The following is a 144,179-nucleotide window of genomic DNA, read 5'->3' as shown; positions in this document are numbered from 1 at the left end:
TATTGGGAAATAAATATAATTGAGGTAGAATTCCTGTTTTTTTAATATTGTGATTATAATGGGCATGGTGGGATCAACGCGTAGGCCTCTACTTCGCAAACCCAAACAATGCATTGTGATTTTTGTGAGACTTTTTGCTTCTATTCCCTCCCCCAAAGTTCTCATTAATTGGCAATCAGTTATCTTTGTTCCACCCTTTCTACTTTTTTTTAAAGATTTTCTTATCCTCATTTTGGCCTATTGGTTCATTTGATTTGTAAGGCAAAGAAGGCTCTTCCAGAGTACAGGGTTGTTTTTCAAGGAGCAGAGAAAACACATTTCATAGTCTATATGAACTGTTATAAGCTTTGATAGTTAAATCAATACATTTTAAACTTTCCTTGCAGTACACAATACTCGATGAAGATTCAGTTGGAGAAGACGATGATGGTATGTAGCAATTTATCCTCATATTCATTCATTAGCACCTTTAACTCAATGCCAAGCAATCTTTCTGCCTATAGTGCTGTTATTCTATAATAAGGACTTGCTACATTACAGAAGTACATGGAATATGGAACGGGGCTGCTAATTAGTGGCTCCATGATAATTATTACATTAGGGTTCAATGGGACTAAACTTTATCAACCAAATCGATTGGCGGCAGCGACACTTCTCTCCGTCTTCTTTATTTTCAAATTCAATTCCATTTATATGTGTTTTTTTTTCATGCAGACGTTCCACCGGATGTCGATGGGTTTTATCAAGCCGAAAAGATCAGGAGTGCCACCATTACAGAAATAGGACTTAACCGAGAAGAGGTATTTAAAGAGATATTTTAAGGATTTAATAATAATAATAACAATAATAACAATAGTTACATTAATTTTATATAGCGCTTGGTTTCTAAGCGCTTTATTACTACCCGGTTGACAGTATCCATCACTGTTCCACACAAAAATGCACCATCTCAACTCCCTGGGAAGTATCCAGGGGCCCGTTGCAGAAAGAGTTGCAATCAAACGCAACTCTAAAAATCATGCGCAACTTGATTTTCAACCAATCAACAGCGCGCATTTGGGACTTGCGATTGATTTTTGACTTGCGTTTTAACGCAACTCTTTCTGCAACGGGCCCCAGGCCAGATAACCTTTTATCAGTGCACACGTGCCAATCTAATCATATTGACGTTCACAACCTACCCGTTATCCATTTAACATCTGGGTGGAGAGTGGCAAACGTGGATAATTGTCTCTCCAAAGGACATTAGCGCCGGGCGGGACTCGAATCCTCGACCCTTGATTTGTTTCTGGGGAAGGGGTCCCAAGATTATACGACGTATAAATGTAGATATTTTCTCATTCTTTGACGATTATTCCATTTTATCCCAAGTCTAAAACATGAAATAAATAAACTGCACATTCTTGTCGATAAAACGAAAACAAGTTGATTTGGGGGGCATTTTGGCTAATGCTTTACTTCGTTCATGTTCAATCGTAGAGCTATTAAACACAGATGGCATAATGTTTCTTTCAGTGCTACCCTATGGACCAGCGGGATAAAGGTATCGTATTCATCCTCAACAACTACACCTTTCACACCGATAGAACCATTGAGAGAAAGGGATCTGATGTTGATATGGTCAATGTCAAGCATGTCTTCACCGAGATTGGCTACACGTCTAATGAAGCTCAAAATCTCACTGCTGAGGTAACGTCTTTCAAATTTGACACTAGATGTACTCCAAAAAGATGTATAAAACCCTAAGTCACCGTAGGTATAATCTATAAGAAGTTTCCACAACAATAATTATTACGCAGACGGTTTCCGAAACGTAGATAATCTATTGTCTATAGTACCTTTTATGACAACTAAGGCTTTGACGAGAGTAGGTGAATCGAAACGGAAGTTTCGTCTGTGACTCAGGACAAGCGACAAATTTGCTCTAGAACGTCAGATGAAACTGCCGTTCCGATTCATCAACTCTCGATAAATACTTCAATGTGATTGGACTTGCATTTTCAATGCATTTGCTGCGTTGTAGGATCCATTCCGCTTAGTTGATCTGACATAAAAATGTATATCGATTCTTACCGTGTTTACACTTGATCGGCCTTTGGTTCAAAACCAAAAGCCGATGCAGAATCGGCTTTTGGTTTATCTTGCTCTGCGTTTACACGCTGTTACAGCTCGCGGTTCTGCACCGCGAGTCGATGCAAAACCCGATTAAGAGTAAACACGGGATACATTAAAATTGTGGCGCTCGCGTTACTGTAGAATCTGCCTCTTGAAGAATCAGACACAAAGAATGAAAGATGGAGAGAGAGATGAAGAGAAGGAGAGGTGGGTATATGGTAGAGAAAGAAAGGGGAACAAGAGGGGATGAACGATTGGCAGCGAAGAACTTAACAAATTTAAGAACACAACCCTACTAATCTTGCCATATCATTTTAAATGACAGTGAGGTCCGTCTAATAATTCATATCATTTGCCTTATCCGTTTCTCATGCGCAAAGGGGATACGACGAAAACTGAAGAGCCTAAAACAGAAGATCTCTCCCTCCCATACCTCTGTTGTATTGGTCTTCATGAGCCACGGGGTTTCAGAAGGGATTCTTGGTATCGATCAGAAAGTCGTCACCGTCGAGGAAATCAAGAACATGTTCTCTGGGAACAACTGTCCAGCTTTGATCGGAAAACCAAAGATCATGTTCTTCCAGGCCTGTCGTGGAGGTAATCCACTTACAACCACCCCCCTTTTACACCAGCTATAGAGTAACAAAATTAAGAGTTTTCGAGAGAACAAGGAAATCGAAACGACGGCAACGAATATATTACTTTTATTATCCTGATTTTCTGATCAAGATTGCAATATTGTTTAGATCAATATTCGAAATGTCTTTCCTATTGTCTTATCAATAGGCATCAATAATTATCTACAATACAAAAGCCTATTCGTTCTATTAAAAGACCGATACGTTGTTATTTACATAATTGAATGTAGTTCCCTCCCAACCAAATAATTGTTTATTTCTAAATGTTCCTATCCGAATCTTCTTTGTTTGTCAGATAAACAGTTATTTTCGAAAAAATAATTTAACAAATCGTTGAAATGAAGACAATCCGATGAGAAAAAGACAGATTTCATAAACATATGAAAAAAGTTGCTCATAAGCTATTTAAACAATTTGAATAAGCCGACAATCGTTCTTGACAAAATCTCCTTTTCAGACAAAGCAACGCCGAGTGCTCCATCTCCTCCAAATTATGAAGAAGATCCTGGAATGTATACTGACACTGTGAAGACTGACGGAGTAGATGGAGGGGTTACTATGGTAACGAGAGAAGGAGAATGTGTGACACCACCTCCTACACTGGATGCAGGAGAATTAGACATTGACGGTAGTGTACCAGACAATGCGGATGTCTACATTGCCCATGCAACATCAGAAGGTAAATTGACGATAGGGAGCCAGAGGGACAGAGAGGGAAGGTGATAGGTCACCGGATCCCCCCCATTCTTATTCAAATTAACATTTATTTTCCTCCATTTTAACGAAATACAGTTTTTAATGTGAATTATACAGAATCATTTGTCATAAAAGAGTATAAATATAAAAGATATTTGTTAACGGAAGATAGCGTAGTTCCCTGAAAGCAAAAACTTGTGATGGGATACGCCTGTACGATACAATGGATATCAGTGCCCCGTCTTATAAAGAGCTTCGATTGATCCGATTGATCGCAACTATGGAAAGCCAGCAAAGTCACCATATATAAAATGAATATTTGCTCAAAAAATTTATCTAGATATTAATGCATATCCATAAATTAATTGATTTCTTGACAATTTGGTGTGTTCTCCTTTGTTTATAAAGGACATTGTGCACATTTCCTGTAGAAAAAAATTATGACACTGATGGATTTCCACAGAGTTACGATTGATTGGATCAGAGTAAGACGAAGCCCTGGTGTGGACGCGCGAAAAGTATGGGTGCGGTGCAGGGGCGGAAATCTCTCCCAAAAGGTAGGGGGGACAAGGGGCTGAAAAATTGTACAAGCCAAAAAAAGTAATCACCCAAAATTTAAGGTCATTTCGACGAAAATAAATTTGACAAGCAAAAAAAAGTTATCATCACAAAAATAAGGTTATCTCGTCCTAAAATACATGTTTTATTTCGATTTTGAATGATGGATTTCTTACCATCATAAAGGACCACAAAATTTAATAGTAGGGGGTCATTTGATATTGTGTCCCCCCCTACTATTTTGAGTAGGGAGGACACGTCCCCCTCCCCCTGTGATTTCCGCATATGGTGCGGTGTGTGTGCTTTTGGAGAAAAAAAGTGTGTGTGTGTGTGTGTGGGGGGGGGGTAATAAGGTGCGTAAGCTGAGGTACGTATGCGTTGTAAGTAAATGTTTCAGTGTATAAAGAATTGTTACTTTGTAAGAGGGGAAGGTTGACATGGATGAGGGATTTTGACACAACTATGGAAGGAAAGATAAAGCTTTACAGCAAATGAGAGATAGCGGAAATAGAGAACCAATTAATACTGTTTTGTCATATAAACGTCGTCATTGATTATCCCTATTGACAGGTTATTTTTCACTGCGTCACAAACAAAACGGATCTTGGTTCATTCAAGCCCTCTGTGAGGAGCTCATAGCTAGTGCGCATGCTCATCATCTGGATGACATCATGACGAAGGTACGATGTCTCTTTTATTAAGGGTTTTCCCTTAATTCCTTTCTGAATATGATTATTTCCTTGCAGCATACCAAATACAATCAATATGTTCAGTTAAACGTACATGGCAGGCCATGTATAACAAGTTGTAGTCAACTGTTTATGTTACAATCGCAATCATTTTTCAATCATGTAAATGTGTTAAAAACAAAGTGTAATTCTGGTCATCTAACCAAATTTCTCTCAGTTACGAGTAATCAAAATAAATTTTGTTAAAATGGGGCTAAGAAAGTCACCTTTTTACTATTAATTACCAAAATAAAACATTTAAGAGCACTAGTGCACTGTCATATGATGCTAAGCATACTAATTTTATGAAAGGTGTTAAGTATATATATTTTGTTTATCCTCAAGTATATCACCGTACGATATTAACCTCTTCATCAGTTAATTAAACTTTTAAGAATGTCAAACTGAATGTTCAAGAGATTATTAATTGGGAGATGTAGAAATAAGCCTGCATTCGTGACAATTGATCAATAGAAAACGTATACATTTTTTCGATTTGAAAGAACAATAAAATATAACTTGATTTTTTACGTCACAATGGGCCATGCATATAGGTGACAGACAGAGTGAAGCGACAGGAAGCAAGGATACTTGTCCAAGGTCGGCGGCGACTCACACTACAGACTCCACAGATTATCAAGCAAGGAATAGGAAAGAAGATATTCTTTTTACCAAAGTATCAACCACCATCAGACAGTCAATAAGACGATATAACGGCTATGATGTTATAAATGAGGTTTTGAAGATAAACCTCCAGAGATAAGAGTTGATAACGACTTAGTTCATCTATTTGTCATTTTAGGTAGATGACCCAAATCGTCATAGATATCATGGAAAACTTCATTTATACATTTTCAGAGTTTTTTTTCTCTGCTGCAGCCTCAAGCACCCGGGGGGAGGGGCACTCAGTATATAATGCATAGTGGGTATGTGCTGCGCCAAGGTGACGCTGGCATCTTGAATGGCAAGAGCACTCATCCGCGTATTAGAGAAAAATGGACAATGGCAAGCAGAGGGTTCGCCGTAGAATCAAACGGAAAAGAAGCCAGCTTATGAGATTATGAAACTTAATGGACCTTTTATCACCATTATTTTCCCATGGGAAAGTCTGCTAATTGTTCGCTCCGAGACTTTTCAGAAAACCAAATTCTCGTTACTGCTCAATTAAGTCTTCGCGCGGTCTTAACGCGTTCTTATGCAAGTGCACGCAACGCACCCCTGCAAAATAAGGAAAGTATCACTTTTAGAATACCAAAATGCTAATGAGCTTTCAGAATACCGCCAAAGGGTTTTAAGCGCTTACGCTTAAAAGGTCTTGTAAAGTATAAGATTTTTAAGCTTAAAGATTTAGTGAAGTGTAGAATTTTAAGCATACGGTGTTTAAGCACTAGGTTTTGGTTAAGTTAAGTATAAGATTTTAAGTATAAGGTTTCAGTCAGGCATAAGATTTTTAAGCATAAAGTTTTGGTTAAATATAAGGTTTTTGAGCCTAAGGATTTGGTCAAGCATAAGGTTATTAGACAAGCATAAGGTTTTGGTTAGATACATGTTTTTTAACAAATAAGGTTCTAGTGAAGCATAAGGTTTTTAAGCATTAGGTTTGGGCAAAGTATAAGTTTATTAAGCATAAGGTTTTGGCTAAGCATAAGGTTTTTAAGCACAAGGTTTTGGCTAAGTATAAGGTTTTTAAGCATAAGGTTTTGGCTAAGTATAAGGTTTTTAAGCATAAGGTTTTGGCTAAGTATAAGGTTTTTAAGCATAAGGTTTTTAAGCATAAGGTTTTGGCTAAGTATAAGGTTTTTAAGCATAAGGTTTTGGCTAAGTATAAGGTTTTTAAGCATAAGGTTTTGGCTAAGTATAAGGTTTTTAAGCATAAGGTTTTGGTTAGCCATAAGGCTTTTTAGCATAAAGTTTGGGTGAAGCATAAGGTTTTTGAGCGGAAGGTTTTGGCCAAGCATAATGTTATTGCATAATGTCTAGGTCAAGGATAGGGGTTTTTGCATAGGGTTTGGGTCAAGCATAATGCTTTTTTAACATAACGTTTTGGTTAAGCATAAGGTTTTTAAGCATTAACTAAGAACTAATTGAGCTTTCAGAATACCGCCAAAGGGTTTAAGGTCTTGTAAAGTGTAAGATTTTTAAGCTTATGGTTTTAGTGAAGTGTAAGATTTTAAGCATACATAGTTTAAGCATTAGGTTTTGGTTAAGTTAAGTTTAAGGTTTTAGGCATAAAGTTTGAGTAAAGCATGTTATTACACAATGTCTTGGTCAAGGATAGGGTTTTTTGCCTAGGGTTTGGGTCAAGCATAATGTTTTGAATATAAAGTTTTGGTCAAGCATAAGGTTTTTAAGCATTAAGTTTTAGCATAAGGTTATGGTCAAGTATAAGGTTTTTAGACAATGTTTTTAGCATAGGATTTGGTCAAGTTTCAGGTTTTTAGCATAAGGCTCGGTCAAGTATAAGGTTTTTAATCCAAGGTTTTCCGTTAACGCATAAAGCTTTGCTTATTACAGGATTCTTTATGATAAGGTTTTTGTTTACGCATATTTGTTTATACATTAAGTTTACTGAAGCAGTATGTTTTATGTAGTCATGAGGCTAATTCAGGTAATTGCAAGGTTTTCAGCAAAGGGCTTTGGTTAAGCATAGCTTTGCATTTATAATAATGGTAGTACATTTCTTAATAGACGCATAAAACTTTAAGTTAATAAAACATAAAGTTAAATATCTAAATGAGAATGACATACTTATTCCAAACCAATTTGGTTTACGTCCAAACTTTCAACAAGCCTTGCTCTTCTAAATCTGACTGAAAATATTACTAAATCACTTGATATAGGTGAGTAAGTTGCCCTTGTTGCATTAGACTGGGAAAAAGGCATTTGATATTAGCCACGAGATATTGCTTAAAAATTAAAATGTTATGGATTTGATAGAAATTGTTTACGATGGATTCAAAATTATTTTCAGTTTAGAACCCAGAAAATTGTCGTAAATGGAAATTAATCCACTGAACAAATTGTACAATGTGGAATTGCTTAAGGGAGTATTCTTGTGCCTTTGTTTTTCATACTATACATGAACGATCTCCCCAAAGTAATAAAATATTGTAACATATCACTTTATGCAGACGATACCTGTCTGTATGTATCATCTAGAGATCCTACTCGAATGCAAGATATGGTAAACGAAGACCTGGCCTCTATTCAAGATTGGTTAATACACAATGAGCTTTTGTTGATTGTTAAAAAGTGTAAGCTGGTCATTATAGGCTCGAAGCGTGAGACCAATTTATTTGCCAATGTCAATGTCCGGATTAATGACCAAGTTCTGGAAAGAGTATAGAAAACTGCAATTGTTTGGGTATCGTTATTGATAAGGAATTAACTTGGCGACCATACATTGACAGTGTCCGATCCAAAGTCCTACGAAGTTTCTTTATGTTGAGGAGAATCCGACAATATATAGACATACCCACTGCTACTCTTTTGTATAAGACATTGATTAACCCCCCCATTTCGACTATTGTAACACCGTGTGGATGAAACCTGATTCAACTTCTCTGAAACGGCTTCAAATCCTCCAAATCAGAGCATTGAGGATAATTCTACAGGTGGATTGTCGCTACAGTAGAACACTTCTTTATCAGACTGTTTCTGTTGACTGCTTAAATGTAAAGTTAAAGAAAGACCTCGTCACTTTCCTATTCAAGCTATTAAATAATCTGCTTCCAAATGTGCTAGACTCAAAACTTACAATTAAGGACACGCAACATTCACTTAGAAATATCGAACAGTATATTCATCTTCCAAAACCCCACACCAATTATTTGAAAAATAGCTCTTTATATCTTGCCAGCCATTTATTCAAAACCCCGCCCCCCCCCCTCAATCTGTAAGAACACAAACAAATCTTCCGGCTTTAACAGATGCATCCAAAATGTATTTCCGCAATTGTTACTGACTGAGATTTCTGACCATTGTATTGTTTTCATTTTTTTATCATGTATATTGATTGTACTTTTGTTTGTTTTTAATGTGTATATATTTATATATTTTTTGTTTTCTTTTTTTTTAGTTCTTATTCTCTTATCTCAAATCTTTATTTTTGTCATGTACAATGTAACTTATGTCTGTTCAAATGTTTGTATTTATTATTTTGTTCATGATTTATAATTATGTTTTTCAACTTTTATGTACAGACTTGCTGAAAACAGCCATAAGGCTGAAAGCAGTTTTCTTTATCCCGTATTCAAATAAAGAAAACATACAAATAAAAAACAAAACAAAGGTCTCTGTCAGTGTGGAAAAGCGGAAAATATGCTTGCATCGTATAGACAAAGAACTAAGTAAGGATTAAACATTACATATTCATTAACAATGCAAGTGTCAATGCAATAAAAAATACTTTTCATAGTTTTTATACTCATGTATACTTTATGAAGCTGGCAAAAATATACGATTCCTATAGCCGGGAAGAGTAAAACGGAGAACAAAAAAAGTGTGGGGAAACAAAGGGGAAAGGCAATTTTGATATTAATTCTCCCGCGCGGAGCACAGAAGCAAAATTTTGAAGAGAGAGAAGAACTTCTGGTTTAGTTTCTTATTATTTTGACAAAAAAGAAAGAAAAGAAAAGAAAAAAAACAATAAAGCTCTAACCTTCTTCCCTTTTCTCCGTTCGCTTTTTCCTTTCTTCCTCCCTTTTTTCTTTTTGAGGCCGTTTTTTATTTTATTTTTTTTGAGGGGGGGGGCGAACGCCCGGAAAGACCCGCCTCCCCCGGCTATTCGCCTTCGGCCGTTCTAAGTGTTCTATAGTTGGTGTATAAATTCAGAGTCAAATAGCCGGCTCTGGAGTCTGTTTATTCAGTTTTATGTAGACAATCAAAAGAAATTTTAACATAATTCCCCGTTACAAAGGAAGCCAGTGAAGTGAATTAATGAGTGTTGGCACGAATGAAAATCCTGTATCATACAGCTGGACGTACCACGTTTGCGTGCCCTTATTCCAATGAGCTATTGATCATAATCCAACCCAGAATGGCATACCAATGCATGTACATGGCCATAATGGGTCCCATCCAATAAGCTTAATCATATCCCACCTAGATTGGCATGCCCATATATTCCATGTAGGTCCACTCTAATCATATTGAACATATCTTACCCAGAATAGCATACCATATTGATCTCACATAAGCATATATGTATATCCCATCTTGTGGAATATAGAACAGAAATTATATCCTACAGAAAAATATGGCACAGGCCTACCCATCCTGTATAGGAGTAAACATGAATTTGGGGCCCCCATGTAAAATATGACTTTTCCCTCCCTCTCTTAATTTTGTCGCCTCTCGTCAAATATCAAATTGGCAGTACCCTAGTTCGAATATCAGTTTGGCGCCCCCTTATTTGAACATCAATTCAGCGCCCCCTAGTTTGAGCATCAATTTTGCCCCCTAATTAAAACAATAATTTGGCACCCCTATAGTTGGACATTGATTCGGTGCCCCCTAGTTCGAACATTTGGCGCCTAGTTCAAACATAAAAATCGGCGCCCCGGTCAAAAAGGTGCTTCGATCCACCTTATGATTTCCCCCCTGCGCTCTTTCTCTTTTCTCCTCTCCTTTTTCCTTTTTTCTTTCTCTTTTCCTCTTTCTCCTCATATCCTTTCTCCTCTTCCCTCTTTTTCCTTCTTTCTTTCTCTTCCCTCTTCCTCTGTCTTTTTTCTTCTTTTCTCCTTTCTTTTTTCTTCTGTTCTTTCCCCCTTTTCCTCTCTATTTTTTTTCTTTCTAATTTCCTCGTCTTTCATTCTTTTTTCTTCTTTTCTTTCCCCTTTCTTTTTTTCTTCATTTATTTCTTTCCCCTCTTCTGTCTTTTCTTATTCTCTTGTTTGCCCATCTCCTCCTCTCTCTTTTTTCTCTTCTATACCCAAGTCCTCTTTCTTTTTTCTCTTGACTTCTCTTCCTTTTCCCCTCTCCCTTCCTCTCTTTTTTTTTCTTCTCCCCTCTTTCTCTCTCTTTTTTCTTTCCTCTCTTATTTCTCCTCTCTTTTTTTCTCAGATTTCCTATTTTTTTCTTCTCTTTGATCCTTTGCTCGTCTTCCACTCTTTTTTTTATAAAAAAATTCCCCTCTCTTTTTTTTCATTTATTCCATTCCCCCCTTCCTCTCTCTTTTCTTATTCTCTTCTTTGCCCTCATCCTCTCTCTATTTTCTCTTTTTTCCCCAGTTCCTCTATCCTTTTCCCTTTCTCTTTCCTCCTCTTAATTCCTCTCTCTTCTCTCTTTTTTCCCCAATTTCCCTTCTCTTTTTTTCTACTCTTCCTTTCTGCTCTCTTCCTCTCTTTTTTCTCTTAATTTTCCCATTCTCTTCCTTTCCCCTCTTCCTTTTTTTTCTTTAGCGGGGGGGGGGGAGGCCCCCATGGATCCGTGCCTGCGTATATTGATCTCAAAACTAGATATTTTAAGCCTCATATGTAAATCACCTAATTAATATGAGCGCAAAGCACGAGCGAAAATTTTATTTTATTTTCAAAGTCTTCCCCTCGTGTTATTTTATCAACTTGTCTTCCTCCTCTTCTTTTTATCTCCTTTTCCCTCCATTTGTGGAGTGTTGTGGCCCAGTGGATTCAGTGGCGTAGCTATACGGGGGGGGGGGACAGACCCCCTCCCCCTGAGATTTGGTGTGCCCCCCAGGTGCCCCCCCCCCCCAGAAAAAATGGCAGAGAAAAAAAAAGCTATAAAGAAGAAAAGAAAAGAATAAGAAAGACAGAAGAAAAAAAGAAGAGGAAAATAAGAGGAGGAAGACGAGTGAATGAAATAATGTGAAGGGAAGACTTGAAAAAAAATCTTTCATGTTACTATATAAAACTTTTGCTTGCACTTCGCGCCAGAATTGCCTGTTCGATGAGATTCATGTCTTGCTCAATAGGCTGATATGGATCAAGTTTTGAAGTTAATATACAAACATATTTTAGCTCGGACATCGAGCTTTCATTTTTTTTTTCATTTACAAATTTAAGTGCTCTGTAATATGTCCGTTTTATGATCTACATGATCTGGCATGCAATTCTTCTGGCCAGATTTGGAGTGTATATGGGGATGGGGGCCAAAAATGTCATCCGGCCCCTTTCTCTGTTCCCCAGGGTTTCGGCAAATAACAGGCCAGCGCCAGTGGTGTAGCTCCAGGGGGGGGGGGCTGGGGGCACGTGCCCCCCGAGATTTGGTGTGCCCCCCAGGTGCCCCCCAGATAAAAATTGGCAGAGGAAAAAAAGGAGAAAGAAGAAGATAAAAGGAAAAGAAGAAGAAGAAAGACAGACGAAAAGAAGAGAAAAATAAGAGGAGGAAGACAAGTGAATGAAATAAAAAATATGAGGGAAAGACTTGCAAAAAAAATCTTTCATGTTACTATAAAAAAAATAATTCTTGCGCTTCGCGCGAGAATTGTCTGTTCGATGAGATTCATATCTTGCTCAATAGGCTGATATGGAGCAAGTTTTGAAGTCAATATACCAAACATATTTTAGCTCGGATATCGAGCTTTCATTATTTTTTTCATTTACAATTTTAAGTGCTCTGTAATATGTCCGTTTTATGATCTACATTTCATCATTTTAAGCTCATGCTGCGTGGTCACATTGTTTGATTTGCCAAGTTCATATTGTCTACGTGCATTGCATAATGTTCCATTAAAATGACCCCCATTTTTACACTAAAATTTCCGTTCCAAGGCATAGCATTTTTGTCTTATTGAGAAAAAGAACAACAGCTCCAAAGCATAGCATTTTCTTCTTATCGAGAGAAAAAAAAATAAATCCGCTCCAAAGCTTCGCATATTTTTCGTTACGCCGTTCAATGGGCTGCAATTTTGGTGAAAAGCGGCCGCAGAGTACTGTCCGACAATCGCCTCTGCGCGAGCGCACCCGGCGGCCGTGCCGCCGGGCTAGCTGCATTATACACACATACCCGTTCCATAGGGATGCATATACGCACTCATACGCTGGCGATCCGTTCGAAGGACCCTCGTTTTCACAAACATTTGTAGTTCCGAAGCCCGTTCCGAGGACCCTCCTTTTTACAACAAGCCCGCTCCAAGGCCCCCGTTTCTTGTCTCGCCCGCGGCACACCCCCACCACTTTTTTGGTCGAGGGCCCCCCCCCCCGGGCTCAAGCAATCTCAAATTTGACTCCGACAGCGGTGATTAATTCATTGGGAAATGAATTATGTGTCCATAGTATTAAAAAAAAGGAAATAAATTACTACTCTCTCTTTTGACCAATGATGTACATAATGTAGACTTGGGAGGTTCTTCCCAAGGAAAAAAAGAGATATAGAAAGAGAAAAAGAACAATGAAGGAATGTTGTGTAGAAATCTGTCACAAGATTAGAGTATCACGTAAAAATGCAAACTATTCCAACATACGCCGTTTGTTGTTGTTGTTTTGCTCATTTCGCCACCGCATGGGAAGGTTGAGGAGCAGTAATAGTTCATACTTTCGGCTGCAGCCCAAAGCAATAAACCTAATCTAGAATCATTTAAACATTCGTTCATATGCCGATACGAACGTCTGGTACAAACTTCCCAATAATATGCAAAATTCTGAGTCCGTATAAAGCTTCATATCGAATCACAAAAAAATTCATTTTAGATATCGTTCCTATTCCTATTCTGATATCTAAGTGCTTATGCAACCTCCCCCCCCCCCCCCCCCTCACAAAGAAATTTACCATAACCCCTCTATCATTGACTTATGTAATTGAATATTTTGCAGACATAAACGTTTAGTTGTATATACTTGCTTTTTATCGTGTTTACATATATCTTCCTTTTTTATTGATTGTAGTTATGATTGGTTCATTGCTTCTATATTCTTAAAATTTATTAACGCTTCACTATTTACCCACGATAAGGTATCGTCTTGGTCTACACTTATGCTACTATGTATTTATTTTTTTACAAGAATTTTTCTTTGTACTTTTTACAGGACCAAGATGAAAATCAGTGTCCTTACAGGACCAAGATGAAAATCAGTGTCCTTACAGGACCAAGATGAAAATCAGTGTCCTTACAGGACCAAGATGAAAATCAGTGTCCTTACAGGACCAAGATGAAAATCAGTGTCCTTACAGGACCAAGATGAAAATCAGTGTCCTTACAGGACCAAGATGAAAATCAGTGTCCTTACAGGACCAAGATGAAAATCAGTGTCCTTAACAGGACCAAGATGAAAATCAGTGTCCTTACAGGACCAAGATGAAAATCAGTGTCCTTAACAGGACCAAGATGAAAATCAGTGTCCTTACAGGACCAAGATGAAAATCAGTGTCCTGATTTTATTATCCTGTATATTTGAATAAAATAAATAAATATTAATTGTTCATGTGAAATAGTTTTGCAGGTGCGCATCATTGATTTCGAGTGATTTTCTTTCTTTTATGTTATTCTAAATATAAACCTATCCTCCAATTAGAGTAATGCGGATAATTCAATAAAAATTGCGTTCACAAACTCCGAAAATAATCCGCACTATTTTTACGAGCGCCCGTCCTGAAAAAGGCGGAAAATCGTCATGACAACTGGACACGCCCCCTCCGATGCGGTGGTGTTGGAAAAGGGTGACCCTTGTGACCGCACCATGGCAATTATCCGCATTATTTGGAAATGCGTTCATAAAATCAAAATAATGGGGATAACTCTGGTCCTCCTCCGATCTTACGACCAAATTATGCTGCTATTAGCCGCATAATGGGGTTTATGAAAGGAGTTGAGTGGGATCCTGGTATGACATAGGACCGACCTCATTAGAAGCGTGCGAGTCCCACTTTCACACTCTTTGATAAGGTCGTGGGGCGGTAGTCATCGAACTTAACGTTTTGTATTGTTTCATAAAAATGAAATGTCGATTGCATGTTTTTTCCATCTCTCTTGCAATTACTGTAAACGTTAATGTGATTCCTCCATTGGCGGCGGAAGCCAAAAATTTTAGGAGGGGACAACCAAAAAATTTTTGACAAGCAAAAAAAGTTCTCAACCCAAAAATTTTAGGGGGGACGTAGGAAAATAAATTGACAAGCAAAAAAAAAAAAAAAAAAAAATTAGGGGGGGGGACCGTCCCCCCTCCTCAAATTTAGGGGGTGACACATCCCCCCGCTTCCGCTGCCTATGGATTCCTCACCCGAAGACAGAAATCACTCCGTCAAATCATCGAGAGTGTGCGATTCCCAAATGGCATCGGTTTTTAGTCAGAAAAATAAATCCACTGGACTCTTGGAGACTGTGAAAACCACATCTGTCAACGATTTCTGCTAGCTCAGTGAGTATAGGCGATGGAGCAGAGATGCCTCGTTCTGCATCCAGGGGTGGGTTGCAGAAAGAGTTGCGTTTAAACGAAAGTCAAAAAATCAATCGAAAGTCCAAAATGCTCGCTGCTGATTGGCTGAAAATCAACTTGCGCATGATTTTTAGAGCTGGGTTTGATTGCAACTCTTTCTGCAACGGGCCCAAAAGGTTCGAATCTTGGCCTGGACAACCGTAAATGGTAAATTGAAACAACAAATTCTATATGTGCTGGTGTTTGCGTGGAGACCCACTTGTTGATCAAAGTTTCAATCAGGGTTTGTGCCTGCAGACTAATTTTCGACCTCCATACCAAGACGTCCAAGGTTTTCAATGCGATGGAACTTGTATTTCCAATGCATTTGCTGCGTTCAAGGATTGACTCTGCAGTGTGAAAAATCAACTATTTTTCTCTGGGACGCGGACCCGCGGATAGTGCACAAGAATATCGTTTTTTCCCCAGAAATTTTGGACAAGACCTGGTGGGTGTTTCATAAAGCTGTTCGTAAAGTTACCAACGACTTTACGCACGACTGAAACACGTTCTTAGGTCATAACTCAATTACACAGTGATATCACATAGCACAAGAAAGGATCACCAGTCGTGCGTAAAGTCGTTCGTATCTTACGAACAGCTTTATGAAACACCCACCTGGGCCCTATCCGGAAAGCAGTACGGACTCTGTTTTCACTGCCTCGAATGACGAGGCTGATTGATGCAAACTGTTTTTCACGCTTAAAAGCGCTGCATAATCCAGCTTTCCATTCTGGTATTTTACACAGTTCAAAGTCTACCATCACCTCACCTTATTCTTTGTGTATCATTTTTTTTAATTATCTGATTTTCTGAATAGAACAATACTGATTCCATTCCGTCTCTTAACACCAGTTACGGATCATAAATTCTTGATACCCTGTCAAATGTGTATGTATTGTAGGTATTTCTAGTAATCCTTATTGACCCAAGGTATAGATACTTCAAATATCTTTTCTCTACGTATTTCTATTTCCTATCTATCTATCTATCTATCTGTTTCTGTTTGTGGTAACTCCCGCAGGAACTCGGCAGGACAGCATTATGATGGTAAACGCCAAGCTGGTATATAACCAATTACCTATGAAACATTTTACGTCTAGATTAATCAGTCATAATGGCTGACGTTATAGACGACAGAAATCACTCTCGGGCCTTTTTATCAAAGTGGAGACAATGGCAGAGTTGGAATTCGAACTCACAACCTTGCGATTATGAGTCCAATGATCTAACCACTGGACCACACGACCCGTGTGGGTCTATCTATCTATCTACCTACCTTCCTACCTGTTTATCTATCTATCTAGCTACCTACCTAGCTACCTACCTACCTATTTATCTATCTATCTACCTACTTATCTATCTGTCTATCTATCTACCTACCTACCTGTTTATCTATCTATCTACCTACTTACCTACCTGTCTATCTATCTATCTACCTACCCACCTACCTGTTTATCTATCTATCTACCTACCTACCTGTTTATCTATCTATATCTCGAGGTGCATTTATACGTACTCGATCACTGTTAAATTACGGAGAGTTTTTCAAACCTCAAAGTACCCACAATCTTCTTTTTGTTCACGATTCGCATCTATAAGTAGCATACCTTCTCGAGAAGTTACGAGCATGCGCAATTTGTTCTGGTACTAGTTGGAAAACCACAAGCAGCCAACGGCGCCCGCACCTGGGTTCAGAAAGTTTTCCTTATTTGCTTTCACATTGTCCCCCCCCTCCCCATTTTTCCTGACCAGAGAATACCTGGCATTCTCGAACTTCAAAGCGATCTGAATATACCCTCGGATGTTTCTCTGGCTATCTCTCTCTCTTCGCCTCTTTTCTATCTATTTATCTCACTCTTCTCTACCTCTCCTGCCATTAAACATTATTTGTGAGAGCATTTTCTAACAAGATAAAATTAACAAACTGCCTTTTAATAAAACAATGAAAAAGAAGTAGTATTCTGCATAATTTTCATTATATTACTTTTCATTATTCCATATAGAATATCGTTTAATGATTCATATATTAATATAAATTACAATCAATTTAGAGGGCATTTCAGAGTCGCAAATCTGCTAGGAATAACCCAATTGAAACTTCCGAAAAGCACTTTGCTATTAAATCGGCAATAGATAATCGTTGTTGCTGAACCTTTGTGCCGCTCACTGATCAGTGCTGAGTTTAGTGAGGAGTATGTGTGTGAGGGTATGTGTGTAGGTGCGTGAGTGTGACCTGTCGATTTCGTCAAAATAAACATGACGTTTTACGGCGTACAAATTACCTTTGGGCTTTGGGGGCATGGACAAAAATGTTTAGGACCAAGAAAAGTGAGGAAGCAACAAAAAAAAGTAAAACAGATGGAATGTATAATATTTTCTGAATGCTATGTCAAATCTATCATGTCTATCACACAAAAAAAGTATTTTTAGTTATAAATATCAAAAATTTTGCTTTCTTCTCTCGCTCGCAACTTTTTTTTTTATTTGGTCCCATTCCCCATGTCTGGCCCCTCAAACTTTTGGGCTCATTGGGCTACTACTACTGCTAATCCTTGTTAAAGGACAAGTCCACCTCCACAAAGGTTAATTTAGATAAAAAGAGAAAAATCCAACCATCATAAAACTGAGAATGCCATCAAAATCTGTTATAAAATAAAAAAGTTACGATATTTTCTACTCGACTTCAAAGGTCAAGTCCACCTCAGAAAAATGTTGATTTAAATCAATAGAGAAAAATCAGACAAGCACAATGCTGAAAATTTCATCAAAATCGGATGTAAAATAAGAAAGTTATGACATTTCAAAGTTTCGCTTATTTTCAACAAAATGGTTATATGAACGAGCCAGTTACATCCAAATGAGAGAGTCGATGACGTCACTCACTCACTATTTCTTTTGTTTTTTATTGTTTGAATTATACAATATTTCAATTTTTACAAATTTGATGATTAGGACCTCATTGCCTGAAGCACAAAATGTTAAAATAATGGAATTCCACGTGTTCAGGGAGGAATGCAACTTCATTTCACATGACAATGACGAGAAAATAAAAATATTTCATATTTCATATAATAAAATACAAAAGAAATAGTGAGTGAGTGATGTCATCAACTCTCTCATTTGGATGTAACTGGCTCGTTCATATAACTATTTTGTTGAAAATAAGCGAAACTTTAAAATGCTATAACTTTCTTATTTTACATCCGATTTTGATGAAATTTTCAGTGTTATGCTTGTTGAATTTTTCTCTTTTTATTCAAATCAAGTTTTTGTTGGGGTGGACTTGTCCTTTAAGTTTCGCTTATTTTTTTCACAAATCATTGATTTTTCCAGTTCAGTGACATACAAATGAGACAGTATATGATATCCTTCAATCATTATTTAGTATGTATTGTTTTAATTACACAATATTTCATTTTTATTGTATTTTGACATATTTGACAATAAGATCCCACTTGATTGAACCATATAGTATTAAACAACACTAATTCCACAGGTTTAGGGAGGAATTTATCGTTTCACTTGACGATGAGGAGAACATTACTTAATTTTTCATGTAAATACAATAGAAATAGTGAGTGGATAGCGTCATCAGTCAACAGTATACATATTTAAAACATACAATGTGTTGCCCAAATTGTCTAAGGATTTTTTTTCATCACAACATATGTATTATTAATTTTTTTAGCAACGGTTACAAATGTTTATGTTTATCTATGATATACAATTTGTTTTTGTTTGATGGAACTGAAATAAATAAATTTGAATGAATAAAAAAATAATTAAATCAGTCACCCCATTTGCATACCAACCAGGATGCGCATATTATTGTTATGTGAAATTAAGGAGAACTTTCTAATTTTACAATCGAATTTGATGAAATTATCCATGTTACGCCTGTTCGATATTTCTCTTTTTATTAGAATCAAATTTTTGTTTGAGTAATATTTTTATTTTGTAACTATAGGTTTTGTGAACACTGGTGCAAGACAAAAAAAGGTTAGTCCTATAACCTATATACTTTTTATTGTCCTTCAGATACGCATGATAAATACCCACTGAGACACATCGTGAATCCATGCATATATACTTTATGTACGCTTCAAGGACAGGGCCCTGGGACAGGCCACAAAGTGGGCGTTCTGCCACGCCGAATATAGATTAATGGAAAATTTAGACTATATAATGACGCCAGTGAATAGAAGTCTAAATGTTCGAATCGTCCTTATGTCTACAATTTTCATCAATCCATGCAATCTGCATGTATGTCACAACAAGTAGGGCCTCACTAGCGTCAACCAGGCACCTGACTTTTGTGCATAAAAATATATCGATGACTGTACCTCAGCGATATCAGTCGACTATTGAAGTGTTTACCGTTGAAGTCAAGATGTCACCACCATCTTATATCCCAGATCATCATACTGATACATGGCGCTACGTTGTCATCTTGGCAAAGATGTTGGTTCACGCTCTGCATCCGGGTCTTGTCAAGGCCATGTCAGTCTTTCTCCCGTTCCTGGTCATCCAGCTCGATATGACGCAATCAACCGCTGGATTCATCATCGCCATGGAATACGGGGTGCATATGTTCGCCTGTAAGTTCATCTGATTTTCTTCATTGATTAGCCTAATACAGTCACACCAACCATGGACCTACCACTCTAGGTCCATGCACCAACGAAACCGACCGTTGTTACTTTGATCGGTCTGGAGTTAGTTTTGTTGGTACGTGTGACTGTGACATTACTATTATTATCATTATTAGATATATTTCTATTTACCATTTTTTTTTATTCGTGCACACGTTGCTTTACTTATCAACAACTTATTAAAAATTACGACATAGATAAAAAGTTTTTTTAATCTGCTCTAAAATTGGTATGCACATCATGGACGTTAGCGAACGAACATACATGTACAAATTTCATCTCACACACGCACACAACATCACAACATACATACGTGTATATATATATATGTGTGTGTGTGTGTGTATATATATATACACTGTTGGTCATAAAGGTGGAATAAAATATTTTTGAATAAAAGTCGAAAGTTTTGTTGGTATTTGAAAGGCTACGCGTAGACAAAAATGGTAATTGAGTGATTACATAATGTTTCCCCATTACACAGGTGACATTATAACATGAGAACTTAACATATTGCAACTCAGTTTGGGGTCATACTTTTAAAAGTCATCTAACTAAATTATCAATACTCCAGAAAAAATCAATAAGACTTATTTCATCATCTCCATATAATTGTCCAAGTATGCCATTGTTCATCAAAATGAATATTTTACCTTTATCTGATCTCATTTCTATGGATTCCCTTATTTTCATGTATAAATACAAATTTGGATTTTTGCCAAAGATATTTGATAATATGTTTACTCTTAACTCAACAGTATATGATTATAACACTCGTCAATGTGAATTATTTTATCAACTCAAGGTTTCCTCTTCCATGGTCTTAAATTCATTCCGTGTGCAATATATCAAATTGTGGAATAGCCTTGACCACACTACTCAACAAAGTTCAACACTTTCCAAATTCAAACTCTCTTTAAAACAAATGTACTTTACTAAAATGAATTCACGCTGAGTTACAATGTGTTATCTATATGGTGTTAAATTCTCTTTCTCTGTTCTTTAATTGTGAATGGTACTTATCTTGACTCTTTCCTTTCTACCTCTTCCACCTTCACTGTCTCCCCTCTCTTTCTGTTTCTCTCTCTCTCTAATTTATGTGTATGCATATGTATGTGTGTTTTATTGTTACATATGTATTTTTCAATGTATAATTTGTATGATGTTATGATGTATAATCTGTATTATGTTTAAGTAATTTTTTGATGTTGGGACCCTGCTTACAAGCAATGTGCTTATTAAGGGTATCCCTCCATTTTTAAACAATATGCATCTGTATTTTATGTCATATTTTTATGTACACTTATTTTTAAAGATGGTAAATAAATTGAAATTGAAAAATTGAAAATTGAAATTGAGAAATTTGGATTACGTAATAATTTCTTTTGTTGTAGACTATAAAAGCCTATGCATGTGATATTCTATCCCTTTCCCTGATTTGGCACTGTGTATAAGAAGGTTGCATTTTTTCGAGTTCCTTGTACCGTTTGAAATAAAAATCGGTAGAGACGTTCCCTGGACTATGCCTGGTCCAACGGCAACAGCAACACGCGAGAGAGTGGTAGCACTGCGACAGGAGGGCTACAAGCAGACTGATATCGCAGAAGTTCTAGGGATATCACAGAGTGCAGTCTCTAAGATCCTGAAACGTCAACGTGAGGAGGGGAATGTGCGGCCACGGAAATCTCCAGGACGTCCCAGATTGACCACAAGAAGAGATGATCGCCAACTGTTGAATTTCAGCCGCAGAAACCGGAAATTGGCCACGAGCCGTCTTCGTCGATTGTGGAGGAGGTATCATGGGATCAACGTTTCCCGGTCAACCGTTAATCGCAGATTGCTCCAACATGGTTAACGAGCACGACGGTTGACCAAATGTCCACGCCTGTCTGTTCGCCACAGAGTAGCTCGTCTTCTTTGGGCTAGGGAGCACAGAAGGCTTCATCCAGGACATTGGCAACATGTGGTCTTCACGGACGAGAGCCGGTTCATCCTTGACCGAAAGGATGGGAGACAACGAGTTCGTCGATTAGCCGGGGAAAACCTTCGCGATGAATGTATCCACGAGACGACTCAAGGCGGAGGCGGCTCAGTGATGAGATGGGCCGGCATTATCCATTATGGAGGGAAAACGCCACTGGTGGTTCCGGACGGAAACGTCAACGCCGCCGCCTACAGGGATATCTTGGAGTTCCACTGTCTTCCATATGCAAGACGAGCGTATGGGCACAATTTCCGACTGCAGGATGACAACGCTAGACCGCACAGGGCCGCTGCAGTAAGGGAATTCCGTGAGGCAGAGGGCGTCGTACAGTTGCCATGGCCAGCTTGTTCGCCGGATATGAACCCCATAGAGCATGCATGGGATGCCCTAGGCCGAGCCATCAATGACAGTGAGGTCATACCTCAAAATCTGCAGGAGTTGGCAGATGCTCTGAGGGAAGAATGAGACGCTATGCCTGTTGACGTCATCAACAAGCTTGTGGACAGCATGCCACGACGTCTGCATGCGCTGGTTCGTGCCAGGGGTGGACATACCCGATACTAGCGACTGAGTAAGAACAATGACTCAAGTTTGATGCAAATTTGTCCATGAAATCACAAAAAAGAAGTCATCTGGAAAACTGAGAGAGATTGAAAATAAATATTCATGATCCTTTAATTTACTGCATATTGTCGTCATTATTGTTCTATGCTCAAGACATCCATCGCTTAGGACATAAACTTGTAAAATATCACTGTCAAACGTGTGTAAAAGGCAGAATAATAAAGTAATTTAAAAGTGGTTATCATGCACTATAAATGCCATATTCAAATCATGTTGTAATAATTACGCTGTGAAAATTTGGTGAAAAAAAATATTCCACCTTTATGACCAACAATGTATAAATATATATATATATACATATATATAATTGTGGTGAGCAAGGACCTAAACATTGTGCGGGTGCTTCAGTGAGTAATATATTGGCGAAGAAGCTCAAATCATTTTTTCTTCCTCATGCGTGAATGAGGAATATTCTATGTTATACCAGATGAAAGAGAAAACTACACTTTACTATGATAGGTCATTTGTCTATTGTGAAATAAATAGGGAAAGAGAATAATGACAGGCAAATCCTTAAAGCAAAGATCCCAGAGCCGTCCTCTGTTGTGGTAATTTTGATGAGGCCGAAAATTGAAAACGGGTCACCAGCTCAGAACGTTGGTACCTTAACCACTAGACCACGGAGACGGGTAAGAGGATCTGGCGAACCCTATCCGATATACCATAAGATGAACAGATTTTCAACCTCACCGATTATATCTCATTTGTTGGGTGTCGATGACTTTTGAACAGGGATAGGCTGCGATGCCTTAGCTGGATCAAAACCGATGCATATACTGCATAGAACAAGTTATACCAATTAGTTCCCAATTACCTACTGACCAATCACCCCCCCCCCCCTGCTCATTGGTTTATTTTTAATTACCTCTTTGTTCCTGCTTTCCTATTGGCTCAATCTTAATTACTTCTTTATAACCAAGTTTTCAAGTGGATCATCATTCCGTTGACGACCAGAACACGCTGGTCGAAACGTCAACAGTTCTTTTCAGAGCTAACATAAAATCAAGAAAGAATAACAGTCTTTTTTCAGGACTACATACATGGTGTTGCCCTAAAAGAACCCCATTAAATGTGAGAAAGCACATGTGCAGCAGCTTTGACTGCTTTTTAATGTTGTGAAATAAAAGAATATAAAGAACAAACATAAGCGTATCTTGAATCAAAGTTCTCAAAAGCTATCCTCCCTTTGAAAACTTGAAGAAAGAATACCAAACAGTCACTGGAGGGCGGTATCGGATAAGTCAACTCAAGGTTTATCAAAATTCCGTTCTTTGAAATCTTGCTTGTCTTTCTCAGATTTCATACCGTAGCTATCGCACTGTTAACGAAAGACTATACATGGCTGATCTTCAACAAACGGAGTGTCCATGAGTCTTGTCCTGATTTACTATGTAGGTCATAAAATCAGTGGCGTACCTAGGATTTTCCACAGGGGGGGGGGGCAAAACCCTCTGCCCAAAATTTGACAAGCAAAAAAATATAAATAAATAAAAAAAGGGGGTCTTCGTTCTTCAATCACAAAAAAGGTCTTCAAGCTCGTCAGGAGAGCAATAAATATATCAAGCTCGTCAGGGGGGGGGGGGCAAAAAAGGTCTTTCAAGCTCGTCAGGGGGGCAGAGATACATCCTTTGCATGGGTTGTGACTCGTCAGGGTCAGACTGCCCCCCCCCCCCCTGTAGGTACGCTAGTGCATACAACTATTGTAATTCAAGCCCTATTTCAAAAAGACACAATTTTATTATTTTTCACCATTTTTAGTGATTGAGGTATCAAATTAAAATATATTAAATTTTTAGGCATGTGATTTTTTTTCTCTGGGAACTTTGATATACCTACGCCTGTCATTATTCCCTTCCCCATTTTTTACACAACGTACATAAATGATGCGGGTTGCCAATGGGTTGTCTTAAGCATTCGCTTTTATCCAGCCTAGGAACGGTAGCTATGCCATGGTCATATTTGTTCTACGGCGGCCGTACGGCGAGTCGAAAACAGCCGTTTTAACATTTTTTGTCCAACTACATAAAGGTGGTTTGAATCAAAATTGTTAAAATGGGTGTTTTAGACTCGCCGTATACGGCCGCCGTAGAACAAATGTGACCTTGGTATTACCATTATTCAAAACTAATCTACAATCAACGAAGCAAATTAGTGAGGTCGAAAATCTCATTCATCTGACGGTCCATTGGGTCGAGTTGGCAGCTAGAGCCGCTTATAGAGGTGTCACGCGCGTAAAACATTCCCCATAGACTTGTGTGTTAAAATGGCACTTTTGAAAAATTCATAAAAAATAAATGTGAAATTAGAGGGTGGAATGTTTACTACCATTGGATAGGATATATATCTGGCATTCCATATCTGACCAGGAAAGGGTAGCGTAGCCAGCTCATTTTAAAGATAAATTGCCATTTATGAAGATAACTATGAATGGATCAAATTCATCGACTCAAACAGTAAAATAGCCCTAATTAGTCCGCCAGTCAAAAAAAATAGTTCCAAGTCACTTTTTTATCTTCCCACTTTGGGCGAAGGGAGTTCAGTAGTTACCATTTCTAGAATCAATGTTAGATTTTGAATCATATTCATACAGTTTTGTCAATCAGCAACATCAAATTGAAAAAAATTCGAATGGGTTGGGTCGAACGAATATCTTGAGCCCTCCTGATGTAATTAGGCTCATGGCACCTATACCCGTCTCTGTGGTCTCGTGGTTATAGGGCACCGGCGTGCCGCGGCGTCCTAAGCTGCAGGAACGGGTTCGATTACCGGCAGTAACATTTTTCGGTCTCACCAAAATTTTCAAAATGGGATGGAAGCTCTGATCTGGGAAACTTTTTCTCTTACCTCTATTTGCTTCAAAACATTTAAAGGAGAGTGAAACCTTTGGAACAAAATAGCTTGTGTGAAAACAGAAAAATCAAAGAAACGGATCAACAAAAGTTTGAGAAAAAAATCGAGCAAATGATAAGAAAGTTATGAGCATTTGAATATTGCAATCACTAATGCCATGGAGATCCTCACATTGGCAATGCGACAAAGATGTGTAATGTCACCTGTGAACAACTCTCCCCATTACTTATACATTTCACTTAAACTGCCTCTTTTATCACATTTATCATTAGATCATGTTTTCTTTCTATAGGAGGGCGTGTAATACGGATTTTCAAAGAATACGTCATAGAAAATGAGTTTGTATCACTATAAGACAAAGCAAAAAGAGACATTTGGGGGTATTTTATAGTCCATCAAAGGGAAAGTTGTTCACATGACTTGTGACACCACACATCCTTGTCGCATTGCCAATATGATGATCTCATGCATAGCATTAGCATGATTAGGGATTGCAATATTCAAATGTTCATAACTTTCTCATCATTTGTCCGATGTTTTTCAAACTATTTCTTTTTTCAAACTGTTCTTATTCATTGATTTTTCTGTTTCAACACAAGCCTATATACTTGTTCAAAAGGTTTCACTCCCCTTTAAATAAAAAACAATATGTGTACCTGCATAATTTTGTCTCATTGTTATGATTAATCGTGAATAAGTGGAGATCCTCTTCGTCTGACCATTGCAATAGAATGCAATGCGTGTCATTATTGGGGGCCAGTTTCATCAAGACTTACAACTATTGAAAGTTTTCCATTAATGTAACTGCCATGGAAACCCTGATTGTGATAGGGTAATGAGCCTCGTTACCATGGTAATTGCCCAAAAGAGAAAGTTACCACAGTTGTAACTCTCTGTGAAAAGGGGCCCGGGTCCTCACTTTGCATTTATCATTTTTATACATGCTATAAGAGGCAGGTCATGCACACTGGGAAAAGGAATATAGACGTTATGTTAAATTGGGCATGTTTTATGTTGAAATGTACAATATCTGCCAAAGAAAGGGTTCCATTATAAGCAAGTATATTGATATAAATGAAAATTTGACATGTTGATGGGGGTAAGTAACGAAAAACATGAAAGAGTGGGATGAGATCACAAATGGAACACAAAGGAATTCAGTTGAATATTGAAATGTATTTAAATAGGTGAAGAAAAATCAAATAGTGAAATAAGGGATTATGCGTGCTTTGCAAAACAGTCTAGTCTACCTCTTTCTGAATTATTGTAATTTTCATTTTGAAGGTCCAATCAGTCATTTCTTAGCCCAGAGATTTGGCTGTCGAACTGTAACAACGATCGGCGGCTTTCTGTCTGCAGTATCCCTCTTGGCCGGAGCCTTCAGCCAATCAGCAATCTCCCTGGGGTGTTCTTTCTTTCTCACAGGTATGATGCGTTGAACACAAACTTTCATAATCTACTGTGCGTCCCAGAAAAAACGAAACCGAGATTAAGTGATGATTTATCATAACTTAATCACAAATACAATAGACAAATGACCTATCAATGTAAAGCTTAGAATCTCTTTTTTTCATCTGATACTACTTAGATGATTCCTCATTCACGCATAAGTGAGCAAAAACAATTTGAAGAAAGGATACCAAAAACTAATTTGGCGGGGTGTATCTGAATTTCCAAAAGAAAATCACATGCCTAAAAAGTTCAATATCTGCTCTTTTATTTGATACCTTAATCACAAAAAATGGTCAAGAAGTAAAAAAGTTATGTTCCCTCGAAACAATGCTTGTATTTCCAAAATTTCATTAAATAAACGTGTTTTCACCGGTTTCCCACAGAAGCTATCGCATGTTTAACAAAAGACGTAATGCATGGCTGATCGTCAACAAAACGGAGTGTCGAGTAAGTTTGAACGCTAGCCAGTAAAACCCCTTCCTTTTATGAAATTATTGAAATTCAAGCCTTATTTCAAATAACCAGAACTTTGTTATTTCTTGACCATTTTCTGTAATTGAGGTATCAAATGAAAGAGCAGATATCTAACTTTTTTAAAAAGTTGATTTCTTTTTGAAACCCAGATACAGCCCGCCAAATGACCTTTTTGGTATCCCCTCTTCAAATTGTTTTTGCCCACTCATGCGTGAATGAGGAACAATCTAAGTAATATTAGATGAAAGAGACGATTCTAAGCTTTACAATGGTAGGTCATTAGTCTATTGTATTTGTGAATAAGTTATGATAAATCATCGATAAATCTCGGTTTCGTTTTTTGTGGGACGCACTGTATACCACACAATCTACTCAAATAGGGCTACAACCTGTAAACCATAAATGCATTTAACAAAATGTTTTAAGTTAAATCAACCAATTTGAAAAAAAAGTCGCACCCTCTGTAAATTTATTTTGTTTCCATAATTAATTGCCTTGTGATTACGTTGTTTGTAATAAACTGACTGCGTGCAAAATACTGCCGTCTACACCATTATTAAGGAATAGGAGGACACATCAGCGTTTAATTGTCCACAAACATAATTTTCCGAGATTCTTTTCATCCAAATTTTGTGCGGGGGAAAATCACTAGCATTCTCAGTGTGCTAACAGTGATGAACAATATGAACATCATGAAAATTTAATTAACAAACTTCAATGCTTAAAGTGAACAATGAAGCAAAATTCACATTGTGGACAACTCTGCAGTGTATACAGTGGCGTAACTACGGGGGGCACGTGCCCCCCCCCCCCCCATCGGCTGGGGAAAGAAATGGGGGAATAGGAGAACAAGAAGGAAAAAGGAGAAACATAGTGGGGAAAGAAGAATACACTATTGTATATTTTAACATGTTACATATTTAGGAGACAACTTGAATATAGTCTCCATTAACCTGAGGTTTTACCCAATAACGTTTTCTGCCTAATACCTCCATGGGCCTCCATGCTTGATCTAAGTCACATTTTTGTTTTCATTCTGTCGTGCTTGGCGTAAAATTTACAAAAGACTGACCTTGAAAAGCTGACAACAGCCACACTGCATTGGCACCACTGATATGTATGCTAACACATGGCTTTGGTAGCTGCGTTGGTCCTAGATCGCGGGAGATCAGTTTTCCATGATCAGTCCACTACGCTTGACCGCCCATCCAGTTATTATACAGATCAGTGACTGGCACTCACTAATTCTCCCAAAGGACGGCGCCAAGGTATTTTGATAACTGACAAGGGCCCCTTTCCCCCTCAGATGAACATTAAGGAAATTAACTTTGTCTTCCAACGAAATAAAAAAAAACAAGTGGAATGCCTCTGGCGGTATCACCTGTATCACGCGATTCAATATAGCAGCATTGCTGACTTTGAAAACTACTATATCAGGATGTTCAGTGATACCTGATTACTCTTATGTCCAATAGTCCAGCATAGGCCCCATAGAAACTTGACCAAACCTTGTTTTTTTATATATACAACATTTTTTATGGTTTCTTGTCAATTCGAGGGTGCTGATTACGAATCTGGATGATGCCACTCGTGTAACCTTGAGCATTTTCCGCAAATTGGCAAAATCCAATATGGCCGCCAAAATATGCAAATTACCCATAAAAATCCTAAAATTGTCCGCACATTAGCTACGAAATGCATGAAATTGTGTGGCAGGAGTGAGATACTCCCTGAAAAAACAATTTTTGACAAAATATTTATTTTCCTCATATTTAAAATGGCCGCCATAGTCCATTGTATACTCTATTATGTACAATATGAATAGGGAAAACTAATTTTTACAAAAATGAGCACCAAACCGCAAAAATCGCGATATATGAACGAAGTAATATTATGCAAATCATCATTACTAACGAGATATATCATTTATTATGTCATAAATGGGAACATTTCTGTATTTTGATGTCTAAAATGGCCGCCACTGGCCCAAACAGTATTGCGTACAATGGCAATGGGGGCCAAAAAATTCACAAGAGTGATCACTAAAATGCATATTATTAAGATTAAACGAGTGGAATACTGACTAAAAATATAATTGTTAACGAAATATATTATCAATATGCCATGTATGTGATGAATGTTGTATTTAGATATTCAAAATGGCTGCCAAAGGCCCTAAAAGCATTATCCACAATGAGAAATTGGGGCAAAGAAATCACAAGTGTGATCACTAAAATGCATATTATATGTGATAAATTAATGGGATACTGTTTAAAAACGTATTTTCTAACGAAATACACCATTCAGGTTTAAAGTTTGTGTTAAATACTGTATTTTTACTTTAAAAATGGCCGCCAGAGACATTAACAGTGTTATGCAGTGGGAAACCAATATTCACAGGAGTGAGCACCATAAATGCAGGTATTAGTGATCTATGAGTAAAATATTGTCTGAAAGCATAATTTCTATTAAGAGATATCATTTGTTATGCCAGATAGGTGATAGATACTGTTATTGGAAAGTCAAAATGGCCGCTACAGGCCCTACGATATTATGCACAATGTGAATGGGAACAAATTATTTCAGCATAATTTGGCTTTGCTTGGCCAATCGGGGATGCATGAGTGAAATATCGTCTGAAAACATGATTTATAACAAAATATATGATATCTTATGTAATTTATGAGATAAATGCTGTATTTTGACATTCAAAATGGCCGCCATAATCCCTATATTTATCATGTACAATGCGAATGGAGAAACTAATTTTCACAAGAGTGAGAATCATGAAATGCATATGACTGTGATATACGAGTAAAAATATTGTCTTAAACATGATTTCTAACTAAATACATCACATATTGGTTGTGGAGGTTATGAATGCTGTACTTTGAAATCCAAAATGGCTGCCATAGGTCCTAAAAGTATTATGTACATTGTAACATTAGACATATAATTTTGACAGAGTTTGGCTTTGTTTGACTCTAAATATTGCCTATAATTGTGAATTCTGATGCAAGGGTGAAATATTGTCTAACACCATGGTTTCTAACGAGATATATCATAATGTTGTGTATTTAAGGTGATAAACACTGCATTTTTTAATTGAAAATGGCCAACATAAGCCCTTATCGTATAATATACAATTTGAGTGTAAACAAATAATGTTCACAAAAAGGGCATATAGCAGATATTTTGTATGTTGAAATACAGTATTCATCACATAAATTACATAAGAGATGATATATTTTGTCATAAATCATGTTTACAGACGATATTTCACTCATACATCACCATTTGGCCAAGCAAAGCCAAATTCTGATGAAATAATTTGTTCCCATTCACATTGTGCATAATATCTTAAGGGCCTGTAGCGGCCATTTTGATTTTCCAATAACAGTATTTATCACCTAACTGGCAGAATAAATGATATCTCTTAATAGAAATCATGCTTTCAGACAATATTTTACTCATAGATCACTAATACTTGCATTTATGGTGCTAATATTGGTTTCCCATTTTGCATTGTGCATAATACTGTTAATGTCTCTGGCGGCCATTTTGAAAGTGAAAATACAGTATTTAACACAAACTTTAAACCTAAATGATATATTTCGTTAGAAAATATGTGTTTTAAACAGTATCCCATTAATTTATCACATATATATGCATTTTAGTGATCATACATGGCATATTAATAATATATTTCGTTAACAATTATGTTTTTAGTCAGTATTCCACTCGTTTAATCTTAATAATATGCATTTTAGTGATCACTCTTGTGAATTTTGTGGCCCCCATTGCCATTGTACGTAATACTGTTTGGGCCAGTGGCGGCCATTTTAGATATCAAAATACAGAAATCTTCCCATTTATGATATAATAAATGATATATCTCTTTAGTAATAATGATTTGCATTTATCACTTCGTTCATATATCGCAATTTCTTTGCGGTTTAGTGCTCACTTTTGTGAAAGCTAGTTTTCCCTATTTATATTGTACATAATATAGAGAACAATGGACTATGGCGGCCATTTTAAATATGAGGAAAATAAATATTTTTTTAAAAAATTGTTTTTTCAGGGAGTATCTCACTCCTTCCACACAATTTCATGCATTTCGTAGCTAATGTGCGGACAATTTTAGGATTTTTATGGGTAATTTGCATATTTTGGCGGCCATATTGGATTTTGCCAATTTGCGGAAAATGCTCAAGGTTACACGAGTGGCATCATTCAGATTCGTAATCAGCACCCTCGAATTGACAAGAAACCATAAAAAAATATTGTATATATAAAAAAACAAGGTTACGCCTCTTCTATCCTGGACTAAAGTTTCACGAGTCAGATCCATAAACTTCCAAAGTTATGATTGTAATTCAACAGATACCCCCATTATGGCCAAATTTCATTGACCTTTGACCTTGGTCATGTGACCTAAAATGCGCACAGGATGTTCAGTGATACTTGATTAGTCTTACATCCAAGTTTTATGAACTAGAACAACATGCTTTCAAAAATATGATGGTAATTCAACAAATACCCCCAATTTGGCCAAATTTCATTGACCCTAAATGACCTTTGACCTTGATCATGTTACCAGAAACTTGCACAAGATGTTCAATAATATATTATATTACTATTATGTCCAAGTTTCATGAATCAGATCCATAAACTTTCAAAGTTATGATGGTAATTCAATAGATACCCCCAATTCGGCCAAAGCTCATTGACCCTAAATGACCTTCGACCTTAGTCATGTGACGTGAAACTCATGCAGAATGTTTAGTGATACTTGATTAACCTTATGTCCAAGTTTCTTGAACTAGGTCCATATATTTTCTAAGTTGATTAAACTTATGGCCAAGTTTCATGAACTAGGTCAGTATACTTTCTATGTTATGCTGTCATTTCAAAAACTTAACCTTCAGTTAAGATTTGGTGTTGACGCCACCGCCGTCAGAAAAGCGGCACCTATAGTCTCACTCTGCTACGCAGGTGAGACAAAAAAGATCCGACATTACACCTCAAAAATTGCCAGTTTATGCAAAAGACTCGTGAACTATTACGTCCTGAACATGCTGAAAAAGAGCACCTTCTCTCTTCCTCTTCCTGCGGCCGCTTTTCACCAAAATTGCAACTCATTGTAGCAGATCAATGCGACCGGAATGGCGTAACGAAAAATATGCGAAGCTTTGGAGCGGCTTTCTTTGTTCTTTTTCTCAATAAGACAAAATTGCTATGCCTTGGAACGGAAATTTGAGTGTAAAAATGGGGGTCCCCTCTGCGGCACATACCCACTATGAAATATATACTGAGTGCCCCCCCCGGGACTCTGACTCATAATGACGTCATGGACAAAATAATAAATTGAATCGTAGCCAAGTTGAATTTCTCGTTCATTTCTCCGGTAGGTATTTTCTCTTCTCCACTGAGGCAACTGTCAAGTGAGACCCTTCACCAGTACTATGGCGAATACTATGGCCAAGTTGCGGCAGTCACACAGTTGGGCACGCACATGGGGAATTTCCTGATGCCATGCTTGGCCATGTTTTGTCTGGAAGCCTATGGGCTGAGAGGGAGTCTGTTGTTCCTGAGTGCGGTGGCCTTCCATGGCGTACCAATAGGAGCGTCATTGCGTCCTCCGCAGTGTCCACGACGCCCACGCCCATCCGATGATGTTGAGCTTGATGAGCTTCATCCACTCCAACCCAGAGGCAGTTTGGCGGGTCAAACTAGAATCGCTGCAAATTCTAAAGACCTACAACCCGATGAATGCACAGAGCAGAATCAAACCACAAGCACAACTTTGAAAGCGATCCAAGATATCATACACGATACCCTTGATTTTATCAAAATGGAGCGTGTTTTTATATTTGTAATGCTTCCCTGCCAGGTGTTGTTTGATACATCGTATTGCGGGTGGACAGTGTTTTTATTCTCATATGGAACAGCAGAAGGATTGCCGGTGAATACATCAGTGTACCTGGTAATGATTGGTTCTATTGGCGGTGTGACCGGATGGCTTGTACTCATAGCAGTCCTATATAAACATCCCCTGGTGACGCCTCACATGTTGGCACTCGACCTCGGTGTATCATCCATAGCGCTCCTTGCATACCCTCTCAATTCCTCACCAACCTACCTAGCCATTTGTTCCTTTGTTGCCGGATTCGGCTTCTACAATTCTTACTCGACATTCTATGGTGCCGTCTCTGTGAAGGTGAAAACGGAAAACTTCCCAAAGGCCGTTGCTTGCTCTTTTATGACATGTGGAATCTCATATCTTATTTCAGGAATGCTCACAGGTAAATTTATTCAAAAATTCATTCTTAATTTCGAAAGCAGTATGACATTTGGCCTAAAGAAAAATAGATTCTTGCTCGTCATCATTGCCAATAGTTTATAAATAACTTGTTTGTAAAAAAGAGCGAGCTATTAGGTAGCATTCGCTTCCATGACGGATTCAAGAACTTACAAAACAATGAACGACTAAGAAGTCTTTGTCGAAAAAACGGTGATTCAAAACAGCAGTTCTGCGATGGAGTATGGACAAACGAGTTATTTGCAAGTTTTCGTCAGCTCTGAAACTGCTGTTCAGTTCACCAAGTTTCGACAAACACCTCCCATGCAGCAGTACATTGTCATTTGATGGTCATTTTCAGTATATTTACTATGTTTTGGATCGGTCGTGAAAGCGAAAACTCCCTATTACGAACAAGACATTTCTATGATTCGATGGGACGAAACTGATCAATCAAATCATGTTTATCTTCTGCATTGTCTTGGTATTCTTCAGACCAGCTATAGGCGTTCGTGTAACAGTATATAAGTCCTGGTAGTAGGCAGTTGGGGTAATAGTAGTGTGGGATGGTAGCGGTGGTGGTAACAACAGAAGTATTGTATGAATGAGTTTAGATCAAGAAAGTCGTAGTACAGTAAGCGGTAGTTCCTGGGTAACCTCATCTTGAAAGACAAACTTTTTTGACAAGTTAAAAAAAACAGAGGTCGAGCGCATTTGCATCATCAACTTTTCGTTTCGAAAATATATATATATATATATATATGGGTGTGTGTGTGTGTGTGAGTGTGGGTGTGTGTGTGAGGGTGTGAGTGGGCGTGTGAGTATGTGTGTGTGTGTAGTTATATATGTACAACAGCTTTGACAACTCTTTTATTTAAATAAACGAGTTGCCAAAGGTGTTTTGTATAACTCTACACATTTGTATACGTGTACTGTATCAAAGCAATACCTTTGATCCAGCTGAGGCATATGGCGGCTTGTCATTGTTCAAAACCCACCTTCTCTCGACAAAGAAAATTATAATTGGTATAGTTTCGAAAATCTGTCAATCTGACGGTCAATCGGATCGGGGTCGCCCTAGCCACTAGCCTGTCTCTGTGGTCTAGTGGTTAAGGCACCGGCGTTCAAAGCTGGGGCCCGGGTTCGATTCCCGGCAGAAACGGCATCACAAATTTTTTTAAAGGGTAGATAGCTCTGGGGAACCTTGATTTAAGCTACACCTTCCATTGTTCTCTTCATTCATTTCTTTCACACTATATGTATATATATATATATATATATTTTTTTTTTTTTTTTTGGCGCTCCCATTCCAAAGTCCTCCTTTTACTCTTATTAAAACTCTCTTTTCTCTCTCTTTTCTCCCAGGGTTCCTTTACGATCTCGTCGGCTCATACAGAGATGTCTTCCGTATCTTTGGAATCTCATTGGCTACCGCCAGTTTGGCAATATCCATTACTCTATGTCTCGATTCCTGCAGGCGCAATGGTTCTTAGGGGACAGTCGGACGATTTCGCCCAAAAGGCCAGTCCGCCCACCAAATGATTTCACTTTGCTTTGATTGGATAAAAATGTTGCTGACGATGTAAAGACACCCTACACGTACAGTGACGTATGTGACGACATACGTATGCGAGAGGCCATGTGCCCGGAAACTTACAGCGAATTATCTGTTTCTATGCCATGTTAGTAAAAAAAAAGTAATTAAGATTTTGAATATTCTTTTATAGACACTCATGAATGCAGTTTTGTAAGTTCTGCTGATAGAAAGATGTGATATATTCGCGGTAGAATTTGAAAAAAAACACTATGATTTCAATAGATTGGAAGAACGACAGAATGTGCTAAAGAACGACAGATTGAAGAAGGAGCACGGTGGTTAAGTGGTAGAACGCCCAACGCATGAGCTCGAGTTCATGAGTTTGATTCTCAGCCGAGTCATATACAAAGATTCTGAAAAAAATATGGTGCCTTCTGATATCTTGTCAGGTAATCATTATATATGACGAAGATGGTATACAATGGCCTGCAGGACCCGGTAGAAGATCAGCTCATAGGTGAAATGGCTACCATTGGTTAAAAAAAGGTCACACGGCACATCATCTTTAAAAAAACGTTCAGAAATTAACTATATCAAAAAGGGATTATTTTATCATCTATTTATTCATAAAAGTAGTAGTAGTATAGTAGTAGTAGTAACAATATTATAGAAGTATCAGTAGTAGTAGGAGTAATATTAATCCTCTCTCGTTTTCTTCCCGTTTTCTTTCCTACTTCTGTTCTCCTTTCCTAGCCCTTCTTATCTTTGTATTGTATTTTGTGTATTGTATATATTTGTCCACAGGCGTATCCCGCCACAAGCATGTGCTTCTAGGGACTTACGCCTTCCTCTGTACACATAAGTTGTTTATATATATATTCTTTATAGAAATTGATTTGAAGTGAATTCTTGTTAACAAAAATGAAGTAATTTTGTAAAATGGAGGAAAATAAATGTTTATTTGAACTGAAAAAAAAATTTGAATATTAGTAGCAGTAGTAGAAGAGGTGGAAGTAGTAGTAGTAGTAGTAATAGAAGTAGAAATAGCAGTAGTAGGAGGAGCCGTGGTGTGTGGAGGAGCCGTGGTGTAGTGGTTCTGACTCTCGCCTTGTAAACAGAGGGTCGTGTGTTCGAATCCCACCGCGGTCTGGCGTCCTTTGGCAAGGCGTTAATCCACACTTTGCCACTCTCGACCCAGGTGCTAAATGGGTACCCGGTAGGATGTGAAAGTCATTGTAGCTTGTCCAGTATTGTGTGCGCCTCACAGGCGATTGAATGGAATACTCCCCAGGGAGTGGAGGATGTGCACACATTGTGTGCGGGAATGACTGATTGAATCCGATGACCGGGGTAATAATATATCTGTAAAGCGCTTAGACACGTCGTTCCGATGGATTAAGCGCTATATAAACGCGGATTATTATTATTAGTAGTAGTAGTAGTAGTAACAGCAGCAGTAGTAGTAGTAGTAGTAGTAGTAGTAGTATCATTTGCAAAAGTTTAAGACCACCTGAAATTTTGTGTATATAGCACATGTATAATGTAATTTGCCAGTATACTGTAATTTGCCAGTATAATGTAATTTGCCAGTATACTGTATAGCTGCATTAAAAAGGGGCCTAAATATTATTTGTTGATATAATTGTAATATACTGTATTAAGCTTCATGAACTGGCCTATTTTCTATCTGTTTTTGTTTATTCGAACTGTGTTTGATTTGAATGGTTAAAGTAATAAGAAATAAAGAATTTTACTTTAAAATGTTTGTTTACATAACGCCATAAAAGAAGAAAAACGGGCGAACCTAGATGACAGGCACGGTTCCAGGGGGAGGGGGACAAATGCCATGAAAACAGAGGTGTGCCCCCTCTTTTGAACTTTAAGACCTTTTTTTTTTGCTTGTCAAAAATTTTCGGGTACGAAAAACCCATAATTTGTGTTTGATAACCTTTTTTTTTTGGTGGGGGCTGTCAATTATTGTCGGGGACGAAATATCTTCTTTTGGAAAATCCTAGATCTGCCCCTGCTAGATGACGTTTAAGGTCAAGTCTACCCATGAAAAACGTTGATTAAATCAATAGAGAAAAATCAAACAAGCATAACACTGACAATTCAATGGAAATCGGATATAAAATAAGAAAGTTATGACATTTGAAAATTTTACTTATTTTTCACAATACAGTCATATTTTATGCACAAATCAGTGAAACGCAAATGAGAGACTCGATGCTGTCTCACTCATTTCTTTTTTCTTTATTATTTGAATTATACAATATTTTAATTTTTACAGATTTGACAATCAATTACCAACTTGATTGAACTAAAAAATGTTAAAACAATGGTAGTTCATCATGTTCAGGGAGGAATAAAACTTTGAGGAGAAAATTTTAATATTTCATATTATGAAATACAAAAGAAACAGAGAGTGAGTTATGTCACAAACCCCTCATTTGCATACCGACCTGGATGTGCATCTGATAACTGTTTTGTGAAAGTAAGCGACTATTTTAAATGTCATAACTTTCTTATTTTAGATCCAAATTTGGTGAAATTTTCAGCATTATGCTAGTTGGATTATTCTCTTTTTACTCAAATAAACTTTTTGTTTGGGTGGGCTTGTCCTGGGCAACAGGGACCATTTTATTGAACACAATATAACAGACGAAGCTATATAGCCTCTACCGCAGAGGGCAACATTGCATAACAGTTAACATACAGGCGTGATAAGTTTTACTTTCTTCTTCCTCTTCAAATCAGATATAACCTTATTTGTCACCAAATGAAACAATCTATCCTTCATCGCTTATACTAAACATCTAAACTTCAAGCATCACATAATTAACTCGCGCACTACTTCGACTATCTCTCTTTCAAAACCACACGAAAGTCACGGGGAAATAATACATCTCTTTCTACATAGCACAATTGCTGTTCTAGCAAAGAGATAATGTCCAACGCACATACAACTGTACAAGCTCAACACAAAACACAAATACACGTATTATAAGGTGTATCACAAGTCGTAACAGAAAATAACGCAGAGGCAACTATTTGCATCGAATGTCTTTCAAGATAATAATATATGCAGAAATGAAATCAATTATGAAAATAAGAATATTACTTGGCTATTAGAAAAAAAAGGAAGACGATCAAATAGTGTTCACTCTCAAGATACGCTATCATGACAGATAACCAAAACCTATTACGCTGTACCTGCACTTTTCGAAAAAAAAAACAGTGTTACATTGTCCCTTCGATCATAATATTAAAGGTCAAGTCCACCCCAGAAAAATGTTGATTTGAATCAATAGAGAAAAATAAGACAAGCAAAATGCTGAAAATTTCATCAAAATCGGATGTAAAGTAAGAAAGTTATGACATTTTAAAGTTTCGCTTATTTTCAACAAAATAGTTATATGAACGAGCCAGTTACATCCAAATGAGAGAGTCGATGATGTCACTCACTCACTATTTCTTTTGATTTTTATTGTTTGAATTATACGATATTTCAATTTTTACGAATTTGACGATTAGGACCTCCTTACCTGAGGCACAAAATGTTAAAATAATGGAATTCCATGTGTTCAGGGAGGAATGAAACTTCATTCCACATGACAATGACGTTTGACAAAGACTGGTTAGAGTGACTAAATCATTAATGTTGTGTTCGTCAGTGAAACCAAGTTTCAGGAAAAATAAAGCAATGACATGGAAAAGCTCAATATCAAATCACAAAATATACAGTGTCACTGTCAAAGCTCCGGTGTTGATTTAACACCAGCCCGGAATCCATATATGTCCACACCAGAGAAATATTGAAACAACGCCAGTTTGGAATCAAGCTGATCTGGTGTTAGACCAAAACGAAACTGGTGTTGTTTAACACTTCTCTGGTGTGGACATAAATATATTCCACCTTTCAAACAGCAATATATCAGGAACATAATCAAGTCTTTTTTCGTGTTTTATTGTCTGGCGACGTTGAAACAAATCCCGGTCCAAACTATAAATTCCCTTGTGGTCATTGCGAGAAACCCGTTAAAAATAACCAAAATGGACTGTTGTGTACCACTTGTCAAAAGTGGTATCACACTAAATGTCTCGAGATCTCTTTAAATGAATATACTAGGCTGTATCAAAACCCAAATGAGAATTGGATATGTTTAACCTGTTCATTGCCGCCACTTTGTGACTCAATTTTTACACAATCCTTAATTGATGTTCAACCCACCTCAACAGTTAATGCACCTCCTATCCCTGAATTTAACACACCTACTGGAATTGATAAGGCTATTTTATACAAATCATTTAATGATATATTTAAAGCAAAAGGGTTGCATTTCGTTCATTTAAATATCAGATCCATTTTACATAAAATTCCTGAACTACGCGTCCTTCTCTATGAAAGTAGAATTTCAATAATTGCAATTACAGAAACATGGTTGAATTCGTCCATAAATAATGAAGAAATTTATATCGATGGTTATTCTATATTAAGACGAGATCGTGCAGGCAACCATGGTGGTGGGGTCTGCCTTTATATTAAAAATGATATTGCATTTAATCTAAGAGAAGATCTTACACCTGATGGTATTGAATCATTGTGGATCGACATTATATTACCACATACAAAGCCTATTACTTTAGGTGTAGTCTACAGACCCCCCAGAGACAATCACTTTATTGATTCTCTCCATGATATATTGGACATATTAACAAAAGATGATGAGGTTATTCTTTTAGGGGACATGAATATTTGTCTATTACAACAATCAGCACTGACCAAAAGATACAAGAATATTTTGAATTTATATGGTTTGAGCCAACTTATAACAAAACCCACCCGAACTACACCTACCACTTCTTCATTAATAGACCATGTAATTTGTAGTAAAGAAGAAAATATTTGTCAAAGTGGTGTCTTTGAAATTGGCTTAAGTGATCACTTTTTAACGTATTGTTCAAGGAAACTTATCAGGCCTGTATTTGGGCAGCATAGAACTATAAGCATTCGATGTATGAAAAACTATTGTGAAAATGATTTTAATTTCGCTTTATCTCAAATCAATTGGTCTGTTATATTTGAATGTAATGAAGTGAATATTGCTTGGTCACACTTCAAAAGTATTTTCATGTCAGTAGTTGATAAGTGTGCACCTTTAAAACAAGTAAGAATTAAGCAAAGAACAGAAAGATGGATGACCAGTGAAATTATTGGTTTGATAAGACAACGAAATATAGCTTTCAGGAAAATGAAAAAAGATATTGGTAATTTAGAACTCGAAAGGAAATTTAAACTATTGCGAAATGTGGTACAAAGGAAAGTGAGGAAAGCTAAAGACGAATTTTTCCAAAATCAAATTGAAGACAATAAACATGATTCTAGGAAATTATGGAAAAATCTCAAAGAGTTAGGTGTAAAAAACAAACAAAAAAATATTCAGAAAAGTGTTATTAATATTAAAGGGGAACTTTGTCATGATAATCTAAAGATAGCTAACGAATTTAACAATTATTTCACAACAGTGGCCGATAAATTAGCTTGTGAGCTCCCCATTACGGACAGAAGTGAGTTTGGGGCCGACAGTCCTAATTTAAAAAAACTTTACGACAATAAAGGTATACAAAAAGGCTGTTTTAATTTTTCTCCTGTCACAGAAAAGTTTGTATTAAATGAATTATCCAAGTTGAAAATATCAAAAAGTACCGGACTTGACTTGGTTCCTGCTAGATTTTTAAAGGATGGTGCAAAAAACGTCTTTATTCCTTTAACTTACATTATTAACCTATCTATTTCAACTTGTACCTTCCCTGATGAAATGAAAATCGCTAAAGTCACACCATTACACAAAAAGAAAGACAAAACTCATGTTGGGAATTATAGACCTATTAGTGTGTTAAGCATAGTGTCGAAAATTTTGGAGAAATGCGTGTATTCTCAAATTGAGAAATACTTTAAAGAATACAAAATCATTTATGAATTTCAGTCTGGTTTTAGGAATGGTTATTCTACTGAAACATGTTTAATTCACTTGTTGGATTTTGTTAGGTATGAAATTTCCGAAGGCCGTTATGTTGGAATGGTTCTTCTTGACTTACAAAAAGCATTCGATACGGTTAATCATGAAATACTCTTAAAGAAATTAGAAGTGATGGGTTTGAATTTAGCATGTTTAAATTGGTTTAGGTCTTACTTGACAAATCGCCACCAAGTGGTATCCATGCAAAATGTACTCTCATATTCTATGCCTATAAAGTGTGGAGTTCCTCAGGGGAGCATATTAGGTCCCATTCTTTTTATGTGCTATATCAATGATATGTGTATTTGTGTTAATGAAAGTAAATTACTTTTATATGCAGACGACAGTGTTTTACTCTATTCTGATACAAGTCCTAAGCTGATCGGTGAAAAACTTAGCTTAGAATTATCAAATTGTGTTAAATGGATGACAGATAATAAGCTTAGCTTACATGTTGGTAAGACCGAAAGTATTTTGTTTTGTCGCGGGCTAGGTCTAAGCATACAGATGATTTCAATATATACTATAACAATCAATTAATTAAGAGACAGAATTCCGTGAAGTATTTAGGCCTGATATTAAATAGTGATCTCTCATGTACATCTATGGTTGACTCTATTGTCAAAAAAGCTAATGCTCGCTTGAAATTTCTATACCGGTATCAAAATTGCATGAATACGAAATCCAGACGCATTTTAAGCTTTTCATTAATACAGTGTTTATTTGATTATGCTAATGCAGCATGGTACTGCAGTCTTGGAAAGGTTGATCAAAAAAAGTTTAGAATTATTCAAAATAAGATTGTTAGATTTATTACTTGCTTACACCCAAGAACACATGTTGGGAAGAATGAAATCGAAAAAGCTGGCCTTCTTCGCATAGACTTGAGGTCGCAACAACTTATACTTCACCATGTTCATAAAATTTTCTATTCAAACGAATATCATTACATCTCAAAAAACTTTACACGGTCATCTAATATTCACGAGCATGAAACAAGAAATAGTCTGTTTAACTTTGTTGTACCTATGAGAAAAGGTCAAATTGGCAACACATTTTATTATAATGGTATACATTTTTGGAATTCCCTCCCTAATCATGTTAAATCGGTTAAGACTTTTACACAATTTAAAAGAGTATTGATACAACACTTAAAAAATGTCCCCACTCTGTAATGTTAAATATTCTTTCTAATTTCATGTGTATCATGTAGTCTTATATATAACTATTTAGTTATGATTTATTTTGATAATCAACTTGTTTTACATTTTATCATCATCTTTTGTTGTTTGCGTGAAAGTTTGATGTCAAACTTATTTGTACTTTTTCATATCTTAGGTTTTACGATTCATGAATCTTGTATTAGTTACGATGCATTTAGCACTATTTAAAAACTGATTATAGTATAATTTTCATATGTAACCTAGAAGTAATGATCGTTTACTCAACCTGTTTTACAATTATTTTAATCATATTTTGCGTAAATGGTTTTTATGGCAAACTTATTTGTTTTGTCTTTTCATATATTAAGTTTTACTATTCTTCGTGTAATTTCAGTGGTCTAGACTTAATTGATGTAGTTTGTAGATTTCTATAGGTGTTTTTCATATATGTACATTGTTGTCAATTACTGATGTAAGGACCCCATTGGAAATAAGCCATCTCGGCTTTCATGGGCAATCCTGTCAAGGTATACACTACTGTTCATATTTTCATGTACTTGTTCACAGTTACCTGACAAATAAAATCAATCAATCAATCAATCGGCTAGTAGGTCCATGGTAGATTCAATTAAGCTGAGCAAAAGTCGACAGCAACCCACACGCCCAGCCCAGGTAGACACATATCCAGAGGCAAACCCTGCACAGAGGCAACATGCAAGTTCAAGAATCTAGGTTAGCTCTTTGTACTCAGAAGCACACCAATGCTTTGGCTTTAGTAGATCGGCTGGAAGTGCAAGGGCATCAGAACCACTTGACTGAGATGCTGTTGGAATGCCATCTGAGATCAGCACTGCCTCAAAGGAACGCAGCTAGACTTTCGATGTGAACCCACTGCAGTTTCATGTTTTTAAGAGAGCATTTGAGCATGTTATTGAGTCGAAGACCTTACACTATGATGTGTTACTTGGAACGAGACTCAAGAGTATGGTGGCCCTGAAGGGACATCGCATATAGACCAAATCGCGAATATCCACGACGAAATTGGCGACGAAATTCACGATGTCGTGAATTTCGTCGCCAATTTCGTCGTGAATATCAAATTGACGACGAAATTGGCGACGTCGTGAATTTCGTTGCCAATTTCGTCATGAATATTCGCGATTTGGTCTATATGCGATGTCCCTTCAGGGCCACCATACAAGAGGCCCTGCTAATTAAGTAGTGCGAATCTATGTATGGAGATCAACCGAGACAAAACTTCATCAAAGCGAAGTCGCAGTTGGAGCCAAGATTTGGAAACAAGTACCTAGCTTTGGATGATTTGATGCGAAATGCTATTTCTTGGCCGCAGTGAAGGCAGAAGATGGTGAGGGTCAAAGCAAGTATTCATTGCTCCTCACAGAGTTGGCTTACTTGGCAAGAGTCTGATGAGAAGGAGGTGAAGATGGAGGGAAGCGGATGACCTAACAAGAATATCACTACAGTGAACTCTACACTCTAAAAACAAATCAGTCAAAAATGACTGGTCATTAGAGTCAGACGGGTGCAACTGTTATTCTAGCCATATTTGACAATATTCCAGTCGTATTTTACTAGAACAGAGTTATATCTGACTAGAATATTATGTCAAAAATATGACTATCAGTGATTGCCATATCAGTTACACCCAGCTGACTACCATGACTGTACTGGTCTAGTCAATTTGACTAATCTATTCTTAAGAGTGCAGAAGGAATAGACGGGGTCGGCCCAAGAACACCTGGTGGAGGACCCTGTGTATATCAAAATATCAAATTAAGTTTGAATCTGAACCCTCATCGAACTTGTAAGATAATTATTGCTGGAAACTGAAACAATGGAAACTGAATGTTCTTAATGATAAATTTAAAATCAAATACCGCCAGTTTGTACAACGTAATCACAGTTTTAAACGCTAACTCTGAACATCAATTCTCATTATGCCGAGATCATAATAAATTGGCTCGTTTGAGTTTTACTCAGTTTGATGGACTTTAACTTTAACTCTGTGGCCGGTTGTTTCTGCACCGAGAGCTTTGATATAAAAAACGAGATAAAAATACACTGCGAAAACTGCCGTGTTGATTTAACACCAGCCCGGAATCTATATGTCCACACCAGAGAAGCATTGGAACAACACCATTTTGGAATCAAACCGATGCTGTTTGGTCTTCTACAAACACCTATAGACCAAAACGAAACTGGTGTTGTTTAACACTTCTCTGGTGTGAACATATATAGATTCCTGGATGGTGTTAAATCAACACCAGAGTTTTTGCAGTGTATAAAACACGCAGGTACAGTATAACTACGACTGCTTTAGAGTAAATAGCTTTTTCTGGAAGGAAAACCATATAGACTGCCACTTGACTAGTAAAGTGATGTTTGTTTATGGTGTGATAACCCTGTTTAATCAACCACAATTTGCAACATATTGTCATTTTCGCACGATTATACCTCACTATAGACTCACCTATAAAGTTGGATTGCTATTTTAATACCAATTTACCGTAGATTTGTAATCATTTTCGGCTTGTCCATCGACCTGGCAGCAGTTTACTGACATACATTGCCCAATATGAAATTTGCAAGGGAGGTTTTTGTACTGGTGTCTTTGGCTTGCTTGGTTTTAGCCAAATATGAAGGGTAAGTTGGGTGTTTATTTTTTAAAAGTAGGGTTGCCTTTCAGACAAGAAATTAAAATAAAGAATAAAGTAATTGTGCCTCATAGAAATAATGATCAGATTGCAAATATGCCTTCATTATTTTAACATCTAAAATGTCTAACTTACATGATCAGAGGAAGGTCGCGCAAAAGAACATCGCATCGGTTTGAATTTTCATAATTTTGAAAGCTTTCGTGTTTGTTTAATCTTATGCGCTTGGATTGTCTTTATTACATTCCTCTATAATTTTTTTGTCGGTTTATGCTCATTTACCCCTTTCCACTTTTCTCTTGCATGGTTGAAATATGCAGACCTATCGGACATGAATGAATATATTTCATGTCTTTTTGAATTGTTTGTGGTTCCAAACAGCTTTAAAATCCAGTCGCGGATCCAGGATTTTCCAAGGGGGGGCACATTTTCCCCCGAAAAAAATTGCAAGCAAAAAAAAAGGAGGCACACATATAACAAGTTTTAATTCTGCTTTTCAAGGGGGGGGCACGGGAAGGCCGTGCCCCCCCCCCCGATCAGCCAGTGAATCCACGTTTTAGAAACACTATATTTAGTTATTCATTTTACTCGTGTGTTTGGCTGGCTGGACATAAGTTGCTTGCTTGCTTATACAAGTATTCATGCTTTCTTAGCAATCAGGTAAAAAATCACCACCACCATTATTAGTAGTAGTATTTTATTAGTCGCCAAAGATTTAATGTTCATATGTATACATCTAAGTTGAATCTTACCCCGATATTTAAACATCCTTCTACTCTGTCCTCTTTCGCCAATTATTCATATTTAGTATTTTCCCCCTTCGTTCTGGCTAGTACGCCTCCATCATATTTTACATATAATCATGACGATTGAATTATCACACCTTTATGTTAATATATATATTCATATTGATACTATTTGGAAGATTTGATAAAAGGAAATATTTGAATTCGACCGCTCTCTTTTTGTTTCCGACTGACTCACTTCTATTCATTTATACATCTGAATTCGATTTGCTCGATTCGGAGATGATTAATATTTCATTTTTACTGTTTTTTGATAATAATAAAAATCTTAATAAACTTTGTTCATTTTTATATGCATTTGCAATTTTTTTATCAGTCCCCCACTATTCTGTTTCAATAAACACAATCAACAAAAGGTTGTTTAACAGATCTAACAAAGCAATGCCAATACAATTATATTGTATGGATATAGAAAGGAAAATATGCCTTAATTAAATGATCTTATTATCAGATCATGTTTTTTTAGAACTTAAAACTACATAATTAAAACTACTGTAATGATTAAAATTTTGAGTTGATTATTATCACTAACAGTCATGTATGTAATATAGAATGTTGAGTCAAGTTTAGTTCAATCCTAAAAAGTAAAAGTTCGTACTGACGATAAATTGGTTCTTATAAAAACAAAGAAGTAAGAAGAATATTGGAAAAGGGTTTGATCAAAGTCTGTAAAATTTAAAAAACGTTATGAAATTTTGATTTGTTTTTATCTTGTGACGTCACAGACGAGCAGCTCCTTCCTTTTGTCGTGTGACATAAATTCTCCATTTCTCAAAAATGAAAAAAAAAATGCGGGGATATGATACCAGATGCATAATTCCATACCCCTTCAATGAGAAAGAAATATCTTTATTCCTAAAGCTGTGTATTCCATTAAGAGATTGATTTTTAGATGGAATTTATATTGCATGAAATTTTAGGAGCGGATCACAAATGAAATTCAAAGCTTTAAAAATGTTCATATCTTATTCAATGGGGATCAAACCTTTACCAATATCCTATTTTTTCTGCTTTTTATATCCAATCTTTAATTTTAGCAGCCGATCACATATGAAATTCAAAACTTTGAAAATATTCAAATATCTTATTCCTTGGGGGATCAAACCTTTACCAACATCCTATTTTTTCTGCTTTTTATATCCAATCTCAGGGTGTAACTTTTACTTCAAAAGACAGAAAATCAGCAAATAATTTTATGTCTTTACAGATACCAAGTTTGGAGGATCACTCCCAAAACAGAGAAACAAATCGAATGGCTCCACTACATTGAAGAAAATATGGGTGAAGAGGTAAGAATATTTTTGTCATAATCATCAATTCAGAATTAAAATACGAAGTAACAGAAGAATCTGACTCATCTAGTTTTATTCATTTATTTTCAAATCAAATAAACATTTATTTTCTTCCATTTTCACAAAATATCATTTTCAGTATAAATTATACAAAGTCATTCATGATAAATATATAAATATATCACATATTTTGTCAACAGAAGAAGCCGCAGTTCCATAAAAGCAAAAGCTTGTGACGGGATACGCCTATCTTACTAATTAAAGAAAAGTTATCAGGCGTAAATCATATCCAAGAACTGAGTTACAATATCAAAATCAAATTGATTTGCTCCAAACTACCAAAATAATTATGACCCATGCGTCTTTGAATTCCGTATACTTTCTTACACGAGGAGAGAATGCTTATCTTTCTATCTTTCTTTTACTTCGTGTGAATTGTATCATCTGTTTGGATATCAACAACCAAAAATGATAGCACTTATTATGACAAGCTATTACAGTGTAATGAAAAGGCTGAGTTAATGCATTTTATCCGATTTTTTTTTAAAGGGGAATCTAGCCTTGGCCATAAAATGCTGTGTTGAGAAGGAGAAAAATAAATTAAACAGAATGGTGAAAGTTTGAAAGAAATTGGACAAGCAATAAGAAAGTTATAGCTGTTTTAAAATTGAGATCACTAATACTATGTAGATTTCAAATTGGCAACTGGGTAAGTAAATTATGACAAGGGGCAAGGACAACTTTCCCATAGGCCATGTACTTTATTATCAGGGATTTGTGGTTTTCTCCTAAGTACCCATTCCCCTGGGGCAGTAATCTAAATATAACCCATGTAGTATACTCTTTTATGTCCTCATGAAAGAAAAAAAATAATTTGAAATAAAAATTTTGGGAAAAATGACATTTTAGCCATAATATGTATTGGAGTAGTGGAAGAGTAGTCCTTGCCTTACATCACTATGACATCCCATATGCGGCCAATTTGAAGTCTCCATGGGTATAGTGATTACCAATATTTACAACTTTTAAAAATTCATATCTTTCTTGTTGTTTGTCCAATATTGTTCAAACTTTCACCTATCAACTTGTCTGATTTTTCTTTTCCTTATAAAAACAAGTTTTTATTTGGGTTGGATTCCCCTTTAATGAAATCAAATACGATTCATGTCATTTGGACAAAATATCGGATCATTTCCATTAAAACTAATCTTCTATAAATAGAGTAAAATTAGTGTAAAAATATGAAACATTTGCTACAGTGTGCAGATCAGTATTCTAAATTTGGTAATATATATTTTTTAAATCCGCAATTTGAAGGACATAATAACATTTAGGGTCTATCATGTCGAATTTTTATTTAGCTTTAAATAATCATTGTGTCATCATTTTGCAGTTTGATTTTTGGACCGGCGTTTCAAAAATTCCCGGTAACCCTGTCGACATAATGGTACAACCCAACCGCCAGACCAATTTACGCATGCTCCTGAAGCAAGAAAAGTTGGACCTTGATATTATGATTAATGACGTCAATACATTGGTAACCAATCAAATGGATGAGATCCTTGAAAGGCGCCGAGCAAATCGACAGTCTGTCGGGACACGTTTAGACAACTTCGATTATAATGCGTATCACACGTATGAAGAGGTAAATAACAATATTTGAAACAATCAGAAGCGCAATTGCTTACAAATTATTTCAGTGCTTACATAAAATATTGGAAAATTATCGATTAGCATTGCTGAAAATTTATATTTGATAAAAAGAATTAAGTGAATTCATCTGGATATGTTTTCTGCCCTTTTACATTTATTTCTAGTATGCAGATAAGAAATAAAACCATCAAATTAGATCATCGGTCAGTCCATTTTTTGTTGTGTTTCGTCCTTCATCTTTGAGGACCATTTGCGAATTTCGTTTACAGAGGATCTAACTTTCCCTCACAGAAGAAGCCATCATCAAAATATGCCCTTGTAAATTGCAATTAAACATTTATTATATTTATCCCTCCATTTACCTATCTCTATTTACCTGTAATTCGCTTTATTTTTTTCAATAATAATTGATTCACTGATAATTCGGTTTAAAAAAAATCATTCATTGACTAGTTCATTACTAAGTACAATATGTTCCTTTGCATTTCATGCGAATAACACAACAACGTAATCATTGGTAATATTGTTGTATAACAGATCCAACAATGGGTAGCCGACATGGCCAGTGAAAATAGTGACATCATCGAACCATTCCTGCTCGGATATTCGTGTGAAGGCAGGGAAATTAACGGGTTCAGGGTAATTATTGTTCATTTGTATGCACTCTGCGACATAATAATAACAACAATAATTTATTTACCCAGGGCAGCCCTTTCAGCTCGGAAACTGCCCTACCAGCGGGCCCTGCATAACACCAAACGTTATTATTAGGCCTATACTCTAAAGGCTGGGCGCCTACGAAGGCAGAAGGTCGGATTTTATAAGCCTTTGATATTATGACTCGACAAGGGATCGAACCCGCGACCACCTATTCATGAGGCGGGCGCCACCATGCCTGAGCATGAAAATATAATTTCATTCTTTGCTAAATATGGGCTTTAATAGGATAATAATATGGATGAATGTAGCAATAAGAAGGACAAACATAAATAAAAGAATTAGCCATATCTGTGTCCACTGACTTGGGCAAAACACGAAAATTCAGGATATGTCCGACTGTGTATATCGCTGAATGTTTGAAAAAAAAAAACAGCACTCGAATATCCACCATTTTTGTGTTACTATACAAACAACATGGACTTAAGTTGAATTATTAAGGTTTTAGACATAAGGCTATTATCGTATAGCTATGGGAAAGGCAGTTGCCATTTAACGAGCGCAATTTTTTTTTACATTTCCGTTGCCTTTTTAAAATCTTACATTTAGCGCATGGGTTTATTTAACAAATTTGCGACTTAATTACCCCGAAAGTGACAATTTTTCATTAAAAATTCATACAAAAGTGTTGGTAGATGCAACCAAATCAGATTTATAAACAAATGTTATTTAATTTGTTCTCTCCACCCCCCCCCAAAAAAAAAAACCCGCACACACACACACAACTCAGATCCGCGGTACTGGAAGCCAGAATCCCTACCCAAAAGCTGTCTGGTTTGAGGGCGGTATTCACGCAAGAGAATGGATCTCACCAGCAACAGTCATGGGGTTTACACACAAGGTATGGACCATAGGGAGAGGTCGGAAGAGAAGGGAGACGGAGAGTGTGGGGTGTGTGTGTATTTAAGAGAGAGAGCTGGGGACGGCTGCGGGCGTGTGTGTGTGGGGGGGGGGGGGAGTGTGTGTGTGAGAGAGATAAAGAAGGATGTACTTCTATTGGTTCTGGGTGAGGGTGGTTGTGTGCGTGCGTGGGTGTGTGAGTGAGTGAGTAAAAATAGGGTGTATGTGGTTGGGGTGTACGATGAGTGCAAGTGTTTGTTTGTTTGCTGCTTACTGATGTTGATGGGTGAACGTGGTATGATATGTGATGTTGTGGGTGGTGAGTCTTGTAAAGATAATATGGGTGGGTTTCTATTGGTGATGTTACACATATATACGACGAAAGTGGACTGAAACAGGCGTTGGAGGACTGGTGTATCACCTTATTTTTATTCTGGACTGACGCCTCCTCAGACTGAGTCCACCTTTACAAGCTAGTCTTTTGAAGGCGCCTTCGGACCTGCAATTATTGGTATGTGTATCACCTCCAAGGGCAGTGGTGGCGGAACGTATATTCGTGGGGGGGGGGGGGGGCAAAGCCAAAATGGGCATTTTGATGCAAACAGACATTTTCAACATGAGATTATCATCTGCGTGAAGTAGTTGTGTGTTGGTAGTAATTACTGTTAAAATGACATCCTTGTGAGATGTTGCGAGCGCGAATAGCGAACTCAAACGTTTGGACATTTTCATGTAATAAGACATTAAAATTAAACATTCCAATCAGTTTTTATGAAAAAGGTGTGTATGTAACTAAAGAAATGATGCAAGCGGGAAGCGCGAGCTGAAATCTTTAATGTACTGACCTTTAGATTTAGTGACTCCTGAATAGGATACATATCTCACGAATAGAATAACGCGAACGCGCAAAGTGCGAGCCGAAAATTTATGATATTCCAACCTGAAATCTGGACAATCTAAGCATTTTTTTAAAAATCAGGAACAGGATGAGTAGTTTAATTGATGCGAGTGCGAAACCAAAATTGTTTTATTTCAAAAAGGGAATTTCATTTTGGAAAAGGGCATATTTCATTTTGAAAAAAAGGCATTTTTCCATTTTAAAAAAATTGCTTTTTATCTACTGGGATTTTTTTGGGGGGATCCCCAATTCTGTCCAAGGGGAATCACGCCGGCTTGACCACTGAACTAGAAATAGCGAGAAATGGTTATTGCTAACGAACAATAGAAAATGTTGAAGTAAAAAGTAAGAGGACTCGTGTCGCATGAATACGCGTTGTGATTGTGCACATATATCAGGGGTTTAATGATCTCAAGGCGACTTGAGTCCACTTTCGGCGTATATTATGTATCACCACCCAAATTGTAGGCGTGTAGGTGTGTTCAAAGCCGCCTTCGAAGGAGACCTCAAACCCGACGCATGTGTATCAGGGGCGCCTTAGCTGCATCTTCGTGTGGAAATGTGAAGGGCTGTACGTGTCTCTCTCGGGGTCTCTCTGTGTATTTCATGCCTTCATCCGAGGACCTAGCTACCCCAAGGCCAAAGGCTAGACATCCGCGACCATGCAAGGACAGGGCCAAGAACTCATCATTGTCATTGAGGCCAAGGTCGACCTTGAAAAGCACACTCTGAACAATATTACCATTAAAAAAAGAGGCATAGGAGACGCCAATAAACACACATACACGCGAAGAAATACTAGATTGAATCAGTAATAACATGTTTTCACCACTAAGTATCCTAAGATTCTATATATTTATAGCCTAGATGTTACTCATTCGGGATCAGATCATTCATCCTCAAATTGACAGTCAGATTTGCTGACAATTCGTTCCAGAAAACTTCTTGTCCCCTCACGTCTTCAGTCCAGTGAATGTAAGGTCTACCGTCACTGAGATACAATCTCACTAAGAAGGGCATTTCATCATCTGGGATATCCTCTAGAAAAACCACCAACACGAATTCCGTGAGCGTATCACTCACGTGATCCATGGCCGTACGGAACTTGAGTATGAACCAATGTTCTCGCACAGCAGCTCTGCTTAGCACGATGATGGTCTTGTAACTATGGGTCACTACGTAATCAACGGAATCCAAGTAATGCATGCCTAGGACGAGGTCTTCGTCACCAAAGACGTTTCTCTGATACCGAGGAAGGTGTAATTCAAGTGCAGGTCGGAGATGTTCGCGAATCCATTCTTCGTCGCCATCGAAGAAGATGATGTTAATGTCAAACTCGTAGTCATTGTGGTCTCGAGCATCATGCATTTCTTTGTATCCAAGCACAGCCAATTTTAAAAGAAAGATTCTGTACTTCAACTGCCATCTGTTGCGACAAACCAAGAGGGTGATGATAATGGAAGCAAGGACTGCCAAGGAAATACACGAAATCAGGCCAATTTTAATTCCACAAAGCTTATCTGGGTCAAAGTCAAGCAGAGTTTTCTGACGAAGAGACACAAGAGATGCCATCGAACATATGGTTGCGTCCTTGTTTAACAAATGCACGTGTTCATTGAATTTGATCCAATCGATTAGCCACTTTAGATCACAGTTACAATTCATCAAGTTCTTTGATAGATCAAGTGATGTAACAGATGAGAATACCGGCTTAAAAGTGCTTCGGTTGAGACTTGTTAGTCTGTTTTCAGCCAATGAAAGACTTTTCAGTTTTCCGTTATTGTGGAATGTTACATCCTCCAAACTCGTGATACGATTATTATCGAAGTTAATACTTTCTATCAGTTCCAAGAACGAGAGTACATCAGCATGAAGACTCTGGATATGGTTTCCTTTTAAACTCAACTTCTGAAGCGACTCTAATCCTGAAAAGACTAGAGGATGTAGGATTGTGATGAAGCAGTAGTCCAGGCTTAGCTCTTTTAAAGTAGAGAGTGGTAGGAAGATCCCGGGTGGTAGTTCCCCGACTGACAATAATATGTTCCTACTCAAATCCAAATGTCCAAGATTCAATAATCTGTTGAAAAGTGACGTGTTCGTCGTTACATTCCAAAGGTCCGACTGGGCCATCCCAGAATCTCTCATGTTTAAGTTAACAAGGGATTGCAAATGTTCAAAGGATTTCCCTGGCCGCAGTAGTAACAGGGGAGCAACAGAGTTCATGGAAAGTGATTTAAGTGTTGGAGTGTGCAGTTCTAGAACGGTGATACGGCTTTCGGTTAATGTGATTCTTTGGATATTTTTAAGTCCAGAAATATCCGTCAGTTCGAAGACTGAAAGATATTCGTTTGAGCTCATGTCTAGAATGGTTAAATTCCCCAAACCACGAAATGAAAATGCCGATATTTCTGTAATGAGATTATTGGCTAGGTAAAGCTCTGATAGGTATATTGACCAACTCTGATTGTAGGGATTTATTTGACGTATTTGGTTTGCTGGTATATCCATTACCTTCAAATCATCCATGCCCTTGAAGAAATCTGGTTGAATTTCAGGTATAGGAAGATTATTTTCAGAAATCCTCAATTCCACTAGTTTTGTCAAGTTGGAGAAGACTAAAGGATGAAGGTTATTAAGGTTATTTCTACTTAAGTCAAGAACAGCAAGCGAGGAATCGCGCAGTGGAAGGAATAAGCACGTCGGAAACACGCCAACAGATCCCTTTAGAATTGACAGTTTTGTAATGTTTGATTTGGAGATTCCAAGGGTAATGTTTGCTAATACTTCGTTACTTAGAGGGTAACTACCTAGTTCCAAAGAGCTAACATGTAAAGATGCGATAACATCAGGGTCAACACTTTTGATTGGATTTGCCTTTAGATTTAAAGTTACAGAAACACACACGAAAGTGAAATATCTCTCTGTTAGGTGTTGTATTTGATTATTACTCAGGGTGACCAAATCTGCTACTCCACAAGAACTTATGTTTACAAAGGACAGCTGGTTGAATGACATATCTACAAAAGACAGATGGGAACTCCATTTTAGGGTGTCATTTGGAAGTGATTTCAAGTTTGATTCCGCTAATTCTAGAATGGAAAGCTGTGAAGACATCATGAAAACTCCCGTTCCTGGAAGCACAAGCCAAGGGTTGAAAGCTAGATCCAGGTAGACTAACCCCTTGAGAGGGTAAAATACGGCGGGTTCTATGAATCTTAGATTGTTAGAAGAAATGTCCAAGTCACTGATAAGAGGATATATTTCAAACGAGACATTAAAGAGCCTGGTGATATTATTCATTCCTAAATCAAGAATCTCGATGTCTCGAGAAAGATTTTGAGGAACTGTGTCCAGGTCTTTGCTCCTACAAGAAGCTTTTTTCAGTTTTATGTCCTGGTCGCAAACGTGACTTTTTTCGTCCTCCTGAACTGTTGATGATCTCATCGGTAAATGTTTCTCCTGTCCACTGGCATATTGGACGGTCAAATTGACCAGAAGATAAAGAAAGATGGAATACATGATGGAACTGCTTGCCATTCAAAATTTTACGTCTAAAATGGGGGCGGTCACATTCCCACTGGACGCATCGTATTCACAAGTGTTGATGAGAGATAGATAATAAGCACACATAATGAATGTTTAAGATAGAAACGCACCGTCCAGTCCATAACCAGCCTTCGAAAGATGTGTGTGAAAAGGTATTTTTTTTCCTTTTCGATATCACAAACTAAATTGGTGATAGACACAAAGTACTTAATGTTCGCCATAAAAACCAAACTTGGTTGTTCTTTTATCCACGCCATGATGAAGCTCATCGAAACCTTCCATGCGAAAGTGCAATAAACTTATTACCAACTATTTGTCGGTCCTACCTGAAAGCCATGAAAACCAGCTAACCATTTTGTAAGCACGGTTGGTAACCTTTTTAAATGCTCAACGAGTAGCAATAAATCATAATCACATAATCAAACCTGATAGTCTTTTACGACAACTGGTTATGTGTTTTTTATGTTGAGAAATGATATTGTGAAAATGCAAGAAATGAATGTTTATTTGAATGGCTGAAACAATGTTCATGTATGATCTTTGTCCAAATTTCTAATTATTACTTGTAGAATGTAGAAATTATAGATTAAAGACTACCTACCAGCATGAAAGGTTGGTAAATCCAAGTCCATGTTGGCAGGCTTAGGGCCCTGCAGTCAGCAAAATACAAAGGACCAAAAAAAGATGGAGCTACTTGTATATATACAAAGTAAGCAAAAAAGCTTATGAGTTTGAAAATTATACCACAATTTTATTGACAATTTGATCTACACACTAGTTTTTCAAAATAATGAGAAGCAAGACTAGGTAAGGAATATGGGGTGGGGTGAATTTCTAAAGTTGAGGTTAAAGCCACAGTATAGTTGGCAAAAAGTGGTAAAACACTATAAGCTCTACTAGTCGGTAAAGTGCTGTAAAATTACTGCCCAGTCGGCAAAATTCAGATCTGAAAAGAGCAGAATACAAGACCTGAAGACTGGTAACCCGTGTTCAGCCATGTAATCTGCAGTTGGCAAATTCATGATGACAATTTACAAGTTTGCAGTTGGAAAAAACACAAAAACGTCTTAATTAATAGGCCTTTACTTTTTTTCTTTTTACTACATTTTGCCGTAGTTTTTTCAATTTTTAGTCGGAATGTGCTTGGGATGGGATGAATTGGGGTTGGGGTAGTGTGATCCATATCCACTTCTTAATTTACCTACACAGTGTTTGAAATAGTGCATAAATTGAACCTTTTTCAGATCGGAATATAATTTTTTTAGCTCGCGCTTCGCGTTCGCATTATTAATCTTCGTAATGAAAGAAATGTATATAGAATGCCTAGAATCCAGGTCGCATTATTATTGTAAGAAGATACCCAAATACCCATATTTTTCATAATTTCCAAAACATTAATAGATGTATTAATAAATGCCCCATTTTTAGGTCTGTCAACTTTTCGCCGCTCGCGCTTCGTGCTCGCATCAGTTATATACCTATCTCGTTCATGATTACAAAACGTGCCTAGAATTCCCATTTTTTGGTCGGAATGACAATGGAATGACAAAATAAAGCCTAAATGTATATATTTTATCAATTAGAAATCACTTCAAAAAGGCTTTGCTCAACTTAATTACTACAAAACACACAACTACTCCACGCAGATGATAATCTAATAGTGAAAGTACTCGTATGCACCTAAATGCCAAGTTTTAAGTGCCCTTGTTTGGCTTCCCCCTCCCCCTAAAATACCTTCCGCCGCCCCTGCAGGTTTGGCCAAATTCAAACAATGGATCAACCTGAACAACCTCAGAATGGAAGCAGATTAAAATTCAATGTAAAGTTTGTGGAGCAAATATTCATTAATTCTTTGTGTAGAATTCACCATAAAGTATACTAAATATGCCACAATTTCAATTTAATAAAATTCAAAAAATATTTTAACATATGATGGGTACTGCTACCATGGCTACTGCTCATGTTACTAGTATGATTGGTGAAGTGATTTCCTTTCTGATGATATTAATGCCTTAACTTTGGAAAATAAAGAACGTATTTTCATGTTGTTTTCTGCTCATTTTCCTTGCTTCACACTGCGATTTCCCCACTCATAATTGCATGCTTGATTTCACTTTTTTCCCGCCACCCCTGGGGAATCAATTCAGCTGAACTTCATATTCAATCTGAATCCTAATGAATTTTATAGTTTATACGATGGCCAGTATACAATGGACATTGTACAAAACTGAAATCCAATCAAATATTACATAGGGCATAGCAACAGCAAAAAACGGAATGAGACAATATAGGCCTGTTAAATTGTAAGTAGACATACATTAACGTGTAGAAAATATGCAATGAAATCGCACTTCCAACAAAACTCCAAAACAGCTTGACTTACAACCAATCAGATGCACCCCTCTAGCCCCTCACCCCTTTTATCTCGTTCAAAAGCGATATTTTTTCTGCATGTGACACAAGATCTGCATATTAAATGTCAATAGCGTATAGGATTTTTTAAAAGGGGGGTCAAGCTGAATAAAATGTTGACATAAAAAAAGGTCTTCACCACAAATTTTACGTCGTTTCATACCTCTTAAACATTTGACAAGCAAAAAATATTGTATATGTTTTTAATCTCATAATGTCATAAATATGTCGAGAATTATTATGAAAACCTCCCCTTTTTTGTCTTCCATGTTTCTTTTCCTTCCTTTATTAGCTTATAGAAGAATACCGATCCGATGATGATCTTGTTTTGAGGATGTTTGATAACATAGATTGGTATATCGTGCCTTCTCTGAACCCCGATGGGTACCACTATACATGGACAAATGTAAGAATCTTAGCCCAGTCTCTTTTTTTCACAGGCATGACATAATAATAATAAAAAGACCTGTATCATATATATATATATATATATATATATATATATATATATATATATATATATATATATATATATATATATATATATTTAAATGGAAAAGTTACAGAATTTTCAAGGTTAGTGTCATTCTGTGAAATAACAGCTATATTCATTTATTAAGATGGGCTGTACGTAATTAATTTAGCCAATGCCAAACATGCCAAAGGCGAACTTTCTCTTTCATAAGGATGTGAATATGATATATTATTTTTTTTCGTAGATGATTTTAATTTTATCGTTCTACACTCTAAACAAATATTGGGTAAAAATGCTCTGTAATGGTAATCGTGTGTCCAACCAATATCAGGCATTTTTATTTATCCAGAGTGATGAAAATTTTGCCCATTTTAATGTAATTGCTGCTTAATTTTTTAACCTTACTGGACGATATGCTTCCCGCATCGGGTAAAATACTGCCTTGAATTTGTTGGACACTTAATTACCCTCATGCTTGTTAAAATTTTACCAAAATATTTTTTTTTTTTTTAAAGGATGTTTTATTATATTCTCTCAAATCAACATACATACTTTGTACAAACTATTTGAAACATAATTATAAATTATACAATAAATCCATTACAATATAATTATACAACTTATACATCAAACTTAAAAAATACTAGAAATTAATATACTAATGCGTTTCAGCAATTACAAAATGAACTATTAACAAAATATGACATGATCAGAGAGAAAAAAGGATAAAAGAAAAAAGGATTATGATTTTTTTTTTTTTGTTGTTTATTGTTTACAGTGTACGATTGCAAGAGGTTGCACCAATGATTATCTCAGGAGGGAGTTAAACCATGTTCTCGTTCTTGAAAAAAAAAACAATAATATTTTCCATGCTTTTTTGGTAAACATCATGCCTTTTATCAAATAAGGCATACTGATTTATATTGACAAATTTCTGTTTTGTTGCTGTTGTTGTTTTTGTAGGATCGATTGTGGCGGAAGACCCGTTCTAAATATGTGGGTGAGGCGTGTACCGGAACCGATCCGAACAGGAATTGGCCTTTCCAGTGGGGAGGTAGGCCTATCTATGCCCCGATATGACTCCTCTATGCCATGCAATTGGGATATCGGAATCCATAAGAATATTAGAGATTTAAGCTTGGATCTAGAGTAGTAGGTCCATGATTTAAAGGTCAAGTCTACCTCAGAGAAATGTTTATTTGAATCAACAGAGAAAAATCAGACAAGCACAATGCTGAAAATTTCATCAAAATCGGATGTAAAATAAGAAAGTTATGACATTTCAAAGTTTCGCTTATTTTTAACAAAATAGTTATATGAACGAGCCAGTAACATCCAAATGAGAGAGTCGATGATGTCACTCACTCACTATTTCTTTTGTTTTTTATTGTTTGAATTATACAATATTTCAATTTTTACAAATTTGACGATTAGGACCTCCTTGCCTGAAGCACAAAATGTTAAAATAATGGAATTCCACATGTTCAGGGAGGAATGAAACTTCATTTTACATGACAATGACGAGAAAATAAAAATATTTCATATTTCATATAATAAAATACAAAAGAAATAGTGAGTGAGTGATGTCATCAGTTCCTAATTTGCATACCGACCGAGATGTGCATATAACTGTTTTGTGAAATGAAGCGAAACTTTAAAATGTCATAACTTTCTTATTTTACATCCGATTTTGATGAAAGTTTCAGTGTTATGCTTGTTGATTTTTTTCTCTTTTTATTCAAATCAAGTTTTTGGTGGGGTGGACTTGTCCTTTAAGCTTGTGAATAATTATGGTGTTTATGGTTGATTTCCGTATCCGTCCCAAAAGGTTGTCTGTATATTTTTAAACAAATTACAAATTTTAAAACCCCCATGGCCAGGAGAATCTTGGCGAAAGTGGACTTTTAGCACTCATTATGATGATTATAAAATCGAAAATGAACATTTGTATTTTCACCATGTCCATGAAATATTACACCACTGACGCTGTCTTACAAGATGAAGGGAGAAAGAGGATGGTACAATTTTACAGAAGTGAAGTGTCATGTCCCACTATACAGTGCGTCCCACAAAAAACGAAACCGAGACTTTTTTGTGATTAAGGTATCAAATAAAAGAGCAGATATTGAACTTTTGGTTACACTTCGTAATTCCGAAGCTTCGTAATTCCGAAGGTTCTTTATTCCGAAGGTTCGTAATTCCGAAACACGTAAATTGCCTATACCTCGATGTTCGTTAATCCGAAAACGAAAAAGGGTTCGTTAATCCGAACATTTGTGGCGTTATTCCGACGATTCGTTATTCCGAAGGTTCGATAATCCGAAAACGAAATAAGGTTCGTTGTTCCGAAGGTTCGTTAATCCGAAAACGAAATAAGGTTCGTTGTTCCGAAGGTTCGTTAATCCGAAAACGAAATAAGGTTCGTTGTTCCGAAGGTTCGTTAATCCGAAAACGAAATAAGGTTCGTTACTCCGAAAACGAAATAAGGTTCGTTTTCCGAAGGTTCGTTAATCCGAAAACGAAATAAGGTTCGTTAATCCGAAAACAAAATAAGGTTCGTTAATCCGAAAACAAAATAAGGTTCGTTAATCCGAAAAATGAAACCCGGGAAAGCAGAGGCAAGGGGGAGGGGGGCGAGGGACACTGTTGCCGTTCAATTGTTATGAGGATGGGAAGGCAAGGGCGGCCGAACGAATTTTCGTTTGGGGGGTAAAGCCAAAAAATGAAACTCATACGTCAAAATTGACACTTTGGTGATATTTTCACCTTAAGATTATCATCTGCTTGAAGTCATTGTGTGTTTGATAGTCATTAACATGATTAAGTAGAAAAAACCCTTTTTTTAGTGATTTCTTATTATGGCAAAACGTATATTTAGGCTTTATTTTTCGGGAGAGAGTATAATGAGCGAGCGGCTTGGTAAAACAAATTCAAAGGTGAAGTTGTAAAACGTTTTTGGGGGTCAATTATTCTTAAAATGGCATTATTGTGAGGTGTTGCGAGCGTGAATCACAAGCTTAAGTTTTAGGGTATTTCAATAGAAAATGAAAATAATTTTTTTTAAAATCAGAGCAGATTTCTGCTGTCATTAAACAAATGTGCATCTAACTAAAAAATAACACGAGCGCAAAACGCGAGCTTATAAGCTCGGTCAGTATATTTATAAACAGAAAAGGAACCTGTTAAAGAAAGCATTTAGTGACCTCTTTATATGATGCATATTTCACCAATCGTATGAGAAAGCGAAGCGCAAGCTGAAAATTTGCAATATTCCAGCCTGAAAACTTAACTTAACTTGTATACTTTAAAAAGAGTATTTTATTTTGAAAAACACGAAAAACGGGACATTTACTCTTGAAAAAGGAACTTTCCCATTTTCGAAAATATTAATTTCCCTGTTTTTTTTATTCAGTTTGGGGTGCAAGTGCCCCCTGCCTCCCTCCCGGCGGATCCAACTTTCGTCAAATAGGGGAGGGGGGCAAATTTTTTTTTCAGCCATATTTTCCTCGATCGGCAGCTTAAAGTTGATTTTTGTTTGTTTCTTTGAAAGGGTAGTCCTAACAGTCAATAATTAGCTTTATACTTATAAAATAAAGTAAATATGTAATAACATGATAAACCCTTTTTAAATAATGCGAGCGCGAGCTATATATTTTTTTTAATATGATGGGCAATATGTTTGTGATCTTCAAAACGAGATGCCTATGTAACTAAATTTAGATAATAACTGCGAGCAAGAAGCGCAAACAGAAATTTTAAATATATAAGCTCTGACCTGATCTAAAGGGGACATTTTAAGAACTTTTTGCAGTTAGCCATGAAGACGATGCGTGTTTCAACCAGTGGCGGCGGAACATATTTTCCTGGGGGGGGGGGGGCAAAGCCAAAAAGGGGCCAATAGGGGCAATTTGGTGCAAACGTATATTTTCACCAAGAGATTATCATCTGTGTAAAGAGGTTGTGTGTTTTGTAGTAATTGAATTGAGCAAAAAAAATTAAGTGATCACTGATTGATAAATTATATATTTACGTTTCATTTCTGCGAGCGTAGCGAGCAAGCGGTTTGGGGGAAAGAAATCAAATCTGAAGATGTAAAATTCGCCTTTTTGGTCAATTACTGTTAAAAGGGCACCCTTGTGAGATGTTGCGAGCGAATCACGTGCTCAAACTTTTGGAAATTTCATGTAGGCCTAGAATGATAATAATGATATAGATATTATTTATCCTGGGAAGCCACTTCAGTTCTGAAAACTGTTCTCCCAGCTATTATTTTTTTTTCACAAGAATGCTTAGAATGTCCAGTTTTCAGGTTGGAAAATCGGAAAATTTTGGCTCACGTTTCTCGCTCGCATCAAGTATTGTTTATTGAGGAACTCATTCTATTCCTGGTTACAAAAAAAGTATAAAATGTCCAGTTTTCAGGTAGAATATCACAAATTGTAAGCTTGCGGTTCGCGCTCTCATTATTTAGTTCGTGAGATATATATTCTATTCATGAGTCACTAAAAGCAGTCCTTAAGAGATTCCTTAGAAGCTTGTTGCATAAAACTTTTTACCTGAGAAAACTCTGGTAAAAACTGAAAACTAAGGTTAGTCTGATTTCCGCCATTGACTTTAGCACAGGGCAAAAACTCCGGTAAAAACAACCTGAGTTTTCTCAGGTAAAAAGTTTTATGCAACGGGCCCCAGGTCAGTATATGAACAAATTACAGCTCGCCCTCGAGTTAATTCTTTAGATAGATACACATTTTTCTTACGATTACAAAAAAATGCTCAGAATGTTTAAGTTCACGTCTTGTTACATGAAATATCTACTAGTTTGAGCTTGCGATTCGCGCTTTCAACATCTCACAAGGATCATTATTAGTATTATTTTTATTACCAGCAGAAGCTGTTATTAAAAATGACATCCCCTCCAATACAAATCCTATTATCTAGAGGTTACTCGCACGCGACCAACACGCTTGATCCCCGCATCTTTAAACCATTTGCTTAGGCAGCAATTGCTCAGATAAATTCGGAATTAGCCTATGCTTGATCAAGGTGCCTATTTTTAATGATATACATGCTTTTGGCCACAACACACGCATGTATCATCGATCGTTATTACTATCATTCATGTAATATTGTAATGACAACACCGTTTTTGTTACCAAAATGAATAATTTTCATTTTCGGAAATACGAACCTTATTTAATTTTCGGATTAACGAACCTTATTTCGTTTTCGGATTAACGAACCTTCGGAATTACGAACCTTATTTCGTTTTCGGATTAACGAACCTTATTTCGTTTTCGGATTGACGAACCTTCGGAATTACGAACCCCATTTTGATTTCGGATGAACGAACCTTCGGAATTACGAACCTCATTTTGTTTTCGGATTAACGAACCTTATTTCGTTTTCGGATTGACGAATCTTCGGAATTACGAACCTTCGGAATTACGAATGTATGCGGAACTTTTTAGGCATGTGATTTTCTTTTTGAAATTCAGATAGCCCCGCCAAATGAGTTTTTGGTATGCGTGAATGAGGAATAACCGAAGTAATATCAGATGAAAGAGGAGATTCTAAGCTTAACATTGGTAGGTCATTTGTCTATATTGTATCTGTGATTAAGTTATGATAGATTAAGTTATGATAAATCATCGCTTAATCTCGGTTTCGTTTTTTCTAGGACGCACTGTATAAAATAACAATGAGGTATACATATTCACATGAAATTATAAATATATACTAGATTGGCCCATTTTTAACTGTTCGAGGGACTACACTATTGAAAGCATTTAAATTTGTTACCTATAGGTCACACACAGTCCAGATTGTCTTATAACATAATAATGGTAAATAGTAACAAATATCCATCTAGTAAACCAAATTAAAGTACATGTAGTCTAAATATAAGTATTATCCTTCCCATGTGGAAAGTTTAATAATAGTAATGATAACAGTAATAATGATTAAAATGATAACAATAATGAAGCAATAATAATAATATAGCATTTGTGAGGCGCCGACTATCTGGTTTCCTATAATGGCGTGCTATATATTACCCTGGTTGTAGCTCCAGCTGCTAAAGGCGCTTGGTGCATTTAAGAAATTAATCCTGCAGGGTACCCATTCACCTCACCTGGGTTGAGTGCAGCACAATGTGGATATTTTTCTTGCTGAAGGAAATAACACCGTGTCTTAGATTCGAACTCACGTCCCTCTCATTGAAAGAAGTGATTTCTAACCATAACAAGTGGAATGCCTCTGAGGGTCTCACCTGTATCACGCAGTTCAATATGGCAGCAGTGCTGACTTTGAAAACTATTATAAAATAATCCTTCACAAAGAACACCATTCATATATAATGATACAATACTACATTCATTTATATTTGACCTTGATCATGTGACCTAAAACTTGTCAGTGATGCTTGATTACCCCTAGGCCTATTTTATACACTATATCTATAAACTTTGAAAGTTATGACAGCAATCTAATAATTACCTCTAAAATGGCCAAAGTTTAATTACCTTAAATGACCTTTCACTTTCGTCATGTGACCTGAAACTCGCATGAGATGTTTAGTGATAATTGATTACTCTTATGTTCAAGTTTTATGAACTAGACCAATATACTTACAGAGTTATGAAAGTAATTCAACAAATACAACTTGGCCAAAGTTCGTTGACCTTACATGACCTTTGACCTTCATCATGTGACCTGAAACTCAGGCAGGATGTTCAGTAATAATTGATTAACCTTGCGACCAAGTTTCATGAACTAGGTCTATATACTTTCTAAGTTATGCTGTCATTTAAAAAAACACCTTCGGTTAAGATATGGTGTTGACGCCGCCGCCGTCGCCGTCGGAAAAGCGGTGCCTATAGTCTCACTCAAAGGTCTCACTCTGCTATGCAGGTGAGATAAAAACGGGTTTAATGTCTTCTCTATTTTATGCAAGCGACTTTCAACAATGAATACAGACAGACGGCCCGTGAGACGGGCATTGTATTTCACGTTTTCATGGTGTTTAACCTCTCTAGGTGTCGGGACCAGCCCGTTTTCATGTTCTGAGATCTACCACGGCCCTTCGGCGCTCTCGGAGATTGAGGTTTTCAACGTGGTTGAGTTCTTGAGGGATAGATGGTACGAGGGTCAGGATTTCTTGATGTTTATTGATTGGCACAGCTATTCACAGGTCATCATAGCGCCCTGGTCTTACCTTGATTCTAATCCAAGAACCGACGACTACCAAGATCAGGTATTTCTGTTATTAAATAAGGTTTCATTTGATTATATTATTATTTATTTATAAATTTATTTATTTAATATATGTATTTATTTATTCATTTATCTATTTACATATTTCTATAAAGAGAGAGAGAGAGAGAGAGGTGGATATTTTGAACTCTGCATGTGTTATGCAGATGATGCATATTTTCATTGTAAAAAAATAATTTATTATGAAATGTAATTTGAGGATTTGTGGAATATAAATATATCGATAAATGAATGAATAAATAAATATTCTAACCAACTAACCAAACTCGTTGACCATTTTCATACGAGATATGTGTGAAGGCAATGAACCGTCTGTTGCTTATTACATAATTTGTTTTGTTATTATATATAGCAAATAGAATACTGAGGAAGGCCAGGTGCTGAAAGCTTGCAACCTAGTATATCTCTGCGTCAGTTTTGACCGTTCAATGCCTTAACGCATACTTTTCTTTACATGGTATATTGTTAATCTTATTTTATTTCTTTATTAATTAGTATGATAATAACAACTATTTGTGTCGAACATTTCAACAAAACATTAAATTTGATAGACTTGAAGGATGTACTAGTACAAAAAGAATAAAAAAGGCGGTGTAGGGAAAAAAGGGAAGATCCTATTGTTTTTATCCTATCATATTCGTGAGGAAAGTCCGGTTGAGCGTTTCGTGAAAGGACTTGTCGGAAGTTTAATCAGAAAAAAAAATCCTGTTTTATCCGACGGTTACTTAGCCAATCACAATCATGGAAAGTTAAACAAAGTTATCAAACTTTCCTTTCTGTGTTTCTTTTTCCTAGATGGATATGGCTAAGGCAATGAGCGATGCCATTCTCGCAACCTCATTGAAAGTGTATGGCATGGGTGCTGGAGCTGAAATCTTGTGTAAGTGTACAAAAATAAGAACTTTGTTTTAATCAAAGTTATGCAGACCCCAGTGTTCGGCCCTTGCCTTAAAGTCAGTGAGATGTGCTTAGTCTCCGCCATCATGGCCATACTCAGAATTTTTGCTGGGGGGGGGGGGCATGCATAACTTCTTGGAAAAAAACCCTCAAAAGCGAGGACGCGAAGCGACTAACCTTGTCATTGGAGCGCTTTTGCATTTTGTAATGTGAAATTGAAGTTTATATTAATCATGTCAATACTTTGGGGGAATTTGTGAAAATTTTCTGTAAAATTAATGTAAGTTTTCAAAATTTCTGGTAGGCAACTAAATTTAATTTATTCTGAACAACACTTTAAGAAATGTGGCCCATGAGAAGGTATTATATCAGTATATTATGAAGTCCTTCTGCAGCGCCCTCAACGAGTTGAAACTTGTATTCACTAAATTTATACCTTGGCTTTAACTTTATTGAAATTTCTTCTAAAGGGATCTGTCCTCCAAAGTGGTCAGTCACATACTCCAGTACAGAAGATAAGCAAGGGAAGCGCCCTCCTCTATCTATAACACAATAAATAATACATGATAAGATTGGGGGGGGGGGTTGCTCGGATAATAATGACGTCACAAACAACTTTAACATTTCATAACTCTCGTATTCTTTGAAAGCCATTTTCATCAAACCTTCACCAGTATTTTTTTCTCGAAATATTCTGTTTTTATTCAAACCAACAGTGGTGTAATGAGCAAAAAAAATGAGGGGGTGGGCTAGATAATATTGATAGAAGGTTGCGAGCGAGCAAAACATTTTACATGTATTTTTATTTCAAAAATCCAATTTAGTAATAGGTCTTAACATAATATTCAGAAAATAATCTTATTTCACCCTTTTCACCTAGCTTTTTTCTCTTTCTCTTTTTGTTCTTGGTGGTTAAAACGCCCAAACTCCCAGCCCCCAATCTGTACGCCGGTGCTTATCACCATGGTAATCTCTCCCTTTAAAATTCAACTCTTATACCATTAGTGTTCTCGATCATTTTTTAACAGACCCAGCAGCGGGATCAAGCAAGGATTTCGGTTACGCTGCTGTGCCTGTGAATCCATGGGACTACACCAGCGGAGGGATGGGGGCCAAGTACTCCTACACGGTTGAGCTTCGTGACACCGGCGAGTACGGGTTCCTCCTACCCGAAGACCAGATACAGGACACCTACGATGAGATACACGCCGCCGTGCGCGCCATCGGCGATCGTCTTCTCACCGAGATCGGCGCTTAAATTGAGATCAACCACGATCAAACAGTCACAGAAGCGAAAATGAGGCCTGGGCCCGGTAACATAAAGCTTAGCGATGAATAACAAATATGTAAGAATACTTCTGATTGGTTCCTAGACAGTATTTTGAACCAAATGCGCGTGAAACATTGATCTAGATTGGCCAGTCCATTTTGCGATTGATCGCTAATCTTGTCTTACAGAGCCCTGGATGACCAAAGCTTCAATGACATCATATCAGTCAATGTGACTGTAGAATAAGAGAGGGAAAACCCTCTCTTTTTCCTTTTTAAATCTTATCAAACACATAAATAATGCTATATTTTGTTTTGTGGAATTGAAAATAGACTTTAAACTTGAAATAGTTGATTTTGATATCATAATTAGGGGTAAAACATTATCGCAACAGTGGCGTAGCTACGGGGGGCATGGGGGGCACGTGCCCACCCTGAGATTTGGTGTGCCCCCCAGGTGCCCCCCCAGAAAAAATTGGCAAAGCAAAAAAAAAAAGAAAAAGGGAGAAAGAAGAAAAGAAAAAAGGAGAAGAAGACAGAAAAAAAAGAAGAGGAAATAAGAGGAGGAAGACTTGCAATTAAAAAAACAAATCATGTTACTATATAAAATTTTTGCTTGCGCTTCGCGCCAGAATTGCCTGTTCGATGAGATTCATATCTTGTTCAATAGGCTGATATGAACAAGTTTTGAAGACAATATACAAAACATATTTTAGCTCGGACATCGAGCTTTCATTATTTTTTTTCATTTCCAAATTTAATTGGTCTGTAAAATGTCCGTTTTATGGTCTACATATCAGCATTTTAAGCTCACGCTGCGTGGTCATATTGTTTAATTTGCCAAGTTCATATTGTCTACGTGTATTCCATAATATTCCATTAAACAAATGTATTCAGAATGCCCAGATTGATTCTAGGTCAAAATCTAAAACAAGCGCGATAGCCTGCATGTTCTTTATTTAAAATGTACTTAAATTATCCAGTTTCACATCAGAATATCATTAACTGTCTGCTCATGATTCACGATCGCATTATTAATGATAATTTTAGGTCTAAAATCTAAATTTTCTTCCTCTCGCGCTTCGCGCTCGCATCAATTGTTTAGTTACATACCTATCCCATTTATCAATACAAAAATTAGAATGACCAATTTCTAGGTCGGAATGTAAAAAAAAAATTTGCTCGCGCTTCGCGCTCGCATTATTGAAATATATTGGCGTTCGCAGTAACCATCTAGTTACATATACGAATCTTGTTCAGGATCACACATTACATTGCCCAGAAAATTAAATTTTCAGGAAAAAATACATGAAAGTAAAAAAAAAAAATCGCTCGCGCTTCGCGCTCGCACTTTTCATAAGGCTTATGAGATTATTTCATGTTTATGTTGTTTTATAAGAATAAAAGTAAGAAGTGACTGATCGGGGAAAATATAGGTGAAGATAATTTCGGGCCCCGTCCCCTATTGGCGAAAGTCGGATCCGCCCTTGTGACACATACACACACACCGGAAAAATGGCCGGTGCCCCCCTGAAAAAGCAAGGACCCCCCAGTGCCCCCCCCGGGAAAAAAATCCTAGCTACGCCACTGTATCGCAAGAGTGGTAAATATCGATTAGTTGTTAACAATTGATAAATGTTCATCGTTATTCATATTGAGTGCATTAGCGTTTATCATACCATTTTGTCAATATTCAAAAAGACCATTATTAAAATAGAGCAAATTCCCTAACAATCTGGCAGAGTGATATCGTAGTATATTATAACTAATTCTGTGATTTTGCTTTCTTGTACGTGACTCATGGTAAATAATGATCTAATGTGAGGTGTTACTATTTTCGTCACAGTTATTAGGTTCTGCATATACGAGGAAGTCTAATGGACCTATGTGTTATTTCAACCCACACGTTTACTTCTAGGAAGGCAAAATATCTCAAGAGTCGGTCAGTCGAATAACATTTTAGAACACTATATGCACGGTGGTAATCGAGATTAATAATAGGGATTTAGATTGAGATTTTTACTCCAGTAATTAGAGGGCAAGAAAGAGAAGGAATCCTCAATCGTGCTTTTGTCGTTGGCGAAATAATAAATTTGGGACACAAAGTCACATTTTATGACATAATAGCTAGTTAACGGTATCAGTACTCAAAAACAGAGATGAAATAAAACTTTGCAATGTCTATTCACGCAAAATAAGATTCAGCATACTCATTTTTTTCTACCACGTCAAGAAGACGAGTGGAGGTGCGTTGGTTTGGTGATGATTGTTAGGATGCTGATGAGGGAACCTGTTATTGATAAAGGCGACAGTAATTGTATGATGTATGATAATGGCCATGATGATGATAATAATGATGATCATGATAATGGTGACGATGACGACGATGATGATGCTGTTGGTGATGAAGAATAATGCTATCGACAATTGACATATAACATAGCCCTGTCGCCCCCTGTCTTTCCATCTGATGGTTTTTTACTTGATTTATTGTGATTTATTAAGATTGCCAATATCCATTCGACAAAATATTTGCGATGCATTGTCAAAAACAACTTAGACATATGAAGAATACAGGTACAATTATAATCTCGAAATAATTCATATTAAACAGGAAAAGGAGAGGGATGACCTCTAAAAATAACAAACCTTAGCTCTAAAAACAATGTAGTAAATGGATACCTAAAATCATAGAGGCACTAAAAGTCATTTATCACCAAATGAGAATTTCTCATTTGATAGCACATGGGTTTGGGGGTACTACAAACATAAAACAAGAGATGATTATGCACATGAATTATAACGAGTCAATTCAATTATCCTTAACAAAATTCAAAGTAAAGTAATGAAAGGGGGGAGGAGATATGCTAACGCGTGATTCGTTCTGATTTTTTTTAATATGAATTCATAACATATTTATAATTATTACAAAACTATATTTAAAAAAACTAAACTTGATTGATGATCATCTGTCTGGATTTTTTCCCCCAAAGTGTCATGATTCACAGATATCATTAGCCGATATTTGTTTCAAATCAGATCGAGACTCCAAGATCTCCTCCCTCTCTTTACGATGCAGTATGTTCATGTCCCAATTTTTAAAGCACAAGTCCACCCCAACAAAAACTTGATTTGAATAAAAAGAGAAAAAAATCAACAAGCATAACACTGAAAATTTCATCGATATCGGATGTAAAATAAGAAAGTTATGGCATTTTAAAGTTTCGCTTCATTTCACAAAACATGCACATCTCGGTCAGTATGCGAATGAGGAACTGATGACATTACTTTATTTTATTATATGAAATATTTTCATTTTCTCGTCATTGTAATGTGACATGAAGTTTCATTCCTCCTGAACACGTGGAATTCCATTATTTTAACATTTTGTGGTTCAGACAAGGAGGCCCTAATCGTCAAATTTGTAAAAAATGAAATATTGTATAATTCAAACAATAAAAAACAAAGGAAATAGTGAGTACTCATCGACTCTCTCATTTGGATGTAACTGGCTAGTTCATGTATATTTTGTTAAAAATAAGCGAAACTTTTGAAATGTCATAACTTTCTTATTTTACATCCGATTTTGATGAAATTTTCAGCATTGTGCTTGTCTGATTTTTCTCTATTGATTCTTATCAACATTTTTCTGAGGTGGACTTGACCTTTAAACTGCTGAAGAATTATGCATGTATCATATCATAATTATATTAGCAGATAAGCATGATTATCGCTTTACATTATGCAGAGTAACCAATTAAAGGGAAACTTCACCCTGAATAAATATTTGTTGTAAGAATGGCAGAAAGGGATTACAAATATTGGTAAAATTTTGAGTAAAATCCATTTAAGATTAAGAAAGTTATTAGAATTTTAAGTTTTGGATTTATGACTTCCTAAACGAGCAGCTGCCCCGTATGTTATGTAATATAAAATGAATAAATTTCAATTTTTTAATGGTTCGTGATGACTTAGTTTTGTTTCCGTTTTGGGAACGGGTGTCAAATAATTTGTCAATTGGTATACTGAAGGTACAGTAAAAATCTTTTTCAATTTTCTGATAAAATGACGTTTCATTGTTTTTTTTACCATTATGTAGGAAAGCTGCTCGCATATGACGTCACTAATGTAATGATTATAATTCGGATAACCTTTTTACTCTTCGGTGGATTTTTATCAAACCTTTGGCAATATTTTTTAAAATTATTTTTCCGCTTTTTTTTAAATAAGTTTTTGTAAGGTTGAACTTCCCTTTAAGGAGGACAAGAACTTGAAAACGAATATATTCTTCAGTCTATATGCAAGATATAAATATAAAATCACGTCTTTTGAATGAATGAATTCTGAATATTTTGTTTCTCTGAGAAATGCGTTCACCATGTTTCTTACACACACATTCTGTTGAATGAAATATTCTGTAACATTTTTCATATTATTTTGAAGATATTGTATATAGATGTTTAATTTAATTGGAGTGTACACTGCACAAACTACTTAAAGTACTCGACTGCACCTGCAGTCATGATTGCCGATTGGGTTAATTGTGGCTCTGTGGCGAAGATATTTATTTTACACTGTGTAAAAAAATGAAGTTCTAATTTAGCACTTACAGTGCTTGTATTGTGACTGCACTACGAGTGTTGATTTTCTAGTTCAAATTTAATCTAGAAAATCAGTTACTGTACAAGCACTATAAGTGTCAGTTGGCACATCATTTCTACAATGTAGTATTTTCTGTGTCTTGCTTTCAAGAAAGGCCTTGACTTGTCGACATAAGTTTGTTTCGTTCTCAAGCATGGGTGATTCTTTAATTATTTTTCTAGAATATAATTGGGGAGAAAAACAAATATTTGTGCATTCTTTCTCGAAATCTAATTTGACACATTCGATGGTGCCTGTCGATGTTCCAATCTGAGTATTTTTTTTTTTTAAAATCATAATTTGTACCGTAGCCAAACTGAAGATTTCATTTTCATTTCCATTATATATTTGTCCTTTTATAGCACGCACAACGTGTGATATTGTTACTATATCAGTAGTTGAATGGCCCAAGAGGCGATATTTAAAGCATTCGAGGAATTGATCCTACAAGTCACTCATTCAATTCACCAGTCCTGGTGGGTGTTTGATAAAGTTGTTCGTAAGTTAAGAGCGACATTAAGAACGACTTTAAGATCGACTGGTGAACCTTTCTTACGCGCTAAGTAATGGTAAATACAATTTACCACTAGAACAGTTCACCTAGGGGCGGCGATCCTGGGGGCCGGGGGGCACAGTACCCTCCCCCTACCCAGTGGCGGACCGTGACCCCGAGGAGACAAAGCATTGGGGGCACGGCATTGTTCACAAACAATGCAGTCCCCCCCCAATGCTTTGTCTCCTCCGGGTCACGGTCCGCTACTGCCCCTACTTTTTGTGTCACTGAAAAGGTGTCCTTATTACGCAAGAAAAATCCCCGTCACGAATGTGTACTGTGCCTCTTTCATCGGAAGAGAAGTGTTACCAAGCACCCTTACCAGTATGATAAGTACCAATCTTTCCCTAAAATACCCGCTCTCGGAAATGTTCTGGGCCCTTTTCACCTGAGAAATACCCGAATATGTCTGAGCAAGTGCTCTCTTGTCTTCTTGTAAGTGCCCTTACTAGTCAATGTCCCTTTTTACCCTAGAAAAGTGCCCCTCACGAACATGCCCTGTGCCTCCTTTCCCCTGAGAAGGATCCGTTTTATGCCGTTAGCAAGTGCCCCTTGCCTTCTTACAGGGGTCGGTGGTCAGGGTGGGGAAGGGGCAAGGGCCAAAAAATTTCCCGGTCATATCATGGAACAGGCAATGGCGTCATAAGGCAAAAATTTTGAGGGGGCGATATGGCGATATATCGGGCCCCCAAAAAATCAATATGAATGCGAGCGGCGAGCAAAAATGTTGACATTTTTATTGCAAAAATCAAATTTTCTGATAGATTTTGACACGTTAAAAACATAATATCATATTTCACCCTTCTCTCTTTCCTTTTCTCTCTTTTTTTGTACGCCACGGTGCACAGGAATTTTGTATGATTGTGCGCGTCAGCGCGAAGCTCTATATGCTCGAGGGACCCAATATGACTCTTGTGGCAAGAAGTAGCTTAATATAAGTCCCGAGCGAGCGAGATAAAAAAAATTACATTTTCATGAGAATCTAACATGAAGAAAGATTTTGAAGTGATCTTCAGGAAATTATAATACACTTTTGCTCTGCTTTTCTTTCCTTCCTCCTTTTTTTTGTTTGGTTGCAGAACTTTGGGGGCCATATTCCAAACTCATCCATACAACAGTGCTTTATGGGTTGGGTTCGGGGCGGAGCCCCTGAACCTCTTGATATTAAAGGGGAATCCAACCAAAATAAAAACTTGTTTTTATAAGGAAAAGAAAAATCAGACAAGTTGATCGGTGAAAGTTTGAACAATATTGGACAAACAAAAAGAAAGTTATGAATTTTTAAAAGTTGTAAATATTTGTATTCACTACACCCATCATGGAGACTTCAAATTGGCTGCATATGGGATGTCATAGTGATGTAAGGCAAGGACTACTCTTCCATGTACTCCAATACATATTATGGCTAAAATGTAATTTCTCCTTAAAAGTTTTATTTCAAATTATATTTTTCTTTTCTGAGGACATAAAACAATATACTATCTGGGTTATATTTAGATTACTGCCCCAGGGGAATGGGTACTTAGGAGAAAACCACAAATCCCTGATAATAAAGTACATGGCCTATGGGAAAGTTGTCCTTGCCCCTTGTCATAATTTACTTTCCCAGTTTCCAATTTGAAATCTATATAGTATAAGTGATCTCAATTTTAAAACAGCTATAACTTTCTTATTGCTTGTCCGATTTCTTTCAAACTTTCACCATTCTGTTTAATTTATTTTTCTCCTTCCCAACACAACATTTTATGGCCAAGGCTGGATTCCCCTTTAAAGCCATTTTCAACCTTACAGATGGCCACTAATTTTAATAAAATTGCGTGTATTTTTATCATATAGCTTTCACACAACATAAAATAAATTCAGTGCAGTTGTGTACTGTTTTCATCCAAATATTTTGAGAGGGCACACCATAGCAAATGTGGGAAAATTTGTAAAAATTCGCTAGCGAGCAAAGCGAGCCAGAAAGAAAAACAGCTTTTTAAAATGAAATTCTAGTTATGTGATAGATTATTACATCATAGCAAATGTAGTGATATCTTGTCCTTTTTCTTTATTTTCGTATTTAGATTTTGGCTCATTCAATTCTACCATCATTTACCGCTTTTGTTTGCCTTTTTGTCATCTTTGATTCATTTCCCTAATCATGCTAATGTATTTTTACATCGAGGAGAATTCTCACATGTTCTTCTTTCTTTCCTTTTCCCGTTTCTTTCCGTTTTCCCTTTTTTTATTTATGTTTTTCTTATTTTTCTTTTCCCTTTCCTCTTTTTTCTTTCCTATCCCCTTCCCTTTCTTCCCCCCCCTTTTTTAATTTTCCCGGTGAACTCCGCCAGGGGGCAGCTTGTTCCCCATGCCCCCCGCCTGTTACGCCACTGCATACGTAGGAATTTGTCCCGGAATTTGTAGTTCAATTAACAAGATTAAAATGTTACTATCTTTCTTGAAGATTAGAGGGAGCTGTACATATACCCCCTCCCCTTACCTGAAAATGATGTGATATTCCCCCGAGCCGTGGGGTTTACCCCTGTGCATACAAGCATCAGTGAAAGTATCAAAAAGAAGTAAAACCACTATCTTTCGCTCACATTGAATACAATACTGTATGTCTGATTCTTTCTTTGTCTACTCATACTTCGTATTATTTTTACTGCACTGAAAGGAGTTGACCCCGCCCCCAAAATCGTATTTTTTTTAGAGGGTAGAATTCGTCATACCATCACAATGCATACTAATCCACATGATCTTGTTCAGACTTCAGTCTTACGTGCGTCACGCCTCGCTAGTTCCCAATCGCTTCGTGCAATGCACTAGGGTTTCACGCTTGTAATACCGCCGTGTATACAGCGAAATATCTTATGATGATGTGAAACATGTATATCCTTTTTTTATAACCAGAAAGGGAGAAATTCCATTTTTGATAACATATTTTTAAGTTTATGTTTTATTCTAGTATTCCACGTGTTGCCACGCATGAAGAGAGTTTGACGTTGATCTACCTTCGGCATGTTCGGGGAGACACCAATACCCTGAAGGGTATAAGGGTTGGTGATTGGCGCTCGATCTTGTTCTTATTACGAACAAAACTGTTTTTTGTGCTCTGCTGGCGCTCCATTGTTGACTCTTTGCGTAGGTGGGGTTTCTTTTGTGTGCTAACAATAAAGCAGAGAGATAAAGATAGAGAATGAGAGAGGGGCCCAAATGGAATACGTCTACAGTAGTTGGTATAACAGTCCTACTTTCCCCGGCGAATTATAACAGCGCAGCACGCTTTTATGCACTTGGTAAAACTTTGCTATTTTAGTGTTTCGTCGACCAGTCAAGGTCGTGGGAAAGGCAGGACTTGACACTTAAGTTCCAAAGGACTCGGTCTAGACATATATGAAATAGTTTGCAATGTTAACTGTACAGAGGACCTGCTATTTCGAAGTATGTTGGTGATTCGTGCTTTCGAATGAGATACATTATTATTAACGTTGAACTGAAGGAGGGGTGATTGGCGCATATGCAGTGATACAACACGTTAGCACCATGTCGTTCCTGAAGAAGTTTAATAAACAGAAGAGCGTGGACCTAGAGGAGGAGTTGAGGAAAAAGGAAGAGAAGGAGAAGGCGAAGGAAATGAAGAGGGCGAAACGCCACAGCGTTCATGTCAGTGGTAAGAGGAGCACGCCGGATGTCGCGGCCGACGTCCAACCCAAAGATGATTCGATCGTCGAGGATCGAGGGTTGCAGAAGAAAAAAGAAGCAGAAAGGAAGGAGCGGGAGAGAAGAAAATTCAAAGACATGTCCGGCATGGTGATGACAAGTCCAAATGAGTACCCTGTCTTTATCGTTCACTATCTAGGAAGGATGCCAGCCGATGCCGAGTACGGGCGAGAGGCGGTAGAGGATCCTGTTCACCAACTATGCAAGCTACGCGAGAAACAGAAACTGCAAAAGACACTCCTAGCATTTAATGTTGACGGGATGATGTGCCGTGAAGTGTCTGGTCCTTTTTATAAACCTAAGAAGGAAGGGTTAACCTTCTTCATCCCTCTACATCATATCACCTATGGGGTAGCATCTTTGACGCATCCCCAAGTCTTTGCCATCATCAGCAAGATGACGGATGACCCTTCACCGGCCAACCAGGTTCTCGTACTTCATGCTTTCCTGTGCGACAAGACGGAGGACGCTCAGGGGTTGACATACTGGCAACTTCAGGCTTATATCGAAGCCTTTGAAGATCTAAAGAGGAAAAAGATGCTGAAACAGAGAAGAAAACAAGCAATGCACGGCCCACCTATACCTCCAGGGCCATCAGGGACCAGTGGTGATGCTCCTTCCCCTGCAAGCATTAGGCCTAGTCCTGATATTGGCAACAGTGGTGGTAGTAGTGACAGCTCTACCAACAATAGCAAACACAAAAATCCTCCCACTTCACCTAGCCCTGCATCTCCCCAAATCCCTGCATCTCCCAAAATCCCTGCATCTCCCAAAGGCCCTGCAGTTAAACCGAAACGAACGAACTCTGCCGCATCAATCACGTCATCCTCCTCATCGGCGTCATCATCTTCCAGGGTGACCCCAACAGCAGAGCGGAAGATACCAGACAAGGTTGAAGTACAAGATGTTGTTCAGATGTCTAAAAAGCAAAACCCTGGTAAGATGAAGACTGATGTGTGGCCACCAGCACCAAAACGGGGTCCCCCTCCTCAGCTCCGAGGACCACCACCGGCGTTGACACAACCCGATGTTGGTGGACCTCCTGCAGCTGGTCAGAATGGTAGGACCAACTCTAGGGATTCAGCCTACGGTGAAGGGGAAGACGAGTTCGCCATCTCATTCTCACCGACGTCAGCAACGGCACCGAAGTCGTCTCCGGTGACGCCGGGACCGGTGTTCCCTGGTATTGCTCCTCGAAGGACGAGCGAGTCCGATACGAACAGGACTGCATCTTTTGAGAGCAGGATAAGTGAACTTCAGAATCTGGTGGAGATGGATGCTCAGAAACTCAAAGACCTCATGATCAATGAATACCCTACGTTATCACGGTAAGAAATATTCTTCTTTATCAATTATCCTCTTATTCAAAGTGACCCCTTTGACTTTTTGTAACACCAAACATTGGAACTTTGTTTAATATTTCTTCATTTATTTTTGGAAAGAAAACATTTACACACGATGAAAGCGGACATTACAAGTATAGATGTAATGTGTACGACTGTCACATAATTCAATAATTAAAACTGCACATTAATTGTAATAATATATTGCCGTAAGGTTGCTGCTATTATTACTATATTACCATGATTTCTGCTACAGCATCTGCTGCTGATTATAACAATTCTGCTTATGTGAATGACTACTACGACTAGAATTACTAATATAAGTATTTCAAAGTGCTTGCTACAGCTACTAATATGCCTGTTATTCATCTAGCAATTCTAAAACAACTTTTGCTCGTACTCTTTCTACTTTTTCTAATCCTCGTCATCCTCCTGATTCTACGTATATTACTCCTTCTATTTCTATACTTCTACTACTCCTGCCACTGCTATTTTACGACGACGACTACTCTACGACTACTATTACTACTTCTACTACTACTACTACTACTACTACTACTACTACTACTACTACTACTACTACTGCAATTACTACTACTATAACTACTACTATACTACTATGACTACTACTTTGCTGCTACTACTACTGCTTCTATTTCTATTACTACTTCTAACACTTATCTTTTCACGACAACGACTACACTACTACTACTTCTACTACTACTTCCATTACTACTACTACAGCTGCTACTACTACTACTGCTACTACTTTTACTACTACTACTACTACAACTATTTCTTCTACTACTACTACTGCTGCTGCTGCTGCTACTACTACTACAGCCACTAATATTTAACTTTGGTCGTATATCATCCAATAGTGTCATAAATTAACCTTTTCATACACTCTTAAAACAAATCAGTCAAATTGACTAGACCAGTAGTCAGCTGGGAGCAACTGATATGGCAATCACTGATATTCACATTTCTGACATATATTCTAGTCAGAAATAACTCTTTTCTAGTAAAATATGACTAGAAAATAGTCAAATATGACTAGAATAACAGTTGCTCCCAGCTGACCCTATTAACCAGTCATGTTTGACTGATTTGTTTTTAGAGTATACATCGTGTATCAAATTCTTGTCAGTGGCAATGATTGGAGGGTAAACGTATCAAAGTCATAATGGCAATATATTCTCTCCTATGCAATATGTTGAAATATTGCACAGATTACAGGAGAACGCAAACTATATTTCACAATCTTGGTATAGGAAATTGGAAAAAAGTAGTAATAAATAATGCGTAAGAAAAACGTGAACTCATAAAAGTATCAGTAATATCATTTATTTGCACTTTTTGCAATTTAATTATATTTCAATGTTTAAATCATAAACTTTAATACTTAATCTAATGTGAATTACATATTAAATTCACATTCTTTTAATAGTTGATGATGATTGAATACAATTTCATTGTACTCATCTTAGAAAAATATATATCAAATAATCCGTCAGATGTTGTACTGAATACTCGTATAAAATCTTTTTCAATTTTTTGACTAAATGGCAATTTAAGGAATTTGCATAGTGCTTATAAGGAAGCTGTTTGCATCCAACATCAAAACTAGAAGTAAAGAAATAAAGGAAAAATGTTAATCTATTTGGTTGTTTTTCGCCAAATATCCATATTTCCTCCTACTTTTAACAAAAACAATTTGACGCAATTAAGGGTTAACTTCCCTTTAACTCTATTTCTATTGCATTTTGTAGCAGATAATACAAACAGTATAAGCCTAATTAAGAATTCATGGTAAACAGCCAATTAAAAATGTTGGAATTCTTCAAGTTATCTCACAACATAGTTTCAAAGCGGATAAAAAAAATTTAGAAAGCAGAACATGTATTCTAAAAAGCCACGAGCGATCGAAGCGAGTGCATATGCAAACTGTTTGACCTCCTTGATAGGAATTCTTATTTTGTGATAAAATGTGACATAATATTCAACAAATAAAATCATTTTCCCTCTTTGCCTCTCTTTCCTTTTCTCCCTTTCTTTCCCCATTGGTTTTGATACATTTTTGTAGCCTGAGCTCCAGAAACAAATTGTGTACGCTAGTGTATGGGGCGAAATCTATTTTAAAGTCGCTGGTGGGCCATTTTTCGGTTTTTTAAAAAGGGGGGAAAATCCATAATAGATTTTGACCTTACCAACAAGTAATAAATATTTCACATGTTTTCCATTCATTTTTTGTATATGTCTATGTTTTTCTTAGTCGTTGAGCATTTTTTTTGGGGGGGGTGTCCCAAAGTCCCATTAATATTCGTCAGTGTCATCATATCAAATACATTGCTATTACCAATATATATATATATATATATATATATATTCTGCGTATTTGAAATATTTTTTGATCAAGCACATAAAATGACTGTATACACATCCGAGTGGAAGCCATCAACTTTCATGATTGTATAAAAAGTACAGAGATCAAGTAATTGTTGATTGAGATGGGAGGCCCATATCCTTGCACTGCAACTTTTGACAGTTTTCAATATGAGTTCATAATTTTGTTTTGCCACGTTCTTTTATACCTGGGTCAAGGTCATTTATGATAATCTAGTTATGAGATTATATTTCAAATAATAAACGATTATAGGGTGGTCACGTTTGTTATGCGTGGCTGCAAATTTGATGGTCTCCGTGGAGTTTTTATTTTTTATGTATTTATTTTTTTTGTTGTGTATGTGTGTGCATCGCCAGGTATCAATACTCCGTGCATCTGAGATGGGCGTAGCTAATACAATCAACTATCCCCAAAAGAAATGAACAAATAAATTCTAAATGAATTGAGTATATAAACATATTTTTATATATTTAGCATGCCTTTCACCAGGAAACAATATCATATGGGCTTTAGCAATTTAGGCTGGTAGTACTGCAATTAAAAGCAACATAAAATTGAAGTATTCAGTCCGACCTCTCATATGGGTCAAGGGTGGCAGCCCGCTAGACCGAAGGTCCGCGAGACCGAGGGTCCGCGAGACCGAAGGTCCGCGAGACCGACTTTTTTCCCCTTCATCGGTTGCCGGTTGAAAGCTTGATATTCCAAGCATTTTGGTAACAATGATTAAGATGGGTAACTAAAAGAACAATTGACGCAAGCGCGCGAGCTGAAAATTTTGATATCCGATCTGAAAAAAATTGACAGTTTAATTGACGTTTTTAATGAAGAACAAGATGTATATCCAACCAAATATTATTGCAAATCGAAGCGAGATTTGTTTTTTTAGGTTTTCATGAAAACGGGACATTCTATTCACCTATTTAATCATGAAAAGTATGGGTTTATTGCTAAAGAAGTGATGCGAGCGCGAAACGCGACCTGAAAATTTTATATTCCACTCTGAAAAACGGACATTTTGAGCACGATTTTGAATAAAGAACGAGTTGTGCATTTCAATTTCGCTTGCCGATTTCAGTCTAACATTACAATCTTATTTTATTTTTACACATCCGGAATTATTGGGGGGGGGGCAAAAAAACATATCGTTCCCCCCCCCTGTCCCCCCCCCAGGATCGACGCCTCTGATCGTAAGTTTATACTGTAAGTAGCAGAAACACCCCCTCCCTGCACCACCCCCCCCCCCGAGAGATGTTTCGTGCGTGCAGTACGTGTTTCGCACGATTCGTGTGCTCACCACCGCCCCCCCCCCCCCCCCGGTAACATGCACATGTTACGCCACTGCAACGAGGCGTCTTAAACCAATCGACCGTGGCAACCGATGAAGAGAAAAAAATCGGTCTCGCGGGTCTTCGGTCTCGCGGACCCTCGGTCTCACGGTCCCTCGGTCTCGCGGACCCTCGGCCTCGCGGACCTTCGGTCAAGTGGTCGGACCCCGGGTCAAGTGCGTTACAAACGCATCATCATCATCACCACCACTACCACCAACATTATCATCGTTAGCAATATCATTCTTCGTAAATGTTTCCTATGTTCATTATCATCATACTATTATTATTAGCATTATCATTGATATAATTCTCATCATCACCATCTTTTTATTACACAGTGTCACGACGCGTCGTGGCGTACAACGGCTGTGACTCTCGTCTTGTAATTAGAGGGTCGTGTTTTCAAATCCCATCCACACTTTGCCACTCTCCACCAAGATGTGTGTCTTGGCGTTTCTGTTGGAATGCTCCCCAAGGAATAGTGCATACAATGTGTGCGGGTATGCCAGGTTCTGCATACGATTGCGTGGGGTAATAATGATTACAATGTAAAGCGCTTATGAAACAGAATTTTATTAAATGTAACTACTATCTTTTCTTTATAATCATTCTCAGTATAGGCAGCGATCCCTTTCTGATTTCGATTTTTGTACAACTATTGGGAGAGGGTCTTTACCCCTCCCCCTTCCTCCCGTCGAAAAGATTGTTTGTTTGTTTGTATTTATTTCCATATAAAAAGATAAAATATATACATGATCTATTTAACATAACATACAGATGGAGGATGGCCAATTTCAGCGGTATCAATAAGATACCACTGTTCTTCCATGGGGTCCTTAAAAACAAATACATGCATGTAAAACAAATATACAAAATATACACAAAACTTAATCGAATGCATGAAAAGAATGAAAAATTGTAAAATCGCCTCACATGATTCTCATACATAGCAAAAACTGTGGTGTCAACGGTGTACATAGAGGACCACACCAGTTACTTTACACCTGTGTTAAATTGGTGGTGTTAGTTTTACACCTATACTATAGGTGTTATTATAACACCTATGGTTATTACATTTACACTCGTTGGTGTTATGTTCAATCTCTAAGATGTTATTTTAACACCTCAGGTGTGGTCCTCTATTAATACCAATTGGTGTCAGTTTTAACACCACCGTTTTTTCAGTGTAGGAAACAAAAATAGTGTTCACACAACTAAAACAGCTCGACAATGCTTAATTTTATATAGAAATATATTCGCTTATATTTTTATTGTAGGCGGATACTTCTTAATCATAAGTTTTTATTTTCTTTTCGAAAGTGATTTCCTCAATGGACTTTTTAAAAACATTTACACAGATTAACCCATTGTAAATGACAGATAATATATTTATATTCTTGATATAAATTTTCTTTATTCAAGAAAAGTAACAAATACAACATGTCGGTCAAAAGCCTCAAAACACTATCAAACAAGATAATAGAATGGTCCAAATGTTATCTAAAATTTCCTTCGAACATATTTGAAAAGGATGATACCAGCTGATGTCAAATCAAACAAGAAGGCATAATCATATACATATTTAGATAAGTTGCAGAAACCCCCTATTTGACAAAAAAAGGAATTCGGGCGGAGCTCGAAAGTAAATATCCGAAGACGTCATACATTGTATTCCGTCGCATGCCAGCAGGACCTGTACAATGAAGACTGCAAACGTGAATATCATTGATATTCCAAATCATTATACTCGTATGAGGGAGGAATATTAAACAGTAACAAAAGAATGCTGTGGCCTGAATGTATAATAATTTTAGAAATTGGTATAGAAATAAGAAAAAATGACACCAAATCTTGAATTCTCACCACACCCTTTATAAACTTTCAATAATTGTAAATAGCTCGTTGGAATTATAGATTGGTAAGGAGTTGGCCCATAAAAAACAATGAAAGACTTAGCTAGATGTTAGTATTTAACACACCCAGGTTGATAGAAAATTGTAGGCACGTGTGACGAGATTATTGTGGAAGCTAAATATATCTATCAGAAAACGATTATCAATGATAATGTAACAAGAAATTAATGTGCCATTTATTTTCCACATCTTTCCATTATTTAATGTATTTCAAATTGAATATTTGACCGACCTTACTGAAAAAGAAATCTGTATGATTTCAAGAAGACAAAAACATATTGTGTAGGTTGATGATGCTGATGATAATGATAAAGATACCGATGACGAAAATAATAATAATATTGATAATGATAATAATAATCATAATAATAATAATAATAATAATGATAACAATAATAATAATAATAATAATGATGATAATAATAATGATGATAATAACAAGAAGAGGAAGAAGAATAGTAATAATAATAATAATGATAATACACAAATTTTAATAACAGTGATGAAGAAAATATATACCAATAATATCATATGCATAAACAATGAATAATCACTTGGGCTAAATAGACCAGGAAAACTGCTTACCAAGCATGTACATTCACTCATAAATGTTAGGAATGTGCATTAAATTGGCTAATTCATAATGAATACTCATTTGACAAGCACTATTATACTTTTTATTGACGTTTAAGTTCAGTACAATTCGACGGAAGTTTATTTTTGCAGCCCCCCCTCCCCCCACACACACACACACAACGCTTGATTTAACTAACGGGGTGACATAATTTTTGTAATATTTTATCATTTTTATTTGCTCACGGGTTTCAAGGATAATATAGGATTGTGAGGAAATGGAAGACTGAACTCGGAGACTGATACAAGCAAACAAAAGAGTGAATTAAGGCAACTCCTTTTTTACACGCGCCATATATATTTGAGTAAACTACGGCGAGGGTATATAGCGTTATGGTATTGTTTGAGAGTAAACAATTCTGCCCCATGATGTTATTTTCAACGCCATTTATTCTGAGAACGTGCAAAGGGGTTATAAAGACAGAAACAACTTCGAGAACTTTTTTTTCCATCTCGATCAGAATTACGCTTTTATGTAATAATATTTCATCATTTAACTTATAGATACATAAACCGAGCTTTGAAGAAGACGCCCCACCCCATCGATTTTCGTTTGCAAACCACTTTCATTGTACAGAATGCTTCAATACGAATCATTTATGATAATGCATGTGCTTTATAAGCATAACAGTATACCACTAGTGAGGGCGAGAAATCGTTCACTTTGAGGACTAAAGGATCAAGTCTGCGCCCTATTTACACGTACAACACTGACAAAACCATGCAGCCTAAGTGTGAAAAGGTCAAAATGCATCTTATCTGTGATTGTTTGCACTCGGATATGCACGTCTGCACCATAAAATATTCCCTATTTGCAACTTTTCTATGTTTTGAAATGTTGTACATTTCATCTGCACCATTAAGGGTGCATAATGTAACTTTATGCGTTAGTAAATGTGCGTAAATGAATTGCATGATGGCATGTTTAGCGCCCCTTGATCGGTGTGCTGTTAAAATTTGAATCCCTACTTCCCACTACACTACTTTGTCCTGCAAGTTTACTGGAAGCCAAGAAAGGGGAGGGGCGGGGGTATCGCCGAAAATGGCAACCCTTCCCAAGACACTGGACTAGCGAGCAAGCAACAGAAAAGGGAAGAACTCGGACCTCCATCCCCCTCCCCCATTAAAGTCCATTACTAATCCGGACGGGGGAGGGGCACACTGTTTCCCTATAGCCATTGCATTGCATAATGATCCAGCCCCGCACCCCACCCCCTTTCCTGTATTTACCACTGCAGTACAATACTACTTTAGAAGCCATATACTGTACATTGTAAATTTTAGGCCTCTATAATCCACCTTTCGAGTACTTTGTTTAAGAACTGGAAACATATACATGTATAGTTTGCTTAAGCTATGTGCATATCTCCTCACCCCTTGAATGCTGCGCAAAGCTTTTTACAGCGAGGAATTTGTATTTGAACGCTCTTTATCGTATATGATTCAATAATTCTTGCATTCAGCTTTATTATTCCTTCAATGTATACAACTATCGTCCAGTATTACCTTCACCATGTACTGGGGTATACATGTATATTAACAAAATAAACCTAACGACGATAAATGGATGATTGTGTATATATTAACCAATAAGTCTTTCTTTTTCATTATAATCCTCCTATCTAATCATCTTTTATTGTGTATATTATGCAAAATATTGCTAATTACTAAAATGCATGGTTCAATGCGCATGTGTGGGGGTGGGTCAAGTCCCCCCCCCCTCCACGCCAGTGTCTGGGTCTATAGACATGTATCGTTGATTTCTTTCTCTGTTTCTTTCCACTGTTTTTGTTTCTCTCAGTAAAATCTACTACAAGATGTCTATTGATCAGAATGGAGTAGTCACCCGGAAGGAAACTAAGGAGGATGATCAAGGGTCGACATCAAAGGTGGCCTCGGTCGACGACGTCGACCATACGGATGTGTAACGATCGCACGATCTCGATTTGAATATTTCTTGCCAACGACCATTAACATGATTAAGAAGACGGAGTGGTTATCAAAGCCGTCGATATTGCTTTACGATCTTCGTCGTCATGATCATAACAGATCTAGGTCTATATTCCTATGTGTCAGGTTTTTTATCGATGTCATTTTTTTTAATTTCTGAGCTTTTGCACCATTACATTAGATCATCAAGTTAACTGGAGCATTGTCAATGGAACATATTTAAAAGTCTAATTCAACCGTTGCACTTCAGACTTTTCTCTCCAAATCAAATAATTGTATCAATACTGCTATCTTTATTGGCTTATGTGAAACCATTTTGGAAATCCTTTTTTTTTAATATATATCATTATCGGTTTTGATCGCGTGATAATTGGTTCACATGAAAAGGACAGGAATAGGAAAAAATCTATTACTTTTTGTTCCTGTTTAACAACGGATCAATGTGTCTTTATCCAAAACGTTTAATGAACGGCATAAAATCTCACCATAATCACGATAATCTAAACATAATTAGAAAGATGAATATTAAAAAACAAGAATTTAGAAATAGATTCTTGAGTAGTATAAACCTCTCTCTTCTTTCAATAATGTATCAGGGTTTCTTCATTCGATACTTGAATTTCTTAGGAAAATAAAAAGTTCCTCTACTGACAATTAACAATGCGATAGAAGGTTATATTTTTCTATGTAAATTCAAACATTTCAATCTTCTTTCACTTTGTATTTAGATGAGATAATATTATGACCTGTTGAAAATGTTGTTGTAATGAAACGAGATTACCGGTAGTGTTAACTTGAAATGATCGTTTATGATTCAAAATTAACGATTTTCACGACTTGGTATAACTAATATACGGCATTTGTTATGTTAATGATGTTTATCTAAATAAATTATTTTTACAGTAATATTTGTGCGATGGCAATTTCATTTCCTTATCTGCTCAGGAACTTTAAAGAAGGTCGGACCTTAAGCATATAAAATGGTCTGTCCCTTAGATCGACAAGCCAATATTTATCCTTTTTAGAACAAGATATAAAACAAGACTGGAAATAACGTTGTCCAATTCGAAGGGTGATGATGATCTTTAGGTGGTCGCTCTACCGTTTAGTTTGTCGATTCGAATCATGGATGCATACGCCGCGTTTGACTGCGGACATAATTAGTAAACTTTACGATTTTCGTACGATACAGTGGGTTGTAGATGGGTATACGATGTGTGTTCGCATCGCATTTTACATTTGATTTTTTTCATCAACCTTTTAGGAGGATGGCCGTATAAAACGGCCAGTGCAATGTCGCACGGGGATCATGCGATTGCCCTGCGATTTTCTCAGCATCCATATAGGCCAAAAAAATCGACTGGTATGCCTATCATACAACAATTGTTCAATTTACACGCTGAACGGTGAGTTGCCTTGCGACGGGGTCGTAGCTTGCCTACGATATAATCGTACATTCAGAGCTTAATTTCGTAATGGAAAGATACGATGTGTTTATGGGCTCCATTGGATCATTGCTGACATTGAGATAATGTTCATCACACTCTGTGTAAGTGTGGTACTATTAAATGTTATTATATGCGATGTATATTTCCTATAACTTTTTTTACATATAAAATGTGATTTGTTGATGAGAACTTTATTTTGATGAATGGATTATCCTTTAATATATACAATTAATGATTATTGAAATTGTGTGGATTATAACCCTACTGCCAGTTAAGTTGTGATCGATTTTCCTTTTATTTTCTGTCGAATGTATTCGAAAACGAAACTTTCTAAAATTTTCGTTAGTATCAAAATGTTGCTGATAATTAGTGTTTTGAAAGGAATAATTATTATTTAGAAAAAATGCGTTGAATATGAAATGAAAGAATTTATCATATTGTAGTCAATGATCATCATTATCATTTTGTTAATAAGAGTTCTTATACGAATTGAAATAAGAATGGTCTAATGAATATTTCTTTAAAGGACAAGTCCACTCCAACAAAAAGTTTATTCGAAAAAAAAATAAAAATCAAACAAGAATTATACTGAAAATTTCATCAAAATTTGATGTAAAATAATAAAGTTATGATATTTTGAAGTTTCGCTTATTTTCACAAAACAGTTGTATGCACATCATGGTTGGAATGCGAATGAGGTGACTAATGACGTCATCCCGGGTGAGGCTCACTTTTTTTGTATATTATACTATATCAAATATTCTTATTTTCTCCTCATTGTCCTGGAAAACAAAGTTTTGTTCCTCCCTGAACATGAATGATCACCATTGTTTATAATATTATGGTTCAGTCAAGCTGATCCTTATTGTCACATCGCTTTAAAAAATGCAATATTGTATAATGCAAACTATAAAAAAAAACAACGAAAGAAATAGTGAGTGAGGGACATCACTGACTCTCATTTACACATCTATAGTTGAGTTGTACATAACTGTTTGTGAAAAATAAGCGAATGTCATATTTTACATCTGATTTTGATGAAATTTTCAATGGTGTGCTTGTTTGATTTTTCTATTTATTCAAATCAACATTTTTCTGGGGTGGACTTAACCTTCAAATGCAATAGTCCTATATTTACAGAAAATTGACAGTGTATTGTAACTTATTATGACAAAGGCTGAAAGTCGTGTGCAAACTTAGGAGACAGTATATAGCGAGTTTTCGCTATTGCAACGGGTGTCTTGACGGATTCTGATACAAAGTAAATCTACTGAAAATGCCTGTCAAATGACGATGAACAGCTTGAAGGTCTTTGACAAAAATTGGTAAACCGGAACAGCTGATCATCCTAAAATTCAGAGCTGACGGAAAAAAAATAATTGTCTTTTTTCCAGAGTCCAGGGCCCCATCTTACAAAAAGTTGAGATTGATCCAATCAATCGCAACTATGGACGGCCAGCAACGTCAACATATTAAATGCATGTTTGTTCAAAATCTTTTTCTAGATATGAATGTATAGACATAAATTCATCGATTTCTTGACAATTTGGTTTGTGCTCCTTCGTTTACAAAGGACATTTTACAAATTTCCTGTAGAGGAAATTATGACATCGATGGATTTCCATAGAGTTACGATTGATTGGATCGATCGTAACTCTTTGTAAGACCCCTGGACGACACTCCTGTTTCGATTCACCGACTTTCGACAAAGACCACTTTGTCATAAAGGACTTTTGACAATAGATTCTCAACGTTACCGAAAGCGTCCGCATAGTGGTGCGAAAAAACCCTATATATTTTTCCAATTTGGGCGAATTGTATAAAATCTCGCGTAATTTATTCACACTGTATGACATGTGGAGGACTAAACCAACCCTGATTTCTGTTTTATTATTACTGTCTTCCAACAAATCCGATGCTTTGTAGTGGCTTTGTGACTTTATTTCATGACTTGATTTAAATCTGTTCCTTTTTTTTCCAAAGTTGATAATGTTCATGAGATAACATAAAACTGCTTGGTTCCCATCCAGGTATTCAGAATTTTGAAACTCTTCAATTTCCAAAAGAGACCACTAGTTTCAGTATGGCCAGTTATAGATGTATATACTCAATCATGGTATGTTACATATTCAAGTAACATTGTATAACGTAGCACCGTGTTAAAGTAAACATTAAAATGAAGATTATGAATTAATCTTTGAAATTTAGAATATCATTTTTGTTATATCCATCAGTGAATGGAATTTATACGAAACGAGGCTCATTCGTTTTTAGATGTGTACGTAAAATATGATAATATCGTGGATAAAATTCGAGAAGGCACATTATGATCCTGTAGTTGGTATTATATAGTAGTAATTGCCATTGTGCCTATGTGTTTATATGTCTACTTAAAATATATATAAATGATCAGTGGTTCGACTCTGTTCAAATTAATTGTGCGATTATTACCACTAAGCTGCATGAAATTTGCAAGTATACAAGTCATACATGTATAATAACATCGGGGCCGTTTCATAAAGCTGCAGTTCGTAGATAAGTTTAAGAGCGACTGATGATCCTTTTCTTGTGGTAAATGATATGTTAAAAAAATATTCACAGTGGCCAGTCGTTCTTAAAGTCGCTCTTAACTTATGGAACAGCTTTATGAAATACCCACCATTTTTATTTTATTTTACCTCCAGTAAATTCTTATGCAATTGCACATGCAGGGTTGACATCTTAGATAAATCGTATCACCGTATTTTACGTACGTTGTAGGACAGCTTTTGAAATAGCATAAGGGGAAAAAAATCACTGAGCATTTGTTTGTTAACTTGTAACAAAAAATATTTACCTAACGACAACTTTTATTCTTTTATAAAGCATCATTTTCCTGTCGTAATAAATCTCAGCCCACAGTAATGATCTATCATGCAACCGCGTAGCCAGGATTTCATTTTGGAGGGGGCGGTAAATGCACGCGAAGCGTGCCAACACTTACAGAGCGCGCGAAGCGCGCTCCCTAGGGGGTGGGTGCAGGGAGGGGGAGTTTCCCCCTCCCGCGCGAAGCTTTTGGTGTTTCATAAATTAAAATGAAAAGGAGCCGTCTCTCTTGTCTCTAGTGCCTATTTCAGCTCCAATTCAGTTGACTCATTGTTTTCATGAATCTAATTTGTTTTCAAAAAGTGATTGTGAACGCACAAAAAAGGAATACATTGGAGGAAATTAAAATAATAATACCCTCGCGCGAAGCGCGGAAGCTAAAGCGTTTTATCAGTTTTTTTGCCATGAAAAGGGTCCCGACTAAAGGGTCTTCTCAAAGATATATTGAATACTTCCCTTGGAAAGATCAGATTTGATTACAAACAATTTAGCGACAGTGCATATCTTTAACTCGCAAAATAGAGGAGAAGAAGTGTATATATGCCGGGAGAAAGATATTCAGTCCCGCGCAGAGCAATGAAACTCTGAAATTTCAAAGGGCGGACGTTTCATCAAAATAATGCAGATACGTCTAATACCACCATCGGCTCTAATTAAAATGATTTTCTAAGATTATTGAACTTCTTTATGAGGAAATAGTGCGCAAAAAGTTGAAACTTCTGTGATTTATTGAAATTGAATTAAAAAAAAGAGGATTCCTAATTTCTTTGACTTATCATCCTGAAGTGCTTCATTTTGAATAATAAAGAAACTTAAGTGTCATTCAAAATTTCAAACTGAGGGCGCAAAACAGGGCAGGAGATGAATGTGAAGGGAAATGACATGAAGTTTAATAGAATTTGATAAAAAAAATATTGTACTTCTTTATTTAATACGACGCGAATTTTAGGAACCTGTTTGCCCCAGAATTATGGTTGTTTGGTAATGAGCTGAAAAGCAGGAGAAGTTGACTTTATGGAGGTTGCGGCAGAAATTGATATAAAATTTTACCCGCCCGGAGCCGACCCGACCAGAAGTTGCACGATCAATTAAAAAAAAAGATAACTTCATATACTTTGGCGTAGCCTTACTCTAATTCCATGCCCTAATGGATACATTTGAACTTTAACCGGTAAGAAACACATATACCTGAGGTGGAAAAACAGGGTTAGAGAAAGGGTGGGGAAACAATGGAGAATTGCAATATTGTCATTTAACCGCGCGCAGCGCGGAAGAAAAATTCATATATAAATTTAAAGCAAGAGTGATGGAGTTTCTCTTTTAAGAAAAAAAAGAATAAAAAGAAAAAAAAAACACAAAGCTACCTTTCTTCCCTTTCCTCCCTTCCCTTTTTCTTTTCTCCTCTCTTTTTTTCCCTTCTTTTTTTTTCTTTTTGGGGACGTTTTGGGGGGGCGACCGCCCCCACCGCCCCCCCCCCTGGCTACGCGCCTGCTATCATGTTATTTAATGTGACGGTCATAAATCAACACGTGTTAAAATAATGTTGGCTAAAAACACCTGTCATTTATTTCTATGATAAAAGACGTTAAAAGTTATTTTGTGACACAACCATGACAATATCAGAAGTCGTGTAATGAATTCTGATATTTGCCACAGTATCATTAAAAGATATACTTGTTTATATCAGTATTCAACTTCGTATGTTTCATTGTCTTCCCTTGGGGACAAGAAGCTTGCTGATTATATCGCCAGTACAGCCATTGTGATATAAGAAATTGCAAATAGGAATAGGGGAAAGTTTCATGAAAGAAAGAGTGAGTGATTTTCACTGACATATCTCCTCTGAACGTATGAATTGCAAGGATTGTCAGTAGCCTATTTAATCCAATTCTTTATTTCATTTCCATTCAAAATATAATACAAAATGATATAAATCAGATACAATTTCAAAGATGAACATTCTTACTTCGTAAAAAACCCAGTATGATATTGAGCATACATGGAAATGAGGGGGTCCACTAAAAGCAAAGATTGCAAAGAAAGTGTGGATCACCCTAGGAAATGAAAAAAAAATATATTATCGACTTAATCATATATGCTTATATATGCATATAACTTAAAACTACACTCAATGAAAATCAGTCGGTACTTATATAATTATGCTCCCAATATATTTTTTTTTATAAATTGCTTTTACTGAAATGTATACTGTTACTGCATTTTCCTTGTGAGAAAGCAGCCATGTAATGTCGTGCTCCCCTGTTCAAGCCATTTTATAATTAACAAAATTACCAGAATATATTAAGTCACTCAATCCAAAGCCCACTGTTTGAATGTTATTCTTGATGTGAGGTCGAGCTTGATGGGGGAGGGATTAATTAAAAGGACACTTTTTTAAATTGTGGTTTTAATGAATCATCACAATTGGTTCCAGGGGCACATTGTGAGGGCGACCACTCTCTATGATTTTCAAGTATATAGTGAAAAAAGGAGAAAAATATAAACATGCTGATAAAGAGGAGGTAAGAAAGAAGATTAGAGAGAGGGGGGGTGGTGGTCGTGTATAACTCTACATGATAATCGCCTCTGTATATCAGTTGAGAATATATATATATATGTTGTAAAAAACGAAGTGCTGATTTTCTAGTTTAAATTTGAACTAGAAAATCAGCACTCGTAGTGCAGTCACTATACAAGCACTGTATAAGTGCTAAATTAGCACTTCATTTATATATATATGTACATAATATGTACATATATCTGTAAATAGAGTCACCATTTCGATGTATTAAGGGGTATGTGGAATATTATTATCATTATTAAGTCGTCTTTGTGTCCCTCTCAGGCCTAATAACCAGTTACCATTTTTAACTCAGAAGGACCGATTTTATAAATTCGATATGATAATCATCTTCTTTCTGTCAGTAATTTGCCAGATTTCGTTTTCTGACGAGATCGAGATGAAGTATTTTACTAAAACATGTCCTAGCTTACTTGAATAAAAAACATATATATGTATGTAATACATAATAATCGATTTTAGTCAAAAGCAAAACATGTACATAAATAGCATGCTTGATCAAAAATACAAGTGAATTACCTCCCCACAACTACAGCAGAATAGGTTGAATAAAATGAGAAGAGAGTAAGTCAAACAAACAAATCTGATGCATAGGCGGATCCAGGGGGCGAGCCCCCCCCCCCCCCCCCCCCCCTTATTGGAGGAGCAAAAAAATTAGAAAAAAGGGGAAAGAAAGAAAAAAAAAGAAAAGGAGGGAAAGCGAAGAGGAAAAATAAGAGGGAGAAGAGTGTATAAAATAAGGTCAGGGGAAGAATTGGAAAATAATTTCAAAAAGTATCTCGTATCACTATATTGAATTTTCGCTCGCGCTTCGCGATCGCATTGCCTGTTCAATGAAATACAAATCTTGCTCAGTAGGCTGATTTGTAGCTTAAAATAACAAGTTTTGAAGTCAATACACAAAACATACTTCAGCTCGGACATCGAGTTTTCATTATTTGTTTGATTTACATTTTTTTTAAAGTGCTCTGTAAAATGTCCGTTTTATGGTGTGAATATCAACATTTTCATTCTTGAGCTGTGCGCTCGCATTATTTGATTTGCCAAGTAGGCCTTCCTATTGTTCTTGTGTATTCCATTCTAAAAATATCCCTTTTCACGTATGATTATTAAAAACAAATGCCTATCGGTGCGCTGGTGAGTTATACGCATAACTCTATATTAATTCTATAACAAACTACTTAAAATCCCCTTTTATAACAGTGCACATTGTATCAAAAATATCGGCTCGCGATTTGCGCTCTCATTAATATCAACCTATGAATCCTATACATGAATACAAAAATGCTTAAAATAATCAGTCAGGTCTCAACGTTAACAAAGTTCATGCACTCATTAGGATTATCAGATTAATGAATATAACAAAATGTTCATGATTTCCTAATAACTAAATTTCATTTTTTTCAGAAAGGAATATCGACAAGTTTCATATTGCGCTAAGGATGTTCTTAGGCCTAGAATGTCCCGGTCCAAGGTCAAAATGATAATAAAAATATTAGCTCGAGCTTCGCGCTTGCATCATTTATAAATTGCTATCCATATCCTCTTAACAATTTCCCTACACAGTGCTTTAAACAGTGCTTAAATTTACCCTTTTGATACCGGAATATCAAATATTTTCAGCTCGCACTTCGCGCTCGGATTATTGATTTTCATTATAAAAAAATGAAATGTATTCAGAATGCCCATGCAAATTCTGTCTAACTCTAAAACATGCGCACGCACGTTAATGATACGCAGCTTGATCTTTATTCAAAACGTGCTATAATAATATCAAGTTTCTGATCAAAATATCAAAAATTTTCTGCTCGCGCTTTGCGCTCGCATTATCATTACAGGAAGATACCAAAATTACTCATCCTTTTTCATGATACGTGAATAGAGTGTCCCATTTTTAGGACAGAAATCTCTTTTTTTCTGCTCGCGCTTCGCGTTCGCATCAATTGTTTGGTTAGATACCTAGTCGGATATGAAACTTTCGGTGTTCCTAATTACTAAAGTATGGTGCAGAAGTGAACAAGAAACAATGTTTTGACTTTGAAGATGGCGCTCTTTATCATAGTACCAGAGGGTGAAATGTATCATAGACCTAAATTATGGAAGAAGAAGGAGAAGAAGAAAGAAAATAATTCTAGGCCTATGTCAAAATTCAAAGCTAGGGTCTAATATTTCTTCAATATTTCCTCCCTGTGATCCTTGTGGATATACTGGGCGTGGTCGCGTTTAGTGTTTTTCCTTTTGGGGGGTTTTAACTATTTTTTTATTTCTTCTACTCCTTTTCCTCCTCCTCCTCCTCCTCCTTCTTCTTCTTCTTCTTCTTCTTTTTCTTCTTCTTCTTCTTTTTTTTCTTCTTCTTCTTCTTCAGTGTGGAGGATTGAACCAACAACCGAGAAACAAATTGCATGGCTAAATTAGACTGAAGAAAAAATGGACGAAGATGTATAGGCCTTAGACATGTCATTTCCTATGATTGATTAGTTTATTCTCCTTCCCCTACTCGTTTTTTTTTTTTTTGGGGGGGGGTGGGGTGAGGTTAAAGTGCCTTATATCCCCCACGCATTTTTATCATTTGGGAAAACCGCCACCTGCTGCCATCTCTTCCAGTGCACCTTCTGCAATCGACCCACTTTTTCATGATGACAGAAGGGGAAACATAATTTTTTTTTAAAGGGGATTTTCATCCCCCCCCCCCCCACCGGCTCACCCTCTAGCCATCTTCCATTTTCCATAACTTCTTTTTGTCCTATGTTGTCTCTGGACGAATTGAAATCGGTCATGAGATTTTTTTTCATTAATTAATTATTTTTTATTCCATTCCTTTTCATTTCTCTTGAATATGTGTCATCGTTATCTTTTATTTATTTTATTATTATTTGTGTGTGTGTGTTCGTTGTTCTAAATCTTTGAGCTAATGAGGGCGTTTTCAGAAATCCGATAAAATTGCAGTGCCGAATATAATAAATATCGAAAGCTCGCTCAACTACCTACGAATTCAGCGAAGTTTCTTTTGTTGGAGAATAAATACCGGTCTGTTAAACGTTGATTTACAGATGATGGTGTAAATTGGGAAATAATAAGAAACGATGGATAGGGCTGGAGAAGGACCTCTTTTGAGTATTCAGCAAGTTTTCCAGGTACGTACCGGTACTGAAATATAACGATGGTTTATTTTTTCATCAAATGTTGTCCTTTGTTCCGATCCGTTTTCGGACGGAGTGCCGAAGGACGTCTTGCGGGTAGGTCGGGGTGGTATGATGTAGGATGGGGGTCCCGTTGCGTGCGTTGTCCGGGCACTTTGAAGATAGAAAATATGTTTTGTTCTGGATTTTCTCAAAATTATTAGATTAAATAGGGAAATTAATTGTGAATATTCGTGCTTTGTAATTGTCTGATATTACTTTTCAGTTGTTCAATGAAATGTTGCAATTGATCACAAAGAAGACAAAGTCCCGACCTAAATTTACCATCTGTGACTAGTGTGAATGAAGCTGAAGACAAGTCTTGTCTGGACAGGACAAATATCAAACAACCCATCTAATCTGGACAGTTACTTAGACATAGTGACAGACCTAACAACTGTTTAACTGTCTATTGTTAGATCTAGATGTTGGCATGGATCTGTATAACTCGAACCGTATGTAACTGCCACCAAGTTATTTACACAAAGTCAGAAGATCCAACGTTTAGACGGATGTTGAAAGTTTATTTCCAAACAGTGCCGTGAAACTGTAACAAACATTGAACAATTAAAACAATTACTTTCATATCGAATATGTACATTGCAATAACATATCTTTTCCAATTAAACATATATTAATCAAGTCTTATTAAATTACTCTTTTAGTGAAATTTCCTCAACTATGACATTTCAAACAAGACATATACGATCATATAACATTTCAAACAATAATTCTTAACTAATTCTCATCATTCATAACCAAATGTCATGTCACTAAGTTTCAAGTACAATTACGTAATTTAAACAAAAGCACATCAATATCAACCAAGTTCCGAAACATAAATATCCATCATATTCCACAATCGTTAGAATAATATTACATGAAAATAAAGAATTGATTAATAATTTATATCAGCAATATCATGAATAAAACTTCTTTCGATCCAACTCACCTCGTTGGCTGGACATAAATAACGTTTGCATGGCAGTAATGTTAAAACAGATTTTGCAGAGGAGCCGTAAACAAAGGTCTCCTTCTATAGGTCAAATAACAGCAAAGTGACAAAATCAAGAAAATAGTTATTTTGGGTTGTCATGGCACTTTGCGCGCATTGATATCATAAAAATATAATCAAGAAAAATATGTTTTATAATTACACTGAATTGGCAAGTTAGACCGAAAAGTGTTGGAAAATATAAACTACTATTATACACAAGAATTATGATCCAATTCGTTCGATTAACAATTTAAATAATGTAAAAACAAAGAATTATCTTTAATTATCGGAAGAATCACTGGTAAAGAGACTTAAAACTAATTAGCGCAGCGCGTAGACAATAAAGTAAAAAACGCGCATCCACAAGGGGCGCGGGAAGCTGCCAACATGAGATTGGGGGCAGCCACACTCCCACCCAAAAATCTTCTTTGATTTTTTTTTTCTTTGTTTTTTGTTTTGAATATTATATATATGTATAGATACACACATAATATCCAGAATGTGAATAAAACACATTAAAGTACAATCAATAGCAAAAAATATAATCACCATAAATATCAGGTAAGAAATCTCTTACACAAGTCACTCAAAGATAGGCAAATAAAAAGGGTTGTCTCTATGTAAATATGTATATATATATATATAACAACCATAAGACAAAATGATATCAGTGAAAGAGTCAAAGGGGTAAACTTAGTCGGAGTTAGGGACTAAGGAGATCAGCTTGTGGACAGGTCTTTCAAGCACAGTTCTCTTTTGGAGAGGTTTTCCATTCTTGTCTAAGTCCGGAGTTGCCTTGAGAAGTTTAACTCGACGAACGAAGCCATCATCGCTTACGAAAGTCTGAACAACCTTGGCTATACTCCAGTGTGTTCTACAAAGACCATCGTCTTGTAGCATGACTATGTCATTTACCTCGAAGTTTCGCTGTTGTTTTGGCCAGGTCTTCCTGGTTTGGAGGGTGTGAAGATACTCTTTCTTCCAACGAATCCAAAAGAGATCTGTTAAGTATTGCACACGTCTCCATCTTTTTGAGAGATAGAGGTCTTCTCTCTCAAATTTTCCTGGTGGGGGCATCACAATACCTGACTTCATGGTCAAGACATTATTCGGAGTCAAGGGGAGTGGACCATCCGCACATTCCAGATCTTCAACTGTCAATGGCCTGCTATTGATGATAGCCATAGCTTCGTACAGGAACGTTCGAAGAGAGGATGTATTTAGTTGAGTTCCTGACTGTTCTAGTATTCCATCGAGAACATTTCTGACATTCCTGATTTGTCGTTCCCAGATTCCTCCCATGTGACTTGAAGAAGGAGGGTTCATCTTGAATTCGCAGTCAAGTTTCAGTAATTGAGTGGCAACGCGATCTCCATCTAATTCACGGAGGCCTTTTTTCAATTCATGCTTGGCTCCAATGAAGTTAGATCCTTGATCACAGCGAATGAGGCGAACATTTCCCCGGATAGCAATGAAACATCTTAGTCCATTGAGAAATGCATCGGTGGACAGATCGTCTAGCATTTCGATATGTACGGCCCTCATAGCCATACAGGTAAGAATGAGCCCATATCGCTTTATCTCCTTTCTTCCTTCCTTGATAGTAAAGGGACCAAAACAGTCAAGTCCACAGTAGGTGAAAGGAGGAGAAGGCTCTACTCTATCCTGAGGTAGATCGGCCATCTTTTGTCCTCTTGGCTTGCCTCGGGATTTGATACAGATTACACACTTGCTGATTAGAGATGAGACAATACTCCTGCAACCAATGATCCAATATCCACTGGAACGAATGGCATTGATGGTCAGATTTCTTCCTTGATGTGCAGTTCTTTGATGATAGTGCAAGGCAACGAGGTTGGATAGATGGCTTCGCTTTGGTAGGATGATAGGATGTTTTGCACCATACATCATCTCGGCCTTTTTTAACCGACCTCCCACCCGTAGAAGATTGTCATTATCAAGGAAAGGGTCAAGCTGCTTCAATGAGTTGGACTTTGAACCGACTGAGGGATCTGACTTGATTTGCTTCCTTTCTTCACGAAATGCTTCTTTCCTTCGAGCATCTTCTTCCATCTCGAGGCGTTCTAACACCATCTGGCATTCATTCTGGCGCTTGTGAGCAGCAAGTTTCTCTTGCAATGCTGCCGCTTCAGCTACTACAACTGCCCTTTTTGAAGAAATTGTAGACATTTTCGACATCTTAGACGCAGCAGACTTCTTTGAAACAGAGGGTGCTTCAATGAATGTTTCCCGTCGTGATTCAGAAACGGCAACCACAATTTTTGAAATTGTGTCTACAATAATTGGGGAAAGCTCATCTAAATGCTTGGCTATGTCCTCATTCACACCGCCTTGAATTTCTTCAAGTTCACTTGCAACTTTTTGCAGAGAATCGAATCTTGCAGAAATATCAGATTTCCGCAGAGAAAGTTCATTTTCGTTGATGGGGACTGAAGAGAGCAATCTATCAGTGTCCTTTAGGGTTGTTAGCAGGTCAAGGTGTTCTGAATAAAATTTGCCCTGCAACTCATCATCTTTCTTTTGCATGATTGCTTTTTCTGTTAGTTTCTTTATGCGAGCAGAACGGCGCATATTCTCTACAGACATGCTATCTATGTCTACATGAATATCCATGCTACCGATGAGGGCATTAATTCAATAATCAACTTGCTGAATCACAACATATATTGTATATATTCTTCATAAAAAAAGCATAGAAATTCCAAATGGACAATATATAGTTACATCTGACTTCTCAACATAGAAATGGAAATTGTTGAATCATATAGCAAAGATTGAAATTTAGCTTCCGCAAAATAATCTGGAGTTAAATTGCAAGTAACAGATACTCCATCAAACTTCAAAATTGAGAAGATACATTCAAATAATTTCTCGGCAAAATATCTCAAAGACCGAAATATGAATTTAGAAAATATAATGAGATATATGAATTATATCAATCATTTGCAAACTGATGAAAAGAAATAAATAAAATGGTATGACTTACTGAAGACGAATCATGATACGATCGACTTACATGTAGATGCAATAAAATAAAATTAGTCCGGTTGTAACTCTTGCTTCAGTTCGTTGTTTGTCTACTTCAATTAATTGTTATAATTCTAAGCCTATAGTTCTAGTTCTCGTTCATTGGTTCTTTGACATCTTTAAAGTTCTGGGTTGCGTTGTAGATCTAGATGTGTTTCCAAGGTTTTGAAGCCGTCACTCAGTTGCCGAATATCCCGCGATGCGCCTTAACCGATGGCTTGAAGGGACCGAATGCACTGGTTGACATCGAATGGCTAAGCTTGATACATCTACACGATCATCTAAGCATACCGGTACTTGTTGGACAGGATTCAATGTCCATCGAGTTTCACTGTAACTGCCACCAAGTTATTTACACAAAGTCAGAAGATCCAACGTTTAGACGGATGTTGAAAGTTTATTTCCAAACAGTGCCGTGAAACTGTAACAAACATTGAACAATTAAAACAATTACTTTCATATCGAATATGTACATTGCAATAACATATCTTTTCCAATTAAACATATATTAATCAAGTCTTATTAAATTACTCTTTTAGTGAAATTTCCTCAACTATGACATTTCAAACAAGACATATACGATCATATAACATTTCAAACAATAATTCTTAACTAATTCTCATCATTCATAACCAAATGTCATGTCACTAAGTTTCAAGTACAATTACGTAATTTAAACAAAAGCACATCAATATCAACCAAGTTCCGAAACATAAATATCCATCATATTCCACAATCGTTAGAATAATATTACATGAAAATAAAGAATTGATTAATAATTTATATCAGCAATATCATGAATAAAACTTCTTTCGATCCAACTCACCTCGTTGGCTGGACATAAATAACGTTTGCATGGCAGTAATGTTAAAACAGATTTTGCAGAGGAGCCGTAAACAAAGGTCTCCTTCTATAGGTCAAATAACAGCAAAGTGACAAAATCAAGAAAATAGTTATTTTGGGTTGTCATGGCACTTTGCGCGCATTGATATCATAAAAATATAATCAAGAAAAATATGTTTTATAATTACACTGAATTGGCAAGTTAGACCGAAAAGTGTTGGAAAATATAAACTACTATTATACACAAGAATTATGATCCAATTCGTTCGATTAACAATTTAAATAATGTAAAAACAAAGAATTATCTTTAATTATCGGAAGAATCACTGGTAAAGAGACTTAAAACTAATTAGCGCAGCGCGTAGACAATAAAGTAAAAAACGCGCATCCACAAGGGGCGCGGGAAGCTGCCAACATGAGATTGGGGGCAGCCACACCGTATAACTCTGTCTAAACGCACTGGTTCATTGCTAACACCCTGCCTGTGGGGAATCTAGAGGTAGGACTATGGTATGCCAATGTTGTACAGAGCACAAACTTTAAAAAATTATTAAAATATCACTTTTGTGACCAAAATTACTAATTTCCATACAGTTGCAATTTATTTTTCACTAGTAATTGGGAATATTTTTTTCATTCACCAGAGCGCTCAAAAACTTGAATTTTGCGCATATATTTGTGTACGCCCTCTATTGGTGGAAAGTAATATGGCAAGAAAATTTTCATTTTTTGGTCTCTATTTTTAATTAAGAAAAAAGGATTTAAAGAATCAAATTTAAATAAGAGCCAAGTTGTATGAATAATAGATGTAATGGAAACTGTCAGTGTAAAAAAATCAAGCATTTGCACCAAAGAAAAAAGAGAAAATAAGCCAAACATTGCCACCCTTATTTTGCAACCCATGGAGATATAACTGAGAACAAGGTTATATTATAACCTTGTTCATTGAATGAGTGTGTAAACGTGTGTGTGTGTGTGTCATGTCTTGTGTTGTCTTGTCTTTCCAGTTGTCATGGTTGTTGCCCCAAAGCCAAAGGGCCCAATTCACTCGAGCCATGTTAGTTACCGACGCGCACAGAAAAAAACTAGCTTAAATTAGTGATGTTCGTGTAGACTTCACTACCGCTACACTATGCTACACCCCCGGGGGGGGGGGGGGGCACTCGGTATATAATGTATAGTGGGTATTAGACAGGAATAACCGTCGTTTCTGGGGATTTATTCAACAATTTCTGACATTTTACTACAATCCCCATTCACCGACGGCAATGTGCCTGCATGTGTAATCTGGTCCGACAAATCGGCGGACGGGTTTTGTCCAGATTTTTTACTTCTTTTAGATTCTAAATGACATTATATTATCTTGGACGAAGGTCCACTATTTTCGTTAGACTCTAATCTTTCTATTGATACTATATACATTTTATAATATTTCGAAAATATACGTTACCGATGAGTTATTCCCCGGGTTATTCCTTATTTTTTTACTTTCTGCCGGAGAGGAAAATATGGCAGCCGTCAACGAGTTGTGCTTTTATCAAGGCTTTCCGATTAAATTTTCGATATCTTGGCCAATCAATGCGAGCGACAAGTTCCGAACGCACATCAATATGTCCAAGCGCAGCGCAAAGCAGCGGCACAAATCGCGATAGGTAGCGACTGGTAAATACGTCTGTAATGATGATGACGTCATCCAAGATGGCAACTTACGTTGACCAACGAAAGGATCGAAGATGACGATGTTTCGATCATCATTTCAAAAGAATTAGCGGTAACTGAGGTCTAAGGTACGATATTTCTGAATTTTAAACATTTTTCCTAAATATGGATGTGATTTCTTTTTCATAATAATTTTATGTACAAAAAAACGATCGGAAAATCGGGTTTCCGCTGTTAGATCTAACGTTACTGCTAAAATACGTTGTCTGTACGTACCGGCCTCCAAGCTTTTCAGTCTTGTATTGGTGAGTGAGCCAACGCAGTTCAGCGGAACAACCAAAATACAGAGACTGAAGCTTTTGGTCTAAGTGGGTATGTGCCGTGGAGGGGACCCCCATTTTTACGCTCCAATTTCCTTTCCAAGGCATAGCATTTTTGTCTTATTGGGAAGAAGAACAAAGAAAGCCGCTCAAAGGCATAGCATTTACTTCTTATCGAGAGAAAAAAAATCTGTTTCAAAGCTTCACATATTTTTCGTTACGCCGTTCCTATCGCATTGATCTGCTACAATGAGCTGCAATTTTAGTGAAAAGCGACAGCAGAACGCTGTCCTACCATCGCCTCAGCTCTCTGCGAGCGCACCCGGCGGAGACCGCGCTAGCTGCATCATGCACGCATGTTCCATAGGGATGCATACGCACTCGCACGCTGGCGATCTGTTCCAAGGACCCCCATTTACACAAACATTTTTCGTTCCAAAGCCCGTTCCGAGGACCCTCCTTTTTACAATAAGCCCGCTCCAAGGCCCCCGTTTTTTGTCTTGCCCGCGGCACACCCCCACCACTTTTTTGGTTGAGTGCCCCCCCCCCCCCCCCCCCCCGGGGCTACACCTACCCAAACATCAAGGTCCAAAACTCGCTCTGATACTCTGAATGACAAAGGTGGGTTTTTATGGGGGAAAACATAAAATTCATGCAACATCACAATCTTTAAAAACAATGAAAACTTATATTCTTACTTTTCACAAAGTTTCACTTCTTTTCCATGCTTCTATCAGTCTCAAAACTAGTGATCATTTAGAGCCAGTAACATTTTCCTCACACAGGACAACGGAGAAAATTGGAATATTTCATATTATCAAATAAAAAAGAAATAGTGAGTGAGTGATGTCATCAGTCCCCTCATTTGCACACTGACCAGGATGTGAATATAACTGTTTTTTGAAATTAAGTGAAACTTAGAAATGTCATAACTTTCTTATTTTATATCCAATTTTGATGAAATTTTCAGTGTTATGCTTGATAGATTTTTCTCTTTTTATTCAAATCAACTTTTTGTTGAGATGGACTTTTCCTTTTTTAGATAGTGAAAATGTGTAATTATTATAAATGTGTAATGTGCTTTAGTGTATCACATTTTTACTCGCTGCCAAGATCCTTTTGCAGTAAATGTAAAGAAAATTTGATACCAAAATGCTTTGCAAAAGTCTCTGATATTGGATATAGTAGGTCCCCTATCTCGCATTAGAACACTTATATAATATTGACTGGCCTTGAGGGGAACATCAAATATGTCGCCTGCAACAGAATCATATTGGCCCGAGTCTTTAGACAAGGGCAATATGGTTCTTTTAAGGGTGACATATTTGATGTTTCCCGAAAGAAAAGCCAGTCAATAGGCTGTACAATGTGTAATTCAAGCTATTGTTTGGAGCAATTTATATGCCTGTTTGCTTATCACTACTTGTGATTTCAGGTTATTCACAACGTGTGTGTGTGTATTTGAGTTTTGTCAGACGTGTATCAATCAGATATGATTATTTACGTCTGGGACCGACCTTTAACGTCACCATCCGAAAGACGTGACCAGGGCTCGAACCTCTGCATCAATTTGTAACTTCCCCACAGCTTGGATTACAGGCGCACGCCACAACGCCCAGTGAAGTAACCCTTAATAATTAGTGAAGTAACCTTTAATAATTAGTAATTATTACATCAAGTAATTGTTACCTTGCAGTCGCACATCATGCATGGCGCGCACACACGCATACACTCAATGCGTAGAAATCTTGCGCTTGGGTTACGTTCGTGTATACACTGGTCGCGCATTATCTACAATGCGTTGGTTTATAAACTGGTTCCAGCCAGATTTCTGAAATTAGCAATCGAAATCGGCTCCTGCGAATTAGCAGAAATATGGCCAATAATGCCCTCTGTTTTGAACAGGATTCCTACATGAATGGGCAAAGCCCGGGGAGGGCAACATGGCAAATTTTTACCTCGTTGGTCTCGGATTGAAAGTAGCGAGCATAATATGACTTTTATTTATCTCCTAAAATGACTTGTAAAGGTAATTAATTATCTCCCATATTGACTGTGTACCTCTACTGTACAATGTATACATGTATATTTTGAAAATTTGGACAAGAAATTTTCTTTGCATGATTATACATGTAGGACCCCTTTAAAATCTGGCAGCAATCTCGAGAGATGTTTAGAGAATATGGCAGAATTTTCTTTTTAGTGAGTCTTATGTGATATTTTCTTTTGAGGTAATGGTGAATTTACCCCAAATTGAGAGTAAGACCATCTGTTTTTTTTATATTCAAATTTAAATGAATTGAGTATCTTTTAAAGTCCCAATGTCATACACTGATTGGAAGCAAGAGTAGTCCAGAGGCACGATTAAAAGAAAGCAATCCATTCCGCTGGCAAAGAATTTTATTCAAAGGTATTAACGTGGGTTTGAAACTGAACTCTGACTTATATTGTAGAATAGGGGTTTTCAATTGGTTTTGTTGGAGTGCCATATTTGTAATTCTGTTTCTGCTACTAATAATGTGTAGTGAGCAAAGCCTAACACAGTGGGTCCAGGGGCCTTATGATAGGGTCCCTGAGGAGCAGACCCCTCTCCCCCCCCCCCCCAACTTTTACATATGAGGCCTTTTTTTCATCCCAAAACTATTATAATGTAAACAACATAAATATAGATGTAATAAAATATATAAAAATCTTGTGTCTTGATAAACTCACTTTATTCAGATTGATCATGTATTTCCCTGAAGTCAAACCACTACACCATTAAAACCAATGAATTTTGCTTTATTGTGTATTTGTTGTCTGTGTATGCACAATTCTCGCGAGAGTGTCAGACAGACCTGGTTGTCAAAATTGAGTCAGAAATGATCTCTTGTACAGACTGAACTTTTGGATCAAAATGTGTACCTAATGTATAATATCACAATTATGAATTCCAGTCAGGTACAATGTTTTGTTTGTGTTTTTGAGTGAGCAATGTTTAATATGCAAATAATGTTTTGTTTGCATTGTACGATAATCTGTGTGATATACCAATCTGGTCAAGGTTTTTATTAGAATACCGCATTCTTAGTCAATGGAAATCAGTATCTACTTGACATTGAAATGAATTTAGTTTTTAAAGACCTATTGCTAAACTTAAAAAAAAATCTAGTCATTAACTGTCCTTAATTGATTTAATTTGATTTTAGTGTCTAGAGTGATTTTTAAATCATAATTGTTCCCTGTGAGATTATGGAATCACCCATCTACATACAAAATCCTGAAGAAAATTACTATAGTTTTCTGTGAGTGATATGTACTGCACATAGGAATACATGTGCTGGTATCCGACTATCAGACTATTAGTAATTATTTCTGAAAAATAAGAAGAATATTGATTGTTCCATGTAAATTACTGATTTCTACATTGTAAGGTTTAGTTTTTTATGTTGACCTACATATGGAAATTCTTTGAAAATACTGTTTTCCTCTTCAAAATACTGATTTTTAGCTTTTACAATATTACTAAAACATTCTTGTTCAGGTTGGCAGCTTTCATGAGGTACAAATGCTTGTCTTAATCACTGCAGTTGTTTATTTTAATTTTTTTGGTTTTGTTTTAAGAAATAATTGGACATGTGAGGGGCCATCCATTGCAGAAAATGTCTTATGGTATTCCCCTGGGGGGGGCACTCAGTATATTATGCATAGTGGGTATGTGCCGCGGAGGGGACCCCCATTTTTACACCCAAATTTCTGTTCTAAGGCATAGCATTTTTCTCTTATTGAGAAAAAAAAACAAAGAAAGCCGCTCCAAGGCATAGCATTTTGTTCTTATCGAGAAAAAAGAAGAAAGAAATCTGCTCCAAAGCAGCTTCACATATTTTTCGTTACGCCGTTCCAGTCGCATTGATCTGCAATTTTGGTGAAAAGCGGCCGTCGAGCGCTGTCCGACATTGTCTCTGCGCTAGCGCACCCGGCGGAGGCCGCGCTAGCTGCATCATGCACACATGCCCGTTCCATAGGGGTGCATACGCACGTACTCACATGCTGGCGATCCGTTCCAAGGACCCCCGTTTTCACAAAATTGTAGTTCCGAAGCCTGTTCCAAGGACCCTCCTTTTTACAATAGTCCTGCTCCAAGGCCCCCGTTTTTTGTCTCGCCCGCGGCACACCCCTGCTACTTTTTGGGTCGAGTGTCTTCTAAACAGAAATATTGTTGAGTGTAAACTAGGCGGAGTATATGTGTAGATGTACCTCTTATGCCGTCAGAAGCCAATTTGTCTACTTTCGTCTTGTTAATTCATCTCCAACTTCTCCCATTCTTCACAGCTCTCATCTTATGGAGTCAAATCAGGGCAAGTAACATTCCCTCGAGTGACGGCGTCATCACATCGATGGATCTGCTGCCGTCACACCAGCAAGAAGAAGAAGAGAGACAACTGCGTGACGGCCATCAATCTGACGCGCCGGACGCCACGCGCGCTCACTTGGCCATGTTCAGCGGATTCAGCCATGATGAATCCTCGCAAACCGTGGCTTGCTCTCAAAGGTAAATCCACATTTGAAATTTATCCGGTTTTCGTTATGCATAGCTTTATAGTGATTAATCCTACATGTACACAGGATTTAAAATACTTCTTCTCACTTGAAAAGTTATTTATATTAATGGTATGGCATCAAAATATTGACAAGACCTTATCATGCCTTATAAACCAGCTTGTAGCCTTGATCACACCAGTATCTTCTTAAGACTCCGAAAACATGTGTAGCATATGGTGTGTGAGCTGTCTCTGCCTCAGCACCTTCTCTCTGGAATAATTTGCCATTGAATTTACCGGTGGTATTATATCTTCACTGGAGACTTGCAAATCTAAACTTAAGTCTCATCTTTTCTAACAGTATTAGTTATGGCACTTTGACACTCATCCAAACTCTCTTTTCTTTCTCTTTCTTGTGCGGCTCAGAATAGAGATAGATGGGGCTATATAAATTCCTATTATTATAATTATTACATCAGATTTTCACTATGTGAAAATGATTATGTATTGTACAATATTTTATCCAATTAATAATGAAATATATCTCCAATGATTAATTGATATCTCTATTAAAGCGTTGGGGTCTAGGCACTGGTTTAATTAATTGGGTTATTTAGAACTATTTACTATTTTATCAATACAAAACATAATTATAATTTGTGAATAAGACAACAAAATCATGGCAATTTTCACAGACCCAAGGGAAGCAAAGCTTATTAAAGGGCCCTTCAAATTCATCATATCAGAAGGTACAGATTATTAAACAAAGAAATGCAATTATTGAATTGCTTGCGTTGAAAAGGAAATCTTAATCAAAATGTCAAAATTAGTAATTTAGTAGACGGAGCAGTTGTATCAAACCTAATTACATATAGCAAACTATTACTCTGTGCTCGTGGGATGACATTCACTATTCTAAAAATCTGTGTACCCTAAAAGATCCTTATTGCATAATACATGTACATGTACATACATGTTATGCATTAATCTGAAAATCAAAAAGGTTAATCCGAACAGTTAATGTGTATTCCAATGGTTTGTTAATCCAACAATGAAGTAAAGTTTGTTCATTTTGTTGAGTATGAAAGAATAATCTCAGTTGAATTCTGTTTTTTTTTCACCACTTGCTTTGTCATTTTGTAAAAACAAAAATAAAATCAACATGCAATAATTGCAATAATAATTTTTGCAACCTTAAAAAGAAGTACAGGGATGTACATGTATGTGTATTTTGATTTTCATTGGAGTCCACAATAATTTTTGCCAACCTTCAGTTCCTCATATACATGTACATGTAAACAATTCAAAAAATTATACTTGTAGCTGTGTGCAAACTGCAAAGTAACAGAACTTCAACATAAAAATTCTGTACTTTCGCCATGAGTTTAGATAGTGGAGTTTGTGCTTGTGAATTATTGTTTACCAAGCAGATAGATCTACATGTACAAATATTTTGTTTGAATTTCCAAAATAATACAATAACATGTATTTGTCTCAATTCTGCTGAAAATCACATGAACAGCAGAAAGAAGTGAATGTGCATAAAAAATGTCAGCCTGGTTCATTGTACAGTATACATTTTTTACTATTTGGGTATCTGGAGAGCATTTGCAGTGTAAAATAAAATATTCCTAAAACTGAACAGGGAACAAAATGAATCATTTTGAGTTTGAAATTCACGAGTTTTGATAGTGAAAAAAAAGCTTTAGTTATTATTCAAAACCATTTCTGAACTCATGGGATTGGCTTAAAGATTAAGCATATAATCTTCATCTACAGCTATCTGGTATCAAATGCCTAAATTTGTAAGAAATGTGTTTGTCAAAGAACATTTAAAAAAATGAAAACATTACTGAGGGTAACATCCTCAAATGAAAAATTCAAATATTTACAAAGAATTAGGGGATGAAACAAAATATTTAATTTACTTCACTTTTGTAAGATTTGAAAGTTTGATGATCATACACCACTGCATGTATGTAATTCACATTATTGAACCTCTACCAAAGCTTTAGGCAGGTTTTTGACAGGAGTTTCCCTTTTATATACAGCAGTGTACCTTTCACAAACGAACATGCAGGATACATGTAATTGCGTACATTGTAAATCAACGTATTAAACTTCATTCTAATCTAAATGCAAATTAAATTGTTATCGTGTTTGTGTGAGATTTCAAGTAGCCTTGCCTGTTACGCAACTCTCCATACTGGTTGGCTGATGACTAAGACAGGAAAGCTCTCAATTAAAGCACTGCCGGCTGATTCTACGTTCATTAATTACCTCATGTCGCAGTTCGTCAATATGACGGAGCGATATTCAGCAATAGTTATTGATTGGTGATTTTCATACATGTACGCTTGGTATTCATATTAAACTGAATTCAATGAACATATGTGTGGACATAATCAAATTAAAAAATGAAAACAAAAAAAATCTATATTAAAGCTCATATGCTCACAAGACTGACAAGATATAAAAAAAATTCAGGAAACCATTTTTGATAATAAAGAGATATCCTGTGAAATTCCCATCTCAAAACAAAATCAACAAAGTCTCAGTAGGCCTGCAGTACATGTACGTACAAAGTGGAAGCAGTCCCATTACATACATGTACAATGTAGATACACTGTACAGCGTGTCTGTCTGCCAGGACCATATGTGTACTGCAGCTACTAGTACTAAGTAGTTGTGTTCATATTCATATCACATGTTCTATTTAATAATTTGGTCATGATTATTCTTGATTCAAATGATTAATGAATTATAAAGCATGAATTATCAAATTCTACCACAGCAAACTTGCTGTTCATAAAATAAAATCAGCTCTCAAATGTTGTTGCATTCTGAAAATTGTCAAAACACACAGGTCTCAGGTGGCAAACAGGGATGTATACCAGTGGCAGTAGTGTTATCAAAATAGGACACCGTTCTCATTAATACTTTCTTAAACTGGTTTACTGGAAACCGGTTCAGGAAACCTGTTTGGAGGATCGTTTTGGTAGCATTCCCATTTGATCACCGGAAAGTGGTTTTCAAAACCATCTGTAAAGCGGTCTTGTTGGGAACACTCTCAGTGGGATGACATGTTTTGTGCGAAATTCGAAACCGCAACGTTGACATTCTACACACAGTGTGTAGAATAGCGCACACAAAATGTGCGAGGATTGCTTCCCGAAGAGCGGTTATGTCCTCAATACGCTAAAACCAGTTTAACGAGGCAATGCGATCTTCAAAACTACATCGCGAGGTTTTTTTGAACTGGTGTAGAAGATTGCTTCCAAGACTGCTTTGATCGTTCTCATTCCACGTTAAACTAGTTTCCACTAAAACTGATTTCTAGTAAATGATTTTTAGGATCATGGTAGTGAGAATGGTGTCTAGGTCACATTTTCTCACAAACATGACAGCCTTCATCCTTGCATGCAATTGATGCATGGAGGCCTTGGCAAAGGTTTAGTGTGCACACAACTGTGACGATGACCTCTACTAAATAGTGCACAAGACCACATAACTCCCAACAGTATCATCTATGACAAGACAGAGTACAGTAGCTTTAAGATGGGAGAGAGATGTTTGTCACTCTCTGGCTGCATCTAGTCGCCACTTTTTACCATAGAAACATGGTTTTTTAAATTGTTATTAAACTGGTATGGTTGTGTTATGTGATTTTTTACTCCCAATTATATACCGGTATTCCATTCCAATTTCAAGCAAGTTCAATATTTTCAAATTTCTAAATAATAATTTTTAAAATGGTACATAAACACATGTACAAATACATGTACATGTACATATAGTTTCTGAACGACTGGCAAATTATCAGAATATATCATTTTTCAAACACTAAGGCAAGAGTTAAAATATGCATAAAAATTAAGGAAACATGAGCATACAGTAATATCAAATAACATCAGTATTTTTAATATTAGGAATTAAGGAATTCATCATCGCTTTGCCCCCTGAGTGCAAAGCATTACAAATTCACCGTGGAGAGATCAGGGATATACTGAGCATATGTTCAAGACAATTTAATATGTCAATAATTTTAAAGTTTGAGTATGTAGTTTCGTAGGACTACTTAATTTATTTATTTTTTTTTTTTGGGGGGGGGTTCATCAACAAAAACTATGTACACTAAACATGCATGCTTCATGCATACATGTACTTATACATTGTAGCTATTGGCGATTAAAGCCAATTAAGATATAAACCTGGTTAGCAGTGTGTTTATTAATAGTCATGTTAGATTGTATGACTATGTGAAGTGTTCCATCAGTTAGACAGTAATGAGATTGTGGCCTTGTTCACACAATAATCTTTTACATACATGTACATGTATATGTACATGTAGGCCTACATGTACATGTACCTCAGTATTCTGGGAATTTTAATCTCCTTTAGATGTCTACATACTGTACATGTACATGACTGTAGTTTTATATTGTGATACTTGTACATGTACAATGTGAGCTATTCTTCTGCTGCAAGTACAGGTACATGTAAAGTTGATGTAATCCAATTGCATCGCATTAGCTATATTTTTTTGTCATTCATATTCTATGCTAGTCAGATTACATGTAATAGATTAAGATTTTTTTTTAAATTCAAATTTCAATCATAGTTTTACCTTCTCCTTTTGCAATTATGTGAATGTGCATTACTGCTACATGTATGCACTGTATACTATGTACTATACTGTAGTTCATCATAGCATGTAGGCCTATGTACATGGAGAGAGAGAGTAGTCCTGGGAGGGGGTTTAGATGATTTGAAATCCCTGACTATCTGTCATATCCTGTTCTAAATTTACCCTACACGTAGTGCTTCTGCCTACCCCTTTTGCAATGCAAGGTTACTGGATAGTTGAAATCCTCTGTATGCTGGGTGTAAAATGAGTACAAATATCAAGGAACAGAGGATATATTTTTGCAGGTCGTTGAATAATATTCGTGATCATCAGAATACTGTATGTGCCAAACACTTTCACAGCATTTCAGAAGCAAAAATAGTGCAAAACATACAAGTTTGCTTTGTAAATAAATACATGTATGTCCCTGTAATAAAACAGTTACAATGTGTGAAGAAAGTGGCTTAAATTTCATTTTTTCCCTTTAGATCTAAAAATTCATCATGTCACAGTTTGATCTGTAAGAGTAATCCTTGAAAGTTGCAATTCCATATTAAAAATGATCAACTTTTTGTTCATGTACATTGTATGTCCGACCCCCCTATTTCTCAAGTCTAACTCCACTTCATAAACTGACCAAGTCATGGTGCTTTGAGAACATTACAGACTGTCAAAAGAACAAGAAATCAGAGACAGAAAATTTCATGAAGGTCCCACATGTAGCGGGTAGCACTCACATATGGAATTGCCCATTTGTTAAAAAGTTGGTTTCAAACTTTCAATGCAAAAATTTTGAATTTTGTGAACAAAATCATACAATGCCAATACATGCATGTATAGTCAATCAGATGACAATAAAATCAAATTGGAAAATACATTGTAATATTGTAGTGAGTGAATCTATACATGTATGTGAATTGATAAACATATGTCAGGAAATAGTTTAGGCTCTGATTTTGTTTGAGAAATAAAAAAGTGAAATTCTAGCTAACTTTTTGAATTATATGTATTAACCGTACTTTTTCAACCTTATTTTTTGTATACGTGTAGCCGGTAGGTGCTTATCTCCATTTCCGCCACACAGGATGTTTGCAATTAGCAAAGCTTTGCTATTACGGACAATGGCACCAATTACTAAATGTTCCAATATTTTTTGCGCTTGTAAAATTTGCAGCCGATTGGTGATTCGCGAAATCCGCGAAAATAAAACCCCTGGAAAATACAGCTTATACAGTATTAGGGATTTTGGCCCTTACAAGTGCATTACTCATTTACTGTACATAGAAAAAGAAACCAGAAAACCAGATTATGCATTATCCCTTCAGCAAAATTGCACAACTTTATAAAAGTTGGAATTCAATCAATTAATAGGCTGTTACAGGTTTAAAACAAAAACTAGAGAAATAAATACGATATACTGTAGAAAAACCAGAAAACAGAATTTTGCAGTGATATCTCTTCAGCGATTGTACAACTTTAAACTTTCTGCCAGATATTATAGATTTAAGGGGCAGAAATGTAAAATGCTAATAAATAAGCTTTAAGAAGTAAAAGAGGATCAAAACTTCATGGTCATTGAGTAATATGAAAGAAAAAAGAATCATTGCCACCAAATTTGTTTGGTTTTCAAGAATCAAATATCCAAAGTGCACTTGACTGTACATGTAGGCTACCTTCAAAGGCAGAAACAAATGAAAATTGTAATATGTCATCTTGGTTGTGAGAGCCTGAAGCAATGATATCCATGTGATCTTGTTAGTGTTGTGAAATATAATCTTTTCTACACGATCTTATCTGATGTAAGTACAAGACCATGCCAAGATTGCCTGAGGTATAGTATAGAGTGTAGCCACTAAAGATACAAAAATATTTCTCTCGCACATTCTCTGTCATAGCATCTGTGCAATACTGTTCTGTGACTATGCAAATTTCCTATATATTTCTGTATTTAGGCCTATGTGTATTATTACCTCATAAATTTGTACTTTTGCAGCTTTTATTCATTACCTGCTGCATACAGGTTTTGTAAAGTACAGTGCCATATTTTGTATTTATCTGGCAGGGAGCAATTTTATGGTTGTATTTGTATGATAGATTTTTTTGTTACTGTATGTACAGTATCTTTTAATGTTGTAGGCCTATTTTACTTACAAAATTTCATGTAGCAGAAAAGTCTGTAACTTAAAGTTGAATTTGAGAAATGGAATTATTTCCAATCTTGTCCAAAAGTGGGGAAAATAAAGGAGAGCATCTTTAAAGCCATTTTGCCCTAAGCAATGAGAAATCATGAATTTAATTTACCGTACTTCATGTCATAAAATTTGGAGAGTGAGTGCATTACTTTCTATAAAGGGTGTAATTTACACCAATGTTTTAACATCTAATGAAGATTTGTCTAGTGGTAGGTTTGATACAAACTGAAATTCTGGGGGTATTTTCAACACATGTTTGGCTGCATTCAATAAATTACTGTTGCACTCTAAGCAATTTTTCTATCAGACATAAAAAAATGCAAACATGAGGCGGTGCTGCACCATCCCAAGTTTGTTCAATCTCGAGATTTTAGCCCGATCGGCCCTCTTCGCGATTAATCTAGAGATTCAAGAAACCCCGTCTCCACCATCGCAAGAAGAGCGATTCCTGCTCGAGCGAGGCATCAATGCATTATGGTCTGACGCCGTGAATGAATAATCCCGAGTGCGTCTGCACCTACGAATTAGCGCGATAATTTGTAAAATAGCGCGTTATTATCCCAAGTTGACTTGGGATTGCAATCTGGAGACTAATCCTATGAACTAGCGCGATAATTGCGTCTCCATTGCAAATAATCTCGAGATTGTTCAGATCGGCATAATTTGGCGGATCAGAAATAGCGCGCTAATTTGAAAACTCGGGATGGTGCAGACGGCCCTATGGAGAGATGACAAAGTATGTCCGTTTGAATTAAAGCGATTCTGCCGAACTGTGGTCATTGAATAAATAAGTAAAGACAATGCTCTCGAGATCTCATTTGATTCTGCTGTGGACCCTTCCCAGTTTTGACATACATCATGTGCACTCCCAATTTGTGTGTTGGATGAATTATGTTTAAAAGGACTTGCTGGCTTTGAGATGTGAGCTATAGAGGAGTATGGATTGATAATGACCGTTTTCTTTTTTTTTTTTGCAGCAACAGCTAGTACAGTGATATTGGGACAGGGCGTCATGCAAGGGGGAACCCTTAAAGGACATGTTCGCCCCAACAAAACGTTGATTTGATTAAAAAGAGAAAAATCCAACAAGCATAACACTGAAAATGTCATCAGATTCGGATGTACATGTAAATTAAATTAATAAAGCTACAAAATTTGAAAGTTTCGCTTAATTTTACAAAACAGTTACATGTAGTTACGTTTGCACATCCTGGTTGGTATGCAAATGAAGAGACTGATGATGCAATCCACTCACTATTTTGTATTTTATTATATGAATTATGAAATATTCTAATTTTCTTCTCGTCAAGTGAAACAAAGATTAATTACTCCCTGAACATATGGAATTGGCATTGTTTTAATACTAATTTTCTACGTTCAGTCAAATTGGTCCTTACATGTATTTTCAGATCTGTAAAATATGAAATATTCTATATAATTCAAACAATAAAAATCAAAAGAAATTGTGAGGGACATCATAGACTGTCTCATTTGCTTGTCACTTAAAGTTGTGCATATACTGTACATGTAACTGTTATATGAAAATAAGCGAAACTTTAAAATGGAATTACTTTTCCTTTTTACATCCGATTTTGATGAAATTTTCAGTGTTATTCTAGTTTGACTTTACTCTGTTTATTCAAATCAATTTTTTCTGGGGTGGACCGTGGACTTGACCTTTATTTACACCTGTATATTCAGGGATTTATGACAGATTGTTTAATATATTTTTCAAGTTTGGGGTCTGTATTAATGAGGTTTGACATGCACAGAGGCTTGAGCATCTACATCTCCTGTAAATCGAGATGAAAAGGAAGTATTTTTATTTATTAAGGGAATTGGGTGGGGTATGCTTTTGCGGGAACTAGGGGAAACATACATGTACAGTACCAAGTACTTAACACAGATAGATACATGTATGGGTAACTGTATATTTCCACCATCGATTTCTTTGAACCCATTTACACATGTATACGAGTGAAGGTGGCGTGAAGCCGGCCTCATGCCGCCTTAAACGTACATGTACGTGTAAAACACCAAGTGGACTGAAGCTTCCTTGATTTTGTTCCACCTCTGGAGGTGGTATGAGGTCACCTTCGGCTCGAAGGTGCCTTGTATGTGCAAACACAAAGCGGACTGAGATTGGCTTTTGGGAGTGACGTGATCATTGGCTTGCGCGATTACAGGCATCAATTTAGCTCTATTGTATTACCTCGGTATCACACGCTTTCAATTGGCCCTGCTGCTGGCTGCCGAACTGTACGTGTGAATGGGGGTTTGTTTGCCTGATCAGAAATAATTCGATTACAGGTATTTGAAAACTCGGGCTGGTGCAGACGGCCCTAATGTAGGTATGAAGTTGAGATTTTATGCATGCTTTGTGTGGTTGTTTGTGAAGCAAACCCCTGGGGAGACCCATGTACTTGTACTATCATAGGAAAGGAGAAAAACATCCAGGGACCATCATAGAGGAAGGAGGAAAATGGAGAGGGCTGACTTTCATACTGAGGATTTGGAATTTTGGATTGGTATTCAATTCAGTATTCTAGTCAGGAATTTTTATGAGCAATATCATCAGTGTTCCATGTACATGTAGATGAAATACTAATAGTGTCCAAGAAAAATTTGGTGTTCAGTTTCCTAAGTTTTTTAAAGAATAATTGGGAAGCAAAATGGCTTGATTTATTTGATGATTGAAGTTGAAGGATATGGGACACACTGAAGTTGGAAGTTTATGAGAATTTGCAGAAAAATAGGTTTCTACCATTCTTGGGGACAGCCCCGACCTCCAATGTTGCGAACAGCCATGCTTTGACTCTGTTCACACTTCACAGTCACTTCTTACCTGAATCACTTTCTATTCAAACGATTTGGTGGGAATTGGTTTTGTGAGACTTGACGCTCCATGCAATCCAAGTTCCCTAGCAATGATTAAAACGAATGAGACCTTCTTGTTAATGCGACTATTCCGATTGTTTAACAATTATAGCTTTGTGAAAAGTCACAAAACTCACAAGTACCATTTTAGAAACTTGATAGCAATCATCACCTGTAAAGACTTTGTGTTGCATCAAATTTTACCTTTGATATGGTTCCTTTGGTGAACATTGCAGAATTTTAGGTGGACCATCATCCCCTTTATAGCCCTGTGTATAACTTGAAGTGTGTGAAAGTCCAAACGACAACACCAATTCTTTACATTTAGACTTTTATTAAATAGCATTGTTTTTAGCAGACTTGCCTTTCAAAGGGTACCTTTTTCAAGGTCAAGTCCACCCCCAAAAAAGATTATTTGAATAAATAGAGAAAATAGGGAAAAATCCAACTAGCAAAACACTAAAAATTTATTCAAAATCGGATGTAAAATAAGAGAGTTTCGCTTATTTTTCATAAAACAGTTATATGCACATCTCAGTGACATATGCAAATGAGACAGTCGATGATGTCCATCACTCACTATTTCTTATGTATTTTATTGTTTGAATTATACGATATTTCATTTTTTATAGATTTGTTAATAGGGACCAACTTGACTGAACCATATAATATCAAAACAATGCAATTCCACATGTTCAGGGAGGAATTAAGCTTTGTTTCACTCGACAATTAGGAGAAAATTAGATTATTTCATATAATGAAATACAAAAGAAATAGTGAGTGGATGACGTCATCAGTCTCCTCGTTTGCATACTGACCAGGATGTGCATATAAAACTGTTTTGTGAAATTAAGCGAACCTTAAAAATGTCATAAATTTCTTATTTTTCATCCGATTTTGATAAAACTTTCAGTGTTATGCTTGTTGGATTTTCTCTTTTTATTCAAATCAACTAATGGTTGGGGTGGATTTGTCCTTTAAGCATTTCATGTTTGAAAATCCTGATCTTCACAATTAGTGAAAAATAATTTGATAGCCACCATCATTTGAGCTAGACAGCTTTGAAAGCCGTGTTTCTACATCTTTAGAAGAAAAAAGGACTAGGGTTAAAAAAAAAGGCACGGATTGAACACAGCTGAAGGAAGGGATGATTGAAGTGAGAGGATGAGATGTGAAGATTGTAAGTTGGCCTTCATCTTGCCTTCGCCCATTATCTTCTGGAATGTTCATGATCATGTATGCTGCAGAGCTAGCAGTGATTTTTATTTTGTACATGTGCATGTTTCTACCATCAGGCATGCAAGCTCACTGTCACATGTGCGTTGTGGAGGAAGCATAAACATCATAAGATAAATTGAAGTGGATGGTTGTTTACATGGCAAAGAGTCTCTCGGGCAATTCTATGTAAGTGCCCCATTAGATAGTAAGTGGTTTGCACTAAATCAAAAATTCCATGCATCGCTATTGCGGAAGGGCCCCTCCAATATTGAAAACAACTTTGAAACAGTCAATGGAATCCACAAAGAAAGAATACTCACATTGGGGGCATCTGGTCTAGTGGTTGAGACTCTCATCTTTAAAAATCTGAGGGACATGGGTTCGAATCCCAACCATGGCTTGTCTTCCTTCCGCAGGAAATTTACCTGCATTGTGCTGCACTCAACCCAGGTGAGGTAAATGGGTACCGACAGGAGGTAATTCCTCAAAATGCTGTGAGCTCAGCCATCTTTAGACTGGCTTAGCTGGGGTAATATAGGAGCGACTTGAGCACCTAACAAGGTGGATACATGTGCTATACAAATCCTATATAATTCATTTATTTATTCAAATTGAAGAGCATTAAAATGATAATATGATAATAACAATAAACATACACTGTAGACCTGAATAAGTCATCTTAAGTTCAAGACAAAGGTCTTGCAGTTCAGCTTAAAATCTTATATAATCGTCAGACATTTGACTGAAATACAGTTATTACAAGTCATGTACTTTTTAGGTTGTTAAATGTTATTAGAGGACAGGCAAAGGTAATTGTAATTGTCCTACCAGGCATGGGTACATTATAATAACAGCTGAATATGTACAGTACAGTACATGTTCAGACCCCAAAGATAATCTAGGGGGGTGGGGGAGTCCACCTGCCCTGAGTGGCACTTTCGGGGGATGGATAGAAATAAATCATAGAGGGGGAGCATAAAAAAAATGAAGCCCCTTGAAAATTCTTAAGAAAGAAGTCTTTTGGCACAAGTTTTGGCTTCAGAAATATGAACATTAGAAGGAGATGTTTTAGCGCTTGCCTGCAGCACCATGTGATTTAATGTTCAGTGCTTGGTTTTGGTAGTTTGAAGCACAATCTAGATTCCCTTCCATAGCTTCAACACTTAACCTAATCTGAGTTTACAAAGATATTCAAAATTTCAGTATTGATAGCTCAGCAACAAGTGAGACTTGTCAATGTCATAAAGACCAGGCTTATTGTTATTTTGATTCTTTGCTGACAACAACACCAACGGGTCAGCACATAAATTGAAATCACCCACCGTTTTTCTTAGATAGACTTCTTGTAAGGTCTGAAAAAAAATATTCATTTCAAGTCTGGAATACATGTATATGAAGAAAAATAGTCCTTCTACATGTACAATCAACCTTGTACTGTATGTTGAAGGTTAAAGTAACATAACCTCATATTGCAATTGCATTGTATGGTCTGTATGCAGTGCAAAATTTTTATATTGTGTCTTTGAAAGGAGCAGAACAAGTTTATGGTACTTTCCCAGGAGTATTTTCTCCATTTTCTTCTGTGAAAGTAAGAGCAAACTGATTAATTTCATTGTTGTTGCTAGCCAACAGCACTTTCTCTTTAGTCTCTCTTCTTAGACACTTTGAGATGCTTTCGTATCCATAGCAGTCTAAAGCCCCTTTCATATGGATGTCAAATTCTCTGACATTTGCTGCAGCGATAATGCTCATGTTGAAAATCTTCATATCGTTATTAGTGTTTTCTCTGATTCACAATACTACAAAGATCAGGAAGTAACAGGTATTTTGCCAGAATGAAAGCAAAGTAGACCTACTCATAATATTCCCCAAAGAAGTTATAGGTTGTCCAACTTAGCAAGTTTTTGAGAACTTTTGGTTTAATATTGTAAGGCAAGAAATTTGCATCTTCTTTTTATATTAATGCTAGATTGGTGTTTCTGCATACATTTATGCATGTAGCTCATAAAAGTGAGTGTGAAATGTAAAAAAAAAATTACATGTGTACCAGTTATTCTGAGGCATAAACTCCTATCAGTATTTTTGTGATAGGATGGATGTGAGCCAAAACAAAACTACATGTAATTCATGTACCTGTATAAACAAATTGTGATAATAATGTCGCTATTCAATAGAGAAAACAGGTAATTTAACCAAACAATAGATCCCCCTCCCCTAAAAAAATCCAAACACTCACATACACTGGCGCACAGTCATCAATAGGGTCATTATGATTCAATTATCCCATGGAATGATTATATGCAAATATTTGGGAAAGGGGGTTTGTTTGGGTTTCAGTGTCCAAACTTTCCAAAGTGTTTGTAAAACACATCTACAGGTGTATGAATAGAACAGTCTTGTGAGAATCCAAGTTTGAAGACATTCTCAGTAAGGACTTGACTCTGACCTTGTTCTTTTAATGCACTCTCACTCTCAAATATTCTCTCTTCCCTCCTCTAAGCTCCCTTCTAATACCCCTTTCATATTGCGCTTTTAACCGGCGAAGTTGCCAGCGAAGGGGAAAGTGTCCAGTATGAAAGATACACAGGAGAACTTCACTGGTGAAGTTTGCCAGCGAACATCTCCACCTCTTGAGGTGGAGAACTTAGCCAGCGAAACTGTTTCGCCAGTGAAAAGGCCAGTATGAGAGCAAACCGGAAAACTTCTCCTCTTTAATGACGTCAGAGGTCAATTTTTTTCTCTCCTGAAGTCACCTGTACCGAGATTCCGCGCACGATAAGTTGCAAGCTCAGCTAAATGCTATGGCCAAGTAGATGCCCTCGAACATAATTTTTTTTAATAACAATATTTATCGAAAAGCACGTTTTACATGTATAAAATGCGCTAAAATAATTAAAACAGGTGATATTGTTTGTTTTTCTTGTAATAATTCCAAAATATGTTGTAATTCATTGTTTTGATACCTTTTTGTAATACGTACGAAGTAATATTTACAATTTTCTTTCGTTTTGTTCCACAATCGCCCATTGACTTTCGCTGGGGAAGAAATGTCAGTGCGAAAGGGTACATTTTTTTCTTTGCTGGGGAAGTGAGGAATGAGATGTGGAGAAGTTCGCCGGTGAAAAATGAAGAGTGCAGTATGAAAGGGGTATTAAACTCACTCTCAGGCTGGTTTAATATCGTTTGTTCACTTTAATTTGTACTTTGGGAGACTAAAGAATAAAAAATGTATGTTCATTGATGATGGATAATTACAACGATGATGATGATGAGGAGGAGGAGGGGAGGATGGTGGTGGTGATGATGAGGATGATGATGATGATGATGATGATGATGATGAAAAGGATGATGACGATGATGATGGTGATGGTGATGATGATGATGATGCGGATCATTCTTTATTTACCAGCATATTTGAGTTTCATTTCTTACATCCCAAACTATCTTCAGTTTTGATTTTATTCATGTTTATTTAGATCCATTTGTCTTCAATTCTGCACAAGTATTTGCTTTGTTAATGATTACTATTAAAGTGAACTAATTTTTATGATAACATGATCTGTTTGTCCTCTTTCTCTCATCTTTGATTCAAATGCTTGGTTAGATTTGCCCCCATCCCATTCAAAATCTGTAAAATGTCTGTGATAGCTGATTCCTAAACTATAAGAGTTTATCTTTTATTTGCTTCATGTTATCATCAATCAGAAGGCTGTATATCCCAGCTGCTCATTTCTAATTTGCAATCATTTATCCAATTGAAATACATGTAGGAGGAGTTTAGAAAATTCCAAAGATGAATATCATCATGGTATGTATCAGATAGTGAAACCCAACAGGGAATTCCCCTTGAGAAATGAACTCTCAGTCAATTTTCTTCTGTAATGTCAACCAATCAATCAAGCCAATTATCAGGTGAACGAAATTGAGATCTATTGAAACTAGTGAAATTAGTGGATAATCTGATAATGCATGCCAATTATCTTTGTACTGTTTACATACCTGATTCAAGATTTAATGTAAAAATATAACCACCCACAACTAAAAAAAACCTGAGACTTTTTTATGATTTGATTTTATATTGACCCTGAATTATTGCCATGAGGCCCCTGCATAAAAACAACAGATAACAACATTTGAACTCAACCCTGAACTTCATTGTAAAATAGATTTACATGTGAGAATATAGAATTACACAAAGACATTCCAGAATGTTACTTTTTAATTCAAACAAATCTGCAATATTCACTCAAAACATGAACAGTTCATTGTTGTAATAATGATAATGGTAATGACAATATTGTCTATGATGCGTAGGATACGTTTGTGGAATTGGAATATTTTGCTAAAAATAAAACTTTCATTGAATATGAAAGAATTAAAATGTACCGTAAGACAACATAATACAGTCTAGATTACAGGGCTTTAACCTGAGCACGTTTATGTGGTTGGTGACTGGTCAAATGTTGGGATTAGATTTAAATCCAAAGATTGAATTTTGAATAGCAAATAACTTCATTCAAATCTTTATGATCTATATCTAAATCCAAAGATTGAATGGTGATTTACATAATTTAATCTAGTCAGTATTTCAAATTGCTGAAATTTAGAGTGTACATGTACATGATATTTGAAAAATGATTTCATCTCCTAAATATAATGTCTAGTAATCTAGAGGATTTTATTTTTTTAAGCATACAAAGAAAGCAGAAGTGATTAATTTGGAAAAAATCCCTGCAGAAAAATAGAATCAAGATGCATTGTAACAGCAAAACCCCCAAAATATAACATGAGAGAGGTACATGTATACATGTTGATACTGAATGTTGCATTCAAAGTTGAATGCTCTTTCATATGGTTATTCGGTTACTCTATCTGAAAATGTTCTGAATACTTTAAATTGTGTGCATAGTTTACAGTTTATTTATCAAGCAAATATTCACTAATGGCCCTCCTTGCTGTTTGTCTGTCGTTCAACAGCTGGTAAACATTTTCAAATCTTCAACATCGTAGCGGAGAAGCAGCTGTACCGCTGCACCATGAAAGACGAAGTGCAATATTGGAGCTGGCTCAACGATGACGTCATCGGCATCGTCGGGTCAAAGTTCATCTACCACTGGGACCTCTCTCCTTTAGGTAAGGTCACTAAAAAAGCAAACATGAATGTCGAAAAATTATGTAGAATTATCTTTGAAAAAAAATCAATTGAGAAGGAATAGCCCCATCATGGAGACAGTTTGTTTCTCTGACAACATTATTTATGGATACATCCCTAATGAATTTTTATCAGAAATGATGGACTTTTTTATCCAATACTTTGGGGCATTCACTTAGCTCAGTTGCTTACACACACACGACCAAGGTAATAATTTAAATAGGCAATTTTTGCTGATTGGGATGCATGCTTTAGAGACTGGTATTTTTATACTGTGTGTTTTTATTGTTTTTATACTGTATATAGGTGGTTTTTATAAATAATTGAGTGACCCCCCCCCCCCGAAATACAATGTGAAAAACATAGGCAGATGTTTACATATAATACATTACTTTGAATATTGGATTATTTTTCCAGGCACTTGTATCCTAAAAGATTCTGAGGAAAGACAACATATAATTTAGTGTCTGACACATCACTTTTTGTCATACTACAATATACATGTAGGTGGGTCTCTATCAGCCTAACTTTACTCAGTCTTAAAGAGTTCTGCCCATCTAAGTTGTGGCTAAAACTTATTGAAAAAATAAAGAGCCACCATCGAACGGGGGGGGGGGGGGGGCACTTTCATTGATGAGTAGATACCAGGCACTACTAAAGAAAAATGTAACACGTAAAAAGGATATTGATTTGGCATGTTACATACTTAATGTAATAAGGGTGTAAAAAACGCTAAATAATGAAAAAAGGGATATATTTCGCTAGGAAAGCTATGTGTGAACGGTCAAATTTGTGAGGATATCATTATCAAAAGACTAAAATGCTTTATAAAGGTATTTTTTGCCCCAACACTATGTGTGTAGTGTCTGAATTGAGTGAGGTGGGAGGTGGGGCGGTACTAAACTCAATGTAGGTAAAGGTAATGCTGACGTCTGTGATATAACAATTAAAATATCACTGTACTTGTCTGTAGGTGGTCAATTCAGGGAATACTTGTCAAAGGTACCGTTTTGTTTCCAATACCTGTTTAGGGTAGGGCTTCACGTGCCAATACTTGTTTCAGGGTTCATTTTCAGAACATGGAAAATGCTTGTTTAGGGTGCTTTTCGAAACCCCATGGTCGCGCCTGGTTAATGGAAGTGCTATCAATTCATATTTATGCCCATTGGTCTTTTCGGTCTTAGTGCATCGCAATCTGAGAACACAATTGATGGACTTCTAAGCAGCACTCAGCCACTCCCTGAAGAAACTTTGATTTTTACACTAAAACCTCTTTCCATCAGCCGTAGGGGGAGAATTCTTTCTTGATCGTTAAAAGTGACCTTGCAATGGAGAGCATACTTGTACTTTGGGCTCCAGAAGTGTGTGATGGTATTGTACCAAACGTGAATTATTTTTTGCCAAAATCAGAGTGCATCTTTGCTGTTTAATTTAGTTTGTTAATTCTTTTGCAAATAATTGCGGGATTGCATTCTTCTGATTATCCTAGCAAATTATCACCTGGCTAGCAGGGGGCGGTACATTGTAGGTTATGTACATGCATGACGATTTTCAATTCCCTCTGCAGCCGTTATAGGGAAGTGCGTGCTACACGAAATGTGCAACACCCAGTGTGCGTGAGAGTTAACACCCTAATGCCTGCCTGGCAACAAAATGACCCACTAATTGTGTCTTAATTGAGATAGTTCTGATGTAATGGTATATATATGCCAAAATTAGAAATAGTGGGATGATTCAAAACTCAAGCTGATGGAGATTAGGCCTCATGATGGCAGTTCCTTTGACTTAAATTTTTTTCACATCAGCCTACCGCACTGCCCTCCATCCCAGCAATTAGCATTGGGGATCAACATGACTCCAAGAGATTTTTTTTATGAGAGAAACAGTCAGTAGGTGGTTTCAAACCGCCTCGATCACAAGAATCCCCGTTAAATTACGAGAACTTTTTAAGGCTAAAAAATACCCGTTAATTATTCCTGCATTCACACCGCCCCGAAACACATCGTTCGGGCATGCGCAGTATGGTCTGATAAGCAGGCAAGGCGCGAGATTCAAAATCACTAGCCCAGCAGCCACCCACGCCGCCGCACCCACCGACACGCTGGGCTAAAAGCTCCCGTGATTTGCTTTCACATCGCCAAAATACCTGCGACCTTGGAAAAATCCCCACGAAAGTTCTCGTAATTTCGCCAAGTACCTACTATTTAGCGGGTATTTTCTTTCGGGGAAATTACGCGTAGTTTGCTTTCACATTACCAAAATACCTGGTATTTTCTGATCGGGGTAAATTTCCCGATCAGAGAATACCTGGAACTGGCGAACTTCGAGGCGGTCTGAAACCACCTAGTAGGTGCTGTCAAACCTATATTGCTGGGCCAATAGAGCATTTTGCAGACCATAGACATTTCTTGAAAATGATTGTTAACAAAAATTGAAGGAAAGAAGGGGACTAATCTCTGTTAAATGACTATTGTACAGGTACAGTGTAGATGAATTGATATCTTATTCTCAATACCTCCTTTTAAAGTGTAACTAAAAAAAATGGTTCTGAGTTTTGTGTTATAATTAAAGGGCCTCTGTTCAAAACTCGAAACTGATTGTTAACAAAAATGGAAGAAAAGATGGCAATTAATCTCTGTTCAATGAATATGTATGACTTGATCTCTTATTCTTTAATGATACCTACATCTGTTTAATCGAAAAATGGTTCTGACTTTTGTGTTGTAATTAAAGGGCCTCTATTCAAAAGTCGAAACTGATCGTTAACAAAAATGGACGAAAAGATGGCGATTGATCTCTGTTCAATGACTATGTATGAATTTGTATCTTTTTCTTTAATGATACCCACATCCTTTTAAAGTGTAACTAGAAAAATGGTGTTGTAATTAAAGGGCCTCTGTTCAAGACCCACCATAGCACTGGCTTCCAGTGACAATGCATCAATCAATACAAAGCCACTCTCTGCCCAGAATAAAGGATAACTTGTGGGATGTGAAAGCCAATGTCATATTCAAGCTTTTGAGCTTGGAAGATCACTTCACGTAAAGCGATCTTGTTGCTATGGAAACACTCTCAGTAGGGTGACACGTTTTGCGCGAAATTCGAAACCACAGCATAGGCACTCTATACATGTATCTGTCATGTGGAGTAGTGCACTCAAAATGTGCGAAGATCACTTCACGAAAAACGATTGTGTCCCCACTTGCACTAAAACCAATTTACCGAGGGCGAGGCAAAAAACTACTTTGCGAGATGGTTATCTAAACCGGTTTGGAAGATGATCGCTTTGACCGTTCTCACTACGCGTTAAACTAGTTTTAGGAATATAGTGAGAACGGTGTCTTATTGTACATTGTGTGTAGGCAAGCCAGCATCGGATTACGAGGGTAATAAATACCTGTGGAGCGTTTAGAGGAGTCATCATTGAGTTGAGTATAACATGTAGGCCTACTGTGTAAATGTACACTGTACATTTAAATGGATGTAAATGCCCTGGTACATGTATGTTTACTAATCCAGTACATTTTACCCTTTTTACACAGGCTAAAATTTCCTTAACCCCGTACTATAGGTGGGGCTAAATTGCCATTTAGCCCCACCTATATTACGGGGTTAAGCTTAGCCCACTTTCTTTTTACACAGCATTTTTTGCAAAGTGGGCTAACCCCACCTATAGTACGGGATTATTTGGCCCTGCAAAAAAGCAGGGTTATCCCAGCAATTGCGGTGCTAAGAGCGATAGTACGGGGTTAAGATCGCTAGTGTAAAACGAAAGTGGGCTAAGCTTAACCCCGTACTATAGGTGGGGCTAAATAGCAATTTAGCCCCACCTATAGTACGGGGTTAAGGAAATTTTAGCGTGTGTAAAAAGTGTACGAGTGAAGTACTTGTACAACAATGATCGACAAAAACCACTAGTCCGGGGTTAGTGAGTTTTGTGTGTAAAAAGCAAGCATTCCTTATCCGGGGTTAGCAATAACAATTTGGCATGTGTGAAAAGGAAAAAAAATAGTACGGGGTTAAGGATAGTACGGGGTTAGCGATAGTCCGGGGTTAAGAAAATCCTGTGTAAAAAGGGTATAGATGGTATTTTAATCACTTGTTACTTTTTACTTGTTGATTATTCTTGGCATATGTTCTTCAGAGAAGTATCAAACTCGACATCCAGTTTTCTATTTTAGTCCTGGATGTTGACTGTGATTCAAATTGTTATCAGTGAGTGACTACCTACCTCGTGAGTGTCATGTGAGCATGTTTTTTGGTGCAAATGATCTTACCTCCATAAACAGGCAATATCATAACCAATAACAGATTTACATGTATCTGCCTACATCTGGCAGGAACTGGAATTTTCTTATAAATTATATGTGAATCGATGGATGAAATAAAATACCTGCTTACTTTTAAGGGGGTAGGGTAGGTCAGAGGACTTCTAGGGTCTGAATGATTATTTTATTATTTATTATAGGGATGTTTCTTCTTTTTTTTTCTTTGAAGATTTGCTTTGGTCTTTGAATATGCCGCATTTCACTATATGAATTTGAGTTTTTGTCTCACCTGCAAAGCAAAGTGAGACTATAGGCGCCGCTTTTCCGACGGCGGCGGCGGCGTCAACATCAAATAACCTGAGGTTAAGTTTTTGAAATGATGTCATAACTTAGAAAGTATACGGACCTAGTTAATAAAACTTGGCCATAAGGTTAATCAAGTATTACTGAACATCCTATCAGAGTTTCATGTCACATGACCAAGGTCAAAGGTCATTTAGGGTCAATGAACTTAGACCATGTTGGAGGAATCAACATCGAAATCTTAACCTGAGGTTAAGTTTTTGAAATGTCATCATAACTTAGAAAATATATGGACCTAGTTCATGAAACTTGGACATAAGGTTAATCAAGTATCACTGAACATCCTGCATGAGTTTCACGTCACATGACCAAGGTCAAAGGTCATTTAGGGTCAATGAACTTTGGCCGAATTGGGGATATCTGTTGAATTCCCATCATAACTTTGAAAGTTTATGGATCTGATTCATGAAACTTGGACATAATAGTAATCAAGCATCACTGAAAATTTTGTGCAAGTTTCAGGTCTCATGATTAAGGTCAAAGGTCATTTAGGGTCAATGAACTTTGGCCGAATCGGGGTATCTGTTGAATTACCATCATAACTTTGAAAGTTTATTGGTCTAGTTCATTAAACTTGGACATTAGAGTAATCAAGTATCACTGAACATCCTGTGCGCGTTTCAGGTCACACGACCAAGGTCAAAGGTCAATGAACTTTGGCCGAATTGGGTGTATCTGTTGAATTACCATCATAACTTTGAAAGTTTATGGATCTGATTCATGAAACTTGTACATAAGAGTAATCAAGTATCTCTGAACATCCTGTTCGAGTTTCAGGTCACATGATCAAGGTCAAAGGTCATATAAGGTCAATGAACTTTGGCCATGTTGGGGTTTTTTGTTGAATAACCATCATATCTCTGTAAGTTTATTGGTCTAGTTCATAAAAAGTGGACATAAGAGTAACCATGTATCACTGAACATCCTGTGCGAGTTAGAGTAGTATTCAAAGTCAGCACTGCTGCTATATTGAACCGCGTGATGCAGGTGAGACGGCCAGAGGCATTCCACTTGTTTTTACATTTTTGCACTTTAAATAATAAAAAATTGTTCAAAATGTGTTATTCGAATATTGTGAAAAACATTTTTTGGGGGGTTGGGTGGTAATATAACTTTCAATTTCCAGTTACACTAAAACTTCAGAGTGAAAGTGTAAGTGCGATATAAAGTAAGGAAATGAGGAAGTACATGTACATGAAGAAAATATGCTCTACATATCCACTTCATACAATCTCAAACCTTAAAAAACATACAAAAATATATATATCTTTTAAACCTTTAAACAGGAAATAGAAACTTGTTTCGTGAAAACTCGGGGAAAGGACAATATTCATTTTCTTGAAATTCAGGGGAGTATAAACTACATATACTGGGCAAAAATGAAAATGATACTTGCTCACTGATATCATTTACTGATAATATGAAACTAAATGAGTATGACTTGCCATGGCAAGGAAAACTATAGAATGAAGATACGTGTACAAGTTCATGTACATGCAGGTACATTTGAATTCCTTGCATTTTGAAAGTATAATGTGTAGGCCTACATGTACGTGTACATAAACATTGATTTCAGTAAATTACATTGTAGGTCACCTTTTGTTGTTGTTTTTGTTTTAATCCACTAGGTACTGTAACAGTAACACACTTAAAAGTCAAGTCCACCTCAGAAAAATGTTGATTTAAATCAATAGTAACACACTTAAAAGTCAAGTCCACTTCAGAAAAATGTTGATTTAAATCAATAGAGAAAAATCGGACAAGAATAATGCTGAAAATTTCATCGAAATTTCATGTTAAATAAGAAAGTAATGACATTTTTGAAGTTTCACTTATTTTTCACAAAACAGTTACATTCACATTTTAGTCACATGCAAATGCGAGAATCAATGATGTCCCTTACTCACTATTTTGAGAGTTTTGCTTGTTGGATTTTCCTCTTTTTATTCAAATCAACTCTTTGTTGGAGTGGACTTGTTCTTAAAAGCATGAGTTTATACAAGACCAAAAAATCAAACTGTGTTTAATGTTATTTTATTTTCTTTTGGCACCAGTACAAGATTTCATGGGAAGGAAATGTTTATTTCTCTGTACATTCTTTCACCTTTTTGTATAAAGTGTAGGCCTAGATCATCCATTCAATATAGATTTTGTTATTTACGTAATGTAAAAGAGTACTTTCTTTATTATTATTTGGTTTTTTTCATTTGATAAGTACTCTAATTAATCAGTTTGTAGGAAGCAAATTGTCCTTTCTACTTGGATTTCTTTATAATAATGGTCTCCATGCAATGAAAAACACATATTTTTTAGAGCCCCCTCCCCGCCCCCACATCCCCATCTGCTAGTAATGCCAGATAAGACTTCATTTTGAACTTGATATCATTTTCAGGTGGATTCTCATGTAAATTTCTCTATCATCTCTTTGTGAATTAATATTGCACTATTTTATCATGTTTTTATTATTATTTTGTATTCATGTTTGGTTATTTAGTATTCTATGAAATATATATTCTTGGGAGAAAAAATTGTCCTTTGCTATTGATCTTCTCCAAATATAAAATGTTACTACCTGTAATGTACATTCTATAGGCCTAATGTACTATGTCATAGATCATTGCCATACTGTAATATCATAACTATGTTTTGAATTGTTCATTTATACAGGATTTTCATGTCCAATGAAGGCTTTTCCCCGTCATGGACGTCTTAACTTTTGTCAGATTGTAGGTTACAAGGCAGATCCTTCATTTAGATGGTTTGCTGTACTAGGTCTCTATAAAGATTATGAGGTTAGTATCAGACCTTATTTCTATTCCTCTTGACATATTTACATGTACACCGTTAGATCACAGAAATATCAGTGAGTTACAAGGAATTGTTCAAGTACATGTATCTATCGATTTATTTCACAGATCTACTCAGTTCTTCCAGAACCAGATAGAGTTTACGTATTTATTAGCCTACAACTAGACCCTCAGATTTCTGTTTGCAAATGATGCACGTTATTCTTGTATTACCTAGAAATCTATCATAATTTACTTTAACCAGATAAACATCAGTGAGTTCCAAAATACTAGTATATGTATCTAATGAATTCTTTTGTGCATTTACTCAGTTGTTCCAGAACCAGTTAATGTTCACATATTTATTAGTTTACAAGACTCTCAGATTTATTTTTTCAAATGATGCACACTCCTCTTGCATTACCTAGAAACTTATCATAATTTACTTTTACACTACAAAACTCTTCACCAAAAAAAAAATCTAAAATGATTTCTCTTCATGGATATTCAAATACTTTGCTTTCACACAAGCAAACGACCGGGAATCTGAGGAGAATTTCATGGAACAAATGGTTAGTGATTTTCATCGATTATTGTTATAAGCTACTGAAATCCTTTCATCTGATTGGCTCAGAGCAAATTTTACGGTGAAAATCACTGACAAGATGCTTTATGAAACACTCCTCTGTTAGGGATTTTGCTGGCGTGAAAGCATCCAATGGAGGCGGCAGGGAGTTCCAAAGCTTGTTTGACTGCGACCTGTAATCTAATACATCTTTTTGTTTGTATTTTGCAGGATGGTGACTCGAACTCGGTGTCGGGTGTCGTCCAGATCTATTCGGCCACCGTAGACAGAAGCCAGTGCATCGATGCTCAAGCCATCAACTTTGCCTCCTACCGCCGCAGCGACAACAAGAGTATCAATTCCGTCCTTATCATTGTAAATAGGCAGGCAGGCCTGCAAGGGAAGGTATGGTGTATATGAACTTCAACAGCATTGGTATTTTGAAGTGTGCCTATTTCCTGATATGTACTTTCGGCTGCTCATAGAAATGACAGGGTGTAGTGGATATGACAACAGGGGACTATTGAGTAGCGAATTGATGACGTCACAAAGAAACCTTTTAAGCATAATTTCAGCGTTTTTGATAGCATATTTTGGTAGAGCATGATGAAAAACCCCACTACCAAAATTTGATGGGAATTGGTCCATGGGGCTCCAAGATATGACCTCATGAATACATAATTAGCCCCCATTGAAGTCAATGTATTATTTTCCTGGTTCTAAGTATTAGGAACCGGGCCAATAATACATTGACTTCAATGGGGCTAATTATGTATTCATGAGGTCATATCTTGAGGCCCCATGGACCAGTTCCCACCAAATTTGGGTTTTGGGGGCGGATTTTTATCATGCTCTACAAAAATATGGTGTCCTAAACGCTGATATGCAAAAAGTAGAAATTGATGATGTCACACTTTGGTACTCTATTGCAATGTATAGATATGCAATTAGGCTCCTCCAGTTAATATACCATGCTAAAATTTATTGACACTTTCAAACTCATCACACTACTAGATGGGTCAAATCGTCAAAACATTATTTTTCCGCAAAATTTTTCTGTTAGTAACTGCGTGGGAGTTGATCGGGCTGGAGTTCGCTGTCTTTTCCGCCTTTGATTTTCACTATCGTGGCTAGAAGAAATTGGGATTGTTGTTGTGCCAATAGTATACAAATTGCGAATAGGCATGAGTGCGATGGTGCAAAATTTTGCACCATTGCACGAATAAGAATATTCGCTTTTAAATGTTGTACAACACCTCAAAAGTTAGTGAAAATACAAGCAATAAAATCAATTTTTCCTATGTTGATAATAACAAAAAAGAATTATTGAAAGTGAAAAGCAAAGGGTGCACAAGGGTGCATTGTAACTTATATTTTATTTAAGGAGTCGTTAAACTGTTTCATATTCAAGAGACTCCTGAAGTGGGGTTTTTCGTTTCGATTCCTGGTATCACAGTCACGACAACTCCATTTGCAAAAAATATATATTCTTTATTTGTGAAATTCCATCCAGGACCCTGTTGCATGAAACCAGGGGGGCGTTTCATGAAAGGACTTGTCGGACGTTTTTTTCCGACAATCCTGTTTTATCCGACAGTTACCATAGTAACAATGCTTCTCAGCCAATCAAAATCAAGGAAAGTTGTCAGGTCTGACAACTTGTCGGTCGAAAATATTAATGAAATGCTCCCCAGGAGTGAGGAAACCATTGTGCTAAGAAGAACTTTTTTTAAGTATAAGATTTTATGCAGCAAGCCCATGTTGTGTAATGAGTAAAACCTAAATGGCCTGAGCATATCTCAAGTTTGATACCTGCATTCTGTACAGCCATTATTTTTACTTGGATTATATTCTTATGAAAATGGTGTAGTTGATGTCCTATGTTAAACTTTCATCACACTATTCTGGAGTGCCCTCTTAATGAGTCCTCACTTTGTAAACATATAACGTGATATTTAGTTTGTGTTGATGTTCTTTATACTAGCTACACATCATTGAGCTGGGTCCTCACTTAGATGGTAACTGTTCCCTGACCAATCATTCAGAACAGGTCAACTTTGATGATGAGGAGAGATACGACTTCCCGGTCTCAGTTCAGGTAATTATTATTTTTTTTTTACAAATGTTTCATGAAATGTCACTGGTTTTCACTTACTAATATGCTTTCTGCCAGTCAGGTGCAAGGATATGTTGTAGCTTATAATTATAGTCAGTGAAAATCACTTGATATTTGTTTCATGAAAAGCTCTACTCTTCATGGCTCTCCATCCCGATGGGGGCATCGTGGTCTTGTGGTTAAGACCCTCGTCATTCAATCTGAGGGATGTGGGTTTGATTCCCAGCCATGGCATGTTTTCCTTCAGCAAGAAATTTACCCACATTGTGTTGCACTCCACCCAGGTGAGGTAAATGGGTACTACCAGCAGGAAGTAATTCCTCCAAAAGCTGTGAGCACCGGAATCGGTAGACTAGCATAGCCGGGGTAATATAGGAGCGCCTTGAGTACCTAACAATGTGGATACTTGCGCTATATAAATTCTATATTACTATTATTATTTTAAGAATACTCAGTGTTTTAGAATTCAGCTGCAAGACTTGTCTCTACGTCCATGAAACACAACCATATCTTACCCATTCTCAAAGTACTTCACTGGCTACCCATCAAATCATGAATTTGCTTCAAAGTCCTTCTAATACCATTTAATGCTGTCCATGGGCTTGCCCCTCAATACATATCTGCACTCATTTGTCCATACACCCACTCAAGGACACTAAGATCATCAACTCAACTACTCCTTCAAGCACCAAGACAACGAACTAAGACCCATGGCGACGTCCTTCACCTTACAGTGGCCCCACTCTTTGGAAATCTCTCCCTAGAAAAAAACTCTGATCACAAAATAATCCTGGACTTTTTAAAACCCAATTAAGAGATATCTCTTTAATGAGGAATTCATTCAGATTATTCCTTGTACTTCAGCCATATTTAACTAATTACTGTTGTTGTTTTTGTCATATTAAGTAATTAATTAAGTGTAATATTAAGTTATTTCCACTGTTCTAATTTATAGTACATAATTTTATTTCTGTAAAGTGCATTGAGAGTCCTTTCAGGTCTGAAATGCGCTATATAAAAAAAAGAGATTATTATTATTACACACAGTAACTAACACACTTTATTTTGTGTGATTGCATCCCTTAGGTGAGTTCATCACATGGTCTTGTCTACATCCTAACAAAGATGGGCCGGTTGAAGCTGTGTGACCTTGAGACAGGTACATTCCTCAGCAGCTGTAGAGCATCACATCTCACCGTCTTTACCTGCATGCCAGACACCGATGGGAAGAGAGTCTTAGGAATCAGTCGATGTGGCAGGGTAGGTTGGTTATAGAGATGGCTAAGGAAGGATTAGGGTTTGATAAGGTTCCCTTACTGTACTCGAGACACTGATTGTAAGAGAGTCTTAAGAATCAGTCATTGTGACAGGGTAGGTTGGTTAGTAGAGATAGCAAGGGTAGGATTATGATTTGTTAAGGATCCCTTACTGTATGCTAGACAGTGATGGAAAGAGAGACTTAGGAATCAGTCGATGTGACAGGGTAGGTTGGTTAGTAGAGATAGCTAGGGGAGGATTATGATTTGTTAAGGATCCCTTACTGTATGCTAGACAGTGATGGAAAGAGAGACTTAGGAATCAGTCAATGTGACAGGGTAGGTTGGTTAGTAGAGATAGCTAGGGTAGGATAAGGGTTTGTTAAGGTTCCCTTACTGTACTCAAGACACAGAAGGAAAGAGAGTCTTAGGAATCAGTCAATGTGGCAGGGTACATGTAGGTTAGTTAGTAGAGATAGCAAGGGTTTGATAAGGGTTTGTTAAGGATACCTTACTGTACACAAGACACAGATGGAAAGAGAGTCTTAGGAATCAGTCGATGTGGCAGGGTAGGTTGGTAAGTAGAGATTGCTAGGATAGGATTAGGGTTTGCTAAGGATCCATTACTGCATGCTAGACACCGATGGAAAGAGAGTCTTGGGGATCAATTGGATCCCTAAGACTCAGTCGATGTGACAGGGTAGGTTGGTTTCTTGTGTAAAAATGATACGCATCATCACAGGCATTCGTAAGAATAACAAGCACAAAGTACCTGTTGAACAGATCTAACATGCCAGATGCATAGCTGAGGGTGTTCAGAGAATTTCGGCGGTAATTTTTCTCATGCCCAAGCAAAATTGTGTGTCTGATAAATTTTGTGAGATAGTGATGTTGATCCTTGTTATCTGATAAATCATCCTCATCTCAAATGCATTTCTAGATACTAGTCAATCTATAAGTTAGAACAAGTAAATGTCCATTCATGTGCGAGTACTTGCAACCAATCGTATATCATTATAATCGATTATGTCATCTGATCAAGATGACTGGATTAAAATGAGGGTTTCATAACAATCTCTCAGTGCCTGTATGCCCATGTAAAAACACCTTTTCAAAAATACATCAATTTGATCTATGAGGTACAGTATTGTCTAATAGATAATTATTTTTAAGTGGGTAATAATTGGCATCCTGTTCTATGATATTATGCACCATTATTAAGAAACAGGCGTTTCCCCTTCAGAGGCCAAGCATGTCATTTCCACATTTCAAAGAGGTTGTCAACGTGTTATCAATACCTGACAGCAGTATAATGTTGATTTATCTTGTGGGGAGCATTGAATATTTTGCCCATTATAGAATCATGTTGTCCTGTGATTATTTAAATGGAAATATCCTATTGGTATTTGATTACCTGAATTCAATTTAGATATGAAGTTGTTTCTTTCCTCCTTACTAGCCACTGAAATGGGCCCAAATTGTTTGGTAATGAGTCATATTGTAGAAGAGCAAACTCGATATTAATGAGACATACATATTGACATGTCCAAAATAAACTTTCACATTGATTTTGGCTGGCTTCAATATTTGCTGCTCAGAATATATTTTAATAAAATGTACATAGCATTTGTGTTTGAATTGAATGTACAGTATATTGGCTATTACACGTATGTTTCTAATGTAAGCAGATCATCAAGATGCCTATCTTTTTATCTTTTTCTTCCCCTTATATAGCTCTTATCCATGGGTGTGAAGGAGAAAGCGTTGGTCTCTCACGTACGGACTGTTCTGAAACGACCTGCAATAGCAGACAGATTAGAGAGGACGTTCTCAGAAACACTCTGATACCAATCTTGCCTTTTATAATGTGAAACATTCAAAGTGTGTGTGCAGGCATACAACATGGACCTTCAATCAAGATAATATATATATATACATAGTGCATGAAGTGAGATTAGACACTGCATGAAAATGGATGGGTGGGACTGAAGTGAGGAAAGCGAGCATAGGAGAGCTTTTCATGTAGAAGATGGAGATGAACGATGCAAAATGAAGGCTGGTATGTAAGAGGTTACCTTCTAGTCAAGACGTCATGGTGGTCATTGCCAGAGTTTCGCCAACGGGCAGACCTTCTATGGCTTCCTAGATGAATTCGACCATTGTGAGTGAGAAACACATCCTCGGGTGGAGAACATGCAGGAGATTGGCATGTTTGGTGAGCTACTAGACCTCTGCTTAAGATTTTAGGTTCAAGTCAAGACTGACCCTGAATTGTTACTGCTCGAGCCTGGGATCAATGAGACATCGTGTCTTTTCACATTAATCAGTCGAAAACTTGAGTTGGAGTATCATCCTGAATAATCAATGTTTCTACCGTGGTCTGCCTTGGTTTGACTCAAATGTGACTCGACTATAATTGCTATCACACCAAGGAATTATCTTTGGTTAATACCCAGATTAGCCCTAATTGTGTGAAAAGGGTCAGAGAGACATGGAATAGTAGAAATGCACCAAATATCATTTGTAATCGATCACTGACTGTGCTGCAGTGAGAGAGATCTCAGAGTCTTACTTGCCAGATCTAGGAGGAATAAGCCTAATAACCTTGAAGGGTGTTTTTAAAGGTATAGAAAGTATGTTTTGCAATGTAATTACAGTCTGTATTTTTGTGGATGAAGTACAGGAAGGATAACAAGTAATGTGCACGATGTTGGAAAGTAGCCAAGGCCTCTCTTACAAAGAGTTACGATTGTTCTCATCTTACACTACATGTATATGGAAATCCAGCAATGTCATTTTTTTTTCTCCAGGAAATTTGCATGATGTCCTTTGTAAACAAATAGAAGCACACTGAATTTTCAAGAAAACAACAAATGTATGATTATAACTTACATACATTTAGAGTATATTTTGAACAAACATGCATTTTAGATGTTGAAGTTGCTGGCTTTCCATAGTTGTGGTTGATTGGATCAATTGTATAAAGACAGGGAGCATTTTATAGTGATTTTCATTGACTTTTGGTATCAGCTACGACAAACCACTCAAGAAATGTTCACAGGGATTTAAAGACTTCTTGATGAATAGTATTATTATTTGTATTCATATTTAAAATGCATATCAAACTTGTTTCTCATTCATTTTTTATCAACTGATGACTGTCCTCTTTTTTCTTTTACATTTTCTGTTTATTTTATAGTATTTTATTATGAAATGGCATCATGACCTGATAATGGGTGTTTTTTTTAAGTTCAGTGTTGGCACCTGGTGTTGGTGATTGACTGATGTTTGCACCAGCCAAAGCACCCAAAATTTACTTTGGACTGGTGCTTGAACTGATGTAAGTGTTTCGCTGTCATTGGATTGATTGGTGTCGGAGCTAGGTCAGGCAATCTTGACCCCTCAATGCAATGTATTTCAAATATGAAAATATAACCCTGATTGGGTCTTGGTTGAGCAAACTATGTATGCAACAATGATCAACAATTCTAGTCATTGCCATTTTAGTGACTGATTGCATAACTCTGTGTTAATTGATCCTTGATTTGTGCTACCAACGCCGACACCATCTTGAAATCACCCACTGTTTCCTGTCAAATGGGAGTGTGCAAGAATCATGTAGTCCAATAGATTTACATTGTAATTTTTTGGCGTAATGATGTAATACCCATTTTTTTTAAGTCAATGAGATGTAAACGTGAAAAGCCCTTCCTATTTTTTTTTCATTTTCCTTTTGCTGTTTGTCCAAGCTTGCATGCATTTAGGTTGGAATCGTGCTACAGTATATGATTTATTAACACACCTAAACATGCATCTTACTATATGGCCATCCTTCCTTGGAGGGCTTTATCTACGTGGTAGATGTTAGTATAGATACCACATGGTAAATGTACAGGTAACACAGATGAGTAACTTTACATATCATCTGCTGTGATATGCAGTCTCAAAACCATGAATATATCCTCTGTGTACATGTAAGCTTACTGAAACATAAACTTGCAGTGGTTTGGCTTTAATTTTACAGTTGAAAAAAAAATAATTGCAATTAATTCCAGATTGGAGATTTATTAAAGAAAATTGATATTTTATTTTTCTATTGTAGTGTTGTGGAGACATTGAGATCTCATTTGTTTCATGAGGTTGTCATTCACTTCATTGCTGTGAGGCACAAAGTCAATTGATGCAGGGTTTATTTTGTTTTTAGAGTTTACTTTGATGAAGCTAAACTACATGTATTTGTTAAATGTTAGCTCAGTCACTGCTTATGCTTTTGAGTTATTAAAGGGACTCTCCAGGCTGAAGATGTTTACATCTAAATGAATAGATCAAAATTCACAGAGCTAAGTGCTGAAATTTTGATCAAAATTGGATAACAAATAAAGAAGTTAATGAATTTTAAAGATTTGCATTACTCCGGTGAAACAGTTCTAGGTACGTCTTCATGAATATACATTAGGTGTGCTGATGATGCCATATCCCCACTTGTTCTTTTATATTTTATTATATGAAGTTAGGTTTATTCAAATTTTTCTACCAAGAACTAAAACAATTGGATTGACAACTGAAGTACATTAGTTATTTATTGCCGCAACTTTTTTCTTTATAATGGAGACACATCATTTATACATTTATGAAAAATGAAGCAATTATGATTTCATGTAATAACATAAGAAAAAGGGAAGTGGGGACATGACATCATCAGGTCACCTAATGAATATTCATGACGACGAGCACATAACTGTTTCACAAAATATTACTAAAGTTTAAAATTCAACAACTTTGTTATTTGTTGTTCGATTTTGATGAAATTTTCAGCATTTTGCTCCGTGAATTTTACTCTATTTAGATATAAATACTCTCAGCCCAGAGCATCCTTTTCATCCATTGGAGACTGTCTAATTCAGCTGTAACATGCATTTTCAATTGGAGTGGAAGTGTTTCTTACTCTTGCCTTGTAATCGGTAGGTTGTGTGTACAAACCCCTTCATGGCTTTGTATCATATTGTAAGGCATCAATCCACACTTCGTCACTCTCCATCCAGGTGTAGAATGGCTACCTGGGAGGATGCGAAAGCCTGTCTAGTATTCCTAGCCATCCAGTTTGGAAACTGTGGTTGGAATGTTCCCCAGGGAGTGGAAAAGGCACGTATCATGGCTGGGCTGATAAAACCTCGAAATTTCAAAATTTGAATATTTTTATGACAGCTATTAAGAATAAGCTAGATTTTAGAGTTATAGCATTGGTAGGAACTTTCTTTTGCCTCGAAAGAGTTTTTCACAGGTATTAGAAGACTGTTTTCAAACAATATGAGACTGCCACCATTGCTCTATTTTTTAATGCAGCCTTTTTTAAGCTGCTCTCAAATATTTTTAATTTTGAGATACAAGGATTTTTCAGTCCAGCCACGGTATACTGTTTGTGGGCATGCCAGGATCTGTTGACTGGGATAATGATATATATCTGTAAGGTGAGAGTTGCAATGCATTAAGCTCTATTGTAGATAATAATAGTACCATCATCTCACCTTGTATGTATATACAGTGCGTCCTAGAAAAAAGGAAACCGGAACTCCCATATCTTTTTTCTTCTCAAAGGCAAATTAATTATATTCCATTTATATCATATAATTCAATAATTCCTCTACATTTTGATACCTAGTATGTAACAAACACTGCACGCATTAATCAACCAGACGAGTTTGAAACTTCATTATCAAAATCAGGTTGCGCAGAAAAATTGGACAAGATTGGTTTGTGATACTACAACCATGCTTATTCAACAGTTGACTCATTAGCATTTCTTTTGTATTCTTTGTTAAGATTCTCTCACTGATCCCTGAAATGAGAGTCTATTCAGATCTTTACGTGAGTTTCTGCGCAAATCGTTTCTGATAGGCCTTAATATTCATTGTTTGTAACCTGCCATGCGTGAATGATTTTCAAAGCTGTTGGTCTCAGATTAGAGACGAGATTCCACTCTTACCATAAGTATAGAATTTATAGTAAAAACATATTCAATAATTGTGAAATTTATCTTTGAAAACAGGTTTTCTTTCTTGTGGGTCGCACTGTATATATACAGGCTCAGCCTCCGACGGGTTGGACCTTTGTTATTTTTTTTCATATTGTTTATTGATGGTGATAGAGTGATAGAGAGGACATGATTTAAATAGAGGTATTACAGCTGAGAAGATGCAATGTTAAACCAGTATGAAAGGAAGGACTGAACCAGGGGCTGGTGTAGTTAAGGAAAGGTGATGAAATGATCAAGTATTACTGTAAAACTCGATTATCATGTATATAAGAAATATTGTGTGCAATTTTGATTGAAGATATGGGTCGAATACCCCCATTATGTTGTATAATCTAGATTTGTTATGTCTATTGTAAGTATGTACCAATCATGACCATGGAAAACGTGTATATTGTCCAAAGTTTGTCAAAGAATTTACACCACCTATTTTCGTTTAATGTATTGATGTCAGTCTCAAGAGGAGTGTCAAAGATATGGTGCTGTTTTTAAAAGAAAGAAAACATATTGGTATGTACTTTGTGAAATGCATAAAGAGCCCCATCATCATGCTCTAAATATTCATTGAACATAAAAACCTCGTGAAATTTTTTCTTTTTAAATTTTCCTTGTGATTCAAGTATGTCTCTTTTTTATATAATACTTGCTAGTAATCAGCAATGATATGATTAGGGAGATATTTGCATTAATTCATTGATCAATTTCTTAATTTAGGTATGATACATGTAAAACATGAAGGACCACAGGCAGATAAACAAAGAAAACAATAAATAGTGTTCCATCAATTGTGATACCAATTTAGTGATCAAGTTTGATGAATTGATACTCTGATTTGTTTAAACCTATAAGTGACTAAAAGGTACAATTGATAACAAGTTTGATGGAACACACCCTAAGATACATAGATTGGATTCAGTCTATACCATTCCAAGGATGATGAATTAGAATTATGTGATCATTATATCCATTTGCTTGGTCAAGGTTAATCCTGGCTGTAATATGTGGACTGTAGTCGCATGATATACAAATATTAGGAGTTATGTTGTTGAAATATACAAGATGAGCACGGGTGTGTTCTTTAAAATACACTGTTGTGCAATATACACTGGATTTACATTCAGTGTATGAAGGGAGGAGGCAGTGCCCCCCCCCCCCCCCATCATACGGTTCCGTGACATTTGATCTGGCGACAATTGCTCTGTTGGAAATTCCACACACTAATGGCATCACCAAATTCAAGCCTGGATTAGACACTGTACCCTATCCTAAACCATGTCTCCAGCGATAGACAGTCTCTGACCTTGGGAGCAAGTGAGCAAGTAATGTATGTATTGGTCAAACAGCTCTGAATGGCATGGTATCCCTATACCATATTTCATGCTTACACTGTAGATTCAATGACAACAGCTGTACCTCATTGATTCCTCACCCAAGGTTGCTCTCTCCTCCATGTATCGTCCCATAGTTTCCCTCTCTTGCTCAAGGAGAGTGGAAAGAGAGTTCTTCCTGCAGGGTTCCCACAGTCATGGAAAATCCTGGAAAAATTTGTGGTCATGGAAAGTCTTGGAATTCTGAAATTTGTGAAAAGTGCTGGTAAAGTCATGGAATTGCATTTACCTCTTTGTCGTGTCTCGCAACTCTCATAATCTGCGATCATACTCTGGTGTTCATGATTTCCATTTTTCCCAGTTTTGTGACATCCCAACTCCCGGAAAGTCTTGGAAAGCAACAATTTAGTCATGGAATTCTGTTTTCAACTTTCTGTGGGAACCTTGTCCTGACCATTCAGGTTATACATGTAGGATTGTACGTGAATGCGTGGAGGCATGGAGAATCTCATACCAATAAAATTTGTAAAAGGGCGATTCCATCCCCATGGTTCAGAACATTTCAACAATTTCTTTTCTCTTAGCTGAATGTTTGTGTCGCATGGAACTCAGAAATGCCCCCCCCCCCCCATAGGCATAATTTGTAGTTATTGAACATGGTTGATTTCATTGTATGTTGATGTTATTTATTCTCTTCAGTGCAATAAGTTTCATATATTTTAATATATTTCTAAGCAAATTATAATCATGCCCTGCAAAGTCATTATATCAGATCACAAATTTTCCTGGCAATTGGTAGAGCATGAAAATTATCCGTTTCATGTAACTGTGTCAAGGTGCAGTATATTTGTTGTAAAAGAAATAGTAATAACATTGCGCTTAGATGATTTTTCTACCATTGTATTCTACCTATTTTCTGCATTGCATTTTTAGCAATGTACAATGTTATGGTGCCAATCATGTATCATCAATCAATCATTGTTTCAGAGAGAGTTATGTATAACATGATTAAAATACATCAAAGTCTAAAGGATGATAATAGTTTTTTTAAATATCAATCATTCATTGTATGCTTATATGGATTTTTCTTTAAAGAAAAGGATAGTTTCTGCAAGGGATTCGTCCTCCTATTTAGCTTAAAACTATGGCAACGAAATAAGAAACAAAAACATAGAGGTCGAGAATAGAGCTCAGGCACATTTCACAAGAATGTTTGTTCAAGGAACATATATCCTTCAGCAAGAAATTGATCCACAATGTGCTGCACTCAACCCAGGTGAGGTAAATGGGTACCTGGCAGGAATTTATTCCTTGAAATGCAGCGCACGTAACAGCTGCACTGCTAAAGCCAGGGTAATTATGCTGCAGAGCGCTTAGACTTCTGACAAAGTAAGTATTAAGCGCTATATAAGCAAATATAATTATTATTTGAAAAAGTAATTAATTTGTGTACATGTATTGTGTACAAACATGCTATTGGAATTGACCTGCAGATGTTAGAAAAGTAATCATGGTTCAGAATTTGGTAGAATCTTCAAACGATCAAAATCACTTGGGACTGTAAGGATCATATTCAGAGCAATGTACGTTAGAATGCCAAATGTTATAACAACTAGCTCCATTTAATACTTAATCAAAAGTAACTTGTACTTAATTTTCTATATATTGAATGGGAAAAAAATCGATTATTTTTTTCTAAAAGAAACGAATCACACCATTATACAATTTCATATTTTAAAATTTACATGATCAGAAAAAGTTAAGTTGGTTGAGAGGCAATCTATTGAATAAAAGCGATAAATTTATTCAAGGTTACAATCGAACCTCCTTATTTGAATGTAGGCTGTACATGTTCAGGTCACCGCACACCTTATGATTTGTCTGCGACCCTATTTTGGAATAAAACGTAGAATTTGATGCTAATATTGAGACATGGAATATCTTACTGTGTAATTCTCTAAAATCATCTTACGAATACCAATGTTCAAATCTGTGACTATGCTGTTAATCCTTAGTAAAATAAAAGTGAATTTAATATCTAGTTGTAATAACATAGCAATCGTACGATTGGCTACGATTTGAAATGAATTTGACCTTTACTCCAAAATAAAGGCTTGAGATCATCCGAAATTGTTATATTAGTATTCTTTCAGTTAATTTGGCCCGCAAATAAAGAGATACTAATCATTCACATTTTCAGAAAAATGAGCAAAAATTGCACTTTTTTCAATAATTTGATCATGCACCAGTCATAAGGTGTGCGGTGACGTTTTTGAAATATTCTGGTTTACAATAACAATTTGTACTTTTTTTGTGATTTTTTTTTCATGAAAGCCAATAATAGCCAACATGTCTGCGGATGATTAGATAAAGGGTTGGTTTTTGTCTCACCTGCGAAGCAAAGTGAGACTATAGGCGCCGCTTTTCCGACGGCGGCGACGGCGGCGTCAACATCAAATCTTAACCTGAGGTTAAGTTTTTGAAATGACATCATAACTTAGAAAGTATATGGACCTAGTTAATAAAACTTGGCCATAAGGTTAATCA

General features: G+C 36.6%; 6 protein-coding genes across 6 annotated transcripts in view; 5 read left to right on the top strand and 1 right to left on the bottom strand.

Annotated features, from left to right (window-relative positions):
• Nucleotides 1-5,470, top strand: part of LOC121408581 — a 33,762-nt gene extending 28,292 nt beyond the window's left edge. Inside the window, exons 9-15 of the mRNA XM_041600095.1 lie at nucleotides 387-429; nucleotides 715-800; nucleotides 1,516-1,689; nucleotides 2,496-2,712; nucleotides 3,211-3,432; nucleotides 4,578-4,687; nucleotides 5,290-5,470. Coding sequence (XP_041456029.1) covers nucleotides 387-429; nucleotides 715-800; nucleotides 1,516-1,689; nucleotides 2,496-2,712; nucleotides 3,211-3,432; nucleotides 4,578-4,687; nucleotides 5,290-5,439 — 1,002 coding nt within the window. The 3' untranslated portion in view covers nucleotides 5,440-5,470. The remainder of the gene's footprint in view (nucleotides 1-386; nucleotides 430-714; nucleotides 801-1,515; nucleotides 1,690-2,495; nucleotides 2,713-3,210; nucleotides 3,433-4,577; nucleotides 4,688-5,289) is intronic.
• A 13,856-nt stretch (nucleotides 5,471-19,326) lies between these two features.
• Nucleotides 19,327-34,941, top strand: LOC121406906 (monocarboxylate transporter 2-like). The gene is made up of 4 exons (XM_041597779.1): nucleotides 19,327-19,706; nucleotides 26,503-26,643; nucleotides 32,559-33,452; nucleotides 34,814-34,941. The coding sequence occupies exons 1-4, from the start codon at nucleotides 19,370-19,372 to the stop codon at nucleotides 34,939-34,941; spliced, it is 1,500 nt and encodes a 499-aa protein (XP_041453713.1). The 5' UTR covers nucleotides 19,327-19,369.
• A 9,746-nt stretch (nucleotides 34,942-44,687) lies between these two features.
• Nucleotides 44,688-66,933, top strand: LOC121408580 (carboxypeptidase B-like). Its single transcript, XM_041600093.1, has 10 exons — nucleotides 44,688-44,832; nucleotides 46,857-46,938; nucleotides 48,335-48,586; nucleotides 49,132-49,233; nucleotides 50,042-50,152; nucleotides 57,300-57,413; nucleotides 58,446-58,536; nucleotides 64,517-64,734; nucleotides 65,550-65,634; nucleotides 66,680-66,933. The coding sequence occupies exons 1-10, from the start codon at nucleotides 44,765-44,767 to the stop codon at nucleotides 66,907-66,909; spliced, it is 1,353 nt and encodes a 450-aa protein (XP_041456027.1). The 5' UTR covers nucleotides 44,688-44,764; the 3' UTR covers nucleotides 66,910-66,933.
• Nucleotides 51,920-54,798, bottom strand: LOC121408579 (slit homolog 1 protein-like). The gene has a single exon (XM_041600092.1). The coding sequence runs from the start codon at nucleotides 54,584-54,586 to the stop codon at nucleotides 51,920-51,922; it is 2,667 nt and encodes an 888-aa protein (XP_041456026.1). The 5' UTR covers nucleotides 54,587-54,798.
• Nucleotides 66,934-75,284: 8,351 nt separating the features above from the next.
• On the top strand, nucleotides 75,285-87,035 carry LOC121408578. Its single transcript, XM_041600091.1, has 2 exons — nucleotides 75,285-77,147; nucleotides 85,245-87,035. Exons 1-2 carry the CDS (start codon nucleotides 75,643-75,645, stop codon nucleotides 85,369-85,371), a joined length of 1,632 nt encoding a protein of 543 aa, XP_041456025.1. The 5' UTR covers nucleotides 75,285-75,642; the 3' UTR covers nucleotides 85,372-87,035.
• Nucleotides 87,036-95,251: 8,216 nt separating this feature from the next.
• LOC121408577 (clathrin heavy chain 1-like) lies at nucleotides 95,252-137,083 on the top strand. The gene is made up of 8 exons (XM_041600090.1): nucleotides 95,252-95,421; nucleotides 106,645-106,864; nucleotides 122,745-122,900; nucleotides 130,218-130,342; nucleotides 131,133-131,306; nucleotides 132,886-132,999; nucleotides 134,104-134,277; nucleotides 136,008-137,083. The coding sequence occupies exons 1-8, from the start codon at nucleotides 95,371-95,373 to the stop codon at nucleotides 136,116-136,118; spliced, it is 1,125 nt and encodes a 374-aa protein (XP_041456024.1). The 5' UTR covers nucleotides 95,252-95,370; the 3' UTR covers nucleotides 136,119-137,083.
• Nucleotides 137,084-144,179: the final 7,096 nt, after the last annotated feature.

The sequence above is a fragment of the Lytechinus variegatus genome, chromosome 2, assembly GCF_018143015.1.
Source record: "Lytechinus variegatus isolate NC3 chromosome 2, Lvar_3.0, whole genome shotgun sequence".
NCBI classification, from domain to species: Eukaryota; Metazoa; Echinodermata; class Echinoidea; order Temnopleuroida; family Toxopneustidae; genus Lytechinus; species Lytechinus variegatus.
The sequence above is the reverse complement of the archived record's forward strand: the minus strand, read 5'-3'. Positions and strand labels throughout refer to the sequence as shown.

Bases quoted from the DNA above. Each gene is read 5' to 3' on its own strand.
- LOC121406906 (XM_041597779.1), top strand. From the start codon at position 19,370: ATGTATGTCACAACAAGTAGGGCCTCACTAGCGTCAACCAGGCACCTG. The intron at 19,707-26,502 runs GTAAGTTCATCT...TTCATTTTGAAG, and splicing joins CGGGGTGCATATGTTCGCCT to GTCCAATCAGTCATTTCTTA. The intron at 33,453-34,813 runs GTAAATTTATTC...CTTTTCTCCCAG, and splicing joins TATTTCAGGAATGCTCACAG to GGTTCCTTTACGATCTCGTC.
- LOC121408580 (XM_041600093.1), top strand. From the start codon at position 44,765: ATGAAATTTGCAAGGGAGGTTTTTGTACTGGTGTCTTTGGCTTGCTTG. The intron at 64,735-65,549 runs GTATTTCTGTTA...TCTTTTTCCTAG, and splicing joins CCGACGACTACCAAGATCAG to ATGGATATGGCTAAGGCAAT. The intron at 65,635-66,679 runs GTAAGTGTACAA...ATTTTTTAACAG, and splicing joins TGCTGGAGCTGAAATCTTGT to ACCCAGCAGCGGGATCAAGC.
- LOC121408579 (XM_041600092.1), bottom strand. From the start codon at position 54,586: ATGGCAAGCAGTTCCATCATGTATTCCATCTTTCTTTATCTTCTGGTC.
- LOC121408578 (XM_041600091.1), top strand. From the start codon at position 75,643: ATGTCGTTCCTGAAGAAGTTTAATAAACAGAAGAGCGTGGACCTAGAG. The intron at 77,148-85,244 runs GTAAGAAATATT...TGTTTCTCTCAG, and splicing joins GAATACCCTACGTTATCACG to TAAAATCTACTACAAGATGT.
- LOC121408577 (XM_041600090.1), top strand. From the start codon at position 95,371: ATGGATAGGGCTGGAGAAGGACCTCTTTTGAGTATTCAGCAAGTTTTC. The intron at 106,865-122,744 runs GTAAATCCACAT...GTCGTTCAACAG, and splicing joins ACCGTGGCTTGCTCTCAAAG to CTGGTAAACATTTTCAAATC. The intron at 134,278-136,007 runs GTAGGTTGGTTA...CCCCTTATATAG, and splicing joins GAATCAGTCGATGTGGCAGG to CTCTTATCCATGGGTGTGAA.